Genomic DNA, 130,826 nt, shown 5'->3' with positions numbered 1-130,826 from the left:
TTTGACCTTTGACCAAGTTAGTGGAAATATCCAACAATTTTGAATGGGAAATTCCAACATATGCATTGCTAAGTGTTGTTTTCAATTGAAGACACTTGCCTCACTAACCCCACTTTGAGTAGTGGACTTTTTAATGTCAAATTCTCATCCAACTCAAAGTTGCATGTTTTGCATGATATAGCCTTTAAAAGGAAGAGTTTTATGAATTTTAGCTCTTTTGGCCAAGTGGACTTTTATGAGATTATTTGATAATCTTAACCTATTTTCTCTCAAATCCTTAACCTTTTCCTCTCCAAATTAGTCACTCATCGGATCTCACCATCCCATTTAAGACCAGAGAATAGTTGGGAAGACTCTCATGGTGGTCTACAAACCGTTCATTAGGAGATTGGAGGTGATTTGGGGAAGATTTGAGACTACAAAGGTTATATATCTTCTTTCCCTTTATTCTTAATTTAATTGCATGCTTATTCTTTGAAATTAACCTAATTAGAGTATTTTAGATCCATTATTTCTTCTGTTGCGCATGTATTCGTTCCATCAATTAGTATCAGAGCATGCTTAAAGTACTTAATTTTGGTTATTTTTTTTGCATATGGTGGGTATTGTGATGAATGTTTATGTTCTAAAGTGGATAATTTCGATTTTGGCATCCAAGTTATCTTTTAGGTTGTAATAATTATTGTAATTGCCCAGTGTTTTATGGGCTTTAATATGTTGCGAATGGTCGGTAAATTTGCTAGAGTCATTAAATTCGTTTTTAGGTTGTAAATGCTCGGTTCTATCAAAGTGGACAGTTTCAATTTTGGTGAAGAAAAGCTTCTAGACCCGTTTTCTGCTCCCAGACTTGGTGTTGACCCAACGACCCAACTTGGAGTGGCATCTGACCTGCAAAGTGAAGCCTGATGCGTGACGTAGCTCCAGACTCGGCCATGACTCATGGCCCAATCCGTTCGACGGTCCAGGCCTAAGCCTCGCGCGGCCTGCGTCAGGGCTCTAGCCTAGTTCCAATTATATAACCTAGAGTGGGATTTTACTATATGACATACATAAATAAAATTAAATCATACATCAAATGCACAATTTAAACAATAATTATTGCACGGGGATTGGACTCCTAAGAAATTAACTAAATTAAGATAATACTTACATTAATTTAATTAATTAAAAACAACTAACTATTGCATAATTAATAGCCAACCAGTTCAAAAAAGGTGAATCGGGCCTTAAACTGCACAAACCAAACCATCCAACACCCTAACCGCCATTGAACCACTTGAAAAAAACGAACCAAAAGCGAACCAGATGCATCTCGAACCGAACTGCATGGAAACCAAAAAAAATTCTGTCTCGAAGCATTGCAACGCCATGATCTTGTGTTACAGCACTACGGAAAATTCTTCCTTTCGTCATTCACAGCATTGCAATGCTAGGGCACAGTGTTGTAATGCTACTGTACAATAGCCACTGTACAGTTGCGAATTTCGTCGATCCTTATCCGATTTGGGCCTCGTTTTCTCCATAAAAAACACTGGAAAACACGAACGACTCAATACTTTCAAATTACAGACTCTATAAAAATTTATGCCTAAAAACAAAGGGCCCTTACAAATCAAGTGTGTAAAACAAAGGGCCCTTAAAAAAAAGTTATCTTTTAGCTTGGTGAGGTCTTGTGCTTGCTCTGTGTCATTGGTTGAAGGTTGCGTTGATTGAGAATTCAAGTCTTGAGAAGCTTTATCTTTTGTAGATGATCTTACTTCTGAACTGGGGCTGCTTCCGTTATTCAGTAACTAGTCATCATTAATAGTTAAATTTGTGGTACTTTTGTTACCACATCTGGTACTTTCGGTATAATGGGGGCTGTCGTTCTGCCACTCTGCAATGTCACTGCATGACATTGTTCTTTACCTCTTTGCCCCGGCACTCTTGAGCTTCCATGTTGTGTACCAGGCGCTTTCTTCTTTAATTCCCTCGCAAGCTGATCTATCTGATCTTTTAATTCTTTAAGAGAGTCAGCTTGCGATTGTCTCATTGCCTCGCTCTTTTCAATGTAATGTTTTAATGATGTCTCCAGAGACGAGGTACTGTAATAGGTATCATATGCGAACAATTGGTCGCAGGGTGGCGTACCTTGCGAATCACTTGGGCTGCAATCCGGATTAGTGAAGACCGGAGTGTTGCCTAGATCCTCTTAATAGCTGAATTGATAGAAACAATGGCCCTCCTGATTGAGATTCTCATCCAAACCAAAAATTAGGTGACCCCCCCAACCAGGGTTATGGTTGTTGCCCCATGATTTATCATACATAGCATATATGGGTTGTTTATTCCCTGGGCAGACGTCTACCGGATGTACCTCTCTCCATTGAGTGCAATCCATGGCGGGCTCATGAGTCACCGCCTTAACCTGTATTGTTCCTTGAGAGAGAGTTCTCTGCTGATTAGCCACCGTCTGGAGGAGCGAGTCCATTGTGGTCATTTATTCGACCAATACGCTCATTGTGTCCGTTGGCACATCGGCCCTTTCTACTCTCTCTTGCTCCTGACCACTTATCTCAAGCCCGGTATCAATCCATTCATCAGAATGTCGCGAGATGCTATCCAATATGTCCTTCGCTTCCGTATATGACTTATTCATTAATCCTCCTTCTGCGGATGCATCGGCAGCTGCTTGCGTTGATTGGTCGAGGCCATTGTAAAAGTTTTCCATCAAAATACTGTCAGGAATCTCGATATGCGGACAATTCTTCACTAACTGCTGGAATCGCATCCAGGCGATGCTCAAGGTTTCATAAACCTTTTGTTCGAAATTCAAAACCTCCCTCCGCCTCCTTGCGTTGACAGACGGAGGGAAGAATCTGTTCATGAACCTATCAACCAACTGCTCCCATCCATTAATTTCGTCTGGCTCTAATGCTTGGGCCCACCTTTTTGCTTCATCCCGAAATGTGTACGGGAATAGGTATAGTTTAAGACTTTCTTGAGTTACACCAGGCACAGAGAATGCACTACATATGTCTACAAAATTTGTCAAATGAGCATGTGGGTCTTCTCCCTGTAATCCTCTGAATTGCCCCATATTCTGAATCATTTGTAGCATAATAGGTTTTATTTCAGAGCTTGCATTCCCCTCAACTACTGAACTTGATATTCCTGGTAAAAAATTATAGAGATTTAGCGCCGCATATTCCCTCATAGGGATGTTCTGGTCAGGAGCAAGAAAAACGAGATCTTGCGCTGGCAAATCTCCCCTCTGGTTTCCAGCAGGTGCAACATTCTCATCAGCCATACTTCTTCACCAATTAATTTAGCCCTGACGAACTCTGTGCGAAGAATACAGTTGATCTCTGGGTCCGCTTAGAATTACCAGACCACTCTAGCACTCATAAGTCGTCAGATTTCTCTCTGCGTTGAATAGTCATTACAAAGAGATCTGTCCTACACATAACATGAAAATATTCAAACAATAAACCGTTAACCAAGTCCACGAAAATGGTGCCATAAACTTGTAACATAGTTTTTGGATAGATATGATTGATGATGTTCTATGCTCGAAATGATGCGATACTACCGCTAGATATGCGTTAATGATGGGTGTTCACGTAGTATGCCATGCGTTGTCACAAATTTCCTTACGATAAAACCAAGTGTAATTCCATCGCAAGTTTCTCGGTGTGATCCGAGGTCGAACACGGGGACTGATTTAGTTATTGTGGTATGTTCATGATATATGCGACCAGGTTTTCAATCTTTAAAAATGTGTTTGTACAGGTATATAAATTGCGATAAAATAAAGTAAAGCAGTAAAGATGTGGTAATAAAATGAAATATAATAAACTAAGCTAGATGATACAATATACAGGCTTCATGTTACACAATGCTGGGGTCAAGGCTGGCTGTGAAAGTTGTGCAAAGACGTGGAATGTGGCGGCAAGTCTTATGAACAGAATAGAAAGAGAAAGACAAATAATATAAACAACGCAAGTTCTCAATTGCATTGAAGCTACAAATGTTGTTCCGCTCTTCTCTTGGCGTACACCTTTTAGTGATCGGCCGCGCTCCCACATGTCTGTGGTGAAACGGAGACTAACGTAATGAACGCAAGGGGTCTTCCATGTCTGGAAGTACTACTCGCTTTAGTTAACGCATTCTTCTGACCTTCTTTCGATAGATCAGATGTTGTCTAGCATATCTTAGCTAAACGCATTTTATATCTTTAACATAGATTAAGTACTTAGTTAATTCATATTGCTTATCAAGGGATTGAGAAGACAACATGAAGAAAGTGATTGATGGGTGAACGAAAATAGATAGAAAATGATAAATGAAAGCTATCGAAACAATTAATATATCTATTAAACGTTTGATACATGGTGTGTGAATGAAAAGATAAAGGAAACATGAAATACAATGATGAAAAAAATAAAATAGATACAAATAAATGCCAATGTTTTGGCACTGATTCGATGAAGATCTACTTGCCGGATAGGATGGATTTGATGGTAGGAAGAGCTTCCCTCTCAGGCTTGCTCCACCGGTAGCAAGAATCTTTACACAGAGCTTTCAATCGGGTGTTTAACAGGTTAGATTGAGATTCAGCTCCCAACCTTATCTCATCTTCTTCCCGGATTTCTTCACTTAAGCACTCAGCTTAGCCTTTTCTCTCAACAGTTTTGCAGCATTTACCCCGTATCCCGTAGCATTCCTTTTTCTTTGAAATCAATGGGGTATTTATAGGTGCAGATCTTTGACTCTGGCCTTGTGGTCCCCACTTGATTGGCATGGTAATTCCGAAGATGGAGGGATATTATTCCTTCTGTTATGCAATCAGACCGTCAATTCTGCATAATCGTTAGTCGTACATCTGTCTCAATCCTCCGCTTTTGCGTTGCTGAGGTGCATTTTTCGATCATAGATTCGCATGCGGTGTTGTTTTTATTACCGCATGCGGTTGAAACACAACTCTGGATCGACTATCGCATTGCGCCGTCATTGCGGTAATCGTCTCTTCATTGTTGACTGACGAGCATAATATGACAAAGATGCGTTGATTAGTTTCTCGTGAGCCTTGAGTGCAAGCGGTGACTTGGTCTCCTTCAAAACAGAGTAAAATTTGGCTTGTCTTCCATCAGGTGTTAGTGGGTATAATTGCAAACATTTATAATTATTGTAATACTAGGCAAATTTTCATACAATCAGCGCATATTTACTAACTTTTGGCCACAATATCTAGATAAGGTGGCATAAATAACTTGTATTTCTACAAGTTATCAGTAACCCCTCGCGTACCTTTGGAGTAGCCTACAAAGAGGCACAACCTCAATTGTGATTCCAACTTCTTAGGATTTGCCTCAAGCACAAGTGCTGGGAAACCCCATATGCAGAAGTGACGTAAACTAGCTTTACGCCCCGTTCCACAACTTCAGAGGTGTTCTCACAACACTCTTAGAAGGAACACAGTTGAGAATGTATACCGCAGTTTCCACTACGAAACCCCAAAACGAGTACGGTAAGGAAGCGTAACTCATCATCGAAAGAACCACGTCTAACAAGGTTCTGTTTCTCCTCTCCGCTACACCATTCTACTGGGGTGTACTCGGCGCTGAGAGTTGGAAAACGATTCAATGTTCTAATAAATATTCCTGGAACTCAGAATCCAAAAACTCTCCACCTCGATCTGATTGAAGTGTGCTAATTCGTCTATCCAAATCATTCTTAACTTGCCTTAAATAATTTGAACTTTTCAAAAGATTCATACTTTTGTTGCATTAGATAAACATACCCATATCTCGAGTAATCATCAGTAAAACTGATAAAGTACTCATAGCCTCCTCGAGCTCACACATTCATAGGACCGCAAAGGTCAAAATGTACTAATTCTAGAGGCTCTTTGTCTCGATAACCTTTTCCAGTAAAAGGCCTTTTAGTCATCTTACCCTCAAGGAAAGATTCACACACTGGTAAAGAATTTTCTTCTAACTCGCTTAGAAAGCCATTCTTCACCAATCTTTCAATCCTATTAAGATTGACGTGCCCTAATCGAAGGTGCCAAAGTTGGGCATTTTCTTTTAGAAAAACTCGTTGGTGTTTAGATTGAGTTACGACAGATTTAAACATCTCTATGTTATAGAGGGAACTTAAGGCTAACCGTATTAGCACATACAAGTTATTTTCTAGTTTAGCTGTACAAATTTCAACACCGTCCTTATGAATAAACACTTTATTCAATTTAAAAGAAAGAGTGTAATTGCATCGTAATAGACAGTTTACAGAAATGAGGTTCCGTTTTAGTTCATGAACTACAACGACATTTTTTAATACAAGAAACCTATTCTGTAAAGTTAACTGGATGCCTCCCACTGCCACAGCTGAGACGACGTGCCCAATGCCTACTCGCAACGTCATCTCACCAGCCTCCAGTTGTCGCCAGGATCTAATCTTCTGAAAAGAAGTACAAACATGATTAATGGTGCCCGAATCAATTATCCAAGCAGAATCATCATTTTCCACTAAATTAGTTTCTAACACAAGTAAATAACATTTACCTTTGTCTGCCTTGGCCTTAGCCTTGGCTGCCTTCTTTTCCTTCAGATAACGAGGACAATTCCTCTTCCAGTGTCCATCCTAGTTACAGTGGAAACATTTTCCTTTTTCAATCGGCGGTGGATGCTTCTTCTGGGCGACAGGTGGCAGGTTAGCAGGCGCATTCCCTTTCCCTTTACCACCTTTCTTCTTCTTCCCCTTTCCAAAGTTAGAAGTTGAAGGTACAGACTTTTTCATGAGGTCGAACCTTATTGGAACCTTTTAGAAGACGAGACAACATTTGCCTCACCTCTCTTTTTCTCCTTACTTTTCAGCAAGGATTGGTAAGTCTGCAACTCGATCAGATCCTTATCTCAATACACGAGCATGTAGTCTCTGAATCCTGTAAAGAGGCTTTTATGACTAACAACCTTAGTACATATAAGTTACTTTCCATTGAACCAAAACCAATCTCCATTCCATTCTTGAAAATAAACACTTTACTCTAAGAAAAGAAGACGGTATAACCTTGTTCAATGAGATAAGAAACTAAGATTAAGTTTCTCTTGATATGAGGAACTACGAAAAGATTATCTAGTAACAGATAACGTTTCTTGCCCAAAAATAACTTTAGCCTGCCTATAGCAACAGCTGAAACAACCTCACCAGTACCGACTCAAAGAGTCAACTCTCTTTATGGCAACGTTTGTCAGGAACTAAATAATTGATAAGAGAAACTAGCGTGATTAATAACACCTGAATCAAAGATCCAGGCAGAATCGTCATTCTCTACTAAACACGTCTTTGATACCAATAAATCACATTTACTGTCTTTATACTTCCTCCTATTTTGGAGAGTAGTGGTATCAGTATTAGAACCTAAATAAGCTCAAAGTTCCATTTCAGATAACACTTCTCGTCGATGAACTTCAACAGAGTCAACAACACTTGCTTTCTCTTCTTGGAGTTTAACTTGGGAACTGACACTACTGGTATTGTCATCCATCCCTTTTTGCTTGAAAAGTAAGAACTGACGTTCAAACCGATCTTGCGATGAGTCCATGATCTCACGTGTAATGACCATGTTCTCAACCCTTTTAGCCAAAGCATCAGGTATGCTAGCCAATATGTGAAGACGGGCCAATGAATTAGCCTTCATCCACACCTCATATGCATTACGAACACTTCGCGGTGCATCAAGGGTCGGGACTTGAGGACATTTCTCAACCATGACAAACTCAAGGTCGTTTACCATGAAATACGTTTTACAAGACTCTTTCCACTATATGTAACCGGTCAAACTAGAGGCAATTAACGGAAAATCAAACATGTTGTTGAAAACAAAAATGCATTGACCTATGTTATGTTTTAAGCAAATACCCGTTGGAAAAAAAACTTACAACATCCAATACGGTTTAGCAAAACTAACATGAACCCCGTGTGACATCTAGTTTTGCAATGACGCTTTAAAGGTTTAGGACAAAAGGCGCCGAAGGGTGGTAAATTTATCCCTCCTCTAAATTGAGACATTCTCAACCAGTCATTAATACTAGAACAATTCTTACTCCTATAATGACTAGCCATCATTGATTTGGTCAAGAAATCATTAACTTACTTAATAATTTCCCATAAGTGTTACCCACCATTTTCGGTCGTAGAGTTTCGCCCCGAGCAGCCAATCCAAAGGGGAAAGAATCCAATTGGGGCAAAAACTAAAGTAACCCTATCCATTTCTGGAGTTCACCTTGATATTGACCAACTGCACAAAACCCATCCAAAGTGGGACACTCCCAGGGCACCATGATGGAGTACAGAATGATCTCACAATGTGAAACAATGAAGGAGACCGTAGGACGTGTTGACACACACCCTTCACTCACTTACTATAAACACTCTCTCCATCCACCTTGATATTGACTCATGCAAATACCATCCAAAGGGGGATGCTCCCAGGGCACCACGAGGCCAAGCATGAATCTCACGATGTGTCACCAAGATCAAATATCCCTCCTTAATCCTTATACTACAAACCTTTTTAGGTTATCACTTAAGGTATGATCCACTTGTATATCTCATATACATGCTTAAGTTTATATACAATAGCCATGGAGCTTTGTTTATTGGAAATGAGTAAGTGCCAAATAAAATAACTCTTATTTTATTCATAACAATGTTTACAATTTACAAACTACGAGACTCCGAGAGAATTAGGACACCAATCTCAACAGTAACATAGGATTCGGAACAACTCAAACTCCATAAATGAATAGGATTTCTTAGGTCCATTCCCAAACTTGACTCTTCAATTCGGTAGCATCGCTGGGGCCAATCTCTAAATTCTAAAAATTGACGGTTACACTTACAGAATTACTAAGTAATAGTAGTTTCTGACTAAAAATGGTAGCTAAATGACTATAGGAATAAGAGTTATTTTGGAGATAGTATTTAGTCAAGAATGTCTTGCTTTAGTGAAGGAGTATTTGATTGCCCCTCGGTAACACTTATTTTGACTCACTATAGTATCGTTGAAAAAAAATGAATTTTGGATATATTATTACTTTGCTAAAACATGTTTGGATTTAGTTGCAATTTACTAATAAGAATATGTTTAAATTCCAGCATGTCGAATTCTTCTAAAATACTCGCTTCCGCTTTAATTAACAATAATAACAATTCAACATGAAAAGTACTAGCAAATGATGATTCAAAACAAGTTTTAACAGAGGGTTGTCCTCTATCTCTCGACTCATCTAAAGTTTTAAACAATATAGATGAGAATGCAAAATTCGAACGACAGAGTAAATGCGATTTACCAGCCATCGAAACATGCTTAGTGGAAAACCATAAAAAGACCTGGATTATAGATTCAGGTGCCACTAATCATATCTGTATTTTCTCTCATGAAACAAGTTCCTAGAGACAACTTACAGAAGGCAAAGCGACCTTTAAGGTAGGTACCGTGGAGTTTGTTTCAGCTAAAGCAGTGGGAGATATAAAGTTATTTATTGAAGGTAGACACATTTTACTTGAAGATGTTTATTACATTCCTTTTATGGAAAGGAATTTAATTTCTATCTCATGTTTGCTAGAACAAAATTACAAAGTTTCTTCTGAATATAATGAAATGTTCAATATCTCAAAAGTAATATAATATGTTCTGCAAATTTAGAGAATAACTTATACGTGTTAAAACCGACAAAGGTAAAAGCCGTTTTGAACATAGAGATGTTTAAAATAGCTAAGACTCAAAATAAGAAAAGGAAAGTTTCTCCAAATTCCTATCTTTGGCACTTGAGACTTGGTCACATAAATCTCAACAAGATTGAGAGATTAGTTAAGAGTGGACTTCTAAACCAGTTAGAAGATAGCTCTTTACCGCCATGTGAATCTTGTCTTGAGGGTAAGATGGTTGGAGATGATGCCCTAAACTCTAGTTGGGCCTTGTAGTTTGTAAACATTGTATTGAACAAACGCTTGTGATGTAATAATATATGATATTTTCTTCAATTTTGTCTATGGAATATAAGATGTTTTAATTTCTTTACCACAAACCAATAAATTAAGATCCTTGGTTATCGTTGTAGCTTAAACATATATGTGGTGACATACAAGTGGATCATGTCTTAAGTGATAACCAAAATGGTTTATAGTATATGGATATAGGAGGGAAACCTTATCCTAGTAACGCTACGGATGCGACTCGCTTTGTAGAATAGTTACGAGGGTTGTGACTTGCTACAGATGGTCTGACCTGATCAATCATGTAGAGACATGCGAGTAGGGCCGTCCTACACAAAGGAGTTTATATAAGGACGGACCACGAAGTGTTATAGTCTCGTTTATAGCGCCGTTCATGACAGAGACTTCACTTCACTAGGATGACCATAGGTAACATGACCTCCATCCTGAGTGAGTTGGGAACTTCTGCCTTTGAGGGCTGTCCTTTGGTTTGCATGGTTGCGAATGACCAGATCGTGACTCAAACCTACAACTTTGGAGATTCGTTTGATTTGGGAGCTGGGAACTCAGCTACACAAGATGGAATTCACTCCTTCCCCAGAGCAGAGGTAAGTAGATAGATTACTCCCTTAAGGGCTAATTCCAAGACTTGAATAGTGTGGTGCCACACACATTCTCATGACCCGAGAGGTGTCCATACATAGTAGGACTATGTTGTACATTAGAGGGATCAGTGGTACTTAAGGAGTTAGATGTAACTACAGGGGCAAAACGATAAATTGAGCCAGCTGTACTTACGAGCATCTGTGAAGGGTTATCGTACTATTGATTGGTTATATTCGATGGACACAGAAATATATTTGTGGTGAGAAGAGTATAGCTATCGGTCTTTAGTGGAATGCCTGGCAGTTAACAGATGGTGGATCTCGTGGCTATAGAGTTTAGTCAACTATTCACGTATCGTTGGAGCTTCGAGCCATAGGTCCATAAGGTCCCCTTGGTAGCTTAATGGATTCAAGTTGAGAATTAGTTTTTGGGTCAGTTTGAAGTGTTCAAATTGACAAGAGGGAGTTCGATTATATATGATATGATTGAACTGGTCAATTATATATGATATAGTTGACATGATGTATGAGATACATTAATTGGAAAAAAATGATATAAATATGATTTATATCTAGTAGAGGAGAAAAGGACTATGGTGCATATGTTGCATATGATGTGATATTAAACCATAGGTTATAAATATAATATGATTATATTTATTTTTAATTAAACAATTATAAGATAATTGTTGACGATTTTTTCTCCGTAACCGAATGAGACAGTGGGAGGTTGCAATCAGTTTTTGTAATTGAAGGATAAAATGAAGATGGTTTTCATTTTGAAAAATTGATTAGATAATCGTTTACCGATTGGTACACTGCCCACACCTAGCAAACCGAGAGCATACACAACAGCTTAAAGTTTACTAAATGATCGTGTACACACATGCTTTTCCCAAACGATCGACATAGTTTTACCTAAACAATCATCTAGCTTTTTCTAAGCAATCCTGCAGCCGAGCGTTTTCTTAAATGATCGTCTAAACGATCAGCCCCAATATACTACACGATTGTATATCTTTTACTAAACGATCAAGCAGCCATCTATACGATAGACTTCAGATATCTCCCACTTGCTTGGTCGTGGTAAACGATCGTTCCTTCCTCCTTCCCTCTACCAAATCTAACAGAGCCCACACCTCCTAGATTCTCACTCCGAGAATACTGAGGTTTCCAAATGGTTGTATCCTCCATTGTTGCCTTGTATTTGAGGAGTCCGTTCATGGGGAGACGACAGCGAGATTTGTTGGACGACTGGATTAGCTTGCACAGCGACAGCGAGAGGTGCAATCTTTTGATGAGAGCGAGATTTAAAGCGAAGAAGAGTTCTTCAACTGGTATGTCTCTCATCCTTTTGTTGTTTAATATTTCAAAGCATGTCGTAATTTGTTGTTAAATGCATAACTTATATGTTTGATTGTGAATGTGGTATTTCTGCCAGATGGAGTTTGGAACGATCTTACTTCCACTTAGAGGTACTTTTTGATAAGAGTTCCTTCAAAGATGACCAAAAGATCTTTTACTGAAAAAGGTTTTAGAGCCAAAGAATCCTTAGAGCTGGCATATTCAGACCTTTGTGGTCTAATGAATGTTAAAGCGAGAGGTGGGTATGAATACTTCATCAGCTTTATCGATGATTATTCAAGGTATAGCTACATTTACCTAATGCATCATAAGTCTGATACTTAAAAGTTCAAGGAATATAAGGTAGAGGTTAAGAACCAATTAGGTAAAAAGATTAAAACACTTGGATCAGATTGAGGTGGTGAGTATATGGACTTAAAATTCCAGGACCATTTAATAGAACACGGAGTTCAGTCACAACTCACAGTATCATGCACACCTCAACAAAATGATGTTGCAGAAAAGATAAATAGATCCCTGTTGGGCATGGTTCGTTCTATGATGAGTTATGCTCAGTTGCCAAGTTCTTTTTGGGGTCACGCAGTAGGGACTACGATCTATAGATTGAACATGGTTTCCTCGGAAAATGTTTCAGAAACACCTTATGAGTTATGGAGAAGATGTAAAAGTAGTTTACATCACATCAGGATTTGGGATGCCCAACTCATGTGTTAGTGCAAAATCCAAAGAAGTTGGAACGTCGTTCAAAGGTATGCCTATTTATAGGCTATCCAGAAGAGACAAAAGGTGGTTTCTTTTATAATCCTCAAGAAGATAAAGTATTTTTGTCAACAAATGAAACATTCCTGAAGGAATACCACATTAAAAATCATCAACCTCGCAGTAAGCTAGTATTAACTAAGATATCCAGAGAAACTACAGATAGATCAACAAGAGTTATTGATCGAGCAAGTCCTTCAACAAGAGTTGTTGATGGAACTGGTACTTCACATCCTTCTCAAGAGTTGAGAATGCATCGACGTAGTGGGAGGGTTGTACAATAACCTGACCGGTACATGGGTTTAGCTGAAACTCATATCGTTATACCTGATGATGGCTTAGAGGATCCATTGACTTTTAAACAAGCAATGGGTGATGTGGATAAAGTAGAATTTCTAATTCTATATGTTCGTAATATTCTACCCATTGGGAATGAAGTAGAATTTCTAGCTGACATTAAGACATGCCTAGCCACACAATTCCAAATAAAGGATTTGGGAGAAGATAATATGTTATTGGGATTCGAAGTGTTCGGAATACCAAGAACAGGACGATAGCTTTGTCTTAGGCATCTTATATAGACAAGATATTGTCTTGATATAAAGTACAAGATTCCAAGAAAAGTATGTTGCCTTTCAAGCATGAAATTCATTTGTCTAAGGAACAGTGTCCTAAGACACCTCAAAAGGTTGAGGTTATGAAACAAATTCCATATGAATCAGCAGTAGGAAGTTTTATGTATGCCATGATGTGTACTCGTCCCGACATATCCTATGCAGTTGAAATTGTCAATAGATATCAGTCCAATCCTGGATATGATCATTGGACTACCATTAAAAACATTCTCAAGTATCTTTAGAGAACGAGGGACTATATGCTCGTGTATGGTGCTAAGGATCTTATCCTTACTAGATACACTAATTCTAACTTTCAGACCGATTTAGATTCTAGAAAATCTACTTTGGGGTCAGTATTCACTCTGAACGGTGGAGCTATAGTGTGGAGGAGTATTAAGTAAAGTTGTATTGCTGACTTCACCATAGAAGCTCAATATGTACAACGAGGAGACATGATTGTCATGCAGATTGCCTCTAAAGACAACTTAGCTGGTCTATTTACAAAGGCCCTCTCGGCTAAAGTGTTTGAGGGTCACCTAGTGGGACTAGGACTATGAAATAGATAAAACTAGGGCAAGTGGGAGAAGTATAGGGTATTTGATGCCCTAGTTTATTGTATCTATTACCTCATTACTGAACATTGTATATATATGTAAAAATCCACTGGAGTTCTAATCCAAGTGAGAGTTTGTTGGGTTTTATGTCCTAAAACTCGTGGTTTGTAAACAATAAACTTATTCTGTAAATCGATAAATTTGTTATTGAATATATGAATTACTTATTTTGTTTTAGAAATAAATCTAATAAACTAAAAGATCCATAACCATTACATGAGTACTTGAACTTTATGTGGAGACATAAGAGTGGATCTGGTTCGAGTAAATAGTCAAAATGATCTATAGAATACGAATAACGTTAGGTGCCTTATTCTGGTAACACTATTGGATGCGGCCCATACTGTAGTTGTTACAAGAAGTTGTAAAGTGCTACAAAAGAAGTGATCCTGATTCGTTCATGTGGCGACATGAAGAGTGGGGGCGTCATGTGCAATGATTTTATAAGATCGGACCAAGAAATAAGTCACTCTTACATTATAACGTTGTTTACTATTTAAGACTAACTATTTCAAAACAATGACTTAGGTAACTTGACCTTAATCCTGAGCTAACTATGGACTTCTGTTTATTTGGGATTATCCTTAGATTTGCATGGGTGAGGGTTGACTCAATAGCGTCGGCTCAATAAGTCACCCATTTCATGGTTAAGACCGAGTAGATAGTTGGGGACATAGGGTGCAAGATGGAATTCACTCCTACCCACTTTCAGGTAAAGTAGAGAGGTTGTTCCCTTAAGTGCTAATTCTGGGTCTTGAACAAGGGGCCTCACCCTTTGATTGTCCTGAGAGGGACTCGGTTTGATGATCGAATCACAAACCAATTGTTCATTAGAGAACCAGTGGGACTTAAGGAACAAGAGGTAATCTCGGGGGTAAAACAACCTTTTGACCCAGCCGTTATTACGAACAACCTGTGAAGGGTTAGCTTACTAATTATGGTTATATCGAGTGGACACAATATATCTATAGTGAGGAAACTGCAACTACTGGCCTTTAGTGGAGTGACTCAGTAGTTAACGAATGAGGATTAATTTGGTGTAAATAGTTTAGCCAATTTATCTCAGATCGTTGGAGCCTATGATCCGTAGGTCCATTAGGTCTCCCTACTAGCTCTGTCTGGAGCTAAGTAGGTGTCGCTAATTCTATCTAACCCGAAATAAACAATATTTATAAAGCTCGAACAATAACCTAACTAACTCGTAGTTAAAGTGAAAGTAAGAGATCCATCCACAGGGAAATGTTATTTAATCCTTTCTTTATCAAGATTAACTATGAAAGCTATAAAACGGGGGTTTTTTATTAAGACAAGAAACATGCTAAAAATCAAAAGATAAAGGATAGTTGTAACAAATTTTAGAAAAATCTTGCTTCTAATCCAAGTTAGATGTTCATTACAATTCTTATCATTGAATTCTATAAATTTAATTCACAATCGAATTAAGACGTAACTACTTACTTAATCTAGATTAAACTAGTCTCTACAAAGGTGGACAACTAGCATAACCTAGTCAAAAAAGCGTCCTAATCAATGATTAAGGTAGGATAGCCCTAACCCTAATCTATCTACATGCTTCTACCTCTATTGGGTTCCTTAGCAGTCATATAGAAGAGAAAACACGTGCATTAAGTTCTAAGATTCAATTGCGTCGATTAATTGTTAAGATAGCTTACTCAATTAACCGAATTTTCTCCAAATCTAGTAATTAGTGCGTCCTAGGTTAGTCAGCCATTCAACACAAAGTTACTATTGCCTCTTGGAGATCTTAGCTAGACATTCTATCGAACACACTAAAAGAAACATATTCAATCATGAGTGAATGTGACAAAACCAAGCATCTAGGCTAAACATGCTCAAGATATAGATCATTCAACATGCTTCAAGAATTAAAATCATATTCGAATGCTCATATTCAGACTGGTAATGATAAAGAAAAGTAGAAAACTCAAAAGAATTTGCAAGAACTCTTGAAATAGAAATAAGATTGAATTACTTCATAAATCCATAGACAAATTCATGAAGAATTACAAGTTATTAATTACAAATAAAAAAGAAATCAAAATCTAACCTAGGTAGGAAATAAAATTGCCATATAGACTAATTGATACAGAGAGAAATTTCAGCCTCCATCGAAATCATGCTTCCTCCCTTCAGCAAAAATGAAAGAAAACTATTTATAGTTATAGGGATAGCGTCGTGACGCCAAGGCAGCATTGCAATGCTAAATTTTAGAAAAGCCAAGAAGTGTCAAGCTAACATTGCAAAGCTGTGTTGACGCTTGGTTGCGGAAGGCGCGGGGATAAATCGTGTCAAAATCCGAAGCGTTGCAACGCTGTGAGGAGCGTTGAAATGCATCAAGTTTTTGCAGAAAAAAGTGAGCATTCTGTGTTTAACTCGATACTCAATGCTCGATGGTCCTTTACTCGATACACGATGCTCAATTACTCGATAGCATTTACTCGATGACATTTTTAGTCATTACTAGATGACTCGACAGCCCTACTCGATTATACTCGATAGTATTCGGGTAAATACTCGATGGCATTTAGGGTATTTATTCGATGACAATTTACTCGATTACTCGATAGCATTCACTGACATTACTCGATGCATTACTCGATGGCATTTTACTCAATGATAGTCGATGATACTCGATGGCATTTCGATATTTACTCGATTCTCTTCAATTTGTTGATTTTCTTGGTCATTGTTTATCCTTTTGGCATAATTTTCTCTTAATGACTCCTAAACGCCTCGGGGACCGTTTTACCTACAAAATTAGCATTTAAAGCAAATAATCAAGACAATTTTTTGGGAATTAATATAGAAAATATACATTCTTTAAAAACCTATCAAGCTCATAAACGGATTAGTCTTAGAATAGCATGATAAGGTGATTTAAAACGTTCAAATTCGAAAAGGGAATTAGTAATTATATGTGATATAATTGCACGTTTAATTTTGGAATTAAACGTAATTGGAGAATCGATTAATATATAAATATGAACTAAATATTAATTTCATGAATAGCTATTCATGGTGATGGATTTGGTGACAAATTAATTTAATATTTGATATTAAATTAATATAATTAATTAAATTATTTAATTAATTATTAATTTTATTAGAAAAATAATTATTGAATAATTTTTTATAAAATTAATAAAATTTTAATTTTAATTATAGAATTAAAATTGAAAATTGATTTTGATTTTGAAATTGAAATTCAAAATTCAAAATGGAAAAAATTGAAAATTTGGAAAAACCCCACTAAGTGGGATTTTTCATCTCAATTTCAAAGCACCTCAATCACCATAATCCACTAATTTCACCCAGTAGATGAAGACTTCAAAGAATGGGTTGATGGTTTAAAATAAAAAAGGGATTCAGCTGAAAAAGACATGCAATTGCTGAAATGCTGAGTTTTCTGGAAGTTAAAGAAGTTGTTCTTCAACAAGCTGAAAAACCCAGAAAACCTCTCCTCCAATTTTCCTAAGTTCAAGCTTATTTTGATTCCCACAACTCAATATAAGGCCCCTAGAGAATTGTAGAGAAGCTCTTGTGGTGGTCCACGACTTCAATTGAAGTAGATTGCAGCTCAAATTCGTGTTTGAAGAGGATCTTCAAAGGTATGTGTTGAAACTCTCTTAATTCCCTATAAACATGCTTATTTTGATGTCAAAATTGAGGAATTAGAATGCTTAATAATCCTGTTTTCTTCCGCTACATGTTTCTATAAACCAATAATGTAAAAATCGAATTGTGGGATGCTAGTTGTTCTCACACAAATGCTTCCACTACGGGATCCGATCTCTTCAAAGAGAGCAATTTATCTACTTACCCTAACAAGATGGAATGAGTGAATTCATTCTTGTGTAGTTGTGTTCCCAACTCTCTAATAAGACGAATCTCCAAAATGGTAGGCATATTGAGTCGACAAATTTGGTCACTCTCACCCATACAGATCAAAGGACTGCCTTTATAGGCAGGAGTTCACAATTCACTTAGGATTCAGGTCATGTCACCTATGGTCATCCTAGTTAAATGTAAGTCTCTACTATTAATTGTGTTATATAGTGAGACTATTTATTTCGTGGTCTAGTCTTGTACAAACCCTTTTGTATAGAACATCCTTGCTCACATCTCTCCACGTGAATGATCAGGATCAAATCTTTTTTAGAACTTTATAACAATTGTAACATCTACAAAGCGGGTTGTATTCGTAGTGTCACCAGGATAAGGTACCCAGTCTTATCCATCTACTACAAACCGTTCAGGTTATCACTTAAACATAATCCATTTCACATAAATGTTTAAACTGCAAAAGATAACCTTGGATATTTGTTTATTGGTTTTGTGGGTTAATGCTACTAAGTGTCAAACAAAATACCTTAGATTTTATTAAATAAATAAATTATTTATACAATACAATTACAAACTACAAAACCCACAAGATTTAGGGTATCAACCCCAACAATCTCCCACTTGACCTAAAGCTAGTGGAGTGTACATCATAAAAAGTCAAACTAATATAAAAGTACACAAAACAAGAAACTAGGGCATAATATGCGCCCAGTCCAAAGATCTCTAACTTGCCCTAGACTAGATGTGGCATATCCTGTAGATCTATACTCTACAGGTGATCTTTAAAAACCTTAGTCGTGAGGGTCTTCATAAATGGATCAGCAACATTGTGCGCTGAAGCTATCTGTGTGACGATCACATCCCCTCGATCCATAATCTTTCAAATGAGATGATATTTTCGCTCAATGTGCTTCTCGCGTTTGTGACTCCTAGGCTCCCAGAATTAGCCATAACATCACTATTATCACAATAACTGGTGATGGGCTTTGATATGTCGAGAATCACTTCCAAATCAGTCAGGAATTTTCTGAGCCAAACAACCTCTTTAGCAACTTCAATAATTGTTGCATAATCTGCCTTCATAGTGGTGCCAACAATGCATTTTTGCTTGGTGCTCCTCTAAACTATAGCTTCCCTAGACTACAGCTCCTCCGTTAAGAGTGAATACTGATCCTGAAGTAGATTTCCTAGAATCCCTATCAGTCTAGAAATCAAAGTCTGTGTATCTTGTAAGGATTAAATCCTTAGAACCATACATGAGCATGTAGTCCCTTGTTCTCCAAAGATACTTGAGGGTGGTCTTAACAGCAAATCAGTGATCAAATCCTAGATTAGAATGATATCTACTGGTTATCCCTACTGCATAGCAGATGTCAGGTCAAGTACATAACATCGCATACATCAATCTACCAATAGTCGATGCATAGGGGATTCGTTTCATTTCCACAACTTCTTGAGGTGTCTTAGGACACTGTTCCTAAGAGAAAGCAACTTCATGCCTGAAAGGTAGCAAGCCTTTCTTGGAGTTCTACATCGAAAACTTGACAAACATTTTGTCAATGTATGATACCTGAGACAAGGTTAACATTTTATTGTTTCGATCTCTAAAGATCTGAATATCCAGAACAAACTACACCTCTCCAAAATATTTCATTTGGAATTGAGTCACTAGCCAATTTTTAATTTCAGTCAGTAAACCTACATGATTTCCAATGAGTAGAATATTGTCTACATACAAGACAAGGAAAGCTACTGAACTAATGATGATTCTCTTGTCAACACAAGATTCATCAACATTATGAACAAAGTCATAAGATTTTACCGCAGTATCAAATCTTATATTCTAAGATCGAGACGCTTGTTTCAATCTATAAATAAACTGATTAAGCTTCCAAACCTTTTGCTCTTGACCTTCAGTTATGAATCGCTCAGGCTACTGCATATATATGGTCTCCTCAAGATTGTCATTCAGAAAAGTAGTCTTGACATCCATTTGCTAAATTTCATAGACATAATATGAGGTAATGGACAAGAGTATTCAGATAGACTTCAACATGGCAACAGGTGAGAAAGTCTCTTCATAGTTGACTCCCTTAACTTAGGTATAACCATTTTCCATAAGTTTAGCCTTGAAGGTTTGCACCTTTCCATCAACACCCAATTTTCTCTTGTAGATCCATTTGCAACCTATAGGTTTTACCCCCATCAGGTTAATCTACAAGATCCCAAACCGAATTGAAGTACATAGGCTTCATTTCAAGATCCATGGCTTTGATCCATTCATCTTTATCAACATCATCTATTGCCTTCTTGTAAGACAATGGATCTTCAACATTGTCGTCGGCTACGAGACCTAGAGATTCTGTTAAATTCATATAACGAATAGGCGGGTCACAACATTCCCACTATGTTGAGACTTCTTCAATGTTTGAGGTGGATGTCACCAACTAGATGAACCAACTTCGCAACTCTTGTTGAAGTATTTGGCTCTTCAACAACTCTTGTTGAAGGTTCAGTAGTTTCATTGGAAAGTTCATTTAACACTGTCTTACTGCGGGGTTTATGCTCCCTTATGTGGTCCTCTTCTAAAAATGTAGCAATTTTTGACACACACATTTTATTACCTATAGAATCATAGAAGTAACCACCTCTCGTTCCTTTGGGGTAACCTACAAAAAGGCACAATTTTGAATGAGCTTCCAATTTTTTAGGATTTGCCTCAAGCACGTGTGTTGGAAAACCCCGATGAATTATACGTACCATCATAGAAACATCGCAAAACAACGCAATCGGGAAAAAGAGAATTTCAAAAGGATAAGGCATAAAGATAACAAGAAAAGACCTTAGGAAGAACAACGCATGCGCTCATGCGTTGGAATCCACGCGATTGAAGCCATGCGTTGAAGAGTGAGAGGAATTCTTCCGTTGAACTACGAACCGAGGAGACTTATTGTTGCACCTACAAGAGCAATCGTACCACAACCAAGGAAGCAGCCATATATCCAAAATAACAATGAAAATAAAATAAAAAATAATCTATACTATGATAGAGTAGAAGACGTCCCTGGAAAAATAAGAGTGTTTTCACCGTAAAGAGTCTTCCGTGCAGGAGATGGTTCTCAACTGTTTGGGTCAAGTTGCCCTGACCATTGGAACTTCCGGCAATTGTTGGGCGCATATTGGCCACCATGCTTAGAACTACCTTCAGCTCCTTTGCGACTGATTGCCTTTCTACCTTAGGGTCAACATTGGCTTTCAGCGCATCACCTACACTTCAATATTGTTTGCAACCTGGTCGCACAAGCTGCAATACTCCCAAGATAAAAACTTTGCTCGTAAAGACACAAAACTTAACAAACATTTAGCTGCCAAGTCCCCGGCAAAGGCGTCAAAAACTTGATGACGGGAAATTGGAAGTCAATTTACTCGACAACCAACTTCCCTTGGATGTGGTATGCGATGCGTGTTCCTAAGATATGTATTGATAGTCATGCGTCGATGGTCATACGTCGGAATGAATATGCGTTAATAAATGTATGCGATGATCATGCGTCCTGCCACAAGTTTTCTTGCGTTCACGCCAAGTATAACATGAACGTAAGTTTCTCGAGTAATGAGGTCGACACAGGGACTTGTAGCTATATGTTTATGGTGATGTGCATGCGGCGCCGCAAATAAAAGAATGGAGGGGATGTTGCTATGTTAATCCTACTCCTACTCCTATCTAATAGACAACGCAATGAGAATTATGCATGAAAGGTAGCGATGCGACAAACCTTGACATGAAATAAATGTATGGGAAATAGATAAAATGCGGAGATGTTTTCTTTACAATCTTTAAGAGTGACCGCAAGGGCAACCCTAGTCAACGCAAACTAATACGATCATGCAACACTCATACAATAGTAAACCACCTCTCGGTGCGAATGCTACAGCTTCTAATGCTAGAACGCATGCGATGTATGTGCAGAGGTGTCTATAGGGCCAACACATAAGCCTCTAATTCTTGTCTATGCGATGATACACAAACAAGGCGACCACATATCATCATTCCTATTCCTAGGGTGCATGCGATACAGTGTTGAAAAACAGAGCTTATCTCTAAGTCCCTATCTCTTGCTTATGCCGATCTAATCTTACTCTCTCGAGTCTAGATTCTAACCTAGCTCTCTCGAGTCATTAGGTTCTTTCTTTAGACTCTCTCTCGAGTAGCTCTAAAGGAGTGTTGGGCACAACATAAGACAAGACAAACGCATGAACTTGGTTAACGCAAGATTATTACTATCCCTAGTGAACAACGCATACCTTGCTTAATGCGTCCAACCACTTACCCTCCCGAGAAGTTGATTATTGTTGACTTCACTCATGGACAAACAATACGTTAGCCTATAGACAAGTATTGCAGCAGCTTCACACTAAGCAAACAAGGTTACTCACACACTCGCGCAACGCACACCTCTTGGTGGGTTGCTACATGCTTCATATCCCTAATCCATATGACTAAGTATGCAATACCCAAGCAATCCCACTAAGTGTTGCAATGAAAGTAAAGATGCTAAGCAAGAAGATGAGATGAAGTTAAAAGAAGCAAAGAAATGCATTGAAAACAGATTGTATTAATTCCTTACTTCAAAATGTCATACAATACAATATAGGAAAAGAAAAGAAGGAAATGACCGACTGGAAGCAAAGATTTGCTCCCAGCGAATGTGCGTCAAGGCTGTCGGTGGTACCATGGATGGGCATAGGAGCTGACTCTCTCGAGATCTAGATCTGGTCGAAGGCTCCGATCGTCACTCGGAATGGATGAAAGAGGTGAAGAACTCTCAGCCATCTTCTCACGCGTTTTGTCTGGATCACGGAGAAAATCTCCGATTGAGGGATAATCTCCGGATGATTGAATTTTAGCTCTTCGGCCTCTATTTATAGAGCTTGGGTCACCGACAGCATTAATTGGACTGCTCTGAGTCTGATATTCGGTGCGTTCGTTTTTTCTGAACCTCTGCCACTAACAGCGTGGTAGGTGAAATGTCAACATCATCTTTGGATTTTCTCGAGGTAGATGCATTGATGCGTTCATACCACCTACCATGCGTTGATCCCATTAGTTGTGTTGTCCCGCAGCCGCAATCATTCAATGACCGTATTCGCTTAATACTGCAACTCTACATGATGACCCTAATCGCTTGACGAGCGCAACTCCTATGCGATGGACACATACGGCTGATTACCGCAACATCCATGCGTTGATCGATGCGTTTGCCTTGCGATGGAGTGTTTTTCCGCATGCCGTCATCTATGCGATGGTCCAGTTTTCGCATTTGCGTTCATTTCTTGCACTAGCTACAAAAATCGAACATTGAACGCATAATTAATGCAAAATAACGGGTTAGCTGATATTCAACATGTTGATCGACGCAAGCTCATATTCTTCTGAATTCCTATCATGATAAACGCATATTCTGCCTAACAACCTTCATAATTCTAAGTAAAAAGCCTAAGATGACATGTATTTCTGCAAATCATCACTTCATCGCTTAAACGATCGCACACTTGCGTCTAAATGATCGCTTAGCTTTTCTACACGATCGCCTAGCGTGTCGTGTTTTTTAAAAAATCGTTTACCTATTACTAGACGATCGCTTAGTAAAACTTACACGATCATATAGCTTTCTCTAAACGACAAGCACCCGCTCTACGATAGCCTTCTCCAACTTGCTTATCATTACACGATCAACCCATTCCTTCTTCCTCTACCAAATTCAACAAAGGCCACTCTTTGGATTCTCCCTCCGAGAATACCAAGGGCTCTAAATGGTGGTGTCGTCCTCGCTCCTACTTGCTCGTGCTTGTTCATGTTGTTTTCGTTCGTGTAGGCAAACGTACTGCTGTAGCTAACTGTTTTGCTAGGCGATAGAAAATGTAGAGGTTGTTTCCACTGCGTTCAGTTCGAAGTGAAGAGAGTCTTCAACTGGTATGTGAACTTAATCCCTTGTATTTTATTTATCAAAGCATGTCGTTAATTAGTGTAAATTACATAACTGTTTGATAGAATGTGTGTGTGGTAATTTCGGTCACAATGAAATAGGAAAGATCCAAACGCGCTCATGGATGCTCTTCGTTAAGAGTTCCTTCAATTGGTTATTGTAACTGAAATGAGATCATCTTAACCAATAATTACAACAGAACAACTCTTTGTTCCTATAATTCGTAGTCACTATTGCTTGGTCCATAAATTGTTAACTAACTTAACAATTTCTTGTAAGTGTAATCTCTCATTTTAGATTCTAAAGTTCCACCCCCAATGTGTCAGCTTTAGGGAAAAACCAATTGGGGCAAAAACTAAAGCAACCCTATCCATTTCTGGATTTTGAGTAAAAATTCATGCAAATTCCATCCTTAAGGGAACACAAGCACAAGTGTCTCAAAGCCGAGCATGAAAATTTTCTACAAACTAATGAGAAAGACTGTGGGATGTGTTGACACACATCCTGCTCCCACTTACTATAAACACTCTCTCCATTCACCTTGTTATTGACTTATACAAACACCACCCCTAGGGGGACATAAGAAAATATGCCTCGAGGTCGAGTATAGGTCTCACGGTGTCTGAAGGATGAACGTGATAGGAACAATGAAGTATTGTATACCTCGTTTTCCTCTCACTGATTGTTTTACCTAAGGTTAATTTAACTTAGAAAAATATAGTTACTTTATTTTACTAGGTGATCGTTTAAATTTTCCGAATAGTAACATTTACTTTGGATAGTTAAACAACTTTGATTATTGTTCATTAAACATTTTAATAAACTTTAATAAAAAATTGCATGCTTGTAGCAAATCTATCTAATTCACTTTCCAGGTAAATTTCCAGGTAGGGGTGTTCCGTTTTCGACAACTTAAATACCTCAACCTAGACAGAACTGACCTTAGACAAAGGTCCCTTATAGATACATTTGCTACAACTTCAATCTTTTATTGAAAACTAATTAATCCCCATTAAACTTATTAAAAAGACTAAGCTTATTTCTAATCTTATTAGAAATATTGTTAATTTAAGTTTAAGGTAAATCATATTTTAAACTATTTAAAAATGATTTTAACTTAAGTTAGCATGCAACTCTTTATTATTGATTTTAATTTTGAATTTCATTGAAATTTATAACAATTATAAAATTTGAATGAAATAAATTAAAAGCAAATATTGCATACAATGACATACTTACTAAAATTATAACATTTATAACATTACCTAAAGTAGTGTCATGCTTCATGCAATCTGAATTTTAATTTTCATTACTATCATACATAATAATTATATACTAAAGTAATGAAAATAAAATATAACATTCATACATACATCCAAACTATACATTATAACTCTTATAATATACATGATGTATGACTATGTTATTAATGCATGCAAACATATATTATAACATTTATATTATATGACGCATGAGCATGCATTTACCTTTAGTCACGGCTAAAACTACACCTACAACAGATTATTTACTACCGTCCTTCTTAGAATTTCTTCATATATAACTAAATCATAAATCCCTGAAAACTTTAATGTGTTATCCTTAATTGAATTAGATACTGCAGTTTTCATGATCTTCCAACTATCAGGTAAAGACATTAATAATTGAATAGCATACACCTCTTTAGTAAATTTTATCTTAACACGTTTTAACTAATTAATTAAAGTGGTAACCTCATTAATATAGGAATTAACAGAAGCATTCTCAACCATTTGCATGTTGAAATACTTCTTAAGAAGATAAACCTTACTATTGGCAGATGGTTTCTCATACCTATTTGTAAGCACTTCCATCAACTTCATTGCATTGGTCTCATTCACTATAAGACAAACAATATTTATTAAAAGACACATCCTGATGATTGCAACTACTTCTTCATTTAGGTTCTCCCAATCTTCATTTGACAACCCTTTCGGTCTCTTCTTTAATGTCTTATGCAATTTCTTGTTAGTCAAGAAATCCTTACCTGCATCTTCCAATACTCAAAAATTTTTCCATCAAACCTCGTGATTCCCTATAAACCTCTTGGCTCTGATGATCTCATGACTCCTGAACCAAAAGTTGTGATACCACTAATTGAAATTTTATACAAAGATATAAATTAAATGCATAGACTAAATTATATCTAAAATTCCCACTTCCATAGGTTAGAGTCAAAATCGGTTAATGATTATAAAATATCAAAAAAATTAAGAGGAGAGAAAAAAAAAACAATACCAAAAATATACTGGTTCGTCCCAAACTCGAGACTACATTTAGTCTTCGGCAAGTGCAAGTTCTACTATGATAAAGATTGTAATAAGTTCCAAACTCAAGCTCTACATAATAAACTCTTCAAAAAAAAAAAAACTCAAATCATTAGTGAATAAGAGCACATTTACTATCATCGAAATATTATTTAATTAATTTGAGATTAAGTGTCAAAAAAAAACCATCGATCTTCACTTAAACACTGTTATACATGCCCCTGCCTTATCTCACGATCTCATAAGTATTTCCAAGTTGTGTTATGATAATTGTGCCTTTTTTAAAATTTTATCCCTCTTACTTTCTTGTGAATGATCAAATTACCAAGAAGCTTCTTCTTCAGGAACAGCTTCGTGTTGGTCTCTACCGATTGTCCACCTCTGCTACTCTTTCTTCTATCCACATCAACAATCCAACTCTATTTGGCTCGATGTTATAGGATTCATCTCTTTGGCATTATCGTCTTTGTCATCCTTCACAGTATTTAATTAATTTAGTTTTGAGTAATTGTAATTTGAAAGTTCGTACAAATAGCTATACATTGTTTTGTAATATCTGTCAAATGGCAAAGAGTCACAGGCTACCCTTTCATTATCAAAGTCTAAGTCCAGTCGGCGATGTCAACTTGTGTACTTTGATATTTAGGGTCCAGTTTTGTCAATCAATGGAGCTCATTATTTTCTACTATTTATGGATGATTACATCAAGTTTACCTGGTTGTATCTACTTAAAACTAAGGATGAAACATTGTCTTATTTTACTAAAGTCAAACCAACGATTGAAGCTCAATTTAATCTTAAAATTCTCACTCTTCAAACTGATGGAGGCACTGAGTTTAAGCCTTTAATTCCTCTTCTTTTATCAAATGGTATTCACCACCGTATCTCCTATCCTTACACTCCTCAGCAAAATGGTAGAATTGAGAGAAAGAACCTCCATGTTGTTGAAGTTGGTCTCTCTCTTTTGGCTCACTCATCTCTTCCTAAGAAACATTGGTTTTATGCATTCCAAACAGCTATTCACTTGATTTCTTCCATTGTAATCTCAAATTCGACTCCTTATTTTTTACTCTATCAAAAGCATCCCGATTACACATTACTAACTTTGGTTGTGCTTGCTTCCCCTTTCTTAGATCTTTTAATGATCATAAATTATAGTTTGGATCACGTGAATGTACATTTCTTGGTTATAGTCCTTCTCATAAAGGATATCTCTGCCTTGACAAAACAAATGGAAAATTTTTATGTCTCATCGTGTAAATGAGTTTACTTTTCCATTTTCTACTCCTACACAGAGTGTACCTTCTCCATTTTCACACGGTACTTTAGAACTTTGTTCTCTACTTCCTCTTCCATCTATTATAGTACTATCAGTTTCCTTGCCTACCACCGTTGCTCATCCTCCAACATCAGGTACATCTCTCCCCTTTTCTTCATCCATTCTTGCTCCCTCCACTGCCACTTTACCTATTTCTACTCCTCAACCTTCAGCTGCCATTAACCTACCACTATATTCCCATTCCAACACTTCTTCTCCAGTTGCCTCTCCTTCCCTACCATTAATCTCATATTCCCATAAGTCCATCTGTCTTACTCACAACTTATCTCCTTCTTCTCATTCCCTCGCTTTTTCTCTCATCCACAAGTGGCTTATTTATGTAGTGGTTAACATTCCTACGTGCTCCTCTTTACTCACCGACTTAAGAACCTAAAAATGACCTTTGGATGTTTTCGTGACACTTTGGTCACATAGGTTGTCGGGGTCTAGGTTTATGGATGGATTCAGTCAACAAAAGTCCCTCAAACTCAATCAATATCAACTGCATATTGTGACTGGTTAGGCTTGGTTGATTTTATCAGAAAAGAAAGCGGGCTTTAGGGATTCATTTATTAGTAAACCTCCAGCGCTGGTAAGGTCAGGATCGTGGTTGTCCGTCTTTGGTTTATTGGCTGATAAGATCTTTGAGATTGACCAGCCAGCTGGATTGGTTTAGCTATTCCTTTCTATTGAAAATGAGTCAGCTGCTCATAACCCATCTCCTTGCCCAGCTCTTTAACTACCCCTTTTCAATTAACATCCCATGATTTCTAGATCTAAACTTGGCATTTTCAAGCCTAAAGCTCTTTCCACCACCACCTATTTTCCCTCTATTCCGTTTGAATCGTACTCTTACAAGCTTGCTCTTGCTGGCCCATGCTGGAAACAAGATATGATTGATGAGATTGAAACTTTGTTGAGAAACAAAACTTGGTCTCTGGTTCCTTTGCCACCGCATAGAAAGGTCATAGATTGAAAATGAGGTTTCAGAGTAAAGCTCAAACCCAATAGTGAAGTCGAACGGTATAAAGCTTGCCTTGTAACACAGGTTATTCTCAAGTTTTTGGCATTGATTATTTTGAGTTGTTTAGTTCGGTTATAAACCAGCAACTATTCGAATAGTTTTCTCTCTTGTTGTTTCCTATAATTAGCATATGCATCAATTAGATGTGCAAAATTCATTCCTAATGTGCATCAATTAGATGTGCAAAATTCATTCCTAAATGGGGATCTATAAGAAGAGGTTTTCATGAAACAACCTACTAGCTTTCTTAGTGAGTCCATCATGTCTATGTCTTGAAATTACATAAGTCACTGTATGATTTTAATTAAAGTCCAAGAGTTTAGTTTTCAAAGCTGAGCACATGCTTGATCAGATGGGGTTTTAGTGGATCCAAGGTGGATACATCCGTGTTCATTTACAAGGATGAGCAGTTTATAGTTATCTTTCTTATTTGTGTGGTTGATATTTTAGTTAGTGGTAATGTGCCTTCTCTTATACAATATTTTATCTCTACTTTGAATGTGTCTTTCTCTCTTAAAGATTTAGCCCTATTTCTTATTTTTTGGCCATTTAACTTTTTATCTTAACCGAGTTTGATGCATTTATCTCAATCCAAATCCATCTCAGATCTTTTGAAACGAGCAATGGTGGATTGTAAACCAATTGCAATGCCTATGGTTGCTGGTGAACAATTGTCCCTTAATGATGGATCACCCTTCAACGATCCCTCAACTTATCATAGTTTTGTTGGTGCTCTTCAGTATTGCACTCTAACAAAACCCAACATCAGTTATTCTATTAATAACCTGGGCAATTTCTCAATGCTCCAATGAAAACCCGTATGCAGGGTGTCAAGCATCTCTTAAGGTACCTAAAAGGCTCTTCTTCACTTGGTTTAGATCTTACTTAATAGTTTCATCAGGCTCTCACTCGTTACACAGATGTAGATGGGCTCATTGCCCGGATGATCGTAGAAGCACTAGTGGATTTTGCATTCTTCTTGGTTCTAATTTAATCTCCTCAAAATCTTCTAAACAATATGTTGTTTTTCGCTCTAGTGTTGAATCGAAGTATTGAGGAATGTCGAATGCCACAACTGAACTTATTCGGGTCAAGTCTGTGTTATTTGAAATTGGTGTGTTGTCCCGTGCCCCCTCTTATTCTCCTATATGATCATTTGTGTAACATCCCTTTTTTTTTTCTTTCGTATTAATGTAATTTCAATCATTTTTGTTAGTGGAGGACATTTTTGAAATTTTGGAGTTCAAGTGTAAGTGCTGGAATTTAATTTTTGGATCTTACAAAATTGTTCAATTTAGAAAGTATTGGCAGGTTTTATTTTCATTTTTGGGAAAGAAAGGAAGTTAATGAAATAAAATGGAATAATGAAGGGAATAAAAGGAAGCTTATTTTATATCCTTTTTTGTTAGTTTGATAATAATATTATTATTTTTTTTTATATAAAAATCAAAATCTCCCTCTTCTTCTTCTTCCTTTTATACAATCCGCCCCTCCCCATTTTCGTATAAACCCTAGCCGCCGCGCCCTTCAAGCCGCTCAACGCCGTCTCCCGACCGACCTCCTCTGCGCACCTCGCCTAACGGTGTCGTCCGCGAGCATCGGCGACCCAAACTGTGCGATCTCTCCCTTCTTAGTCGCGTTTCCACGCCTCTCCTCGCCGCTGACTCTTCGCACTGGAGTTTCGTACGCCTCCGCTCACGCTGCGTCGGTCGTCGTCAACTCTCAGCCGTCCGCGGGTGCCAGATCTAAGGTCGTGCGCGTCCTCCGTCGTTCGTGGGTTCGGTGCCATTGCTGATCCGTCCAGTCGTCCAATGCCGCTTCTTCGTCCGGTGCCGCCCAGCTCCTACCGTCGTCGCGGTTGCTGTCACATCTCTTTTGAGTAAGATTTTAGTTTTAGTTGTTTTCCTAGAAGTTTGAGTGTGGTTTGTTTTGGAATAATTTTGGTTAAGATCCGTTATGTTTGGACTTTCAGAAGCGAGATTCAGAGGATTTTGGGGTCGTTGGGAGATTGATTTTTCGTCAGGAATTGTTAAGTTTGGGTGAGTAGTGGGTTAAAGGTACCTATAAAAATTAAGTTACTAATTTGGGAGTAAAATCATATTCAGATTGGCGTTTTGGTATGAGTTTTAAATTTTGCTGAGAGAAAATTTTTGGAGTCGAAATCTTGCGAGTTTCGTTTGGGTAAGTTTTGGTGACCGTCTGATTAAATTTGTATGTTGTGTCCTAATTCCAAAGACTGAAATTTAGTATTATGTCTGTATTAGGGGACTTAATTTAAGATTTATTTTGTTGGAGAGCATTAGCTTGGATTAATATCTGAACTTGACTTCAAGGTAAGTAATCTTACTACTGGAACTGTCCACGGGTCAGACATTAGATGTATGCTAGCATGATAAATGAATGTTATGGCAGAATGACAACATGATAGACTGATAGTATAGTATGACCAATGTATATTCTGGTATGAGATCTGAAATATTTATTTGTGCACATGGACACTTGAATGCTAGCATGAGATGGTATGTGATTCCATATGGTTGTATTTGATCTGGTGATGTTGAGGTATATGTGTATGTTGTAGAGCCATGATGTTAAGGTATATGTGTATGTTGTAGAGCCATGATGTTGAGGTATATATGTATGTCATAGATTTATATAGCTGTTGAGACTGTGCAAGGGTCCTTACTGATTAGTTAGATGTCCATTAGATTTTGTGTTTCCTTCGGGATTCACCAGTTTGTGTTTCCTTCGGGATTCACCAGTTTGTGTTTCCTTCGGGATTCACCAGTTTTGTGTTTCCTTCGGGATTCACCAGTTTGTGTTTCCTTCGGGATTCACCAGTTTGTGTTTCCTTCGGGATTCACCAGTTTGTGTTCCCTTCGGGATTCACCAGTTTGTGTTCCCTTCGGGATTCACCAGTTTGTGTTCCCTTCGGGATTCACCAGTTTGTGTTCCCTTCGGGATCCACCAGTTTGTGTCTCCTTCGAGATTCACCAAATTGTATTTCTTTCGGGATTCACCAGAGGTAGTGGTATACTTAACTACAGTAGGATAGAACTCAGTCTCCTTTTTGTTTCATGTGTATATGTGTCCCATGAGGACTAGAGCAGATGTCTAGCCTGACCTCAGTGGTGGAGTTACTTATCGAGTATTTTATACTCATTCTTTCTCATGTTGCTCTTTCAGGTAAGAGTAGGGATGCACCGGCGAATAACAAGCGGAATCCGTGATCGAGCAACTGGGACTAGTTTTTATGCTTTCGCTCATAGGACTTAGATTTCCTTCATGTTTTTGCTAAATTTTCAGTTTGATGTTTGAAACTTATTATTGAGAATTGTTTTTCATACTTATTTATTAACCTTTATGATTTATGGGTACCCTTTCATTGTTTTAATATTTGCATTTAATAGAGGACTTTTGGACTCCCCTTATCTATTTAGCATTTATTTCACCATAAAAGAGTGTCGTTTTAAGCTCCATGCATGCATGTATTTTAGTAACGACCTAAGTTAAGTCCTAAGGGGTCGGATTGTTACAATTTGAGTGTCACATACATCGTGCCAATCTTATTCTCCACAATCAAACGTAGCACATTCAAACTGATGATCGTTTTATTCGTGGAAGAGTTGCTCTTTCACTTCATTCCTTCGTAAGACTAGCTCGTGAACATTATGACAAAGGCATTACCATCTTCTCAATTTATTGGTGTTTGTACCAAGCTCACTGTTCTTAACAAGAACCACTAGCTTGCGGGGGATGCTATTATATATTAGTGATTTATGTTATTTAGCTTTCAGTCCTTATATTTGTTGTTATTTTGTATCCAATTGTTTTTAGACTCCTGGTATCAGTCCTTTCTATATATATTATTCTCTCTACCTCAGATTAGGGCACGGGGATTGCATTATCATTAGTTTGTTTATTTACTACTATAATTTCCCCGTGCTTCCATCACAAAAAAGAACACTTTATTACACAAAATTTTTAAAGGAAAAATTCTTGAAATTAAATTTAAATTGTATTTAAGTTCCAACTTTTCAAACTCAACCATGTTTAAAGTTGTTTTATGCTTAGTTTGAGATTGTCATAGCTTTAAAAATAAGTTGTTCTTCAAAAAAAAATAAGCTGCGAACAGAACTAAAATAGTGTTGCTAAATTTTAATTTGAAATTAAAAAAGCTAGTTAATACTAATATTAAATTAGTGTAGTTTAGAATCAAAGCTCACTTCCTGTTTCAATTAATTTTCATATTGATAAATGATAATTAGTTTACATATTATAATATATTTATTTAAAACTATATATGAACTAAATTTCAACTAATTTTATTTAATCTACATTATTTAATAAAAATTTAAGAAAAATAGTTTTTATAAAAAAATTGAATAAATTAAAATATGAAAATAGAAGTAAAAAATATATTAACATGGAATGATAATTTTGAGATTGGCAAATTTGCACATTAAATAATTTGTTACCAAACAATGTAAGTTAAGGTGTACATGGATTGGGTTGGATTGAGGATGTTTTTTGAACTAAACCGAAAATTCGAGTTGGTTGGATTGACAATCTAAATGACCTAAATAAAACTTCCAATCCAACTCTTAAAATTAGGGTTTTGTCCAATTTGATTGTCGGATTGTAACTTATTTTTTATTTTTAATAAAAAATATATAAATTTATATACAACATATAAATAGTAACTAAAATCTCATAAAATTCAAATGCTAAATACCAAATGCAAATTTTAAGCAAAGACAAATATCATAATAATTTTAAAAAATATATATTAAAAATCCACAATTCAATCAATACAAAGTAATCTAACTTTAATAAAGATATATATATATGTAATTTAGGTTGGGTTTGGGTCGATCTAAATTTTTTTTAACCAACCCACAACTTAACTCAACCCAATAAACATAGAAAATTTCAACTATGTAAGATAATCTAGATTACCAGGTTATTTGAACACCTCCAACGTAGTTAAAATCTTTTCCATTTGGAAAGGCGTTAGTTATCCGGAAGCTAACCTGGCCTCCATTTTTCATTATATTTCTGTCCAATTTTTTAATTATAAAAATTTTAAGAACCTCATAACCAAAAGTGTATTTTATTATCGCCTTTTTCTTGTTCAAACAATCTCTCCTTGCTTTCAAACAATAACCCTTTTATTTATTTGTTTGTTTAAACAATTGCAAATGATGTCATTTATGTGCTATGTATTAAAAATGGATCAAATTACAAGTTTACTTCATGAAATTTCAACATTATATCCAAGATCTCTTTGAATTTTAACAAATTCTTGAATTTAAGAGAGAAAATACTACAAATTAATATTACAAAGAATGCTAGCAATTTGAAGATTATAAATAAACCTATCCAACAACAATGAATGATGAGGCAAAGACTCATGAGCTTCCAATAATAATACACCGAGGACAAAATTTGGAAGAAGATAAGTTAAGGGGGGGAAAGATGGTGAAAGGAAAGAGCCCATTATGCTACAAGTTTCCCATTTCCTTGCAAAGACTGGTTATATCAGGAATTACTCCTCCTTCACTATACCTTACGATCCCATCTCCCACGAGATCAGTTAATAAATCAACAGCTTCTTTCGAGCCACCATGTTGTAGAAATTTAGTTCTCAAAGCAGTTCCTGTGTCCCTTGAAAGAGGATCCTCCTGACACAGCTTCTCCCATATGGTTGCAGCAAAGCATTTGGCATACAGGTAGCTGTAGTAACCTGTAAGAACAAGCCTGTGAATGTCTCACACCAGAAAGAAATGACAGAAGGAAAAATGAATTGAGGGGCAATATAGTGCAAGTACATCTTCCATTTTTCAGTGCAAGTGAGAGTATAAATATCTCAACCTTTGATCTTAAGAGAAGTATATGTTAATTATCGCTGAATTATGCTCACTTTGATAATATATCTTCCATTTTATATGCAAGTAAAAGTTGCCTAGAATTTGGATTTTCCATTCCTTGAAATGAATTGTTTTATGGAAAAAAGAGAGATAAGAAAATTATATGGATTTCTCAGTTGCATGCTGTTTAAGTTTTTGCAAAATCTAGCAAAGAAATGCAGCAGTTCAAGTTGGACATAGATTGGTATTTTGGGTATTTTAAAGTCTTTTACTTTTAGGCAAGTATTATCATGCTGCAAGGGCTTAAGAAATTAGCGCCCATAAGTTGTAATGATGCCAAGAGAATCAAGGCTCTATGTTCCTTGATGCGCTAGTTGTAAAGAGATCAGAGATCAGTCACTCAAGATGAAAGATCCCATTATCAAAATGAGCAAAAATGTTTCACGTTTCGAACACAAAAATAGAATTTTTGAGACCTGCACCATAAGTCAGGAGGTGGGAAAATCGGGTCTGCCAATGAGTGCCATCCACGTGCTTCCAACTGGTGTATTGTCTTTTTAGCTCAGCAACAACAGAACTAGTATCCCTCTCTGAAAACTTTTCTCCAAGCAGTGTTTGATCAATTAAAGCATAAAGAATCTGGTAATCGTTGGAGCAAGTAAAAGTCGGTTCAGATGAAATTTGAAAATATAAGATGTTCTGACATTTGACAATACCAGTAACATTTCACCTGACGCTGCAGTTCAGTGGCTGCAAACATCCTTTTGGCACCCTGCATTGACTTCACAAGCTTTTCAGGAATTATCTCACCAGTTGAATAGTGTTTGGCAAATGTTCTCAAAACACGATAATCTGACGCATAGTACCTAGAGCCAAATAACGGTGATGACTATTATTAAGCAAGAAGGAAAACCGCAGATATAGAAACATGATTCTAAGAGAAAGGTTTCATCGTCAGGTTATATGTACAAAGATTGCACATTATACAACTTATTCTTGCCAGCAGGATGATGTCCATTTTGTAGGCACATGAAATAATTACTTACAGTATCAACATGTTTACATGAGAATAATTATATAAATCTTTTGATTTATTATCTCTTACTAGAAATTTAGACGAGCACAATTTGGCCTTTTTTTTTTTTATCCCGAAATTTAATTTTCATAAAGAAATATGGATGTCTTTCTTACAAAGGCCATATTAAACACGACATAGCTTAATTAGAAGAGTAAGCATAAGGGTGGTTCAAAACCTATATATGACCTTCGTAAACCAAAAGGCAAGCAATAAACGGGACATTTTTACTCACTCAAATAGGTTTGAAGGTGTCTCTGCTAGATCGAGAACCACTCTTGTACCTGAAAAATGTTGATATTCCTGCAGTAGTTGAGAATTGATGAGTTATATGTAGAACAAAAGAAACCTGGAGTGGGCGGGGGTTAAAATTTGTCTGTTCAAGAGAGTAGAGAATCACCAAATACCGTTCTTGAAAGCAGTGAATGAAGCGCATGTCCAAATTCGTGGAAAAGAGCCTCAACTTCCGAATGATTAAGCCTTACATTTGATCCATCATTTGAACTGGAAAAGTTGCAAACAAGAGCTACAACCTGCACATAATGAATACAACTTTTGATTTGGAAAGGTGACCAAATCACTCTGGCTTGACATTTCAAAACTTTCCCTCATGATCTTTCTGAATGGATATATTAGTGTTGAAATAAGATGTATTTGTCCTCAGGACGTTTTAGTCTTTTTCCTTGTTCCTACTATATTTGGATTTCTGCAAGGTCTATTTATATCTGAGTTCGTGGTATTTTTGTAGTCTGACAAAATTAATAAAAATTCTCCTATCGTGGTTTTTTCTCTCTGACCTAGGGTTTTTCATATAAACCTAGTGTTCATATTCTTTCCCTTATTTTTCAATATGGTATCAAAGCAAGGTGATGAAACCCTAGATCCAATAGCAAAAATTCAGTCATCAATCCTAGCGGGTGATGGAACAACGATAGAAGAAATGAATACCGCTGCGATCCAAGCTGTCGTTGATCGTTACCTCAGGTCGATTCTCAACCCACAGCAGTCGATTGGAATCCCAGCCGCGCCGCACGTGCTCTAGCCACCGTTCGGGGATCACTCTGCCGCTCAACCCAGCTCCATGACCCAACTGATCCAGACCCACGACACCCAGCCAATCCAAACCACCGGCGCATAGGTCCAACAGCCATTGATCGCGCTGTCGCTCAGCACCGAGCTGTTCGAGCGTCACCCAAGGCTAGCCAATCCATCCACCAGCGCGGCTCCAGCCCAGCCTTTGTCAAGTTTCAGCGTCGCTCCAGCCTTCCTCAATGCCCTCCAAGTCGCGGCTCATCCATGGCTCCAGCCGCGACACGTGCAGCCGCCGATCGGACAGCCTCACACTCAAGCCGCCAAACCTACGAGTCAGCATCCCCCTTCAAGTTCGAGCAAGCAGCAGCATTCTACAACCTATGGGTCGATCGGCTATGGAGGTTCAGGACCAATGGGTTTATCTCCGGTTGGAATTCAACAACAGATTGCTAGTCTCCAACAACAGATTGCAGCACTTGGGGCATTTTTTGGGACCACATCCAACCCTCAGACGAACCCTAACCCAGACTTATCTTCAAGTTTGCGTTTATATGCGGAAAATCCGGTAACAGCTTTCTCTAATTTACCTAATGCAAATATTTTATCTAGATCTATGGGAAATTCTGCAGGAATAATTACAGTGGAGAAACTAAATGGCCAGAATTATTTTTCCTGGTCTTAATCTGTTAAAATGGTTCTCGAAGAGCGACATAAATTCGGATATTTAACTGGCGAAATATCGACTGAACCTGGGGACCCTCAAGAACGTGTCTGGAAGGGAGAGGACTCTCTACTCCGCTCGATGTTGATTAACAGCATGGAACCTCATATCGAAAAGCCCTTGCTTTATTCTATGACTGCTCGAGACATTTGGGACGCGGTTCAGAAGCTGTATCCAAAAAGACAGAATGCATCGCGACTGTATACATTGCAAAAACAAGTCCATGAATGCAAACAAGGGACCATGAATGTGACCTCGTACTTCAATAAGTCGTCTTTATTATGGCAAGAGATGGATTTATGTCGGGAAATTGTGTGGAATTGCTCATGTGGCGGGGTTCAGTATTCGAAGATTGAGGAGACTGATCGTGTCTATGATTTCCTTGCTGGGTTGAATTCAAAATTTGATATTGTAAGTAGTAGAATACTGGGACAGAGGCCGATACTATCCCTTATGGAGGTTTGCTCTGAAGTTCAATTAGAAGAAGATAGGTCGAGTGCTATGAATAGTTCTATGGTTACAGCTGTGGACTCTGCTGCGTTTGGAGTAAAATCATCCGGATCAGAGAATGACAAGCAGAGTGGCAAATCACCTTCAATATGTGCGCATTGTAAGAAACCATGGCACACGAAGGATCAGTTTACTCGGATTCTGAAGTATTTGAAGTCTACTCCTGGAAAGGGCTTAATGTTCATAAAACATGACAAGAGATGCATTGAAGCTTATACGGACTCAGATTGGGCAGGATCCGTTACAGATAGAAAATCAACTTCAGGATACTATACCTTTGTGTGGGGTAAGTTACCTGCCGAAGTAAGAAACAAGGTGTGGTTGCTCGAAGTAGTGTTGTGGCAGAATACAGGGCTATAAGTCTGGGGATATGCGAAGAGATATGGTTGAAGAAAGTTTTGTCTAATCTTCACCAGGACAGTCATGGTCCCATGAAACTTTATTGTGATAATAAGGCAGCTATCAGTATTGCCAACAATCCCGTGCAACATGATAAAACCAAACATGTGGAGATTGACAGACATTTTATTAAAGAAAAATTGGACAGTGGCAGCATTTGTATTCTCTACCTTCCTTCGAGCCAACAGGTTGTTGATGTTCTCACCAAAGGATTACTAAGACAAAGCTTCAACACTTGTGTTAGCAAGTTGGGTCTTATTGATATTTATGCCCCAACTTGAAGGGGAGTGTTGAAATAAGATGTATTTGCCCTAAGGACGTTTTAGTCTTTTTACTTGTTCCTACTATATTTGAGTTTCTGCCAGGTCTATTTAAATCTGAGTCTGTGGTGTTTTATAGTGTGACAAAATTAATAAAAATTCTCCTATCGTGGTTTTTTCTCCCTGACCTAGGGTTTTCCACGTAAACCTGGTGTTCATCTTCTTTCCCTTATTTTTCAATAATTAGCATCAAATTATCAACCTAGGTTACAAGTTGAAATAATCCATGAAAGATCATTTAATAATCCTTAAACTTGTCTAACATTAGGAGAAAAAAAAAGGTTAAATTACACTTTTTGGTTCCTAAACTTTGAGGTATCTATCTATCTGGTCGTTCAATTTTCAAAATTACAAATTTAGTCTTTGAACTTTCAATTTTTCTTTTTTCCAAAAAAAAAAAAATCACCAATTTTTTAGATACAAAATTGAAAGTTTAGTGTTTTATTAGATATATAATCCAAATTTATACCCAATAGATCAATTAATTTTTAAATTTTTTTAATTTAACAAGGAGCTACTAGACACAAAATTAAAAGGTTAGGAATCTAATACACTTCTAAAAGTTCCATAACCAAAGACACAAACCTCAAAGTTCTGGGACTAAACATGTAATTTAACCGAAAGAAAATCATAAACTACATTTTCATCCGAGCATTACACCATCGTAATAATAAGCAATATATCCCTTCACCAGAGAATCAATCCACTCTCTATCTCACCTTAAAAGCACAAGTAGGTTTTCACATTATTCTTGATTACAGCATGATTGATAATAATAATTAGGAGGATTCCATACCTATGCAATCATGCGGAAACAAGAACCGAAGCATCACAAACAAGTTTAATCAGATACAGACATACAGCTGTAGTAGGAATAGGAAGTATTATATTAATTAAAAGTTGCTAGCAAACATGAAGTTCTATTCTAATACATACTGGAAGTTGGTATTCCGTTTCTGAAACCTTGCGGCCTCCCTTAATTGCAAAATGAGCACAACCTGGATATTTTCCTTTTCTTGAATACAAATCCAGGTATAAAAATCCCAAGTCACCCTGAAAGAAATATGGTGGCACTATAAGTTTAGGGGAGGAAATTTGATGTTTTCAGAAAGGGGGAAGTTAAAGTATATGCATCAACGAAAACTTTGAAGAAAAGTCGAGTTGAAAAAACTCTGCATAATATACGAAACTGAGTATCATCACTCAATTAATACAAACTAAGCCCCAAGAATTTGATCTCAAGAGACATTTAGTCATGTACATCTTTTCAGCGTTTGACCTATTAGTTTCTCATTCCAAGATTCTAGATGTGAGATTAAATCTTTGATCTCAACATTAGAGATTTATCTATGAATATAATTTTTTTCTTTTTTTGAGTACATGAATATACAAATTCAAAAGGTTATCACCGCCGTCTCCACTTGGTTTCAGGGGAATTAGTGTTGTTCCAGAAAGTCAAAAGAAGATTAATGATATTCCTCCACTTTGTTTCAATACATTCTTGACAAGTGACAATACCATGCACCTTTTTTTTGCCGACTAGAAAATGCTTGCATCAAATAAACATTACGCTGTGTATATATTGCCAACCATTTAAAAATCATGGGGATCAGTATAAAATGGAAGTCAGGAAAATAATAGTCAATGTTTCAGTACACAACTGTCTAATACAGTAACAATTCGTAACCAATGAAGAAGAAACTTAAAGTTATTCATATCTACCTCTTCAGGATGTTGAAGAGACAATTTAAGCACATCAGGATGCCATGATTCACCTGGTGCTAGGGGAATATTATAAAACGATGCCCCAAACAATGACTTCACAAGAGTTTTCAAACCCTCAATGCACTGTGATAGAGGAAAATATGATGATACGACCTACCAAAAGGAGAGGGTAATACAAAATTACTAGCAGTTAGGGGGAGGAAAAGGATATTGTGAGAATCTCATTAGGCCAAAGAAAAAGTGTTAGAACCCTGCTTTACCAGGGAAAACAATAAAAGAAAGAAAGAGAGGAGAAAGAAAGAAACAGAAGATGTAACTTGCCGACAAGTCCAGGTTATATGCAGTAGATTTCATCATTGATGTATAGTAAGCCTCATCCCATGGCTCTAAATCTTCGAACTTATTAACACACTTCTTTGACTTGAACTCCCTGATTTGATTGAACTCCTGAAGGTGGTTATAAATTCTCGTTAAAATATGAAACCTCGAGTTCAAAAAGTTATGATGATAGGGAAACAGCTCTTCTTTGCCTTACAAATTGGAATACGACATTTCAACACAAAAATTGTAGTACCTCATCAGCTCTGGAACGGACCACTTCGCTCAATTCTTGCAAAAAGGACATTACCACAGATGGAGATGAAGCCAAGTTAGGCGTTACTGCAAATTCTGCAAAAGATCTATACCCTAATATCTGCACAAGCAACGTGAAGCAAAAGGCTAAAGCATTGGTGGTGGTGCACTGTAACATGATCATTTTTCCATATGTAAGAAACAATTTCTCTAACCTTTTTTCACAGATTGGAACAAATAGAAATTTCTCAAAAATCTCACGGCAGTAGATTTATAATTTATGATAAATTTCTGTTTAATTAATTGGATACATTTCTAATTTCTCGAAGTTTCACAGATTGTGAAGAAGACAGAAACAGCAAGCTCCCTGTCATGTTTGCTTCACATGTCTTTTGAAGGTTATGGGGGCCTTCAAGCCAACGAGAAAATAAATGAGCTGAGATGACATCATGAGGGAAGCGCTCGAGAGTAGAATGATGTAAGACAGTGAGAAGTAAAGAACAGTGATGTAACAAAGAATCTTTTCAGCTAGACATTTTGAGAAGCTTGCGCCACATTTTTAGACCATTCCCTGTCAATGAGAAGATTGGAAGTTGCAGCTACTTCTGTCTGCAGGGACACCCAACATTCCATTTAACCTAGTCGAAACTGTAAAAATAAAAAATATGAATCCCAGTCATCTTTCCCTATAGCTGAATTCTGATTTAGAAATCTACTCCAGCCAGCTTTCATCTTGGGAATCTGCCCTCTACTTAATTTCACGAGAAAATTGGAGATACGCAGCGGGAAGATTTACAAGAAGATGAAGCCACATTGGAGCCATTTGGTTGAATGGTAGAGCAATTCCCTAACTTTTATCTTGAGGGCCAGCTGAAACTGCAAGCAAGCAGTATTGATAGAAATAGAAAGAAGCCTGTTTGGTTCACGTATGCTTGAGGAAGGTTGCAAAGATCCTCCAGCCAAGCAGAAACAAATGGGTTGGGAAATCATCATGAGAGAAGAGTGTACAAGATTTTTCATATAAATTCTGTTAATTCAGGAGTTAGATGGTTCAAGCTTTCTTTTCGAGAGAAAATACCTCTTCAAAGACAAGAAATTATGTAAACCCTTCCGCATTCAATAGTAACCCACTATTAAGCCCTGTATTAGTTAACAAGTCTACTATTCTTCCTAAGCTTTACTAGAAGATCAAACATATTGTTGGAAATAAGGGGTTTTGTTGATAATTTATAGCCTCAAGGGTATTTTAGTATTTTACTTTACCCTAGATTTATTTCCTTTTTTATTTTAGGGCTTGCTAGAGCCTATAAATATGACTTCTATTGTAACTTTCATTGTGTTAAAAATAATAAAAATGCTCTCTATCATGGTTTTTTCTCCCTATTCTAGGGTTTTCCATGTAAACCTAGTGTTCTCTATTTTCTACCTTTTAATATGGTATCAGAGCGTGGTGACGAAACCCTAGCCGCCATCAGCAAAAACCAACCGGTGCAAGATAATCTTAGTTCTGCACCAACCCCACTTCCGCCACAGCTGCCAATGGGGCCTCTGACCACCAACGCAACCGCTACCGCTGCCACCATCAGAGACGCTACCGCTGATACCATCGTTGCTACTGCTGTCCAAGTCGCAGTTAATCGATACCTTCGGTCCTTGCAATGTCGCAACCCTTTGATGGAAACCCTAGCCCGCGCCCTTTTTCACAATGTCGTCGGTGTTCCTCCCTTGTTACCAAGAGTTGTCGGTGCCTATCCCTCCAGTCTCACTACCAGTAGCCAAAACCTACACCTTGAAGCCGAGATTGGTGAGTCATCTGCCTACCACAGAGGTAAATCCCCTGTCGCGGCAACGCCTAGAATCCCCGGTTCCTTTCTCTTTCAGCTGCAAGCAAACTATCTGCAGCCGCTGGGCCTTCCTCATCATGAGACGCCTAGTTATGAACATCAAGGTTCGATTAGTTTATCTCCGGTAATGGTTCAACAACAATTGGCTAATATTCAGGCAAGTTTTCAGCAACAACTTTTGGGGCAGCCCTAGGTGCTTCCACAAATTTAAATTCTAATACAGTGAATTTTGATATTCCTTCCGGTCTACCAATGTATTCAGAGAATCCAATAACCTCTTTTCCTGCTTGAACTACTGTAAACTATTTGTATGGATCTATGAGAAATTCCATAGGGTTGATTGCAAGAGAAAAGTTGAATGGTCAGAATTATTTCTCCTGGTCTCAGTCCATTAAAATGGCTCTTGAGGGCGTCACAAGTTTGGGTATCTAACTAGTGAGATACCAAGACCTAGGCTAGGGGATCCTCAAGAGCACAATTGGAAAGGAGAAGACTCCCTGCTTCGATCACTGCTGATTAATAGTATGGAACCTCAAATAGAAAAACCGTTGTTGTATGCTGCAACTGCTTGAGATATCTGGGATGCAATTCAGAAATTATATTCTAAGAGGCAGAATGCATCTCGTCTTTACACTCTGCGTAATCAAGCTCATGAGTGCACAACAAGGGAGATGGATGTCACTTCATACTTTAACAAATTGTCCTTAATCGGGCAGGAGATGGACCTGTGTCGTAAAATTATCTGGGATTATCCTTGTGGGATATTCAGTATTCCAAGATTGAGGAAGTCGATCGTGTCTATGATTTCCTAGCTAATTTGAACTCCAAGTTCAGTGCAGCGAGGTTATACACTGGGACAGAGGCCTATACCTTCTCTTATGGAAGTGTGTACTAAGGTTCGTCTAGAGGAAGACAGAGCCAGTGCTATGAACATCATAACTACATCTACTACTGATTATGCTGCTTTTAGTGTGAAATTATCTGGTTCTAATAGTGACAAGCAAAATGGGAAACAGACCCCGGTGTGTGAACATTGTAAGAAACCCTGGAATACGAAAGATCAGTGTTGGAAGTTACATGATAGACCACCGAATGGCAGAAGACGTCTTCCAAATGATAGGCCCAATCTTGGTCGGGCTCTTATAAGTGAATTTGCGAGTGCCCCCAATCACAACCTCAGGTGAATTGTCAAAGTGACCCTGGTGTCTCTTCCCTCGAGGCTAATGCTCAATCAAGTAACTCTCAATGCTTAAGTCTCCTCAACATAAATGGTAAGAAACCATGGATACTTGATTCAGGGGCTACAGATCATTTGATTGGATCTTCTGATAATTTTCTATCATATCTTCCATGTGTTGGTAATGAAAAGATTCGGATTGCAGATAGGTCCATTGCTCATATTACGGGCAAGGGTCATATTTCTCCTTTTAATGGTTTAACTTTACAGAATGTGTTGCATGTACCCAAAATATCTTACAATTTACTCTCTATTAGTAAGATAACTAGAGATCTAAATCGTCAAGTTACCTTCGCACCAGATAACGTTTTCTTTCAGAACTTGAGCTTGAGGAAGACGATTGGCATTACCCGACATGATAGAGGACTCTATTTCCTTGATGATGATGCTTTCTCTAGGAACTATTATAGGACTAGTTTGTTGTCTTCTTATTTTTCAACTTCCGAAAAAGATTGTATGTTGTGGCATTTTCGCCTTGATCATCCAAATTTTAAATATATGAAACATTTATTTCCTCATTTATTCAAGAAGGTTGATGTCTCTTCTCTATCTTGTGATGTGTGCATTCATGCAAAACAGCATGGGGTCACCTTTCCGTCTCAACCTTACAAACTTTCTCAATCCTTCACCCTTATTCATAGTGATGTTTGGGATCCCTAGAGTATTACCACCTCTTCAGGGAAATGGTGGTTTGTGACCTTTATTGATGATCATACCCGTCTTACATGGGTTTTTCTCCTCACCGATAAATCTGAGGTTTCATCGGTATTTCAACAACTTTACACTACTGTTGAGACTCCGTTCTACACCAAAATTGTTATTCTTCATAGTGATAATGGTCGTGAGTTCCTTAATAATACTCTTCGTGATTTTCTGTCTTCTAAAGGCATTGTCCACCAAAGCTTGTGTGCCTATACACCTCAACAGAATGGGGTGGTTGAAAGGAAAAATCGTCACCTTCTTGAGGTTGCACCATCACTCCTGCTGTCTACTTCACTTCCATCTTACTTATGGGGGGATGCAGTTCTGACTGCAGTTTATCTTATTAATCAAATGTCCTCCCGTGTCCTCCAACTCCAAACCCTTCTTGAATGCCTCAAGGAGTCATACCTTACCACACGGCTTATTCCCGATGTTCTTCTTCGAGTTTTTGGGTGCACTGCCTTTGTCCATAGTCATGGCCCTAACCAAACTAAGTTTACCCCTCGTGCTCAGAAATGTGTCTTCCTTGGGTATCCCCTTCACTAGTGAAGTTATAAATGTTTCCACCCTTCTTCCCGAAAATACTTCATCTCCATGGATGCAACATTCCTTGAGGATAAACCTTTTTTCCCGTTAGTCATCTTCATGGGGAGAGTACTAGTGAAGAGACTAACTGGTCCACATCTTCAGTCCCTATTGACCTTCCTGAACTCCTTCCTGAACCTATCATAAGTGCCCATGACAGCGCTCTACCCATTAAACAAGTCCCTTGGATAACCTACTACAAGAAGAATCTCATAAAGGAAATAGTGTCCCCTACTGCTCCGCCAACTCCGGTCCATGAATATGAACCAACGCAAGCTCAAGGTACTACTGATCCTGATAATACTAACTTGTGTGTTGAGGATGATATTGTTGATTTGGCTGAGAATGACAAGAATGATATGTTAGTTCCATAGAATAACAGGGTTGCAAGCAGTGATGAAACTTCGACAGAAACATAAGAGGGTGAGATTTTTCATCAAGCTAGAAAATGTATTCAAAATCCCATTACAGATGAGGAATCAGACAAACTAAAGGATTATGATATCTCTCTTGACATACCCATTGCATTGAGAAACAGCATCAGATCCTGCACCAAGTACCCCATGTATAGTTGTATGTCTTACAGTAATCTGTATTCTGAGTTCAGGGCATTCACTGCCAGCCTTGATATAGTAACAATACCGAAAAACATACATATGGCTATGGAAATTCCTGAATGGAAGATTGCCGTCATGGAAGAAATGAGAGTTCTTGAAAAGAATAATATGTGGGACCTTGTTGCTTTTCCTAAAGGGCATAAACAGTTGGGTGCAAGTGGGTGTTCACTCTAAAGCATAAATCATATGGAACTCTAGTCATGTACAAGGCCAGACTTGTAGCAAAAGGGTTTACTCAAACTTATGGGATAGATTATTCTGAGACTTTCTCCCCTGTAGCAAAGTTAAACACGGTCCAAGTTCTTCTTTCTGTTGCAGTTAATAAAGACTGGCCTCTCCATCAACTTGATGTGAAAAATGCATTTCTAAATGGTGAATTAGAAGAAGAGGTGTGGTGTACATGAGCCCCCCAGGTTTTGAAGCTTAGTTTGATCATCAGGTTTGTAAACTCAGGAAATCTTTGTATAGTTTAAAACAGTCCCCGAGAGCATGGTTCGACAGGCTTACCACCTTTGTTAAGTCCCAAGGTTTCACTCAAGGACGCTCTGATCACACGTTTACAAAAATGTTAGTATCTGGGAAAATTTTTGTTCTAATTGTGTATGTCGATGATATTGTCCTATCAGGAGATGATGCTGCTGAGATCACCAAGCTGAAAAAGAAAATGGCTGATGAGTTTGAGATCAAAGATCTAAGGAATCTAAAGTATTTCCTCGGAATGGAGGTGGCAAGATCAAGGGTAGGGATCTTAGTCTCACAACGGAAATATACACTTGTCCTATTAAAAGATACAAGTATCATTGGATGTAGACTTATTGACACTCTTATTGAATTCAATGTGAAATTGGGAGATTCTGTTGACAAAGTTCCTGTTGATAAAGAGATGTATCAGCATCTAGTGGGAAAGCTGATTTACTTATCTCACACTAGACCAGATATTTCCTATATTGTCAGTGTTGTTAGTCAGTTATACGAGCACCCTACGAAGAACATATGGAAGCTGTGAATCGGATTCTGAGATATTTAAAAAGCTCACCAGGTAAAGGTCTGATGTTCAAAAAAACTGACAGGAAATGCATTGAGACTTATACCGACTCTGATTAGACAGGATCAGTTATTGACAGAAAGTCTACCTCTAGATATTGTACTTTTGTGTGTGGTAACCTAGTTACTTGGAGAAGTAGGAAGCAAAGTGTTGCTAGAAGCAGTGCTTAAGCTGAATATAGAGCTATGAGTTTGGGAATTTGTGGTTGAAGAAAGTTCTGTCTGATCTACACCAAGATAGTGTTCTACCTATGAAGCTCTATTGTGATAATAAAGCGGCTATAAGCATAGCCAATAATCCTGTACAAAATGATAGAATGAAACATGTGGAGATTGGCAGACACTTTATAAAAGAGAAACTGGCCAATGGCAGTATCTTTATTCCGTATATTCCATCTAGTCAACAAATTGTTGATGTTCTCACCAAAGGGTTACTCAGGCAAAGTTTTGACTCATGTGTTAGCAAGTTGAGTCTGATTGACATCTGTGCCCTAACTTGAGGGGGAGTGCTGGAAACTAGGGGTTTTGTTGATAGTTTATAGCCCCAAGGGTATTTTAGTATTTTACTTTACCCTAGGTTTATTTCCTTTTTTATTTTAGGGCTTGCTAGAGCCTATAAATATGACTTCTATTGTAACTTTCATTGCGTGTTAAAAATAATAAAAATAGACTCTCTATCGTGGTTTGTTCTCCCTGTTCTAGGGCTTTCCACATAAACCTAGTGTTCTCTATTTTCTATCTTTTAACATATATTGTGACCAGGAATGATGGAATCATAAATAAGACCTAAGATTAAGCGAGATTGAAGTTCACTGTTCACATGGGCAAGTGTCCTCATAAAAAATGATGAAAAGTTTTGCACCACAATGTTAAAATGACTATCCCAATGATTGAATCATTTTAAGAATTCAATATTGAATAAAGGGAAAACTTAGGGAAGAAATGTTAGATATTCTGTTGTTCTTTACAAATTTCAGAGAATGGAAATAAGCATGAATAACCTGAGCTAGCGAGTGGCGAGCGGCAATAAGCTTATCAAGAACATCAAGGTTAGCATGAGGACTTGAATTTCCCTTGACATAAGCCATTTTCCTAACCTGAGAAAATGTTCGAGTGCAAAGAAAAAATAAGTGTCAATTAGAAAAAGGATTGGGCCTAACAACGAAAAAAACTGATACCTAAGCAAACCGTAATTTATGAAACATCTCAATTCTCATCATCTGTCGAATGAGATTTCCTTCCTCAGATAGCTAAATCTATTTGACTTAAATTATGCATAGGGCTTCAACCTACAAGAATCTACAGAAATCTCCACATCCTTCAACTATCCCAAGCCACTGAGAACACATCCCAAGTATTATTAGACAACTAAAAGAGTTGCTAACCTCATCATCCGATGTGTACTGCAGAACAGAAGATAGAGAATCTGAATCAGTCGTTAATCGAAATCCCTTTTTCTTCCTGCTACTTCTTGACCCAAATGATTCACTTGACTGATATATGGGCTTAGCAAGATGGTGCAAGTTGTTTGGCATACGCAATGGTGGAAATATATCCACATAGCCTGGGTCAATGACGATATTTTCTTTGAACCTGACCAAACAAAATATATTCAACAAAATTAACAAACATGCATGGAACATCTTCCATTTTCTCCTCTTCCCCTCCAACATGTAAGAAATACTGTCTAAATAGCTCTGAATACATGCATATATCAGTATAAGTTTAAATATAATGACATTTCCCAATAACTGATAAAGAAGAACATTCATCAAACACTTATAATAGCTCTGAATGTTAAGAGTATGATCTAATTGATTGATTGAAGACAACTTGAATTTTGTAACTAGTATTTTTCTTTTGGTATTAAGATACAAACTTTTCAGTGATTAGATGAAAAAAGGAGCATGAACTTTGTGACTGCAGTATAATGTCCAGTTTATAATGACGGTGCAGCTAGTGATTCCGTTGGTTTTTGTTGATGTGAAGAAAATATTATTGAAAGGACCATGAAAATGGTGTGAAGATAAAGCAAATAAGATCTAGTGACTATTACATGAAACTTACTCCTGACAAAGCTGAGCAATCTCCATACTCAGCTGATTTACTCGATCTAATTTCTCTGCATAAGCATAATGAACGCGTTAATTTTAAAATGCAGAAGCATGTGTAAGAAGCAGCAGAGTGAACTCAAAACAGAAAGTACCAGCAGAAAGATGAATTCCAGCCCTTTCAAAGTCAACACGGAGGTAATGGGCAGCCATATGAGCTTCTCGTGTAAGTAGATGAGCCTCATGCTCCGCTTTTTTTACAGCACTATACAAAGTATGATTTGTATTGAGAAACTATAAACAAAAAGATAACATGAATTAATTTTTAGTCTGAGTTCTCAAACAGCGAAGAACATTACCAATAATAATTTTTCATTCAAATTAGAAAAGTAGGAAACCTCATGATCATTTTGGTTTTCCTTCTCTGCATCGTGCAAAACTAGATAAGGTAGAAAACTAATATATTACACATATATAACTCATTTTAATATTTTTCATGTTAGATTCAAATATAAAGTGTTTTCCATAGTCGTTTAAATTTAATTACAGCTAAAAGTCCTAATTCTTTTTCGTTCAAATTTAAATGCTGACTACTTCTAAATTCAGTAGGTCCATGTTACTTACATTAAGTAGTTTTCAGTTTCAGTAGGCTCAAGTTATTTAATAAAATAATTGATGAAAATAAAAAATATAAACAAAAAATTTTTGGAACTTGGTATCTCATAATTAATTAATGTTGACTCTCCTTGTATCTTGTTGGCTTCAAGGATTCAACCCATATGTCGCAGGTTCAAAGGGATGTTAAAGAGAGAGAGGAGGATTGATAATAACTAATCTGAGGCATTAAGTTTTAAATTCTTCCATTTTTAATAATGAGAAATAACATTTAAGTTGAAGCTTATAAAGTTGGCTGTTTGTGAGACCTGTCAACTCCACTGTCCACAAGTGTTAGTTTTTCCCCTTGATAAAGGTCTCCAAATTACTCTATAAAGAAGGTTTAGAATTTTATACGAAAAGGACATTTAGTCCTGCTAATATAACACACTTTATCACTTCAGCACACCACACCAAATTATTTTCTCTAGAAGTTTTTTAATATATTTTGGCACCTAGAGTCCAGAACTAGAGAAAAATACACTATTCCGGAACACATGTTTGCTTTCCCCTGAAGATAAAGCTCATACATGACAGTGACAATGAATTAGTTAGCAAACCAGCTATACTGACTACTGACAAAGGAAATCAAAATGTCACATTCAATATATTATATGGTTTGATGGGCTCCTCACATGAAAGTATTCGTTCATTCTCATAGCTGCCTTGTTTGCCTCCTCCACAAATTCCCTATTGCATGAAAAGTTTGTAGCAAGTACTCATGAGAAGAACAATTACCAAACTGATTGGGACTGGCAAAGCTATATGAATGACAATAACGATAATCAGGGTGTAAAAAGAAAAAAAAAGGTACAAACCTGTCTGGATGAGTTTGCCTACAAAGTTCTGCAGAATCAAAAACAGAGCAGACCTAATAAATAAATTCCACAATCAAACAAAGAATTTTTGTATGGAAACCGAAATATATGAGACACATGGTTCAAATGAAAATTTAAAGTCCTAAATCAGAGAAATTGTTGGAAACAAAAATTGTCTAAACCTACTGTGTTGGAAATTTCATCCATCGCTCGGACAACTTCTGCTGAAGGAGGCATGCTGGAAATGAAAGTAACAAGCTCGCCAGACCTAAAAATCAGAAAAATTGTTAGAATTAGATCAAGGTTTCAAGAATACTCGAGCTACCAATAATTTAGAGATTTGTAGTGTAATATCGATGAGTTCCTTTTAGAGTATCCATGAGTCCAAGTCAGTTGACATCTTATTGGGTAAGATTAATATCTCATGAAAGTGGCTCCCAAACCCAGAAACATGGCATCCCATATGATAGCAAATAGGACTAGATGACTTTTGTTTTGAAATCCTTTGTATCTTGCACTTTCTTGTACTCTTCCAATTCAAAGAAAGAAACCCATTGGCATTGATAAATGCCTAGTTTTCAAACTTCCTTAAATTTACATACATTGAAATATAAATGCAAAGAAGGCAAGGCATGCAGCTTTGGATCTAATTTATCAAAAAGGCCAGTATATCTTGCAATAGAACCTCAAGAATTAAGAGAATAAGTACTCTTTCATATCTTTACCAACATTCTTATTCCCATAACCATTGTATATATTTATTAAGTTAAGCTCATAGACATGGTCATTGACATGGAAACAATATGGAACACCTCCACTTGGTAATATACATAATTAAGCTCAATTGTTTCGAGTGTTAAGCTAACTGGTAATACAGAAGAACAGAACAAATCAAACTTTTCAGAAAAACTGCATTTTCCATACGAAATTAGTTGATACTTTCAGTTTCTTCACTTAATCTTCCAAATGGAGTTTCGTGTCTCAAGCAGTAAAGGCTTTCTCAACATCTAGCAATAATGTTGTTACCTCTCGATGGCTTCATCGACGAAACGTCGGAAACCTTGAGGCGACTTCAGGTGCTCAAAGCCATAAAGTCCGGTTGCAGCACCTTTCTGCGGAGCTGAGGCTGCAGAGTGAATCGAACGGGACCTAAGGCAATTCCAGTAGCATGATTTAAGAACGGCACTGGGAGTGAGTTTTCCAGTGGTTTTGCGGATCAGGGTCGACATATGGCCGCGGAGAGAAGGCGACGCAGCGATGAACCTTGATTTTCCAGCTTCGATGTCTGAGTGGGGGTTGGGCGCGGGCGTGGGCGTTTGAGTTGGTCCACGAAAGCACTTCAGCTCCCGAGTTCTGATTGAATAAAATAGGAAAATACATTATTTTTAGTTTCGAGGAATAGCTGCATGTTTCAAATTAGCTAGGCTATGACCGAATTTTCAAGAATATATTTAAAAAGAAAAATTAAAAAAATACGGTAGTTTTAAAAATTATTTAGAAAAACATTGTTTTTTTTATAGGTCGAATTTTAAATCCTCAACCTTTAGAATTTATTTTTTTCTTTTTAATAATTTAGACATTCGACCTTCTTCTTTTTTTTTTTAATTTTCTATTTTATAAAAATAATTTTTAAAAATATTTTATTATTTTATTTAAACTCTAAAAAAAATAATATCTCATAAAAATAAAAATAAAAAGTGTAAATTAAAATATCTCATTTATATAAAAATAATTACAAAAATCAATGTGTCCCACAAGGAAGACATCGTCGATTTCGAGTTAGTTGTTGTGGTCGACTTCGAATTTGAGGTTGTTATGGTTCTTCTTGATGTTGCTCTAGTACCTCTGCAGATGCTTCATGATATAAATATCCATTATACTCTCCACGACCTCGATCATGTCTATACACGTATGAAGACGAAGGACCAGCCTCTGAGTCATAATGTCCTGAACCAAATGCTAGCATCATCATCATCGGACTAACATAATCAGTTTGACTATGTGTCTGCATCAGAGGAACAACTCTTCCACATTATGGGCAAGCTCATCAAACTCATCCTCTTCCCGTATAGATCCTCTACATCTAAGAGCTGATGGAGAAACAATAGGTATATCGTACATATAATGTATCTTCTCCATATAGCTTTGGTTGTCACTACATATAGCAAGAACCTGGTTCGAATCATTCGCTACATCACGGAGTCTACTGTTGTTCGATCTCTGTGAATTATAAAACAATTAGATAATATTTAAATTAAATTTAAATTAAAAATAATTATATAATATTCATTCATTTACCAGATGACCCACAGCTGCTCCCGGACGAGTGACGTAGCGCCTTGTGATATTATTGTACCAATGAATATAGTCTTGAGTGACATCCCTGTCAAACGGTTCAATAGAAATTCTCACTGCAATAAACCTTGCACGATGGTGCCATCGCACTACCAAAGGTGCAACTTTTTCGGACCAATCTCCAGTCCTTAAGTCAATATCATGCAGTAGGGGTTCGGTATTACAAGGCGATGGAACATCCTGCTGAAAACCGAATTGTCTCATCACCTATCAGAAAGATGTCACTCACCAATGTGAAAACATATGAGAGGACTCATCGTCCGCCATATGTTTTGACCATTCGTACAAAAATTGGGCAAAGTATGCATAATAATTTTGTACGGCTCCCAAATAACCTGAAACACAAAATATTATATTGGAGAACATTAAAGACAGATACAATAAAAATATGTATAAAATAATCAATTAGGTTCAGTGTAATGTACCTGATCAGGTTGAAGCAGATCAAACATGTATTTATACTGGCTGACTACATGTGTGGCTGTCCTAGTCACACAAAATTTGTCTCTCCACCTAAATTTTTAAATTTATAATTTAGAATCTAAATTAACTAGATCAGTGATACAAAAATTAAATTGAATTAAAACAACATACCGAGAACCGTAGGCTCGTCCAGCTAACTAAGTGTCATTAACATGTTGTAGCTGTGGAGCTATTGTGGAAATCGATCTCAAGCCCATAGTTCAAAAGTATGAGAGGTTCAGCTATCTCTCGAACCTCAGGTCTTATTGCTTTGCATAATTGTCTATACGACCATGCCAAACATGCTCCACCCCACGAATACCGCCCCGCATCATAAAGGTTAGCTAATAGTGGCAGGAACATGAAGCAAATAAAATGACTTGATTTGTCGGAAAACAGACTTCCACCCATCATTTGTAGTATATATGCTCGAGCATATCTTATGACGGTTTCCTCGTCTACATCATCTTTGAGCTCACGAAATTGTGTTCCTAACCATATCAAACTTAACTCGATCATTTAATTTTGTCGGCAGGTGGGGTTACACCGAGGTACAATTGACAAACTTGTGACCAGTCATCATACATCACTCTGGTGACCGGCTCACCGTCGATAGGTAACCCCAACAACACTTCTATGTCTTGTAGAGTGATAGTGCACTCTCCAACAGACATATAAAATATATGTGTCTCAAGCTTCCATCTCTCGACCAAGGTTGTGATCAGATGTCAGTCCAACTGAATAAATCTCAATCTGACAACCCCATATAATCCAGACGTGCGCAGTAGCGGTAGTATTCGAGGGTGGAGTGGGATAGTGCACTGGAGAACTGCCTCTCGACGACTGCAAGACATTTCTCCAGTGGTACGATCTCGCCATACAACAGATGATCGATGAATGGACTGGTCGTACAAAACATCGGGATCAACAGGTCCTGGGTTTAAAGCCATGATCTGAAAGGAAAAAAATTATATTTATTTCTCAATTAAAGAAATATATTTATTTCTCAATTTAAAAAAATATTATTTTTCAATTAGAAGAACAATGTACAACTTAATTAACTTAATTAAAATAATAATGTACAACTTTATAAATTATAATAAAAAAATTGAATATATAATAAAAGTATCTACACTTAATTAAATATACATGATAAAAGAAGTGTTTATTTCTCAATTAAAAGAATAATGTATAACTTTATAGATTACAATAAAAAAATTGAATATACAATAAATTATTATAAAAAATTTGAATATACAATAAATTATAATAAAAAATTGAATATACAATGAAATGAATATATAATAAAAAAATATTTATTTTTCAATCCCTAACTATCTGGAGTCCGTCTTAGTAACGAATGACACTTCCTTCGATAATGGCCCAATTGATTACAAAATCCACATCGTTGTCAAGTGGCTGGTTCTGTCCAATCCATCTCATTGTGATAACTGTGAACTTTTCGGTCTACCAGGTTTCTCTCAACAACGATCGATTAAGATGTAAGACGGACATATTAGGGTGCATGATCTAGTAATCTTCATGCAGTATAGGTTGAAATTGAGGAGAGTAACATTCAGCATACGTTGACAATTTATAGTAGTCCTCGATAAAGTCTTCGTAGTTCATGTGAAAATGTGAGCAAACGGCCATAAAATACGAGCATGGAATACCGAATGCTTGCCACTTGTTACATGAACAGTACCGCTCGGACCTGTTTAGCCTCAATATTTGAATGTTTCCTCCTTTGGCATTGAGACTATGACGTCGATCTTCACATGAAACACACCTTCATACCGATCGTATGATTGTATTCATATTTACTAGATCTTGCAGCCCATTTATTTATTTTCTCGTGTGCGTACCTGGATTTTTACTCCACTTAGCATTATAAAATATGCTTGAAATAAATTGTTGGTAACACATATATATATATAATATTACTATTATTATTATTATTATCGGGTGTATTTATCTTGACACTCCAATGCATCCCTTATTTCTTCTATTCTTTTCGCGAAATAATTCACGCATTTGAAGAATGTTCAGAGCATTTATAGGCAACATCCGAGCTCATTTGAGGACTCCATTTATGCACTCTGATAGATTTGTCGTCATTCACCCATATCTGAATCCTTCATTATGTGCTTGAGTCCATTGCTCTAAACTAATGTTGTCAAAAAAACTACAACTTCGATTTATTCCTTTGATACATTCAATTGCTTTATTGAACTTTCAAATTTGAAACTGACACCCGGCACGATAAACATAATTTTTCAATGAATTAAATCTGTACTTTTTATTAAAATTGCTGACGATATGTCGTAAGTAGAAACGATGGTGACATTTTGGTCCCTTCCAACCATTTGCTGTATTGTTCACTACTGCGATTATACCAGCCTCTTCATGTGTTACAATTTCTCACAGGTGTTTCAGGAACCATCCTCATGAGTCTGCGGACTCTTCATCAGCAACGACAAATGCAAATGGAAGAAGATGGTCGTTCGAGTCAATTGATGTAGCAATCAGCAATTTTCCTCTATATTTGTCGTACAAGTGTGTACCATCTATCTGAATTATTGGCCGACACTTATTAAAGTCTTCTATACAAGGACCAAATGCCCAAAATACATAAGTTGGGATAACATGGCCTTCAGTAAGCGTTTCTTTCATTCTCTACTCTACAATTGCTCTGGGATTGGTTTGTTTAACCATATACAACCACCTGGGTAACAATTTGTAAGACTCATCCCAATCACCGAACACTTTAGCCAACGCTTTTCTTTTGACCTCCCATACCCTATGGTAAGGAACATGATACATAAACTTTAATTTGATGTCGAACTGCAGTTGTGTCACACTGATAGATGGTTTTTCTCTTACGGCATCATAGAACTCTAGTGCAATCGTTGATGAATCAAATTGCACATAACTTTGACTTAGTTCTGAATAAAAACATGTATGTTGCTCATCGTACTTAGTGTTTCAAACAAACCATGCGATTTTTTCTTTATTGCACAAAGTCTCCACTTGCAACCTTCCTCCCATTTCTTACACCGAATTGTCCAAATCGTCGGTGTCGATTCAACAACCTCATATGGTGCGTGACATTTTATTGCAAAACATTTGACCGCGTATTGTAGCATTTATTTGTCTTGACAAATCATCCCTTTATACAATTGAGTATTGTCAACGTCCACAGGGCTACAATTGGGTCATGTTCTCGAATGCTATCCAGTACATTCATATCCAAATCATTGAATGTATCTGAAAGTATCTCATGTTCACGACCATCGAAATCCAACTCTTCAAATTCATCATTCGTTCAGTTCTGAAGTCTCTATACAGGTTGTTAGCCGCCATATCTTCATTATCACATGGCGATGCAACTGACTCCGAATCAAGATCAATACGTTCAGTTGGATCTTTCAAACTAGCTAAATAATGTATTCAAGTTTATATCCACCCGTATCCTATTTACATTTACATACAAATGCACTAAATTTGGTAATGGCATTACGATTGAGAACATCAAGTTCATAGTTTATGCATTCGAAATAGGAATGGCATAAACCTTATTGATCCCATGCACAATAATTTTGTATTATACTTTTTATAAGTATATTAAAAAATCACAATAATTTTGTATTAAACTAAAAATATTAAACTTTATAATTTATAAACATCAATTTTTTAAGTTTTATGAACATCAACTTTTTAAACATAATAATAAATTAAACTTTTTATAAATTTTTAAACAGAACAACAAATTAAACTTTCAAATTACAATGAGGTAATTTAAAAACTAATTTTTTCAAATTTAATACAAATAAAAAATTAAATTAAAAAACTTTTTCAAACTATTTTAAACTATATTTTCAAAGTTAATACTAGAAAAATCAATATCGTAAAAATGTATTAAAAAAATACAATATTTTTATATTAAACTAAAACACTAAAACGTTTAAACTATAAACATAACAATAAACTAAAACATTTTAAACACTATAAAACCGAAGTTAATACTAAAGAAATCAAATATCATAAGAATAACTAAACTTTCCAAAACTATACTAAACTTGTATACTATCACAATAATTTGTATTAAACTATAAATATCAACTTTTTAAACATAAACAATAAACTATACTTTTTAAACTATACTAAAACTTATTAACTAAAAACAATACTAAAATATAGAATATCATTAAAAAAAAGGACAAAAAAATAAAATTACTTATTGATCTTCAATTAAAAAATAATATTAAAAATTAACATTATCATGGTAGACATCAATATAAGGAATAAAAATGATATATTTAGCATAAATAATATTAAAACAAAAACTACAATAATATAAAAGTTATAGGTTCAACTCACAAATTCGACGATAATTCTTTTTTTTCCTTCAAAGTGACAACGGTTCACCATTTTTTCTGTTATTTGTTATCTAGCAACAACTACAAAAAATTAAAAAAAAAAAAAAAAGAATCTATAAAAAAATAATAATATAAGAACAAAAATAAAATTTATAATTATTCTTAAAAAAATAAAATTTTAGTAAAGTAACGAACCAGTATAGTTTGTGATCAAAGGAGAAGTGTGGGAACAATTTGTTATCAAACGAATAGAAGAATAGAAATGGAAATAGAACACAGTGAGTTAAAAAATGGAGGAGAGGGACTAATAGAAGAAGGAAAATGAAAGGAAAGCAGTGAGTTAAAAATGAGAGGAGAGGGATTGTAGAGGAAGAAGGCAGAGGATTTCGGAAATGAGATGCAAAGGCAAAGACGAAATGTGATCTGAGAATGGTTGGGGTTGTTTAAAAACACATAGGTCGAGTGTTGAACATCGACCCATGCGGAGTTGAAATTAAAAGCGGTGGTTGGGGAGGCACGACCACTCGACCCATGGGAGTTGAAATTAAAAGCGGTGGTTGGGGAGGCACGACAGCATGACAGACTTATTAAAGCTGCCCATATTCGGTCAGCAGCGCAGCAGCGGCAGATGATAGGACGACTCAGCTTGTCGAGGGTTGAACTTTCGACTTATGTAGGTCGAATGTTCAACATTCGACAAGTCTCCAAGCAAAGCGTCGTCGAGTTCTCAACCCTCGACATCCACCTTCGTCGAATTCTCAACCATCGACATCTAGCCTCGAACAAACAAAACTACCCCAAATCTCTAATTAGTTTTAAAACAATCATATTTTTCTAAAAAGTATTCAAATAAAAGATCCGATTTAAAATGTCTCTCAATAAATAAATTTGTTATAAATAAAATAATTACTAAATAGTTTAGGTAGCAAGATGACTTGAAAAATAATATATATCTTTAATATTTCCCCCCTCTCTCCTCTTTCCTCTTTTTCCCTCTCTCCCTTCTCTTGTCCTTTCTCCTCCATCCCTTCAATCTTTAGAGAGAACTTAAGAAACCCAACTTCTCCTAACTACACCAATTTTCCATACAGAAAATTAGCTTAAAGTGCAGCTAGAAAGAGGGACAATAGCACAAAACCATACAAGGTTAAGACAGAAGTGCTTGATTGAAGGAAAACAATCTGAAATTAGAACACTGAAACTCCGTAAACGTGTCTTAGATAAAAAAAATTGCACCCTGAGTTTAAAACTGTGCTTGACTGAGTTTAAACCCCATAAACTAAAGTTTTAAAAAAATTGCACAAACCCAAAACAATTTTATGAGCAAAAAAATAAATGAACAGAACAGACCACGTGATTATAAAACAGATTTTCCTATCGCCCAAACCTTTGAGACAGGTGCAACCTTTGGGGCTCACAAGGAAGACATGGTGGAGTCAAGTCTAATTTTCTTTATGGAAAATGAGTGTGGTTGTGCGAAGTTGGAACCTTTTTAGTTCTTTCGAAATTTCGGCAATGGAGATGAAGGAGAAAGAACAAAAGTGGCGAAAGAAGAGAGGGGAGGAAAATATTTAAAATATATTTTTCTTTGCCAAGTCATCTGGTCACATAAGCTATTTAGTAATTTCTCTATTTAAATTTAATGAATTTATTTGTTGATGGACTTTTTAAACCTATTTTTGAAAACCCATATACTAAATTGACTAATTTAAGTAAAGGAGTTTAATTAATTATTGAAGTAGTTTCCATCTACATGTCTATAAAATTCCTTTTGTAGCTTAACGAGGATTTATGATAATCAATTTTAGACTAATTTAAATTGTTCAGATTAAACGAGAGAATTAATAACTATATGTGATATAATTAATTCAACTTAATTATATATGATATAATTAATATGATGTATTTGATACATAATATAAAGTTTATTTAAGAGAAAGTAAATATTTGAATATGATTCAAATATTAATTATGTGAATTGGATTCATATAATTAAATTTAGTATAAAATAAGATTTATATTAAATATCATGCATTGATGAGAGAATTAAAACTGTAAATTATATTGTATTTGATACAATATAAAAACTATAGGTTATGTGTTATATATGACATAACATATAGTTATATACATAAATAATAAGTTAGTTATTATTATATATATTGTAGGATTGTATCAGCAACAATGATCATCTAAGCATTCAAATTCACCAATCTTGGCAAAATATACAGCATGTTCTTGCAGAAAACAAGTGAGTTTCAAGACATACCTCTTGTAGAACTTCTTCAAAACTCATTCTCCAGTTGCTATCTTCTCTAAATCTTGTTGTAGATCACCTCAAGATCTTCCCCACTATTCTCTCAGTGCTCTAGATTGAGTTGTGTGACTCAAAACAAGCTTGATTCAAGGGATGAAGGAGAAAAGCTCACTGCAACAACCTTGTTGAAGAACCTTTCTTCAAACTGAAATTTCTCTAAAATTCTCTATAGATTGCATGCCCGATTTTCACTCCAATCTCTTCACTATATTACACATCAACATGCAAAGGAGAGAGTTGCATGAGTTGCAGCTCATGCTTGGAGAAGATAATGTCAAGAGAATGCTTCATGTGTGAGCAAGTGAAGAAATGGATAATGGAAAATCAATATTTTCCATTTTAGTGTTTTGTTTTCTAATTTTCTAATTTTATCATAAAATCAAAAATTGATTTTAAAAAATCTATTTTGATTTTAAAAAAATGAAAAATTAATTAATTTCATAAATTAATTATTAAATAAAACTTAATATCAAATATTAAATTAATTTTAACAAATATTCATCTTTATATATTTAAATCATATTTAAATATATAAATTCTCCTATATCGTTTAATTCTTAAATTAAACATGTAATTGTATCTCATATAATTACTGTTTTCCTTAATTCTAATTTGAATGATTCAAATTAACTTATCACACTATTCTAGAGCTAGTCCGTTACGAGCTAATAGGGACCTCGCAGACCTACAGATCATGAGCTCCAACGATTTGAGATTAATTGGCTAAACTCATTAGACCAGATTAATCCTCATTCGTTAACTAATGGGTCACTCCACTAAAGCCCATAGTTGCACTCCCCTCACTGTAGATATGTTATGTTCACATGATTTAATCGTAATCAGTAAGTCGACTCTTCACAGGTTGTTCGTAATAGCGGCTGGATCAAATATCTGTTTTACCTCGATATTACATCATATTCCTCAAGTCCCTACTGATCCTCTAATGAACAACTGGTTTGCGATCCAATCACTAAACCAAACTCTCTCAGCCCAGTTAGAGGGTGGGGCCCTTTGTTCAAAATCTGGATTCAGTACTTGAGAGAACAACATTTCTCCAATCCCTAAATTGGGTAGGCGTGAACTTCATCTTGCACCCTATGTCCCCAACTATCTATTCGGTCTTACCCCTGAAATAGGAGTCTTATCGAGCCGGCGATGTTGAGTCAACTCTCACTTATGCAAATCTAAAGACAATCCCGAATAAATAGGAGTTCATAGTTAGCTCAGGATTAAGATCGAGTGACCTAGGTCATCTAGGTGAAATAGTCAGTCTTATACAGTAAACAGTGTTATAAAGTAAGAGTGACTTATTTCTTGGTCCTGATCTTATGCAAACTCATTGTATAGGACGCCCCCACTCCTCATGTCATAACATGTACAGATTAGGATCATTAGCACTTTATAACTCTTTGTAACAACTACAGAGTAGGCCGCATCCAATAGTGTTATCAGAATAAGGTACCCAACCTTATTCATGTACCATAGATCATTTTGACTATTTACTTGAACCTGATATACTCTTATGTCTCCACATAAAGTTCAAGTACTTATACAATAGTCGTGAGTCTTAGTTTATTGGATTTAGACCAATTTATGAAATCAATAACAAGTATATTGATTATAGGAAATGTTTATTGTTTTACAAACTGCGAGTTTTTAGAACATAAAACCCAACATATATATATATAATAATTTAATTTTAATTTGACAGGGGGGAAATAACTTCCCTCCCCTTAATTCTCTCTTGCTTGATCAGGGATTTTTTTTTTGTGAGATATTCTTCTTCACAGAAGAATGGTGAAAGAACAAGACAATTATATGATTTTTACCATCTCTTTGTAATTGACCAAAGACTTCTCTTCTCCTCTCAATCTCTCTCCCTCTTTCAAAATCACAAAGGTCACACCTCCTGTGATTCTCAGCCTCTACAGAGAATACAGAGGTCTCACTTGTGGTGGTGCCCTTCTTGGATTATCGTTCGTGGTTGATCATTTTTTAGAGTGGATTTTGTGAAGGCTTTGATTATTCAAGGGTAAGTCTTCTCTAACCTTAATTATATTTTTTTTTTCCTTCTCAAGCATGTTGTAAATTTTCGTGTTAATGCATAATTATATTTTGGTTTCGTAAAATTCTCGATTATGTGAAAAAATAAAAATTGGGGTGATCCCCGCTTTCGCAATGGAACTTCATTGTTCCTTCAATTTTTACTTATGATACAATAATTTTTACATATTTTTATTTTTATTTAATGACTGTTTTGGTTAATTTATTAGACAACAACCCCTAAAAATAATTGTTTAGCACTTTGGAAGAAAATTTATATAATATAAATTGAAGTTGAGTTATTAACTTTAATTCAATATATAAAAATAATTAAATAAAATTTTTACATATTAACAAATTACTTATTTTTAGAACAAACTGTGAAACCCGGATCCTACTTTCTCTATTTAAATATGTTTATGTTTAGATTAGTAAAATGACAGGTTTAATATTTGAGTTAAGGTGGAATTGTAGGGAGATGGGTAAAGGATAATAAAATGAAGAAGAAATTTTGGCTAAGTGTTGGCCATGAAAATGGTGGTCGAACATCGCGTAAAAGTCATGCATGAATAAGGAAAGGATCGTGCCTCGAGTATGCATGAGGGAGGAAAGGATCGTGCACCGAGTATGCATGAGCATCGAGTAAAGGGCATGCGTGAGCAAGGAAGGGATCGAGCATCGAGTACCATCGAGTAATTACCAAAAACTATCGAGTAAATGTCATTGAGAATCAAGCAAATGCCATCAAGCATCGAGTTTGCATGAACGATCAGCCTTAAGCACCGTTTAGGAAGGCCAGTTGTGTCGGTTTAGTGAAATTAGTTCACTAAGTGGTTGTTGTGGCAACCTATTGAGGATGAATGGCTGGTAGATTCAAGTATAAAAGGGGAAAGTTGACTTAAAAAAGTTGTTTTGAGCAAACTACTCAAGCATTTGAAGAGATTCTAAAGCCATCTGAAAGCTAAAGAAGTCTAGTTGATGGTGGAGAGCTATCAGAAGAAGAAACCATTAGGAACTTGCTTTAAATTTGAATAAAGTACAAGAATGTTAAGCTCTTAGGTAATCCAGGGCCAGTGCTAGAATTTTAAAGATTTCGAACAAACTACGAAAAATTCTAAGCTCAAATTTTGAGGTAAGTATCTTAAGACATTTTTTAGCAAGTTTGTAGAAGGAAAATTCTTGAGAAAAGGTCTATAAATGGAGTTATTTAAATTATACTTTGAATGTGGAATTCTTTGAACAAGCAAGTAGTTTCTTGAGTTGAACAAAGTAACAGCTCGAGGTTGAACGCATGCGTTCAAACAGAAGCAAGCCTCAACGTGCGTCGGGGCTATGCGTGGGGCTGTGTAGGCAATCATAGGTGTCTTAGACACCAAGGGAAGGTGTATATGTTGATGTGCATCGAGTTGGGCGATTGGTGCAAGGGTTAGCCTATACATTGGGCCATGCACTAGGGTGTGTGGGCATTTACTGAAGACTTGAATGTATAGGAGTAGTTCGTGCATTGAGTTGTGACTGAAAGAACGCCTAGGCTATATGTTTGAAGCATGGTATGCGGTGGTGATGTGTGAAGATTGCCGCCTAGCCAAGCCTGACTTCTAAAAATATTCTAAGTGTTCAATGCCTATGAGGGTTGGTGCTGGAAGGTAAGGTCATTATGTGAAGAAGATTATGAGTTTAAGTATGAAGGTTAGTCTCAAAAGGGAGATCATAGCTAGTAACTAAAATATGTTGTTATGTTCTCAGGGTTGACATCAATAGAAGAAGCTTATCAACCCTAGGAGGATTGACCAAGGCTGTGAGTGACTATAAACGTTTTATAAATGTTTTGAATATTTTAATTAAAATTTACTCTCGTGCTAGCTTATTCTAAAGCAAGTTTTCTAAGCAAACCAAGTTTAGAAAGAATGGCAACACATGCTAGTTTTAAAGAGAGAATTTCTAACATATGTTTAAAGTAGTGATGTACTAGGTGAGTTGAGACATGTGTTAGTAATGTGCTATGATACATGACTTCAATAAGTTTGTTAATGGAATTATTTACTTAAAAGTTATGAAGAGCTCGATGCATCTAGGTTATAAAAAGTACGAATTCAATTAATGAGCTTTTAATGTTTATGAGCATGCGTTAGGAGCAAAGTTCTCATGAATGCTATATCTATGACACCATGTTTTCAGTAAGCCTTTCTATAAAAGTATTTTCTCATAAATGTACGAGTAGCTCAATATTGAAGTACCATGAGAAGGTATCTGAGCTTAGTTTTAGTTATGTTTCTTGATGTCAGGATCCAGGTTAGCTATATGTGCACGTATGTCAAGTATAAAGGTTTAGGATAGAGGGCTGAGCAAAAGAGTCTCTCCTTCAAGAGAAGATCAACATGGAGAGCTGAGCAAAAGGGTCTCTCCCTCATATGAAGATTAGTGAATAAGTGCTGGCAAAAGGGTTCACACCTTAGCCTAGGTTATAATGAGAGTTGGACAAAAGGGTTCCCTCTTTCAACCTAGTATTAGTTCAGTTATGTTTTCAGGTATGAAATATTTTAAAAAGTTTTATGTAAAGGCCAGGTTTATGGTTGGGAATCGAACAAAAGGGTTCTTTCTCAACTGAGGATCAGACCAGCTATGTTTAAGAAATATTATGTTTTTAAAAGTTATGCATGAATGTTTGCTTGGCCAGTTTTTGGTTTTAGTTTCAGTTTCCAGTTCAAGCATGAGATTTATGTTTTAATTAAAGTCACTCATTGGGTTAGTAACTCACCCCATTTTTTTTAAATGTTTTCCTTTCCAAGTAGCAGTCATCTCCCCATAAGTTGACTGTGTTGTTACTCTACCACTTAAAGATTAATTGAAGGAAACTTAGGTGGTTACTTTGTAAATATTTGTTCATATGTGTTGCATATTAAGGATTAGTTCTAAGTCTATGAGACCCACTAAACCTTGCTTCTATATGTACATACAGTAAATTACTATGAATGGTACACTAAGGTTATCTGAAATTTCGAAGTACAGTTAGTTCTTGATTGACATTTGTGATGTTCAGGGTTCCTAAACAGGTCAGCTAGGTAGTAAGTGTCACATAAGGGTTGGTAACTGTTGCAGTCACATTTCCTTCTATGTTAAGAAGGTAAACTGGGAGGGGGTTTGACACAAACATTTAAATAAATGACCCGACTAAACCAAACCAACCCAACTCAAATGTAAGCTCCGTTGTCGACCTCAACCTTTAACAATGGTGTTGTCGTGAATAAAACCACTGTCTCTGTATCTATCATCCCAACCATAACTTCCTCCATTCTACTACTTAAAATGTGATTGATCTATTTTCACTCTTCACTCTAAAATTTTCAAACTAATTAAAAAAATTGATATTTGATTGTATAGAATTTTCAAACTAATTAAAAAATAAAAATGTAAAAATGTTAAATAAGTTGAAAAAAGATTAAAAAATCAAAACAAATCAATAACATGATATTTTTTAAAAAATATGGTTTTATGATTTAAACCAACGGAGATATTTTGGAAGAAATTAAAAATGTATGGTAAAAAAAACGTGCAAAGGGAAAAAAAATAGTTATACTTTAATTTAGATGAGGGTTTTGTAGTCATAAAAGGTATTTTGAAAGTTTTTGGATACTTCCAATGAGATATTTACATGACCTCCAAATACATTATAATTAATCTCCAAACTACGCCCGACAAATACACTAAACTTAAAAACAAATATACTGTAATTGAAAATCAATTAACCAAACCATATAAATAACTTTGGACTTACCTAAAATTCTGTAACAATACTTTTTCTTGTCTATACCCAAAATATCAGTTTAAAAAGTGAGGGCTGGACTGATAAAAACTTTATCTAAATAATTGCATTCACGAAGAAAGGAACCAATTTAAATTGGTGTATCGAAATTCCAATTAAAAATCGTCATTTGAAATTACTAACCAATTATGATGTGATGTTGATGTCAATGGTGGATATCTCATGAATAAAAGAGAACAAACAATATTCGACGATGGTACATCATTCCTTGATCGAATTTGTCAATGTGGGTTTAAGACCAAGGCAATCTGGTTAATACCAACACCGTCGATATGCTTGGCGTACCTTTTTACAATGGCTCGATAGGAATCAATTTGGAAAGAAGAGACTTTATGACTTAAATTCTGGGTCGATGGTCGATTAAGTTGAGCCTTTCATCTATGCACCAGTGGAGTTGATTGATTAAGTCAAACCTCCAAAGTAGACTTGTTGTCGATTGAGAACAAAAAAATAAAATCAGTAAAAAAAGATGAAAATAGAAAAAATAGATAAAATAGATAAAATAAATTTTGAAACTGAAGATAAAATCAAATATGATATTTGAAAAAAAAAATTACATTCAATTTTTAAAATTAAGTGTAGGGAGATAATTTAGTAAAAAATTAGGTTTCATGCTAAAAAATCTACAAAGAGTAGAATTAGTTGCAATGTAACATAAAATCCAAGTGAGGACATTTTAAGGGTTAAAGAAAAGTGGGAACATGTGTGAGAGTGTATTTGTTACAAATTTGATTAAATTTCTATTTTGCTATTATTCCAAACAAAAATTTTAAAACAAAAAATAATATAATTCGAAATTTTAAGATAAGACAAATTAATAAGAATGGGATGTTTTTATGATATTTCACGTTTAAAACAAATTTATAATAAATATAATCATAAAAAAATTTTAAAACGTATGGTTTAGTTCAAATATAAATCTAAAAAGTTAGTTAGGAAAACTAATATAATATAAGATTTGAAAATCCAAAATAAAATAATCATATAAACAATTTTAAAAACATATGATTTTGTTAGATTAAAGAGAAGTCCATTTAGGAAAGGATTTAAAAAAATTATAAGCATCTTTTAAAGATAGATGATCGGTGAGATACAGATTTCAATTATTTTCAAATTAAATCACAAAGTTTATGCCAGATTTTTCGCACGAAAAGAGACACTTAGTTCCTGGTAAAAATCTCAAAGGAAACCAATAAAGTTCGCATTATAAATTTGATAAATCAATTACAATGTAATTAGGAAAGATGCATAATTAATTACGGTGTTGTTAAAAAGGTTGGCGGGGGTATTTTAAGATTAATCGAAAACCGACCCACTGTGTATCACGCAATTTGTTATATTTCAAAAGACTTCTGTGGTTTGTTATATCTCCAAATGATGGTATAATTTACTGTTATATCTAAATATTCCTATTCAATAAAGGTTATTTTGGTTGAAGAAATTTACAACCCGAACAATTAGATTTGTCTAAAAAGTATTTCAACCCGAGCCAACTCAATCCACGAACACCTTTAAGTTTAATCACGTTGTTATGCAACAATTTTTAGGAAATTTGAATTGTTGATCCATTCTTGAGACCTAAAATGTTAAATGACTCATTTTTTTTAAAAATGCAAATAACATTCTACTGATGTCATGGTTGAGTGAAGTTACAGATTTGTCATTTCTTTTTTATCTTTCCTTCTTCTTCTCTCGCATTCTCCTCCATCTGTATTTCTTCAAGCTACTCAAGTAGCTTCCTCCGACTGCGCCGGGACATTAATGTTAGATCCATAAAAATCATGCTCACTCAAGTTCTCTCGATGAATAACATGGAAAAGCTGAAAAAATGAAATTTGAAAGAATCCCACAAATGAGCAAGGAAGGAAACAAAATTGGGTCAAGCTGAACAAACTCAAGAAAGCCAAAAATCCCAGAACAGAGCAATGTCTCAACACAAAAAAGAAACCCAAAAACAGAGGAAAGAGTTGAGAGCACGAGAGAGAGGAGAGCGAGAAAGAGGACAATGAGAGAGAAGGTGTGCGAGATAGAGATGAGAGCGAGAGAGAGTATGTGCGGTAGAGAGAAGAGAGCGAGAGATAGAGGACAACGAGAGAGAGATAGCATGTAGGGGAGAGAGAAGAGAGCATCCAAGAGAAAGAATGACAATTATCAATGTAATGCCACATTCTCATAGCCAAATTATTTCAGAATTTTCATAATTTCGTATTTTCACTTTTCTTTATTTTATATTTTTCTTTTCTTTATTTATTTATTATTATATAATATAATTTAGTAGTATTTAGGTTCATTGTACCTCATTTTGCTCATCAATTTCACAACATAAATGTGGTATAATGATTAAGAAAACAACATTATCATATATAAAAAAAAGAAAAGAAAAAGAAAAAGAAAAATAAGAAAATAAAGATTTGTTTTATAGGATATTTGAACTCGGGTGTCGAGAAAACAAAGTGAATTTTTTTTATAAATTTATTTCCTTGTTGAATTAAAATTATACAATTACTCAATTCATCAATTATTTAATATTATATTAATTATAGTATTCTTTATATGGCAAAGTGATACTATTAATATTAAAGATTGAAAATTTAAAACAGGATAAAAAAGGAAAATGGAAAAAATAAAAAATAAATGACTGGAGTTGTTCGAAACCAAGTGGGGTTGGGAAAAAATGCATGGCATTACACTATTCTAAATTCATTGTTCAATAGTATGCGATTTATTTATATAAAAACATATTCTAATAAAAACAAAAATACCATACTCTTACTAAATAGTTTTACAAGTACCCTTTTTAACTTTTTGTTTTTCTAGAAACAATAACTTTGTGATTCCTAAATTTTGGCTCTACTTTCTATTTTGTCCCAAAATTTTAAAATGTTATACATTTAATCCTTAAGTTGTGAGTTTTATTTCAATTTAGTCTCTAAATTTCAAAATATTATAATTTTATTCTTGAGATTTGAATTTTTTTCCAATTTAGTATATATATTTTTAACATTAATTTTTCATTAAATACTCACTTTCAATCATTGACGTTAATTCATATTCATTAATTAAAAATAATTAGAAGTGAAATTTTAAATTTAATTTTAAAAGTGATAAAAATAATAAAACTTAATTAATTATAATTATTTTAACGAATTCATTAACATAAATTATCTCCAAAAAACGAAAACGGAGTATTTAGTGAAAAATTAAGATTAAAAGTATAAATCTCAAATGTCAGGAGTGAAATCATACCATTTTGAAAGTTATGGATTAAATTAAAACCAAATTTAAAATTTAAAGATAAAATATATAATATTTTAAAATTTATGATCCAAATTAAAACTAAAGGCATAACGTATTTTGTCCTTTTTTTTCTTTTCTTTTTAAACCACCCAAGTTTGCTAATTGATCCCCAAAACTCGCTCCCTCCTCCAAAGACGTACGTGTCCGCCGCAGGCGACTGTGAAGACACGTTGACATAGAACAATCACCCCATTTTCCACCTATAAAAACACCTCTCCCTATATCTCAAAATCAATGAACTCCATTCCTACAATTCTTCTCTCTTTTTTTTTTTTTTATATGCATGCTTTCGAGGTTCTGTTCCTACTCTGTGAATCGACCTCCTCTTTCTTCTTTGTTGGGTGGGTTTTGGAGCGCTGACTTTATACGTCGCTGTAGAATTAATAATAGTTCCATTAAGCGTAGTTGGGTAAGAAATATGGCATCTGAAGGCCAACAGTTTCCTTCACAGAAGCAACAAGCTCAACCTGGTAAACAGCACGCCATGGACCCGACTCCACACTTTACTTCGCCAGATTATAAGCCTGCCAATAAGCTTCAGGCATCTTTTCTCCTTCTTATTTATTTCTTTTCCCTTATTACTTCACTCTTCTTAATATCATACTTGTCTTTAAAGCCTTGTTTGGGTTGGGCGATCATTAGGCATTTGCATACTTATAGTTTTGGTTTTAATTTTCTATTTATTAGAGAATTTTATGTTTTCACACATTCACTTAATTTACGCATAGTGCCGAAATATTTGTTTGGTAGACAATTTTGATTTTTTTTCTTTTCAAGATAATCGTTGCATAATTTTTTTAGCCTAAATCTGCAATAAACATATACCTAAAAACATGAATACACTGTTTTCGTTGATTCACTTCATTTTTTAAACTGAAATTTAAGCCTTTTCGTCTTTTCGTCTTTTTTTTTTAACCCATGATTTGCATCCTTTTCCTGCATGATACTTGAATTTTTAATCAAATTAAAAAAAATAAAACAAGTTTTTAAAAGTTATTTTTTAGTTTTGGCTTGATTTTACGCTTAATTTTTTAAAAAAAACAAAAAACCAAAACGGACTAAATTACTTGTTCAAGGTTCAATCTCTGCCTCTCTGCCTACCAACCATCTATAAATATGGTATAAAAAGGAGCAGTTTTATTATTATTTTTTTTGTAAGACGACAAAAGTCAACATCTAACGAAGAAAAAAAATGTGTAGAAAACAAAACACAATATACAAAATTTAATTACGAAACGAAATAATCCATGAAAATGAAAAATGGAAAAAATGGGTGCAGGGGAAGGTGGCGTTGGTGACGGGCGGGGACTCGGGCATAGGGCGGGCAGTGTGTTACTGTTTCGCTTTAGAGGGCGCAACCGTGGCCTTCACCTATGTCAAGGCCCAGGAGGACAGAGACGCCAACGACACCATTGAAATGATAAAGAAAGCCAAATCCAGCGCAGCCAAGGACCCATTAGCCATAGCCGCGGACTTGGGTTTCGATGAAAACTGCAAGAGGGTGGTCGATGAAGTGGTCAAAGCCTATGGTCGCATCGACATTTTGATTAACAACGCCGCCGAGCAGTACAAATCCACCTCAGTTGAAGACATCGACGAGGACAGACTCCTCAGTGTGTTTCGAACCAACATTTTCTCCTATTTCTTCACCACCAGGTAAATTAATTAGTAATTACAACACAATTGGCTCTACAAATGGGGATTCAACAATGGGTGTTTTGAGTTTTATGTTAGGCATGCATTGAAGCATATGAAGGAAGGGAGCTCTATAATCAACACGACCTCAGTGAACGCCTATAAAGGCAATGCTAAACTGCTTGATTACACCGCCACCAAAGGGGCGATTGTGGCGTTTACCAGAGGCTTGGCGCTGCAGCTAGCCACCAAAGGCATGAGGGTTAACGGCGTGGCACCGGGTCCGATATGGACCCCGTTGATTCCTGCCTCATTTGATGAGGAGGAGACGGCTAATTTTGGGTCTCAGGTGCCAATGAAGCGAGCTGGGCAACCCATTGAAGTGGCTCCCTCATATGTCTTCCTTGCCTGTAATGTTGATTCCTCCTATATTACTGGCCAAGTCCTCCACCCTAATGGTATACTTTTCATCTAAAACTGTTTTTGTTTTGTTATTATTATTTATGTCTTATGGAATTTGTTTCTTTTCTTTCTTCAGGTGGGACTGTAGTGAATGCTTGAGGAGGTCTGTTATGTGGGCTTTCATGGAAAGGAGTTTAAGAGCTGGAGAAGAACGATATAGTTGTATGGAATTTTGTTAGTAGTCTGGGAAAGAAGATGTAAATAATGTAAAATATCTGAACCTCAAATAAAATTTTCCTTTCAAAAACTTAAGAGGGTCCTAGTTTTATAGTACTTTAAATTTTCTATCTAAGGCATGTCGAGACATTTTTTTTCACATATGCATCAGACACAACAGATGTATTAGACAACTGAATTAGTAATTTTATTACTTTATGCCTCATGTTTCTTCTAAAAACAACTTATAGTGAAGGAATATGTAATGGCATTATAGCTTATAGCCTAGGATAGCATCATGATGTTTGATTGTCCTTTCTGATACACCAGCAACTAAAGCCTTTGTGTTTCTTTCTTTCTACTTTTTGTATTGGTTATTAGCATTTTCATTGGTTGGTTGGACTTGATAAGGGTTAAGCTGCCTGACTTGAATTTGATCATGATGCCTGGCACAAGAGTCTCTACTTAGGAAGAGATGGAAAATCCTGTTGCAGGTTGGAGTTGTAACAAATTTTATCATGTTGTATATGCTTCATTCATTTCCATTTTTGTACGTTGCCTAAACAAATTGCTCATACATCTTTATAATTGTTTCTTCTTTAACATTGGGATGAAATCATGGATATGAGACCATATTCCCACTAATCACATAGGGAAATTTAAGGAAATTTTTTCTCTTGACCTAGTTATTTAGGTCACGTTTACCGATCTTATGATTTTTTTTTTAAAAAAATTGACTATATTATGTTTACAAATTAATTACATTTACGATTATCATTATTGTCACACCTTTTATTAGACTACCATATCTAAAAAGAGATGTGAAGATAGTAGATGTCAATCTTATCGATACGTAACCTGTTTCCTTGCTCTTATGCCATTTGATATACCAGTATAAATATTTGTTTTTTTCATGTACACCAACAAAAACATCTAAAGCAATCGGAATTCTTTTACATAGGTGGGTAATACATCACCAACTTATGCATATTTACGCAGATTACACAGCACAGAAACCAAAACATAAATTACAAACTTAGGGTTATTCTACACTTCCCCATATAACATGTACATGAGATTCGGGAGCGATTAAGGACATAAAAAAAGAACCTAAGTGAACTTCAGAGAAGAGTTTATCAGAGATCTATTATCTTGTGATAGACTGACAGCTGCAAGCTAATGTTCTGGAACCTCTATTGTTTCTTGGGGAGCTAAAATGTCTAATGAATATTATTTAAAAATAAACTTCCATAACCATCAACTTACTGAAGAATTAAGAAGATAGCTAATAAATGGAATGCTTTCATGGTTTCAAGGTTAAAACATGCTTTAACTTTAAACTCAGATAATAAGCATCAGAACATTTCATAAATACAATGTAAAACCCTGAAAACATATATTTTTTTTAATAAATCACTTAAAATATTCATACTTAACTTTGTACCCTTAAACCTTGTGGAGTCTAGAAGTGTTTAAATGATTCGAAAATCCAAACAACTTGAACTACCCAATCTTAATTTAGTTTTTGGGTTGAGTTAGGGTTGAACTTTTTCTATTTTTAATTTCTTAGGTTGGGATGGGTCTAGGGTTGAATAAAAAAAATTGGGTTGACCCAACTCAACCCAACTCGAATTACATATATATTAATAAAAAAAAGAATATTTCTTTTAGAATGGATGAATTTGTGAATTCTTTTATGTTTTTCTTTTAAGAATGTTTGTTTTTGTATAAAGTTTGTAATAGATATTATAGATATTTGGTATGTAAGAATTCAAGATTTTAGTTATTAGATATGTGTTGTAGATAAATTTAAGTATTTTAAATTAAGAAAAAAAAAACAATAACCCGACAATCTAACCTAAATTTTGAGGGTTGAGTTGGAGACCATGTTTGGGTCATTTGGATTGCCAACTTGACCAACTCGAATTTTCGGGTTGATCTAAAAAAATGCCACAATCAACCTAACCCAACTCATATACACCCCTAGTGAATTCCCTTTTGCTCAAACTCCCAACGTCAATAGCCTTAGCTGAGGTAGAATGACTACATCACCATCAACGTCAATAATAATCATACATAGCTTGAAGCCTTCATGTGTGCCAAAGTGGATCCCAAAGACCTTTATACTGAAATCCATGGATACCTTCATATCCTTTAGTATCAGGGTCCCGTATACTTTCATCTCTTTCAGGATTGGAAAATCATAACTAGGATATTGAAATCATGCTTTAAAATAAACCATACTTTGTCCTTATATTCATTTAGCATTCCTTCGAAAACATGGCATTTAAGGATAGGCAACATGGTATAAAACCTCTTGAACACATTAGGAATCTTTTGCATTATTGAAATCATACTTTAAACATCTCATGAAAACATAGTATATAGCTTTCTTTTTAAAAGAAATTCATGGCTTAACATGCTTTGAGTCATTGGAGCAACTAGCTCAGCAAGAAAGAAAAATAGCATATAGCTTCCTTTTTAAAAGAAATTCATGCCTTAACATGCTTTGAGTCATTGGAGCAACTAGCTCAAGAAGAAATATTTCTTTTTAAAAGAAACTCGTGCCTTAACATGCTTTGAGTCATTGGAGCAACTAGCTTAAGAAGAAATAGTCATACTTTAAAAACATCGTAGAATATAGCTTTCTTAAGAGAAAACTCATGCTTGGACATATATTGAAACTTTGCTTCATACTAACTAAACCATGCTTAGATTGAACTATGCATTAAAACCTTTTCAAAGAAAGCATTTTAAAAACTTATGCATAAAAAACACGTTAAGAATAGGATTTGTAAAACTTAGTTATTCACTGTCTCTAGCTAGCTTCTAATGGGTTAAAGGCCTTTCCAACCTCTGTTTCACCTGCCACACATATGAATAACCCTTGGTCAATGACACCTGCTCACCTTTGAGCTTAAATAACTTCAACTAACTTAGCCTTTTAGGTCCCTTCTTCTTTAACTTAAGTTGAACTTTATATTCTTTCTAGAGTCCACCTATGTATCCTTATAGCTTAATGTTCATAATACTTCCTAATGAACTTAACAATAGCTTACCAATATTAAAACTTCAGAACTATGCCAATGGCAAGCCTACGACAACTTAGGCATACAAACAACCCATTTGGTGTGCGCACACGACAATTAGGTGGCCTATCGTGGGTGGTAATCATGCATACAGTTGCTCGGGTGAGTGGCATGCTCAGCAACAGCACATGCGTACTATGCATCAAGGCACACATAGACTAGGCGATAAGCAGGTGACAAATTGGGCGATGAGCATACCTTGTCTTCTAGATGACAGTTGCTTCCCTGATGGGCATTAGGCATGAGATGGGCACGTGCAATCGACAACCTACCAACAACCCTTCTCAATTGCCAGCCTCCTAACCTTCGGTTAGTTGCTTGCTTCTTCAACCTATGTAGTTGCCTGCTTATTCAATACCAAATTCTAGATTCAACTTCTAGAACCTATAACATAATATCCATTCGTCAAAACTCAAAACTTACTTCTATGAACTTCTTACATATCCTTTTCTACCTTACCTCAAAATTGGAGCTTCTACTTAGAGAGCCCAAAATCCTCCGATATTCCTAGCTTGCTCGGGGTGATTTGAAAATTAGAATAATCTTTAGTTTCTTCAAGATTTCACCATCGATCTATGGAAATTTCCTCACAACAGTCCCAGATCATCAACTAGACCCATCAAGCTTCAATTTGGCTACTGCACGAGAGAAATGGCAAAATTAACTTCTTTTTAATAAGCTCTATTTATAATCTTTTGCATGCTTGCTTTGCTTAATCAAATGAAACTTATGCCACCAACTCTTATCTTAAGCTTAATCTTCTGCAACTTAGCCCACTAGTCCCACTTAATATTTTACTTCCCTTAGCACCTCAACACATGAAGAGGCATAACCTTCACATTTACAAGACTCTCGGCCACGAGATTACCTCATTGCCCACTCAGTAGCCCTATTTCGGCTCCTCACTTTAGCACTTGTAGCACGCCAAGCCACCTACACCAATGTTAATATCCTCCTATGAGACCCATTACGTGCCTCAAACTAGGTAGCATACCGAGGCCATCGCCTACACTTTCAATCTTCCTCGTCCAAGGCTCCACCTTCACTTCATTGCCTATGCTCTTCTTGAAAGCTTCCTCTTCTCTTGGAAAACCTTTCCATGACTTGTCCACAAAGGTCATCGCCTAAAGCTTGCCGCAAAGGGCTTCCAATACACCCTTCAAGCCACACATCTCCACACCTAATTCTCCTCTTCCTTAACAAATTCTAAAAATTTTACGAAGTGTTAGAAACACTTAGTTTCCACCCGAGAGCTCATCTCTTTTTACTTAGAACAATTTTTAACTAAAACTTAGTTTATTCCTATTTGGAACTTGAACACTTAGAACAATTTATCCTTCATTAACTTACCTACTAACCTCACACTTAATTCAAAAGCATCAAAAGGAACTTCAAAGCTAATTAGGAAATCAAGTTCTAGGGTTTATAATTTACCTTCCCCTTAGGAAAATTTCGTCCTCGAAATTTCATTGAGCCATCTACTAGAAAAGATTGGAATACATGTTCCTCATTTGATCCTCTATCTCCCAGGTGGTCTCTTCCACCCCATGATTCCTCCAAAGTATTTTTACTAAAGGGATCGTCTTATTTTGAAGTACCTGTTCTTTCCTGTCGAAAATCTGTTCTAGTTCCTCCTCATAAGTTAAGTTTTCTTTCAACTGAATCGGTTGTACCTGGAGAATATGTGATGGATTTGGAACGTATTTCCTTAACATAGATACATAGAAGACATCATGTATTTGAGACAACTCCATAGGTTACGCTAATTTGTAGCTCTGATGGTCCGACCCGTTCTATAATCTCATAAGGTCTTATATACCTTGGACTCAGCTTTCCTTTTCTTCTGAAGCATAACACACCTTTCCGCGGAGATGGTTTAAGAAAGACCAATCTTCAACCTCAAACTATAACTTTTTCTTCTCTTATTTGCATAATTTTTCTGATAGTCTCGAGCTACTTTTAAGTCTTCTTTAATTAACTTAACACTATTTGAGGTAGCCTGGACTAACTTTAGTCTTATCATTTTCCTTCCTCATTTTAACAGACTGGAGTTCTACACGATCTTCTGTAAAGTGCCTCGTATGGTGCCATCCTAATACTGGAATGGTAGCTATTGTTGTATGCAAACTCCATCAAAGGTAAGTGTATATCCCAACAACCTTTAAATTGTAACACACAAGCTCTTAACATATCTTCTAGTGTCTTGATGGTCCTTTCTGACTGACCATCTGTCTGGGGGAGGAAAGCTGTACTGAAAGTGTAACTTAGTCCTAAGAGCTTCCTGCAGACTTGGCCAGAATTTTGAGGTATATCTCGGATCCCTGTCAAATACTAATGATACTGGAGCTCCATCCTGGCTCACTATTCTATCTAAATAGAGCTTAGCAAACTTGTCAAGTGTAAATGTTACCTTGATTGGTAAAATTTGCCTATCTTTGTGAGCTTATCCACTATTGTCCAACTGTCATCATAACCACTAGAAGTTTTGAGTAATCTAAACAAAAAATCCATCGTCACATGTTCCCATTTCCACCCAAGTACTAGAAGTGGGTTCAGAAGCCCTGCCAGCCTCTGGCATTTCGGCTTCACCTGTTGATAAATCAAGCATCTATCCATATAGTTAGCTATATCACGTTTCATTCCTAGCCACCAATAAGACTTCTTCAAGGTTCTCTTCATCTTAGTTTTTCTGGGGGTGCATAGCATAGGCTGAACTATGAGCCTCTTCTAAAATTTCATTATTCAAAGTCATATTGTTAGGAACACATAGCCTGTTTTCCTTCATCAAGGCTCCGTTTTGCCTCAACATGTAGTCTGTATTTTGCTTTAGCCTCACTTCCTTGGCTAACTTCCTAAGAACTGGGTCTCCTGGTTTCTCTTTGATAATATAATTAATCAAAGTAGGCTTTACCTGAAATTGAGCAAGTAAGCCTCCTAGGCTGTTCACTTGGGAGTGGGCATTAGAACTCTTCAGTTCCTGTAACAACAACCCTCTAACTGCATTAAATGAAGCCTTAAGATGACTGGATTTCTTGCTTAAGGCATCTTCTACAGCATTAGCCTTTCTTGGATGGTACTCAATCGTACAAGAATAATCCTTGATTAACTCAAGCCATCTTCTTTGCCTTAGATTCAATTCCTTCTGTTCAAATATGTATTTCAATCTCTTATGATGTGTATAAATATGACATCTTTCCCCAAATAGGTAATGTCTCCAGATCTTTAGTGCTAAGACCATTGTTGCCATTTCTTGGTCATGTGTTGGGTAACTACACTCATGCTTCTTTAACTGTCTATAAGCATAGACAATCACCTTTCCTTCTTGCATCAGAACATACCCTAGACCTTGTTTCAAGGCGTCACAATATATCTCAAACTCCTTCCCTAGGACTTGGAGACTTAGGATAGGTGCTGTTACTAGCCTCTTCTTCAACTCCTAGAAACTCTTCTTGCACTGTTCTGACCATTCAAACTTGGCATTCTTATTGGTAAAACTTGTCAAAGGAAGTGTTATCTTTGAGATTTCCTCTACAAACTGCATGTAGTTGAAGGAACTCTTATCAAAGAGTACCTTTGAGCGGAAGTAAGATCGTTCCAAATTTATTGTGACAGAAATACCACATTCACAAACAAACATACGAGTTATGCATTTAACAACAAATTACGACATGCTTTGAACTATTAAACAACAAAGGGATGAGAGACATACCCGTTGAAGAACTTTTCTTCTTTGAACTCTCGCTTTTGTCACTCCAGAAAATCTTGTTGTCACCGAGATCATCAAGCCTATCGTCCACCAAATCTCGCTATCGTCTACCACCGAACGGACTTCTCACGAACAGGCAGCAAAGGAGGACACAACAACTCGGAAACCTCAGTATTCTCAGAGTGAGAATCAGTGTGAGCTTTGTTGGATTTGGTAGAGGGAAGAAGGAAGGAGCGATTGTTTACCATGACCAAGCAAGTGGGAGATATATGAATTCTATCGTATAGACGGATGCTTGATCGTTTAGTAAAAGGTGTGCGATCGTGTAGTAAAACGGGCCTGAGCGTTTAAACGATCGTTTAGTAAAATCCTCGGGCGCACGATCGTTTAGTAAAATCACTCGGGCGCACGATCGTTTAGTAAAGACTATGCGATCATTTAGGAAAAGCACGAGTGTACACAATCGTTTAGTAAACTTTGAGCTATCGTGTATGCTCTCGTTTGCTAGGATGGGTAGTGTACTCAATCGTGAAGCGATTATCTTACTTCTGCAAAATGAAAACTATTTTCATTTTATCTTTCAATTACGAAAACCTAATGTAATCTCCCACTATCTCATGCAGTTATGGAGAAAAAAACCCAACAATTATCTTATAATTGTTTAATTAAAAAATAAATATAATCATATTATATTTATCATCTATAGTTTAATATCACATCATATGCAACATATAAACCATAGTCCTTTTCTCCTCCACTAGATATAAATCATATTTATATCTTTTTCCTCTAATTAATATATCTCATACATCATGTCAACCATATCATATATAATCGACCAGTTCAATCATATCATATATAATCGAACTCCTTTTTGTAACCGACCAAAAAACTAATTCTCAACTTGAATCCATTGAGCTACCAAGGGGACCTTATGAACCTATGGCTCGAAGCTCCAATGGTACGTGAATAGTTGACTAAACTCTTTAGCCACGAGATCCATCATCCGTTAACTACCAGACAATCCACTAAAGACCGACAACTGCACTCTTCTCACCACAGATATATTTCTATGTCCATCAGATATAACCAATCAATAGTACGATAATCCCTTACAGATGCTCGTAAGTACAGTTGGGCCAATTTACCGTTTTGCCCCTGTAGTTATATCTAACTCCTTAAGTACCACTGATCCCTCTAATGAACAATACAACATAGTCCTACTATGTGTGGACACTTCTCGGACCATGGAAAGGTGTGTATAAACTTGGTACGCAATTTTCGATGTTCTCGAAATAAGCATGTGGACAAATATGGATAATGATGAATGTGAATCATGCAAGCTCATGTTGCCATAAACTTGTTGACTTGGAATGGAAATGGAATGTGGATGATGTGTTATGCTTATTCATACTTTATGTGATACTACTTCTAGATGTATGCGTTATTAACTAAATGCTTGTAGTATGCTATGCGTTGTTACAAGTTTCCTTGTGCTGAAACCAAGTATAATTCCAATGCAATTTTCTCGAAGTGATCCGAGGTCGAATATAGGCTTTGCTTAGTTAATGCGTTATGTTCGTGTTATATGCGACCGGGGGTTTTTCAATTAATAAAAGTTGTGTTTATACAGGTATTTAAAGTTGCGGTAAAGTAAAATTATGCAGTAAAGTAGAGTTGCGGTAATAAAATAAAGTGTGATAAAAGTAAACCTAAGCTATTATGATACAAGATACAGGATGCATGATACATGATACTGAGTTTGAGACTGACTGTGAAGATTATACAAAGGGTCGTGTTATGCGCTGGCAAGTCTTTATGTATGAAACAGAAATAGAAAAGATAACTAGTATAAACATCGTAAGTTATTAATTGCGTTAAAGACATAACTACGGTTTCGCTTTCCCTTGGCGTACACCTCTTGGTGATTGGCCGTGTCCCCACACCTCTGTGGTGAATAGGGATGAACGTAATGAACGCAAGGTTGCTTCCATCTCTAGAAGTACTTCTCGCTTTAGTTAACGCATTCTTCCAACCTTCTCTCAACAGGCAGAATGGCATCTTCACTTCTGCTCTCACAGGTGAAGATGCCGTCTAGCATGCTTTAGCTAAACATATTTATTTCCTTAACACAAATTAATTTACTTGTTAGATTCATGCTAATTACCAAGGGATTAAGAAAACATCGTGGAGAAAGCGAATTACGGATGAACAGAAATGGACAGAAAGATGGAGATGGAAATGATCATGACATACAATACTAATATTTAGCGTCTGATACATGGTGTGAATGATAGACTAAGAAGATGAATACAATTGATGATAAAGAGATAGAAACAAATATAGAAGAGTGCCAATGTCTTGACACAGATCTGAACGGTGGATTTGCTTGCCGGCATATGGAATGGATGAAGAGAAGAGCTTCCCTCTCAGGCTTGCTCGTCCGGTAGAAGTGACCTTGGTACAAAGCTTCAATGGCGAGGATTGAAAGGATTTGCCCTGAGACTCACCTCTCGGCCTTGTCTCTTAAATCTTCCCAGATCTTCTCTGATCAGGCTCTTCAAACCAGTCTCTCTCTCAATGTACAAATATCAAAATATGCCCGTATCAAGTATATTTTCCAATAGAATTTCAGAGGCTATTTATAGGCTCAGCTTTGACTCTCTGCACTGTGGACCCCACTTTATTGTTATGGTAATTCCAGAAATGGTGGAGTGAATATTCCTTCTGTTACGTGATCAATCCCGTCAGAAACGCATAACGATCAGCTGTACACGTGTCTGGATCCTTCGCAATTACATTGCTCTTTTGCATATTCGATCGTTTGCCCGCATGCGGTGCTATTTTTTATTATCGCATGCGGTTAAGATTGCGTTGATCGCTTAGCTCTTGATCGATTATCGCATGCGCCATCATTGCATTGATCATCTATTCATTCCTGAATGATGGGCGCAATGCGACGTAGATGTGTTGTTCTTTTTATCTTGAGCCATGAACGCATACGGTGACTTGATTTCCTGCAAAACAGACTTGAAATATTCTTTTCTACTATCGCAATGGTGTCAGTGGGTGAATTGATGACAATTTATAATTCTTGCATTTCTTAGCTAATTTCTCTACAATTGACCCAACTTTCCTTTCTTTTGGCCGCAATATCTAAATAAAGCAGTATAAATAACTTGTATTTCTACAAGTTATCATGTGGTGCCACATCGTTCAAGCCCCAGAATCAATCCTTAAGGGAGCAATCTATCTACTTACCCCTGCTTCGGGGAATGAGTGAATTCTATCTTGTGTAGCTGAGTTCCCAGGTCCCAAATCAAACGAATCCCCAAAGTGGTAGGTTTGAGTCGATAATCTGGCCACTCGCACCCATGCAAATCAAAGGTCCGCCATCAAAGGCAGGAGTTTCCAACTCGGTTAGGATTAAGGTCAAGTTACTTATGATGGAACACGAGACATACGCAGCGGAATAAGGATCTAATTACACTCTAATTGCTTCTAATCAAAATGAAATTAACATGCAAAATGAAGGAAAAACAGTAAATAAAAGGGATGGAATACAACCTTTGTAGCTCCCGAAAAACGCTTTTCCTAGCTGAATCTCGACACGAACTCTTCCGGACCACCACTAGAGTTGACCTACTATCCTTTGGACTCAGAACTGGGTTGTGGGTCCCGATGGATGAAGAAAATCGAGAGAGAGAAAGAGATGGAAAATAAGAATGAATTTGGGTTTGGGTTTTTTATTTTTCCAACTCAATTTTGAAAACAATTTTGGAAAAAAGGTCAAAAGTTTTTCCATCCATAATTGAAAGCCCAATTTATAGAAAAAAGTCATGCAACAATTGCATGAAATAAATCTATAAAAACTCAACACCTAGAATCTACTATCTAAGTGGGCTTAATGTCTCCACTATAAGCCAACACCTAGCCCACTATTTTATTAGTGGAATTATCCAACCAAAGTTTGGATTTTCCCACTAACTTTAGTCAAAGGACAAAATAGTCATTTTGTCAAAGTCAAACCTTGACCAAAAAGTCAACATTTTGACTTTTTATGTTTTTTTTCGTGTTGGCTAATTTTGACCTCCCGAGCATGAATCCACATTCATTTTCTCGAAATTCAAATCACATTTGAATATAAGGTCGGTCAAAGTTTGACTTTTCAAAGTCAAAAGTCAACTCTTTGACTTTTTACATCTTTGACCATTTATATTATTTCCGAGCTTCTGAATATGAAGGTATTCATGTTCTTGATATTTAGATCACATTTAAATATTAAAGCTGTATCTATAAATTGAAAAATCCGACCACTATATCACATATACTTGTCGGTTTCTCTCTCTTCACCTAATTCGAACATTTCGAATCATTCTATCATATTGATCTAAGTTTATTCCATATGAGCTAGTAGGGGAACCTAATAAACCTACAGATCATGGGCTCCAACAATCCGAGATTAACCCATAAAACTCTTTAACCTAATTAATCAACATTTGTTAACTAACGGGTCATTCCACTAAAGTCCCGTAGTGGCACTCCCCTCACTATAGATATATTTCTGTCCATCTAATATAATCATAATCAGTAAGCTAATTCTTCAAGGTTGTTCGTAATCTCGGCTGGGTCATCAAAATCATTTTACCCCCAAGACTACACTTTGTTCCTTAAGTTCCACTGATCCTCTAATGAACAATTGGTTTAAGGTCCAACCTATAAACCAAACACCTCTTGGGCCAAAGAGAGGGTGGGGCCCCTTGTTCAAGACCTGGATTCAGTACTAAAAGGAACAACCTATCTACTATCCCTATAACGGGTAGGAGTGAATTTTGTCTTGCACCCTATGTTCTCAGCTATCCACCTGATCTTACCCCTGAAATTGGAGGCTTATTGTGCCAGCGATAATGAGCTGCCCTCACCTATGTTGATCTAAGGATAATTCCGAGTGAACAGAAGTTCGTAGTTAGCTCAGGATTAAGATTAAGTTACCTAGGTCATCAATTAACGAAATAGTCAGTTTTATACATAAAACGACATTTAGAACGTAAAAAGTGACTATTTCGTGGTTTAGTCTTATGCAAACTCATTGCATAGGATGCCCCCACTCACATATCTCTATATGAACGATTCAGGATCACATCGTTTGTACTAACTACAAAGTGGGCGCATCATAGTGTCCCCAGAATAAGGCGCCCAACCTTATTCATATATTATAGACCATTTGGCTATATATTTGAACTTGATCCACATTTATGTCACTACATAAAGTTCAAACTACATTAAATAGCCTCAGAACCTTAGTTTATTGGATTCAAGATTACAATTTCAATAACAACATTATCGAAAAACAAAACAGAATATGTTTATTAATTTACAAACGACGAGTTTTAGGAATAAAATCCAACAACCTATGGTTATCCTAGTGAAATGAAATCTCTGTTATGAATGACGTTACATAACGAGACAATAACACTTCGTGGTCTGATCTTATATAAACTCCTTTGTATAGGACGACCCCGCTCGCATGTTTCCATATGAATGATCAGGATCAAACCATCTGAGTAAGTCACAACACTTGTAACTATTCTACAAAGTCGGCCGCATTCGCAGCGTTACCAGGATAAGGTTTCCCTCCTTATCCATATACGACAGGCCATTTTGGTTATCACTTAAGACATGATCCACCTGTATGTCTCCATATACATGCTTAAGTTACAACGACAACCAGAGAACTTAATTTATTGGTTTGTGGTAAAGCAATTAAAACATCCAATGTTTCATAGACAATAATGAAGAACAATATTATATATTATTACATCACAAGCATTCGTTCAATACAATGTTTACAAACTACAGAACCCAACAAGAGTTTAGAGCATCAATCCCAACAATCTCCCACTTGTCCTAAAGCGAGTGGGGTGTACAAACTACTAGTACAAAACAATAAATTAGGGCACTAAGGCCCAGTACCAAATCTCCCACTTGAAGGAAATCGAATACGAGGATTTCAATGAGCAGCGGAAAGATCATTCCAAATTAAAATCATATATGAACTTTACAATTACAATCTCAAACAGAAACATACGGTTATGCATTAATTAAAGAAATTATAGCATGATATACAAAATATCAAGGAGAAACGTTGCACACTTTTGCAGACTCATCGCCAATGCTCCTTAATCACGAACGCTCGATCACACCAACACAACAACCTCGAACGCTCGTCCAATGCGATTGCTACACTGCACGAACACCGCACACTCGAACTAAGCGATCGCCTTGGTCACGAACACCCCGAACAACACGAACAGCCTCCACAGAATCTCCACAGTGTTGAGTTGAGTATGATACCACCAAGAAGGCTATCTTGGTATTCTCGATGTGAGAACCCAGAGGGTGGGCTCTGTATGGACTTGGTTTGAGACAGACAGAGGAAACACAATCATGTAAACGATTGAGTAAGTGGGAGATGGCAAAACCTATCGTATAGGTCGATGCCCAATCGTTTAGAAAAAGCTAAGCGATCATCAAGCAAAAGCTATGCGATCGTTTAGCTCATCGCTTAGTTGAATGTTTGTTGCCTACTAACACTCCACGATCGTTTTCCTAAATCCAAGTTGTCGCTTAGTAAATCTAATTTATTTGACAACTTCCCGTGAGTAATATTTTCGAGAAAGGAAATCTCAAAACAACAAATTTTCAACCTTTTCTTTTCTTTTCTTTTCTTTCTAAAATTAGAAAAACATTTTATCTCAAAACAACATTTTCCTCTACTAGATATAAATCATATTTATATCCAATTTCCTCCAAATAATGTATCTCATACACAAAATTAATTATATCATATATAATTAACTAGTTCAATTATATCATATATAATCGAACTCCCTCTTGTCAATTTGAACATTTCAAACTGACCCAAAACTTGACTTTCAACTTTTATCCAAGCTACCAAGGGGACCTTATGAACCTAAGGCTCGAAGCTCCAATGGTACATGAATAGCTGACTAAACTCTTTAGTCACGATATCCATCATCCGTTAACTACTAGGCATTTAGTTGAACTCTTCTTTCCATAGATATATTTCTATGTCCATTGGATATAACCAATCATCAGTACAATGACCCTTCACAGATGCTCGTAATTATAGTAGGTCAATTTACCGTTTTGCCCCTATAATTACATCTTCCTCTTTAAGTACCACTAATCCCTCTAATGAACAAAACATAGTCCTACTATGTGTGAACACCTCTTGGGCCATGAGAAGGTGCATGGCACCACATTGTTCAAGCCACAGGATCAGCCCTTAAGAGAGCAATCTATCTACTTACCCCTGCTTTGGGGAAAGAGTGAACTTCATCTTGTGAAGCTAAGTTCCTAGCTCCTAAATCAGACGAATCCCCAAAATGGTAGGTTTAAGTCGGTGCTCTGGCCACTCGCACCCATGCAAAATAAAGGACCACCCTCAATGGCAGGAGTTCCTAATTCACTCAGGATTGAGGTCATGTTACCTATGGTCATCTTAGTGAAGTGAAGTCTCAATCATGAACGAAGTTATATTACAATACATTAACACTTCGAGGTCAGGTCTTATACAAACTCTTTATATAGGACGCCCCCGCTCGCATGTCCACTACACGAATGATCAGGATTAGACCATCTGTGACAAGTCACAACATTTGTAACAATTTCACAAAGCGGGCCGCATCCGTAGTGTTACCAGGATAAAGTTTCCCTCCTATATCCATATACTACAGACTATTTTGGTTGTCACTTAAGACATAATCCACTTGTATGTCACTACATACATGCTTAAGTTACATAAGACAACCAGGGATATTAAGTTTATTGGTTTGTGGTAAAATAAAAATTATCTAAATGTGCAAAGTCAAGAAGTGAAGTAAATATCATATATATTATCCATCACAAGTGTTCCTACAAAGTTGTTTACAAACTACAGGACATGAGACTTTAAGGCACAAACTCCAACACTTCCATGATGGCGAGTCTTTATATTGCTTTGACATCGCCTATCGGTTGGATTCACTGGTTTACATCTAACAATAAGCCGCCACGATCGAGCAATCGACCATAAAAATTTACGCTTCCTGAAGGTAGCCAAGCTTTAAATTTACTTGTTTTCATAGATTAGATTTTAGTTCTGTAATTTTTCTTTTATCACTGAGCCTAATTCTTTTATCATTCTTGAATTGTTAGGATTGTTGGTGGAGAAGAGTTGATTCGAGTCTCCCAAATCCTTCCTCCACTCCGTTGTTTAAGGAAGTATTATGATCCCTCGTGTTTTATTTTTAATCACACTGGGGACAATTTGTGCTTTTAAAGTTAGGGGTGGGGTGTTTGGATTTATTTGGATTGTGCTTGATTGTGGTTTGTCTTTTTGTTTGGTTCCTTGCAATGACTAGTCTATAATGCACTCGTATGCATTGATTTGGCATGAGAATAGGTTGGACGAAAGGATTCACGATTTTCATGGCATTTTTGAAAATTTTGCCTATTTTTTTTTTCTTTTCATACATCTACAAGCCCTTTGCATATCTATCTTGACCTTGTTTGCTTGCTTAGAATTGAATTATGGGACCATAAGTTGTTGTCAATATGAAAGGCCTTGGTGATAGATATTAGTCTTTACACGGTTCAATTTAGTAATGCATGCCTTGAGATGTAGTCAATTGATATCATAATTCACTCCACAAAAAAAAAAAGGGTTTACTCCTCTTCTTCAAGGGTATGATTAACCTGGGGCGGCCATGACACCCGTGGTTTCCCTCTGAGCTAAGGTATCCTAGAGGAATGAGTAAGTTTAGGCACTTTTTAAGAAAAATCAACATGTAGTTGGATGCCATTCATGTAACCCGTGTGGACAAGCCAAAACGAAAGTCGCCTTCCCAGATTAAGTTTCCCCTTCATTTGGAAAAAAAAAAAAAAGAAAAGAAAAAGAAGAGAGACAAGAAAAACAGGTAATAAAATGCAATGAATGAATAGATTTTGATCATTCCAATTTAATGTTATTGTCACTTTGAACTTAGGAAACCTAATTCTGGATTCTTCGAGCTAGTGTAGGCAGAAAACAAACTGAGGATTCATAAGGCTATTCCGAGCTTGCTCTTGTTCAAAACAAATAACTTTGTGCTTGTACATGCATGACAAGGCTTTTAACAAATTTTAAAACTTGCCTTGAAATGGTGGAATGCTTTTTGAATGCCTAATCGATTGTGTGTATGATTCTAGTTGACAGTTGAGGCTTGAGTAGCGAACATTATGGTTTGACAAACTAATTATTCATGTATGGTTGCTTGTTTTACCTTGCTCGAGGATGATCAAGAACTAAGTTAGAGGGGGTTGATAGCATAAAAAATGTGCTATCTTCCTCTATTTAATTCGGGTTCGTTAAGCTATTTAATGTGTTTAAATTGATGATTTTGTAGGACTCAAGAGAGCGTTGCGACGCTCCGAGTGGTGTTAAAGTATGTTGAATTGGTTCAATTGAGGCGTCGAATGGTAATTTGCCAACTCCTTCTCTTCTTAGTTGATTCTTTTGCCTAATTTAGCTCCATTTAGCTTGAAACTTCTTGTAATGACTCCAAAGATATCGAGATTGGATTTAACCTATAAAATAGACATTTTAAGAAAAGAAATAATATAAAATCGAGGGATTTAATACTAAGAAAATAGCTCTTTTCAAGACCTATCAGTACCTAAATCTATTATCCAGGCTGAATTATCATTATCCACTAAACAAGTCTCCAACACAAGTAAATCGCATTTACCTTGCTTGTCCTTCTTCTTTTTTGCCAATGATTTGGGACAATTTCTCTTCCAGTGTCCCTTCTAGTTGTAATGGAAACAAATTCCCTTTACAACCTTGGTCTTCTTGCCCTTTTGGGCAGCAGTTGGTGGGTTAGGTTTCCCCTTTACACCTTTGTTATTCTTCCACTTTTTGGTACCGAAAGAGGAAGGCATAGACTTAGTTCCAGAGGTTTGAACCTCTGAAGAAATTTTTAGAGGACGAGACAATATTTGTCTCACCTTTCTGTTCCTTGACTTTCATCAAGGACTGGAAAATCTGCAGCTCATTGAGCAAAGTGGTCAGGTTATAGTCAATCTTATTCATAACAACATTGCTGTGGAACTGTAGAAACTTCCATGTAAAGTTTCCAAGATGAAGTTATCCTGACTGGCTTCATCGATGACAAATTCATTCATCTCTGCCACATTAAAGTGGATCATTATGTTGAAATCATGTTCTCGAATAGAGGCCCTCTCTTACATACGAGCATTGAAGATGAATTTAAGAGCGTCATACCTGAGTTATGCAGACGATTGTCGGAACATTCCCTATAGAGACTCCATGATCTCACTGGTAGTAAGCATGGGCTCATCTTCTTGGCTAAGACTTCAGAAAGGAGAAAGGCTTCTCAAGATATACGTTCGGGCCTTTTCATTTGCCTGTACCCAACACTCATATGCCTCCCGAATGTTTCGAGCAACATTTTGAGCTAGGATTGGAGGACATTCCTCCACCAGGACAAATCTCAAATCATCTATGATCAGAACTATATTAATAGTGTTTTCCAAGTGATGTAATTATCGCTAGTAAATTTGTCGACGACGAGCATATTTAATGTTGCGGAAGTAATTTTGAAAAAGTTGTTGAAGCATACAATTTATTTATATTAGTATTCATGCATTACCCAGTTTGAAAAACCAATCAAATTTAGCAAAATAATTTAATGCACCTTATGTGACATCTATTTTGCAATGATGTTTCAGTAGGGTAAAAACTACCATAGGATAATCAGGTACCCCTTCACTGAAATGAGACCATCTCAACCAATATACAGTACAACTCCATGTTCCTGTAAATATTAGTTTCCATTATTCGATCCAAAAATTGTTAACTAGCTTAACATTTTCTTGTAAGTGTAACTCCTCATTTTAGATTCTAGAGTCACACACTAATGAGCCAATCGTAGGGAAAAAACCGACTGGAGCAAAAACTAAAGCAATCCTATCCATTTATGGAGTTTGAGTAAATAATCATGTAAATACCATTCGTAGGGGGACACAAGCAAAGGTGCCTCGAGGCCGAGCATGAAAATTTACTATAAACTAATGAGAGAGACTATGGGATGTGTTTACACACGTCTCGCTCCAACTTACTATAAACACTCTCTCCATTCATCTTAGTATTGACCTATATAAGCACCATCCGTAGGGGGACACAAGCAAAGGTACCTCGAGGCTAAGTATATATCTCACGGTGTGAATTATGAGGGAGAAACATGAAAAGAAAAAATAAAGTATCATATACCCCAATTTTTCTCTCACTGAGTGTTTTACCTAGGGTTAATTTAACTTAGAAAAATACGGCTATTATTTTTACTACGTGATTGTTTAAATTTGCCCAAAAGTAACACTTTGGATAGTTAAACAATTTTAATTAATGTTCATTAAAAATTTTAACAAACTTTAATCAACAATTGCATGCTTGCAACAAATCTATCAATTCACCTTCCAGGTCAGTTTCCAGGTAAAGGTGTTCCGTTTTTGTCAGCTTAAATACCCCAACCTAGACAAAACTAGCCTAAGACAAATGTCTCTTATAGATACATTTACTACAATTTTAATCTTTTATTAAAATCAATTTAATCCCATTAAACCGATTAAAAAGATTAAACTAATTTCTAATCTCATTAGAAATGTTGTGAGCTTGGGTGAATCATATTTTAAACTATTTAAAAAAAATGATTTTAACCTAAGTTTACATGCAATTTTGAATTATTGATTTTAATTTTTAATTTCATTTAATTATAACAATTATAAAATAAATTAAACAAATTAAAACCATACATTACATTTGGTATCATACTTAGGACAAATTATAACAATTATAAAGTTACCTAAAGTATTGACATACTTCATGCAATTCCCATTTCATTACTTAACATACATAGCATTTATATGCTAAAGTAATGAAATAAAATAATGACATTCATCCATACATTCTAACTATATATTATAACAATTATAATATAATGATGCATGATAATGTCATTAATGCATGCAAACATATATCATAAAAATTATATTATATGATGCACGAGCATGCTATAAAATTAAATCATGAAACTATATTATAACATTTATATTATTCATAATGCATGATTAAATGCATCATCTATGGTGGGATTTTCTATATAGCATACATTATGACATATATTAAATAAAATTAAACCATATATCAAATGCATAATTTTAAGAATAATATATGGACTGGGATTGGATTCCTAAATAATTAATTAAATTAATGTAACATTTATATTAACTTAATTAATTAAAACTAACTATTACATCAAAAAGACTGTTGAACTGGACCAAAAGAAGAACCCAGTTGCGAACCATTCGAACCAAGCGAACCAGACCGCCCAAGCTTCACGAACCACGCATTTTTCTGTCTCGAAGTGTTGCAATGCTCGGGCACAACGTTGCAATGTTGTTGTATAGTCGCGAATTGCTTCGATTTTGACCTCGTTTTCTCCATAATTTCACTGGAAAACTCACGAATGATTCAAGATACGAAATTACAGACTCGATTGCTTAAGTAATACCCAAAAACAAAGGGCCCCTACAAACCAATTTGTAAATTCAAAGCAATAAAATCTAAAGTCCAATCCTGAAAACATCCATAATTGCAAACCATCATCATTCATCAATGTGAAAAACAAAAACGGTACGGTAATGCAAAATCCCACCATAATCTGAGTTTTAATTTTGGAAAAATAAAAATTGGGAACCAAAAACCTAGCTCTGTCTCAGGTATCGTACATTGACAAGATGCTTGTCAAGTTTTCGATGTAGAACTCCAAGAGAGGCTTGCTTTTTTCAGGCATGGAGTTATTTTATCTAAGGAACAGTTTCCTAAGACACCTCAAGAGGTTGAGGAAATGAGACGGATCCCCTATGCATCGGTTGTTGGTAGCTTGATGTATTCAATGTTATGTACTAGACTTGACATCGGCAAAGTGGTGAGGATAATTAGTAGATATCAATCTAATCTTAAAATTGATCACTAGATCGCCGTAAGAATAACCTTAAGTATTTACGGAGAATGAGGGACTACATGCTTGTGTATAGTTCTAAGGATTTGATCCTTATAGAATACAAAGACTCTGATTTTCAGGTTGATAAGGTATCTAGAAAATGCACATCAGGATCAGTGTTCATTCTTAACAGAGGGGCAGTAGTCTTGAGGAGCACCAAGTAGGGTTGTATTAATGACTATACTATGGAGGCTGAGTATGTAGCAACTTGTGAAGCTGCTAAAGAAGCTATGTGGCTTAAGAAATTCTTGACTGATCTGAAAGTGGTTCCAGACATGTCTAAGCCCATCATCCTTTATTGTGATAATAATGGTATTGTGGCTAATTCTCGAGCCTAGGAGTCACAAATGCAGAAAGCACACAAAGCAGAAGTATCATCTCATTCAAGAGATTGTGCATCGAGGGGACGTGATTGTCATGCAGATAGCTTTGGCACCCAACGTTGTTGATCCATTTACAAAGGTCCTCACAACTAAGGTGTTTGAGGGTCACCTGCAGAGTATGGGTTTATGGGACATGCCGCATGTAGTCTAGGGTAAGTGGGAGATTTTTTATTGGGCACATTTTATGCCCTAGTTTCTTGTTTTGTGTAATTTTATATTAATATGACTTTTATGATGTACACCCCACTAGCTTTAGGACAAGTGGAAGTGTCACACCCCCTTCCGTTCTTACTCCTCAAGCTCGAAAGGAGGCGTCAAGATGGCAGACACTACCCTATTGTGATATCTACTGTCCACTCACCCCTGTTTACTAGATAGCTCTTAACACAAATATGTCTAGTTTCAATTTATTTTGATTACAAGTACAAGTATCTACACTAAGTTGGTTTACAACACATTTTAAAATCTTACTGAATCCTAATGATTCCTTATAGTAGTAAGATACAGGATTTCGCTCTACTAGAGCAGTAGATCCTAACCTCGAGTGGCACCTCCAGAACGTCATTTTTCGCTACCTAGGAAGAAAACAAAACATTGAAAAACGTGAGCTAGAAGCTCAGTGAGTGATAAGACTTTAAAGAAACTAGGTTTTTCTTTTAGACATTCCTTTTGAGAAAATTTCATAGGAAATAATCATAAACAATGTCAAGAAATAAGACATAACCTTCCCAGTCTGATAATTGAGATAATACTGGCATGATCATGTGTTTTCCACGTAATCCCGTCCAACCCGAGATGCAAGTGCAAGGAAACAATCCCAGTACCCAATATAAGTCCGTCGAATATACTTATGTCGACAAAATTTTGTTAGACGTGCTCGAGACACATTAACATTTACCCAGGGTACAATTTTTGTTTCCAATCAAATCCTTATACGCATGCTATTAGGTAAAAGCAAAGTTAAACAATCATTCACGTAAAACAACGAAAAACCAATGATTTAAATCCGAGAAGACACATTTTCTGAGCATGCCAACCTTACAAAACCACACACGTGTGTGTGTGTGTGTGTATATATATATATATATCATAACATATATGTATATAGGTACAGCCAAAACATTTGAAAATAAATCTACTCACAGTTCACCAACAGAAGTTTGTCTTTCCTGAGCTTTTTCTGCTTCTCTAGCTTCCCTGATTCTAAACCGATGTTAATCCAAGAATCAACTTAGAATCCTAGATTTTTATGGCTAAAATAACTTTAGAACACCTTTTTAGTCTTAGCCCTATCTTACCAACTCCGCAGATGCTAATCTACACCTTAGTACAAACCAAGACAGTTGTAGGCATAAAGGTTGCTCTCCTACAGACTAGTTAGGCACATGGAACTCCTCTTCAACACATGAAAGGTATGATCAACACATAATGTCCCTCATTCAACACATATGCTCCTCCTAGACTCCTCAATTCTCTCCAACTTTCTTTTTTTTTTTTAAGTCTTCTTGATGAAATTTGAGTTGTGAAATGAAATAGAGTCTCCTTGAGTATTTATAGGCATCCAAAAGGGGTCCTTGTCATCCTTCCTATGCTCCCAACGCATGACACCTCAATTGCATGGTAATTTTATGTGTCAACACCATGCAAGGTTCAACGCATCCCCCTTGACTCCTCCTCCTTGCATGCAGAGCTTAAGTGTCTTCACCATGCATAGGCGAACACATAGCTACTTTTGAGATGTCATTTCGACCTTTTACAAGTCCTACTATGCGTCCACCTCATCCTTGACTTGACCAAGACTTCACTTGGTTGAGCCACGTACTTCATTTTGTTGTCAATCCAACCTTGCTCCCTAAGTTTACTCAAATCAACGCATGATAGCTATGTTGGGCGCATGATTGCTTCACCAAGCACACTATATGCATCCAACAAGCTCATCCTATACGTACATGAGGTGATCAATGCGTGCTTCCCTAGCTATGCTCCCAACTTGCCTCCCATCTTATAGCATAACTTCTTCTTTTGGCTCATAACTAGGGTATGCGCCTAACCTACACTTTTCTTCCTAGGTATACATCCAACTAGGGTTCTTGAGCTTCCTTGGTGTAACTCTTTCCTAAGGGTTTATCTTATGCTTCCATCTTGCTCCTTATAGAACCAAAAATGGAACCCACAAAGTCCTCTATGCGTTAACCCTAGTGCTATATGTCCAACCTTGATCTTATGCACCAATCTTTCCTTTACTTCCTTCTTCCTTGGTTTCAATCTTCTTCTCAAGGCATAGCTTTCTCCTTGAAACTCAAAGGCATAACGATGTGTCCTCTTTGCCTTACTTTTCTCCAAGTACACCCATCCATGTGTCCACATGGCCATCTATGCGTCCAAGCTTCCATTTATGCTTCCAACACTTCATCTATGTGTCCAACATTTCATACTTTAGGGTTTCATCCACTTGAAGTGTCCTATTTTGTCCATCACTTAGCCAAAACCTATCCCTTGGATCTTCCATATGCCCAAAAATCTCTCTTTATGCATCCAACCCTAACTTCCTCTCTTGGTGGTGCATAATTCAGCGCATGGTTTTTAAACACAACCAATTCTTTCCTCACGTGTAACAACATTTCCTATGTGTCCAAAACCCCCTGGTATGTGCCCAACATGTCCAATCCTTCCTTTACTTGCATCCAAGTCTTCCCTCTCCTCCCAACATATGTTCCACTTGAAATGTTTTATCCAAGGTTAAGCCCCTATTCCTCCTATCCTTGGTACTTAGTCAATTTTTTTCCACTTTCCTAGACCAACTTAGAGTTCTTCCAAGTTCATAGCATAGTTTGAACACTTAGGCAAATTTTATATTATGCTATGAGTTCATAGCATAGTTTACATACTTAGCCAGAATTTCTACTTCAAACTACTATGCCTCCAACACCTAGAAAAAAGCATAGTTCTAAGTACTTAGTTATACTTTTTCCCTCCAAGGCTTGAATTCTGAGCTCATCTCTCCGTCCAAGGAAACCTATGAAGGTTCGGGTGTTAGAGGGAGATTGTTGGGGTTAATGCCCGAAATCAATAAAAGTGATGAACATCGAGGGTGATCTATATCACATATAAAATTTTCAAATACATTAAAGTAATTATATCACAAGTAATTAATTTAAATTGATTATATCATATATAATCAATCCCCCAATTAATTTGAAAAATTCAAATTAATCCAAAATTAATTCTCAATAATTCCTGTTGAGCTATAGATGAGATCTTATGGACTGTAGATTGAAGTTCCAATGGTACTTGGATAATTAATTAAACTTCTATAATTAAATTAAATCAATATAAATATTAAATGCAAAATTATTAATAATATTTATAGAAGAAATAATTAATAATTCACGAATAATTAATAATTAATAATATTTAAGACTGTGGTAACTCAGAATAAAAGATAGAAAAATTCTCCTAAAGAAAATGCCCATCTTTGGCACCTAAGATTAGGAAACATAAATCTCAATAGGATTGAGAGATTGGTTAAGAATGGACTTCTAAGCGAGTTAGAAGAAAATTATTTACCTGTATATGAGTTATGCCTTGAAGACAAAATGACTAAAATATCTTTTACTGGAAAAGGTCATGGGGATAAAGAACCCTTAGAACTTGTACATTCAGACTTCTATGGTCCGAATGTTAAGACAAAATGAGAGTTTGAATATTTCATCACTTTTACTGATGATTATTCCAGATATGGGTATGCTTATTTAATGCAACATAAGTTTGAGACCCTTGAAAGATTCAAGGAGTATAAGGCTAAAGTTGAAAATGCATTAACTAAAACAATTAAAACATTTCGATTCGATTGAGGTGGAGAGTATATGGATCTAAAATTCCAAGACTATTTGATAAAACATGAAATTGTACCAATGGCATATGGGTGCCTTAGTAGGAGCACTACAGATGGTAGGGACCAACCTTCGGGTCAAGACCAGGTGGGTTCAAGTGGACAACAGCAATGGAACAGGAACAATGCCACAACCTGACATGAGGTGGGGAGGCCGGACATTGTAGTGATAGATAAATTTACATTTTAGACCTTGACACTCTAGGTTTGTTTGAGACTATGTTTGCCTACCTTATTTTCTATGCTCAGTTAGTATAAGAGACCATGTATGTTTCGTTATCCCTATGAAAGAGTTTTTATTTTTTTTTCCAGAAATGAACTTTCGAGGACGAAATTTCTTTAACATCTGGTACACCTCAGCAGAATGGTGTATTAAAAAGGAGAAATCGAACCCTGTTAGACATGGCTCAGTCCATGATGAATTATGCTTCCTTACCTGAATCGTTTAGGGGATATGCAGTGCAAACTGCAGCTTACATTTTGAACTGTGTTCCATCCAAAAGTGTTACTGGAACATCTTTGGAGTTACAAAATGGTCGTAAAGGTAGTTTATGCCATTTCAAGATCTGGGGTTACCTCGCATATGTGCTTGAGAAAAATCCTAATAAATTGGAACCTCGTTCAAAATTGTGCCTATTTGTAGATTACCCTAAAGGAACGAGAGGTGGTTACTTCTATAATCCTAAAGATAATAAAGTGTTTGTGTTAACAAACGTTACCTTTTTAGAAGATGAACACATAAGGGAGCATAAGTCCCGCAGTAAGATAGTGTTAAATGAACTTTCCAATGAAACTACTGAACCTTCAACAAGAATTGTTGAAGAACCCAATACCTCAACAAGAGATGTTAAAGTTGATTCATCTAGTAGGTTAAATCCACCTCAAATATTGAGGGTGTAGGATTGTATCAGCAACAGCGGAAGCATAAGGATCATTTAAGCACTCTAATTCACTAATTTTGGCAAAATACAAAGCATGCTCTTGCAGAAAACAAGTGAGTTTCAAGACATACCTCTTGGAAAACTTCTTCAAAGCTTCTTCTCCAACTGTTATCTTCTCCGAATCTTGTTGCAGACCACCTCAAGATCTTCCCCACTATTCTCTTGGTGCTTTAGATTGAGTTGTGGGACTCAAAATAAGCTTGAATCAAGGGATGAAGAAGAAAAGCTCACAGCAGCAATCTTTGTGAAGAACCTTTTTTCAACCCGAATTTTCTTTGAAATTCTATATAGATTGCATGCCCGAATTTCATTCCAAACTCTTCAATATATTGCAAATCAATAAGCAAAGGAGAGAGTTGCATGAGTTGCAGCTCATGCTTGGAGAAAGACAAGGCAAAGAAGATGCTATTTGTGTGAGCAACTTAGGTGATGGATAATGGAAAACAAGAATTTTCCATTTTGTGTTTTGTTTTCTAATTATTCAATTTTATCATAAAATCAAAAATAATATTTCCAAAATACATTTTGATTTTTAAAGACTGAAAAATGTAATTAATTTTATAAATTAATTTTTAAATCAAACTAATTAATTTAATATCAAATATTAAATTAATTTTTATACATATCCATCTTTATATATTTAAATCATATTTAAATATATAAATTCTCCTATTCCGTTTAATTCTAAAATTAAACAAGTAATTATATCCCATATAATTACTAATTCCCTTAATTCTAATTTGAACTATTCAAATTAACTTATCACGCTATTCTAGAGCTAGTCCGTTACAAGTTAGTAGGGGGACCTCACGGACCTACAGATCATGAGCTTCAACGATCCGAGATTAATTGGTTAAACTCATTAGACCAGATTAATCCTCATTCGTTAACTAATGGGTCACTCCACTAAAGCCCATGGATGCACTCCCCTCACTGTAGATATATTATGTCCATATGATTTAACCATAATCAACAAGTCGACCCTTCACAGGTTGTTCGTAATAACGTTTGGGTCAAATATCTGTTTTACCCCCCGAGATTACGTCTTATTCCTCAAGTTCCTACTAATATTCTAATGAACAACTGGTTTGTGATCTAATCACTAAACCAAACTCTCTCAGCCCAGTGAGAGAGTGGGACCCCTTGTTCAAGACTTGGATTTAGTATTTGAGAGAACAACCTTTCTCCTATCCCTAAATCGGGTAGGCGTGAATTTCATCTTACACCCTATGTCCCCAGCTATCTATTCGGTCTTACCCCTGAAATGGGAGTCTTATTGAGTCAGCGTTGTTGAGCTATCCCTCACCTATGCAAATCGAAGGGCAATCCTGAACAAACAGGAGTTCATAGTTAGCTCAAGATTAGAATCAAGTTACCTAGGTCATCTAGGTGAAATAGTCAGTCTTAAATAGTAAACAACATTATAAAGTAAGAATGACTTATTTCTTGGTCCTGATCTTATGCAAACTCATTGCATAGGACACCCCCACTCCTCATGTCATAACATGTACGAATTAGAATCACGTCGTATGTAGCACTTTACAACTCTTTGTAACAACTACAAAGTAGGTGATGCATTGTTTTATATGGTGAAATTATGGAAGGAAATGCAGTGATGGAAATGCATTGAGCAACAAGTTTTCTTAGCGGAATCCAAGTATAAATCCCATTGAGTTTCCTGGTAAGTCCAGGGTTGAACTCAGGGACTAGGGAAAACGGCATGCAGTGATAATTTCTAAGAAGACTTTGCGGTAACCAATCAATCAAAGAGTTGTTTTTGGGTTGTTGTTTGCGGTATAAAAAGTATGTGGCAGATTTGAGAAAAGATCGATTATGCGGTAGATACACTGAGTATGCGGAGGAACGGGTTGAGAAGGTCTTTAGCTAGCGTTTCCCGGGAATGCGTCAAACTATGCGATCATGCTACACTCATGCAACAACAAATCATTTTCCAATGCAAATGCCATGCTCCTAGTTCTAGGACGCATGTGATGAATGCGATAATGTCCATAGAGCTTATTCGTAAGTCTTTACTCTTTGCCAATGTGATGATGCAAGATGCACACAACGACAAGGTGACCGCACACAATCGTAACCTATCTCTAGGATGCATGCAATGCGTTAATAACAAACAGTGTTTATTCCTAAGCTCCTATCTCTTGATTATACGTTCTAATCTGACTCTCTCGAGCCTAGATTCTAACCTAACTTTTCCAAGCCTAGATTCTGTCCTTAGACTACCCTCTCGAGTATCTCTAATGGACGAATGATGCATACATAATACAAGATAATCGCATAGAATGAAGATCCCCAGTTAAGCTAGCTAAGTGCTTCTCAACCCATTCGATAGATATAGCTACTCATGCGTAATAAATAGAGAGTGAACAGATATAAAGAAGTAAATTCCATTTCTATAGATAAGTTTAAGTACAAAATGACAATGGAAGATAAGGATAGAGAGCCTGGTAGCAATCTCTTGCTTCCCAAGGCTTTTACACTGTTAACTCTATAATGTTCAAAAAATATTCTTACTTTCGCAGAAGTTGGCCCTCTCTCTGATCTCGACACTTCCGGCACTCTTCCAAGTTCACCGGAACGATCTCTCGGCACAATCTCGCTTCTCTCGCTTCCGCCTTAAATAAAAGAAAAACTAAGAACAAGGCTATTCTATCTAAGAGAAAATTCTCTAACTATCCGAACTTCTTCTTTGAAGGTTGCCTTCGGTATTTATAGAGCTTTATGGTGAAAGGCTTCTTCTATCTTATGATTGCACTGATGGGATGATATTAATTCTCTGTCTAATGCGAATATTTGTCACCGAAAAGTTGAGTGTACTTGCTACAGTAGTTCGTTAGCAGCTTGTCAATTTAATTCGAACTCGACCGTCATCAACTTTCTGTCCCATCGTGATTTATTATGCTTTTCACCCAGATGCGCCCACCAAGTTGCGCTGGCTCTATGTGGCAATCCTTCTCGAGCAGATATTTGTGAGCACAAATCACCGCAAAGCCTTGCGATAATACTGCACTTGACCGTTGATTTCTTGTGATCGTATTTTCTGCCTTGCATCAATGCATATTCTGCATAAAAATACACAAATTAATTGTTTTCATGCGATGAATGCATGCGACCGCAATGTCATGAACTTAATGCTTTTTGGACGCAATCTTCTATATTTTATCAACGCAACCCTGCATTGTTTAATAACACGTGCATTTCTACCCGTTATCAGTAGACCGCATCCAATGGTGTTACCAGAATAAGGTACCCAACCTTATTCATGTACCATAGATCATTTTGACTATTTACTCGAATCTGATCCACTCTTATGTCTCCATATAAAGTTCAGGTACTCATACAATAATCATGGGTCTTAGTTTATTCGATTTAGACTTTCATACAATTTATGAAATCAATTATAGAAAATGTTTATCATTTTACAAACTGCGAGTTTTAGGACATAAAACCAACAGAGGGAGCCTCGACATAGTGGGAGGGTTTCGAATCTGCCTATTCATTACATGGGTTCAACAGAAACCCTAGCTATCATAGCTGACGAAGATGTTGAGGATCCATTGTCTTATAAGAAGGCAACGGAGGATGATGACAAGAATGAATGGATCAAAGCTATGAATCTCGGAATGGACTCTATGTACTTCAATTAAGTTTGGAATTTCATAGATCAACCTAATAGGGTCAAACCTATAGGTTGCAAATGGATCTACAAGAGAAAATAGGGTGCTGATGGGAAGGTGCAAACTTTCAAGGCTAGACTTGTGGCAAAGGGTTATACCCAAGTCGAAGGAGTCCACTATAAGGAGACTCTCTCACCTGTTGTCATGTTGAAGTCTATTTAGATACTTCTGTCCATTACTTCATATTATGACTATGAGATTTGATAAATGGACGCCAAAACTGCTTTTTTGAATGACAATCTTGAGGAGACCATATATATGGAGCAGCTTGAAGGATTCATAACCTAAGGTCAAGAGGAAAAGGTTTGCAGGCTTAATCGGTCCGTTTATGGATTGAAACAAGTTTCTTGATCTTGGAATATAAGATTTAATACTACGGCCAAATATTATGGCTTTTGATGAGCCTTGTGTTTACAAGAGAATAATCAACAATTCAGTAGCTTTTCTTATGTTTTATGTAGACGATATTCTACTCATTAGGAATGATATAGGTCTACTGACTAAAATTAAAAATTGGCTAGCGACCCAATTCTAAATGAAAGATTTGGGAGATGCGCAGTTTGTTATGGACATTTAGATCTTTAGAGATTGAAAGAAAAAACGTTGGCTGATCGGTGCAAAATAGGTGTCTTTGGAGATTATTAATTCTATCTTACCCAAGAAAATGAAATTTACAATGCTCAAACAACTACTAAAACTAATACATAGTTAAAGTGGAAGTAAAAAGTCGATCCCAAGGGAACCTCTATTAATTGACCAAAAATAACCTTTGAATTAAAAATGATAGCAATTTGGAGAGGGGGGAGAGGGATTGTTTGTAAAGAAACTAAAAACTAACTAGAATGAAGATAAAAATAAATTGTAACACAAACTTACTATACTTGAGTCCTTGTTACTAGGTTTAATCCTATAAGTGTTCTTAAACAATTACTTGAAAACTCAACATCTCATAATCCAATAAGGAAATACCCTTAAAGACCCATATAGCCAATTAACATGGATCATATCAATTAACCCTAATCTAAGTCAAAAACACTTCTATATAGTATTTATCATGTTCCTTTTTTAGATTGGTTTAAAGACATGGGTTATCATGATTATGACATTCAAGAAACATATTAGAGTAAATTTCAAGAATGGTTGAATGAATGTTCTAAATCAAGAAATTCAAGAGTTAAATTCAGAAAAAGTCCTAACTAACAACAGAGAACTTAATTTTTGTAATCTATCTCGCCATTATGTAATAGTGCCAAGCAAGCATTACATACAAGAATTTAATGGAATCAAAGGGTCAATTTTTCTCCATTAATTTCTATTTAAATTCAACCTTAGAACATTCAAGAATGTAGAAAGTTCAAGAAAATAACAAAAGAACTCAAGAATTTAAACCTAGAATTAAGATTTCCCAAGAAATACAATTACCTAGCCATAGAATTGAGAAGTCTTGAAAGAAATCCTTGAAAAATTGATGTAATCCATGAATAAATTCACAAAGAAGGCTTGTGAAATTGCAAGAAATCTCTCAATACAAACACAAATTCATGAACTTTCTCTCTAATTTCGATCTAAGCTCTCTCTATCAACAAAAAATGAATTTTTTTCTCTTTGTGTGAAGTCTAAACTGAAGCCTTTTTGTTCTGAAGAGGGTTGCAACATTGTGACATTGCGAATAAGAAGTCCAACGCTGCGTTGTGCAAGCGTGCGTGTATGCTTTTTATTTTTTCTTCAACTTTTGGAGCGTTGCAATGCTGCGCAGAGTGTCATGATGTTGTCCTGTTTTGCAGTAAAATGGTGCATTCTGTCCTTCAGCATCGAGCTAGCATTGAGCTTAGTGTTGTGGGAAGCGTTGTGACACTGCGAATATTGCTGAAGTGTGTTGAATTGATCCTTTTGAGGGGCAATGTGGTAACTTGTCTTGGCTCTTCTTCTAAAGTGATTCTTTGGTGTCGTTTGGCTCGATTTAACTCTAAATTCTTTGAAATAACTCCATTTTTATTGGGAACGAAAATTACCTAAAAAATAGACATCTTAAGCAAAGAATTGAAGTATAATTAAGGGAATTAGTACTAATAAAATAGCTATTTACAAGACCTATCACTGACCCTATCTCAGGCATTGTATATTGACAAGATGCTTGTAAAGTTTTTGATGTAAAACTCCAAGAAAGGCTTGCTCCTTTTCAGACATGAAGTTATTTTGTTTAAGGAACAATGTCTTATGACACCTCGAAAGGTTGAGAAAATGAGACGAATCCCTTATGCATCGGTTATTGGTAGCATAATATATGCGATGTTATGTACTAGACCTGACATCTGCTATGAAGTGGGGATAGTCAATAGATATCAGTTTAATCTAGGATTTGATTAATGGACCGCCGTTAAGAACATCCTTAAGTATCTTTAGAGAACGAGGGATTACACGCTCGTGTATAGTACTAATGATTTGATCCTCCAAGATACACGGACTTTGATTTATAGACTAATAAGGATTCTTGGAAATCCACATCAAGATCAATGTTCACTTTTAATGGAGAGGCAGTAGTTTGGAGGAGCACCAAGATTCCACTATGGGGGCTGAATATGTTGCAACTTGTGAAGCTGTTAAGAAAGTTGTATGGCTCAGGAAATTTCTGACTGATTGGAAGTGGTTCCAGACATGTCTAAGCCAATCACCCTTTATTGTGATAATAGTATTACTATGGCTAATTTTCAAGAGCCTAGGAGTCACAAACACGTGAAACACATAGAGTGGAAGTATCATCTCATTCGAGAGATTGTGCATTGAGGGGACGTGATCATCACACAGATAGCTTCGACGTACAACGTTATTGATCCATTTACAAAAGCCCTTACGGTTAAGGTGTTTGAGGATCACCAGTTGACTATGGGTCTACGGGACATGCCATATCTAGTCTAGGGAAAGTGGAAGATTTTGTACTAGGTGCGTTTTATATCCTAGTTTCTTGTTTTGTGTACTTTTGAATTTAGTATGAATTTTATGATGTACATCCCACTAGCTTTAGGACAAATGGAAGGTTGTTGGGGTTGATGCCCTACATCTCGTGGATTCTGTAGTTTGTAATTGTATTGTACAAATAATTTATTTATTTAATAAAATCTGAGGTATTTTATTTGATATTTAGTAGTATTAATCCAAAAAACCAATAACCGAACATCAAAGGTTATTTTCTGTAACTTAAACATGTATGTAGAGACATACAGACGGATTATGTTTAAGTGATAACCTGAAGGGTCTGTAGTAAATGGATAAGGTTGAGTACCTTATACTAGTGACACTACGAATACGGCTCACTTTGTAGATGTTACAATTGTTGTAAAGTACTACAAATGATCTGATCCTGATCATTTATGTAAGAACATGTGAGTAGGGTATTCTATACAAATGGGTTTGTATAAGACCGGATCACGAAAATGAATAGTCTCATTATATAACACCATTAATAATAGAGACTTACATTTCACCAGGATGACAATAGGTAACATGACCTGAATCTTGAGTGAGTTGTGATGCTTGCCTATGAAGGCGATCTTTTAATTTGCATGGGTGAGAGTGGTCAGTTTGCCGACTCAATATGCCTACAATTTTGGAGATTCGTCTTATTAGGGACCTGAGAACATAGCTACACAACACGAAATCCACTTTTTCCCTAATGTCAGGGTAATTAGATAAATTGCTTCCTTAAGGGCTAATTTTGGGGCTTGAACAATGTAGTGTCACACCCTCTCTTGGCTCAAGAAGGGTTTGGTTATAGTTGGGCTATGACTTATTGTTCATTAGAGGGATCAATGGTACTTAAGGAGGCAAAACAGTAATTTTGGTCCAGCTGTACTTACGAGCAATTTTTGAAGGGTCATCGTGTTGTTGACTGGTTATATCCAATGAACACAGAAATATATCTGTAGTGCGATGAGTGCAGTTGCCGATCTCTTGGTGGAACGACCGACAGTTAATGGATGTTGGATAATTTAATTAAAGGAGTTTAATTGATTATCTAAGTACAATTGGAGCTTCAATCTACATGTTCATAAGGTCCCAATTAATTGAGGGATTGATTATATATGATATAATTACTATAATGTATTTGATACATAATAATATAAAGTTTATTTTGAGAGGAATTAAATATTTGGATATGATTCAAATATTAATTGTATAGATTAAATTCATATAATTAAATTTAGTGTAAATGTGATTTATATTAAATATCATAAATGATTGAGAGAATACAAACTATAGATTACATTATATTTAATACAATATAAAACTACTGGTTATATGTCATATTTGATATAACATACCTATCTATCTATCTATCTATCTATATAATAATAAGATAGTTATTATATATATTTTATTTATAAAATTAAATTAAATTTTAATTAAAATTTTAAAATTAAAGGGAGGGAATTACAACTTCCCTCTCCTTAATTCTCTAAAAAGACATGTAGAGAGGGAGTTACAAGATCTTGACCCTCTTTCTTGCTTCTGAAGCAGAGTGTGTTTAGTTTTTGATCTCTATGTGAAAGAATACACAAAAAACTCTTTCCCTCTCAAATTTTCTCTCCCTCTCCCAAAAAACCAAATAAGCCCACAACTCTCTCTGTAATTCTCACCCCTAAGGAGAATACAAGAGGCTCATTTGTGGTGGTGTCTACGTTGATGTTTGTTTTTGTATGGGACCTTTAATATTAATATTGTTGTTTTCAAAACTTATTAGAGAAATATTGTTGTTTTGAAACTTATTAGAGAAATATTGTTGTTTGGCTAGAAGTCGAGGGTTGAGGATTCGACTAATGTAGAGGTTGAACGTTGAGAACTCGACAAACAAAAAAAAACTTGGAAACAATACGTAAATTAGGGTTGTCGAGGGTTGAAGTTTCGACATACATAAGTCGAAACTTCAACTCTTGACAAGGAAAAGGAAATTTCGCTAGTTTTGACATACATAAGTCGAAACTTCAACCCTCGACAAGGAAGATAAGTGGGTGAAGTAGATTGTAAGAGAGAGCGAGGTTGTAAGAGGGAGCGAGATTGTAGGAGAGAGCAAGATTGTAGGATGGGACAATCTCCAACGTTATGGAATGTATGCGTCTCGCTCTCTCCTACAATCTTGCTCTCAATCTCACTCTCTCTCACAATCTCGCTCTCTCTTACAATCTCGCTCTCTCTTACAATTCAAAATTCTGTTATTGTTGTTATTTTTCATTAATGATTACTAGCTTTTTTTTTTCTCCTATTCGTCATGTGTATATTATATATATAATATATATATATATATATATTTCTATGGAAAGTAAATAAATTTATTGTATATTCAATTTTTTTATTATAAAGTTGTACATTATTCTTTTAATTAACTTGTACATCATTTTTTTAATTAAGTTGTACATTATTCTTCTAAGTAAGTTGTACATTATTCTTTTAATTAAGTTGTACATTATTCTTTTAATTAAGTTGTATATTATTCTTCTAATTAAGTTGTACATTATTCTTGTAATTAAGTGTACATTATTCTTCTATTAAGTTGTACATTATTCTTCTAATTAAGTTGTACATTATTCTTTTAATTAAGTTGTACATTATTCTTCTAATTAAGTTGTACATTATTCTTTTAGTTAAGTTGTACATTATTCTTCTAATTGAGAAACAAATATTTTTTTAATTGAGAAATAAATATATTTTTTTCAGATCATGGCTTTAAACCCAGGACCTTTGATTCCGATGTTTTGTATGACCAGTCCATTCATCGATCATCTGTTGTATGACGAGATCGTACTACTGGAGAAATATCTTACAGGCATCGAGAGGTAGTTCTCCAGTGCACTATCCTGTTCCACCCTCGAATACTATCACTATTGTACACATCTGGATTCTATGGGGTTGTCAGATTAGGATTTATTCAGTTGGACTGACATCTGATCACAGCCTTGGTCGAGAGATGGAGGCCCGAGACGCATACATTCCATATGTTTGTTGGAGAGTGCACTATTACTCTACAAGACATAGAAGTGTTGTTGGGGTTACCTGTTGACGGTGAGTCGGTTACCAGAGTGATGTATGATGACTGGTTAGAAGTTTGTCAACTATACCTCGGTGCGATCCCACATGTCGACAAGATTAAAGGTTCGAGGTTAAGTTTATGGTTAGGAAAACAATTTCGTGAGCTCACAGATGATACAGACGAGGAAACCGCCATAAGATATGCGCGAGAATATATACTACAAATGATGGGTGGAAGTCTGTTTTCAGATAAATCAAGTCATTTTGTTCACTTGATGTTCCTGCCATTGTTAGCTAACCTCCATGATGCGGGGCGGTATTCGTGGGGTGGAGCATGCTTGGCTTGGTTGTATAGACAACTATGCAAAGCAACAAGACCTGAGGTTCGAGAGATTGCCAGACCTCTTATACTTTTGCAACTATGGACTTGTGAGCGATTTCCAACAATGGCTCCACAGCTACAACATGTTAATGACGTTCAGTTAGTTGGACGAGCCTACCATTCTCGATATGTTGTTTTAATTCAATTTAATTTTTATATCAATGATCTAGTTAATTTAAATTCTAAATTATCAATTTAAAAATTTAGGTGGAAAAACAAATTTTGTGTGACTAGGACAGCCACACATGTAGTCAGCCGGTATAGATACATATTTGATCTGTTTCAACCTGAACAGGTACATTACACTAAACCTAATTGATTATTTTATTCACATTTTTATTGTACTTGTCTTTAATATTCTCCAATATAATATTTTGTATTTCAGGTTATTTGGGAGCCGTACAAAATTATTATGCATACTTTGCCCTATTTTTGTACGAATGGTCAAAACATATGGCGGACGATGAGTCCTCTCATATGTTTTCACATTGGTGAGTGGCATCTTCCTGACAGTGTGATGAGACAATTCAGTTTTCAGCAGCTCCTATTCATTATATGTACATATGGCAGACGATGAGTCCTCTCATAGTCATTATATGTACAATATACCTATTGTTCCTCCACTAGCTCCTAGACGTAGAGGACCTGTTCGGGAAGAGGACGAGTTTGATGCAGTTGCACATAATGTGGAAGATTTGCCCCCTTTGATGCAGACGCAGAGTCAAACTGATTATGTTAGTCCGATGATGATGATGCCAGCATTTGGTTCAGGACATTATGACTTAGAGGTCTTTCGTCTTCATACGTGCATGGACATGGTTGGGGTCGTGGAGAGTATAATGAATATTTATATTATGAAGCGCCTGCAGAGGTACCAGAGCAACATCAAGAAGAACCCGAGCAACCTCAAGTTCGAAGTCGACGACGACAACCAGCTCGAAATCTACGACGTTTGCCTTGTGGGACACATTGATTTTTGTAATTATTTTTATATAAATGAGATATTTAATTTACATTTTTTTATTTTTATGAGATATTATTTTTTTAATTTATTNATTTTGATATAGAAGATGTCACTGACATAAATAATAATATCATATAGTCTAAATCTAAAAAGTTAGGTAAAAAAAACTTCAATATTCAAATTTACATATTTTAGATAATAATTTGGGGACATAATAAATCAAATCAACACTCAAAACCTTCACATGCAAGTCTATAAATAAGACTGTATTATTGATATAAAGAACTAAAATTTTAATCACAGTAGTGAGGTCAATAGTTTAAAAGATTTTACAATAATGATTTTGGATTCCTTTTGTACATTTGGTACCAAGATTTTGATGGAGTTTTTTTTTTTCTTTTTTTTTTAAAAATTATAAATAATAAAAAAATATTTTTAGAAATTATTTTTATAAAATGGAAAATTAAAAAAGAAAGAAAGAAAGAAAGAAAGAAAGAAAGAAAGAAAGAAGAATGTGGAATGTGTAATAATTAAAAAAAGAAAATTTGTACGGATATCTCGCTCTCAAACTCTCGCTCTCTTTCAAAATCTCGCTCTCTCTCTTACTCTTCCCTCTTTCGTTCTCTCCCAATACAAAATTATTTTTAACACATCAAATAATTATGAGTGTTATGAGGAAGGTCTCCGGAATGAGAAAAGTCTTCAGAATGAAGAAGGTCTTTCGTTCTCTCCACATCAAATAATTATGAGGAAGGTCTCCGGAATGATAATTAAACAGACTCAATAATAATGTTAGGGCAAGGTCGATGGTTCAAAGTTCGACGTGCAAATGTAAAGCGAAAAGGGAAAGTTGAGGATTCAAAATTCAACCTATCTAGGTCGAATCTTCAACCCTCGACTTATTTTAAAAAAATAATAACAACAACAATATTTTCCTAAATAGTTTCTAAAAGGACAATATCCTTTTAATTTTTCCTTTTGTATGAAGAGTTTATGACCAATTGGGAGGAAATTCGTGAAGAATTGGTTCTTCAAGGGTAAGTAATTCCCAACTTTAATTTCCCTTAATCTTTCTGTTTAATCTCTAAAAGCATGTTGTAATTTCCTGTAAATTTTATAATTTTTGTTTCTCTATTTTTAATTCTTTGTGAGATTTGAAAATTGGGACCGCTCCCGCTTTCGCTATTGACCTCACAGTCCTTTAATGCCTATGCCTATGTTTAGGATATGCACTTTTGTCTCGATAGAAAGGCTAACATGTTCACCTAGTGAGCTCAGTAGTGGATTACTTACTAAGTATTTTTATACTCACAATTTTCTCTATATTTTTTTAGGTAAAGGAATCTGTGACCAGGCCTTAGGACTTAACAATGCTTCCACATATGTTTTTCTTATGTTTGCAAATTTTAGCTCTGTGATTACACCTTTAAATTATTTGAATATTTCATTTGTTTTTTTAATTTACTTTTAATTAAAGTTAGGGGTATCCCGAACAGAGATTTTATGTCCTTTTAATAGGTTTGATAATAAAGATTTATTTTATTCTTTTAAATTTAGTCAAATTTTATGAAAATTTTGTTTTTAGACTTATTTCGTGCATATAGATGATGCGGAAATCTCAAACCGTCATAATGCCATTTTTTAAAAAAATTTAAAAATTTAAAAATACTGACATGCATATATAGCAATTGAGTTATGGTTTGCTCGCGATGGCAATAAATGCAATGCTTAAACATTATTGCACAGATCCTAACTATAAAATAGAGACATTGCATATTTATTGGACAAAATTTGATGACTCGATGTGAGAAATGACATCGCTAAAGGTGAGTAAAATAATTTTTTTTTTGGAGTACAATAATGTTTTTTTTAGAAAAAATGGACCGAAATAATGTTAATAGAATAATTGCGAGTAGAATGAGCATATAATCAACCCTCTTTGCCACTTTATTTCATCTCGCCCCTATTTGGTATGTCATAACCAAAAATAGTTCCATTTTTTAAAATGAAAAAAGGTTAATATTTATTTCAAAACGAACTTTAGAGTTTTTAGCAATTTATATCTATCCAATTCCTTTTATTGGAAGTATGATTAAAACGAAAATGTTACCCAAAATCGTACTGCGAGGAAATGGAAAATAACCTAATCCCATTCCCAAAATCTAAGTCCTCCTGAAGCTGATCCGTCCCTTCCGCGAGATCTCAACGTGGATCCCACTCTATGTCTCTTTCATGGAGTCCCTGTCAGCTTCATTTATGATCAACCTCCCAAGGAGACATTGACAGCAGGTTGCAGCAGCTACGTGGGCACCATCGGTTTTCAACAACGCACCGTAGGTGTTCGACGAAATGTCTCATTTGACAAATTGAATCCCATGAACAATCAGAATCACGTCAACTGGAATACAACTTCTGGAAGACACCCAGATATCAGAAGATGTGGAGACGAGTGGCTTCAGTTTCTCATTTCACGTTTGCCCATAAGTCCATTGTCAACAATAAGGTATTTACATCTACTCTGATCTCTCGAGTCAGCTAGTAATGGGCGGCTGTTGTCAATTCGTTGATTGCTATTTACGTTTATGAACATGTACTTTGAGAGGCTAGAAATGTTCCAACCCCTCTTCACTTTCTTCCGAGAACAACTTATTTCATTCACGTATTTGGGTTTTGATTTGAAGAATAATGCCTCCTCTGTACGCTGAAAATGGGTAGTTCTTACAGCCATACGCATTCTTCTTTCGAGTTAAAAGCGTTTGACATAATTCACTTTCTATCTTAGCGAACTGGGAAGTCTTTCTTGTAACCTTCGTTGCTTTTGGTTGGTGTGGATTGCATATTCACTCATTCTTTCGTAACATCAATTTTGTTGGCTGGAAGAACCTCTCGCAATAGAGAACCGGAAAGAGACAAGCTTATATTTTCTTGATTATGTATTGGATGAAAATATTTCCCTATATGTTGACTGTTGAGTTAAAGCTTAAACAATATTGGCTTCTCCAAGATCATATTTGCTTTGTGGGCCAGAATTTTTTTGGCATGTAGAAAGCTCGATTAAGTATATACGAGATGGATCTCAGCAATAACAGGAGAATGGATATTCATGTGAGGAGTCTGGTTGCACAAACTATTGCAGGCCATGTCTGTGCAGGATTTGACGTTGCTCAGTCGAGAACTTAGCAGATTATAAATGAGTGGGTTGAGATTGATTAGTTAGTAAAATGCTAATATAGATAAATTGGGAAATTTTTAGAGAAGGTGTGGACGACGCATTGGAAGTCATGTCCATGAAATCTTTTGATACCATATGCTGGAATGAAGCTCGTCTGACTTGGGCACAAGCAGGGTATTAGCAACCTTGACACCTTTGTCATATTCTTCGTTTCCTCTATATTTTTGGAAGTTTATGAATTCTTAGAATTCTATCGTTCACCATACTCCATTTCTCTAGTTTCATGAAATACATCAAACTGCAACTTGTGCTGTTAATTTGCCCCATATAAAAAATGTGCTCATTTTTCGTCTCTCAAATTTTATAACCAGTTTCACCTCTTTTATTGCTGTTACCAATGCAGGATGTTTGTAAATTCAAGTTTTGGGAAGCATTTACCACTGAAATACCCAGAAAGGTAATATATGCATTTTGTATCTCCTAGTTAACTTAACTTTGTAGATGTTTAACTGCTCAGATTATTTGTAGTTTCTTTATGTTTGCTTTAATTTTGTATCAACTGTAAAGCATGCACCTGAAGTTCTGTAGTTTCACTTTCTGTGGAAATGAACATTCAAACCTGTCATCTACTTGAGTCCTGAGTCCTGAGATCAGTAAAAAGCTAGGTGCAATATGAATTTGCTTTGCCCCTCACTATTGTCTCCGAAATCGTCATATCATGTTACAGTTTCTCTCTTTATCAAGTGGACCTGTGTGCCAGCAAATTTTTTTCATCTTATGCTGTGAAGAACTGAAAATTAATGGTCACACGTTGAAGCATCTGCTCCCACATGCAAGATTTAAATGCACGTCTGTGTTTATTTATGTCATTCTGTCTAATACATTTGGAGCAAAGTTTTAGATTGTTTTTAATTTGAGTGCAGGAAAAAGGTACCTTTCAAAGTGATAAAACACCATTCATAACTTTTGTATTAGGTAACGTTCACTGCTTTTTCCTCTTTTCCATTTTTGGTGACAATGAAGGAAGCTGTATTTATATTTGTGGTCAATATATATATAGTTTTTCATAATCTAGAAGGTGACTAAGAAGGCAAGGGAGAACACAAGTTTATCTGTTTTGAAGTTATTTTCCTGAAAGGTTTATGGCTCGAAGTATCTAAAAGTAAAGTGTCATGGCTCTATTAATGACATGTGATCCTTGCTTAGTCAATTTCAAACGTAAACCTCCATGTTTGTTTCCCAGTGGGGATTGTTCAATATTCCAATTAGGTATATTGATCTTTATCTTTGTAGGAAGCTGGATGAAAAGCTGAAAGAAATAGGGGTGTAATAAGTGTCTTTAAGAGTTGTTTAATTCATTGTCATCGCAGCTCCTAGTTGGAATAATGACACACCAAAAAAAAAAAAAAAAAAGGAAAAAAGAAAGTATAGTTTAGACCATCTGTTATTACGCAAGTTGTTAGTTAAAAATTTTATATAACTATTGGTGGAACTATCGATTTTTTTGAGAGGTTAATAAATTTTTGTATGATGTAAATAAACATTTAAAAAATAAAAACCCATAATTTATAATAGCTAATAGTTTGAAGAAGTTACATTTCTGAATATTCAAGAGAATGATTAGTAGTTGCTGATAAATTTAGTACACATTACTGAACACCTGCTAATAAGAGAATATTTTCCTATTATATTAGTTGAAATAGATAAAATATTCCAGGATACCGTAAATGTCAAATTTTTATGCCTATAGTACTCATTAAACAAAATGGGATGTCAGGTAAGATGTATGTGAATATAAAAAACTAGTGTCGTAAAGTAATGCAATAATAATCCATCGAGGTTCCATAATTGTTCACCTTCTCTATCTTCAGCTCTCATGGATTTGCTTGAATAAATGGTTTTAGTAAGTAACGAAAACAACAAAATGAAGAGAACGAAGAATGGAAATTAGGGGAAATTACATGAATGACCAAGTGCTTCAATTTTGTTTTATGCAGTGAAATGGAAACATAACAAGTATTTATAGGTAAATAAAAAGCTAACCACTATACTACTAACCTTAAGATTTCCCACTAAGCCATTAGACCACACCACATTCTAACTAATTAGGAGCCACTATCCTAATTAAAAGCCACTAACATTAATGTAAAGAAAAGGACTAATTTACTTGGTTTGCATTAATTTTTAACAGAAAAGACTGAAGAAAATATTAATTTTCAATGATATGACCTAGATGGCACATATAAGGCCTGCATATCCTAAAAGTGGCAATGTTTTCAGGTGGTCCTGGAAGTGGTAAAGGTACACAATGTGTGAAGATAGTTGAGAACTTTGGATTTACACATTTGAGTGCTGGAGATTTATTAAGGAGGGAGATAGCTTCTAACAGTGCAGATGGGTAATTATGCTTTGTTTGCCTCATCGAGAAAATGTTCATATTTTTCTAGCATCTGATGATGTCTGTTGATTGCGAATTTCCATTTTCAGCACCATGATTCTCAACACTATTAAGGAAGGAAAAATAGTTCCTTCAGAATTGACTATCAGACTTATTCAAAAGGAAATGGAATCCAGTGACAATTATAAGTTTCTCATTGATGGGTTTCCACGGAGTGAGGAAAACCGGATAGCATTTGAACAAATTGTGAGTTTCTTCTATACTCTTTCCATCAAGTTCTTTATTTCCTGTAGTGAAAATGTTTTTCCTTTAAGAACTATGTGAAACAAATCAACACTGAGGTCAACGAGAGAAAATCTCAGATTCCACATTTTTTCAATTTAACATATATGCTTCAGATACCTGCTTGGTGTATAATACAATTCTGTCATTCATGATGCAGATCGGGGCAGAACCAGACATTGTACTCTTCTTTGACTGCCCAGAAGATGAGATGGTGAAGCGGGTGCTCAATCGTAATCAGGTAGCTGACATGTAGTCGATCTTTCCTGCATCCAAATTGTTATCATGATTAGTATCTCAAAATGACATATTTTGCAGGGAAGAGTTGATGACAACATTGACACAATCAAGAAAAGGCTGAAAGTTTTTGCTGCATTAAATCTTCCTGTAGTCGAACATTATCTGGAGAAGGGAAAGCTTTACAAGGTATTTTTGGTTGAGTTTTGAACTCAAATCCTTCTAGTGTTGGAGCCTTGCTGCTATTAAATGGATGCTATCTTTCACTTGCCGTGACCACGTTTTTAATTTATTATTTCCTTCTTGTGCAAACTTGTTGTTTGGGCTTATCGTATACAAATTTAACCGGAAAAATGTTGCAGATAAATGCAGTTGGAACAGTGGATGAAATATACAAACAAGTTTATCCAGTTTTTGCATCATTCAATTTTGAGGTATTTGGTTTCTGTTTCCACTTTTCAGTTCTTCTGTTTTCCACACAAGTATTTTTGTATATGATTGGCGTGCATGTTTTAGCAGTAAAAACCTTTTAAACTCGAACCTTATAGAATCCAATTTGCTCCTATAATCCGTGCTTTCAGTTATGATATCGACCAAGTGCTGTAATCAGTTGTTGATCAGCTCCCAAATGTTGTTTAATCACTTGTAAGCCATTAATTTTGTTCAGCAGCAGGTAAGAGCATGAAAAGTGTTGATTATAATCGCCTTATGTCATGGATAACGTGGAGCATGATCTTGGTTTGTGCTTGGAGTACTCTTCATTTCAGTTGAAGATCACTGTGAGTTCATTTCCTGATTACTAATTTTCTTCAAGAATGTAATATAACTGAACACATCAAGTACAGCATTGGGAATTTCTTCTATTTATAGGGTCCAAAAAGTTATCTCATTACTCTTTTCTTTTATTTTTTCTTTCTTAAGAAAACAAAGAAAAACCTGTTTGCTACATATTCTTGATCTCAGCAGGTGGCATATGTTCCCCAACTTCAGATGGAGGGAATTCTACACACACAACTAATAAATATGTTTAGGAATGAACACGTCGTCGAAAAATTGATAAAATTAGTGGAATTACTGGCAAGAATATGAGCTAAAAGGTGAAGGATGCTGAGTGAGTTGTTCATTAGAAGTGAGGGAAAGGAATAGAAAGAATCACTCACTAGAAGTGGCAAATGAGAGCCTAGTTCAACTAATTGAAGCATATCTTGTTTGAATCTTCCCACTTTATTTCATTTAATCTTTAATTTTCAATTGCGTCAACTAGATTTATAAATTAATAAAAAATTGTAAATTCGAGTTAAAATTATAATTTTTAAAGTTCATAGATCAAATAGACACCACACTATAGGGATTAAATTCGTAATTCTATGAATCATTCAAAAATTTTACACAGTTCATAGACATAAATCTCAAAATTTAAGGGTTAAATTTATAGTTTAAAGTTTAAACTATCATTTAAGAGATATTGGTATGAAAAGTGATGAAAACTTTTCAAAATTTGTCTTTTTGATTTCAAGAAATGGGTTTTTCCCCTCCAACTGATTGAGTTAAATTTGTAATTAATCTATCTTTTAAGTAATGAAACCATTTAATATATTTTTTTCAATTTTTTTTTTCCAAACCGACAATTGAGTATTGTAGGTATGATTTTACATGTATTCGAGGACTCAAATCTTTACTTTTTGATTGAGAGTATATCTCTAAATAATTCTTAAAGATTAATATTAAAAAATTGAAAATTTATGAGTACTAGTTAGGTCACTAAAGGAAAAATTATATTAAAAAGTAATAATTTGCGATTGAATAATTGGGTGGAGAGATGAAACTTGGGCTCCCAAGTATTTTTCAAAAACTAATTGAACCCAATTTTGTTGGCATAAAAATTACGATAGGTTGTGGCCTGAGAGAACGTATGAAACCAAACCCCAAATGAGCGCTTGGGAACCGCCATTTTGCCTCTTCTTCTTCAACTGTTTGTTTGCCCAATGCTGATTTCATTGCAACTGTCAATTTCACCCTCAACTTCGCTTCTTCTCTTCTGTTCTTCTAAACCCAAGAAATCCAAGAAAGAGAGAAAGAAACTTCTTCACCAAAAACTTCTTCGCATAAGCAAAGCCCAAGAGAACACCGATCTCCCCTTCCCTAAATCCTCATCAACCCCTCTCTTAATCCACCCCAAACCCTTCTTCCAAACCAAAATTCAAGCCCTTGATGCTCTTCTCACTGACCTTGAAACTTCCGTCGACAATGGCCTCCTCTTTGATCCTGAGATTTTCTCTTCCCTTTTGGAAGTTTGCTACCAGTTACGATCCATCCACCATGGTATTCGGATTCATCGCTTAATACCCACCAATCTTTTACGGAGAAATGTGGGTGTTTCTTCTAAGCTTCTTCGTCTGTATGCTTCTTTTGGGTACATGGAAATTGCACACCAGGTGTTTGATGAAATGACTAAACGTAATGTCTCTGCATTTGCTTGGAATTCTCTTATTTCTGGATATGCTGAACTTGGTCTTTATGAAGATGCTCTGGCGCTTTACTTTCAAATGGAGGAAGAAGGTGTTGAACCTGACCATTTCACTTTTCCTCGTGTGCTCAAGGCCTGTGGTGGCATTGCGTCGCTTCAAATTGGAGAGGCAGTACACCGGCATGTCATTCGTTCAGGCTTTGCTGGAGATGTCTTTGTCCTCAATGCTTTAGTTGACATGTATTCCAAATGTGGTAGCATTGTAAGGGCTAGAAAAGTTTTTGATCAGATTGTCTGTAAGGATACAGTTTCTTGGAACTCAATGCTCACTGGTTACACACGCCATGGGCTTCTCTGTGAGGCATTGGACATCTTTGATCAAATGATTCAAGAAGGTTACGAGCCGGATTCAGTTGCTTTGTCCACCATTCTTTCTAACATTTCATCATTGAAATTCAGATTACACATCCACGGATGGGTGATCCGACATGGAGTTGAATGGAATTTGTCCATTGCTAACTCCTTGATTGTCATGTACGCCAACTGTGGTAAGATTAACAGAGCAAAATGGCTGTTCCAGCAGATGCCTCAAAAAGACAGTGTCTCATGGAACTCCATAATCTCGGCTCATTTCAATTCCCCAGAAGCTTTGACATATTTTGAAGTGATGGAAAGCCTTGGTGTTTTGCCAGACTCTGTAACATTTGTGTCATTGTTATCAACTTGTGCCTATCTGGGCCTAGTGAAGGAAGGGGGAAAGTTGTATTCTTTGATGAAGGGGAAGTATAGAATAAGACCAACCACAGAACATTATGCTTGTATGGTGAATCTTTATGGGAGAGCAGGGCTGATTGAAGAAGCTTATAGAATCATAACGAAAGCGATGGAGATTGAGGCAGGTCCGACTGTATGGGGGGCGCTGTTGTATGCATGTTATCTCCACAGCAATGTAGATATCGCCGAGATTGCTGCTGAAAGACTCTTTGAATTGGAGCCAGATAATGAGCTGAATTTTGAGCTTTTGATGAAGATTTATGGCAATGCCGGGAGATCGGAAGACGAGAAGAGAGTGAAATTAATGATGGCGGAACGAGGACTGGATTCGTAAAGTCGATAATATGTGAAATCTATTCACACACATGGATGGTTGATGAATTCATCTTGATAGATATCTAGTTTAGCGTGAAGTTAATTTGAGAATTCACAGAGTTGGGAATGGATTGTACTGAGAGTAAAGCAATCAATTCCAGGTTGGTTTTTTTCCACTCATTTTCCATTCTTTCTTGGCTCTTTATAAGCTACTGGGTGGATTTTGAAAATAGAGAGTAGCTAATCTCAGTTAGGATCCACAACCCAAGCTAGTTTCTTTGGCAAATCTTCTTTCAAGAGTTACCTGGTAGTTTTGATTTCTCACGTGTTAGACACAAAATTGAAATTTTAAGATTTTTTTTTAGACATAAAATTTAAATTTTATATCTAATAGATCAATTGAATTTTAATTTTTTTAAAAAAAAAGTTATGAATTTGGCAAAGAACTATTACATACAAATTGAGAGTCCAAAGACCTATCATACACAAAATTGTAAATTCAGAGACTTATTAGATAGTTTTACCTATTTACGAGACTAATTGACTAAGGGTCTATTTGGTAGGAAATTTAAAAACAAGGAATCCAATGAAAAAATAGTTGTATTTCATGTTTTCAAATATGTATTTGGTAGTAGATTCAGAAATTAAATTATAATTTAAATAATTATTTAAAATGTCTTTGATACTATATTTATAAATCATAAAAATAGTTGTAGTTACCTACTAAATATTAATTGATAATAAATTAATTTATATTTGAACATGTTTTATGTTTGAAAGAGTTGTATAATTATTATTTCATATTATTATATACATTATATAATACATATTTTAATTTTCAAAAAATGAATTAAGTTTATAACATGACATATTATAATTCTAAATGTTTTTATCTTTATGTAATATAATTTTGTATTTTAAAATTCAAATTCAAAATTGGGATACAATAAAAACATAGAAACGTTGTTTTTAAATTTGTACTGTTTTCAATAAAGATATCAAAAATAAAATTCAGGTAGTTGGTCAAATAAATAAACTAATAATGACATAAAACAGAATCTGAATTGTTAATCAAATATCCTAAAGGAAAATTATTTCAAATGGTAAAACTATTGAAAATATTTACAAGATATAACAAGATTTTAGAACTATCAATAATAGACGTTGATAGACACTAATAGACTTCTATCAGTGTCTATCAATATCATTGATAGAAGTCTATCAGCTTCTATTAATGTCTATCATTGATAGTTCTAAAATTTTAGAATATTTTATAAATATTTTGATTTATTTTTGTATAGTTAAAAACAACCCTATCCTAAACTTGTAATAGTTTAACCAATATTGTAGTTTCAGTTATGAATTTTGAATATCAAAATAACTTTTGGTGATTACTTAACATCTGATGGATAAAGATTTAAAACGATAAAGGGACTCTATTTTTATTTCTTTAGTTCAACAATAATGGATGTGCATCAAATTTATAAATGGGAATCAAACAGCACATCATAAAAGAAACTTAAACTGATGTCAATTTATTATAATAATAATAATAATTTGCAATTAAACAGCATAATATATAAATAGAAGAAAGAAACATTATGGAACCGATCTTTAAAAACGCAAAACGCCGACTGTAGTGTTGACGGCCGGCTGCCGACAGCTCCACCAAAGTAGGAGATTTTAACTGAAAACCAAACGTCATTCAACTTCTCCTCCACCTTTCAAATTTAATTTTACTTTAACTTCAAGTTTACTCTTACTTTACATTAAAACTATTGGGTCATTTTTTTACTATTATATTTATTTAGTCATTAAATGATAAAAAAAATTCAGCCTCGATCAACTTTTGATTTTGATTTTAATAAGTCTTCATGATCAATTTTATTATTTAACATTCAAAAATGATATGTAGTTGAATCAATTAGTGATTATCTGGTATGACATGATAATATATAGACGTGTTCATTAAAAATAGACTTCAATTTATCATCTCCTCAAGTTCTTTAGTATGTATTGTATTTAGTTGATATATTCTCTTATACGATACCATACATACTATCAAGTCCAATGAACTTGTCAAGTCAATTTTTGGTTTATAGGTCGATAGATGCAACATCAATTTTGCTGTGTGAACAATATATTTTAAATAAAATAAAGAGTTTTTTTTTTTTTTTGGTCAATAAAGTTGTGTAGTTTTCTAGATTTTTCTGAAAACCAAATTTTATAAATGAATTGTTTTAATGATTTAGAGGACACGTCACAAGATATTTCTATTTACACAAACCCAATAATTTGAATGAGAGGGTCCATATATGATTATTACGAATGCAACTTATCTATAGTTCTGCCCCCTACAAAAGCTACTCACTTCTTTTTTCCCCCTTTTTTTTTTTTCGAAAAATCATTTAATTCAGCCTTCGTTTCATATATTTTTTTCTAGGTGAGTATCCTTGAATCGGAGTCAATTTATAATTCAATGAATAAAGACCCATATGTTTATTAAGTTGAAGACTAAGAGCTCCATCTTTGCATTTGTTTTAATTTTTTTTATTTATTTCTAAAAAAAATATCTCTCTTTTTTTTTTAAAAGAAGAGATTTACTTTACTAGTTGATGTAAGAACTCGTTTGAATTGATTTGAGAAAAAATTGTTTTAAAAAAAAATCATTTTTATTTAAACACATTTGATAAAAGCTTATTAAAATACATTTGAAACTATTTCGAGTATTTATCAAGCACTCCAATTTCTTCCAAAATAACTTTTTTAAAAAAAATTAAACATTTAAAAATATATTTCAAATACACTCTAAATATATTACTTAAAGGCATTTGTATCATTTAAGGATATTTTTTAAAATTAAAATATTATTTTGGTTCTTATATTTTGAAGTTCGTTCAATTTTAGTAAAAACCAATATTCTTTATATACAGACACTATTTCAACTATACTTTTTTTTCTTTTTTTTTTTTCTTTTTGACGATTCTAAGGATGAGTTGATTTATGTTTGGCTAGTTCTTGGACTAAGAAGGCAATGTCCATAAGGTCCCCTTCAAGTGCAATGATAGTGTTTCATTTTTTTATTGTCCCATCTTATACTTTTAATTATCTAATTTTAGTTTTTATTATTTCATTTATTCAAATTTAACTTCTATACTTTTAATAAATTTTAAAATTAGTATCTAATGCAAATTTTAAAATTAGTATCTAATGCTCATTTATTGTTAATTTTCTTCAAACTTTTTGTTTTAAATTAGAATTTTTATTATAACATTGGAGAACACATTTCCATATTGTATTTCCTTTGCGTGAAAATTATTATTACTATTTAATCAATTTTGGTAAAATTTATAACTTTGTTTAGTTAAATTTAGGATTGTTTTTAAATATAGAAAAATAAACCAAAATATTTACAAGATATAATAAAATTTTAGAATTGTCAATGATAAACACTGATAGACTTCTATCAGTGTTTATCGATATCATTGATAGAAGTCTATCAATGTCTATCATTGATAGTTCTAAAATTTTTCTATATTTTGTAAATATTTTCAATCGTTTTACCATTTGAAATAATTTTCCTTAAATTTAAGATTTATTGAAAGTATATGAACTAAGATTGGACAATTGAAATTATGATTGAAATTGAACAAACTTCAAAATATAAGGATTAAAATGGTATTTTAATTTTTTTTCGTTAGATCAAATTTTCTAGACATTTTGTTAGTATAAAAGGTTAATGTTACGTAGAAAAAATGTAACTGAAAATAATTCTACTTGTCGAATTGAACGTAACTCAACTAGCATAAAACTTATACAAATCAACTTTTAGATTAGAGGTTTGATTTTTCCATCCACGTATTATAAAATAATAACAATAATAAATTATTTTTAAAAAAAAGAAAAAAAAACTCAATAAAACTCTATCTTCTCTCTCTCTTTTTTTTTTTTTTTTTTTTTTCATTCTCTCCCCATTTGCTCGGTAGGACTATCTATTATAGATTTTCCAACCTAACAAGTCTTTTCTCCTTTTTTTTTCAAAGCCTCCCGAGAAGAGAACAAAGTTGTTCATAATCTTGCATCTTTAGTTTCCTCTAGTAAGTATTTTTTAGTTTGAAAGGATATCTTTCCAACTTCTATTCTCTCCCTTATTCTTAAAAGGAAGTGAGGTGTTGTGACTTGACTTGGTGCATTTTTCGATTAATGAATCTCATTTTTTTTAAAAAAAAAACAATAAAAGTTAACTTTTATAACTGAATTTAAGATTTATTAAAAGTACATCAACCAAAATGAAATAAAACCCAAAACACATGGACTAAGATGGCATTTTAGTATTTTTTTTTTTTTTATTTAGCAGAAAATTATAATGAAGATCTTTATTTACTTGTATAATTTTAACAATAAATTTATTATGACAACATTCAAAATATCTATAACTATTATATAAATGTATATTTGGTTTAACTTTCAAGTGTTTAATTTTGAAATAAGTTATTTTAGAAAAAAATTAAAGTGTTCGACAACCATTCAAAATAATTTTTAAAATCATTTCAAAGTATATTTTAAACAAATTTAAATAATAGTGATTTTTTAGAAAATTATTTTTTTCTTTAGTCAATCCAAACAAACTCTAAATCACATTAGTTTGTTTAGGGTAATTTTGGAATTAACTAGAAAAAAATGTTTTTGAAAAATTCATTTTCATTTAAACACTTTTGATACACATGTATTTTGGAAACTATTTTTCAAAATGGTTTTTATATTTGATTTTTTATATATTAAAAGTATTTTTATTAATATGTCGATGGCGGTAGTGGTTGGAGTTCGTCGGCGACAATCACTGAAGATGGAGTCCAAAGGTTGGACAGTGGCGGTTGTCGGAGGTGTGGGCAAAGGTGGTCGAAGATGATTGTTGGATGAGGTGGCCAGAGGTTGGGCGGCGACAATTGCCGAAAGTGTTGGCAAGAGGTGGTGGTCGGAGATCGACCAACTACTGCTGGTGGGAGTGATGGCCCAAAGGTTTTTCGGCAATCGTCGAAAGTTGTGGCTTAAGTTTCTCAAATTAGGGAGAGACTAACCATTCTATTTAAAATTCATTATTTTAAAAATTTGTTTCAAGTGTTTATCCTAAACCAATTTATCTTATAATTTTTTTTTTCTAGAATCTATTTTGAATGGTTACTAAATACTTGATTTTTTTTTAAAAAAAATAATTTGTTTTCCAAACACATCCTTTGCAAATTCTATACTTACAAACATGGTTTCAAATATGCATAGCCTCTACTCTATAAAATCTGAATTCTAACCATATTTTGAGGTCTTTTTAAATATAAAAAAAAATATTTAAAAATATTTAAATTTTATAGTAAAAAGTTTTAAAAATACAAAATTTTTTTAAATTTTTTTTTTGCCATAAAGTGAATATTTTTTAGATTTTTATATTTATAAGAATTTCACTTATAAATATATCATCCATTTTTAGTACATTGCTATGGTTGATTTTCTTTGCAAGCTACAAGAATAAAAGAATGAGGTTTTTTTTCTTGAATTTTGTAGTGAAAGAAAATCGAACCATCAGAATGTACATAATTCTTCTGTGAAAGAATAATAAATTTTAGAGTTTTCCTTTAAGGCATCCAAATATGGCCATAACCATCCTCACCCAATTAATTTTGAAGCAAATATACATAATTTTTCCAAAAATGTGAAAAATCTAATTGGGATGGGCACATGAAGAGTTTATCATTCAACACAACTTTCATTTATTAATTGGGGCCTTGGACAACTTGAGCCACATTTGGAGGATTTATTTTATTTTGATTCGATAGAGTTTTTCTTCAATTTGAACTCAATTTAATCTATAAAGATGTTAATTACTATATCAAATTTGATAATGATTCAATGCATAAATACTTAATTTTAAAAAAATAAAAAATTGTTCGCAACCATGAGAAGATATTAATAGTATTATTCAAATTCATTTTATGTATTACACGAAACTTTTTTTAATTTTAAATAAAAATAAATTAAAGTAGAATTTCTAACATTTCTAGTTTTAAAACTACACTAAGATGGATTATTTTAAAGAAAGATAAGAAAACCCACAATAATTCCCTAAAAATTCTCACCTAAAGATTCTTTTTCCTTTTTGATCATATGTGGAATGAGAGAATCGAATCTCTCAATTTTTAATTTCGAGATTTATAATATAAATAGTTGAACCGTGTTCATTTAGGTCCACGAAAAAAGAATAAAAAAAACACATGATGATATAATAAATAAACTGAAATTAATATTATAGCAATGTATTTCTCATGTAAATTACAAAAATGAAAGAAAAAAATGACGTCATTAAAGGGTTTAGTTTTGATTATATTTTTCATTAGAGAAAAGAAACTACAAAAAGAGGACAAGTGAATCAAATTGTTAGAAATGTCCCGAAATAATTGGATTAATTATATTTGTTGGTAGATATGACCCAACATTAATACTACAGTTAGAAATAGAATAAGATTTTTATTTCGTTCTTTTCTTTTACTCCACAAATATTAATAATCATTCCTTCTCTCTTTAAAGAAAAAAAAATCAATAAGAAAAATAATGAAAAACATGACTGAAAAAAAAAGTGAAAGAAAAGCAAAGCATAAAGTATCAATAACATTATCATCCAAGTTTCAACAATCTATTTGACCCCAAAAAGGGAAAAACATCTTATTTTAACCAACAATTTATTGATAAATTAAAAAGGTTTACCGATTTTCGTAAATTGTTTTAAATATAAAATACAAAAATGTGTTAAATTTTTGACAAATTTTCACAGATGAAAAAAAAAGTCAAACTATTTATAGAAATAAAATAAAAAAAAAAAAATCGATACACACTGTTAGATTTTTATCAACGTCTATAAATTGAAAGAAGTCTATCATTGATTGAGAGTGATAGAAGTGTATCAGTGTCTAATTAAATTTTGATATTTTGTGTAAAAAATTTTTTTTTATTTTAAAAATCCTACTTAATTTTTTATATATAATTTTAAAGAATTGCAATAACTTTAATTAGGTATGGTTTCACTTCTTCTTGCCCTTATCACACCACTCCATTTGAGTCTTTACTTCTAGATTTTCAAACCCCATGTAAATAAGGAAGTCAAAAAAGGAAAAAGGCCAATTTAATATAAGCATATTTCAAAAATTGTCAATGGCTTTCAAATATTTCATTTATTCAGTAACACTTTTTCCTACGCATTTCAAATCTTAATTATATGTCAATTTTTTTAAACAAAAAAGAATTAGTTTCGAAAATACACGTTTTGCAATTATTGAAATTTTCTTAATGGCTCATAAAAGAATAGCAATAATAGAAAAAAATTGGTGTATGCATAATTTGTCATTTCCAAATTATATATGTAATGAGTTCAACAAAAATACAATTAAGAAAGATTCAAACCTCTCAAAGAAAAAAAAAATGATAACTTAATTGGTGGACGGTGTTTATATTTTTATGATAAATTCAAGGAAATAAGACAATTCTATTATTCTTTTTTTAAAAATTTAAAAACATAAACTTAGAATATTCGAGGATAAAATGTATTACTTAATCATCAAATTTTGTCCACCATACTAAAAATCTCATTTTCTCCATAATAAAGCTAGGCTTAATATTATGTGAAAAATTTAACATATTGACAAAAAAAAAAAAAAAAAATCGACATATCTCCAAAATTATAGCCGGTGATGGGGGAATATTTAAGGAAAAAAAAGTTGATTAGGGTTTTTTTCTACGTCAATTTCCCTCTCTCTTCTTGTGTTAAAAGACAATTTTATACAACTTAATTTTCAAGCTATCACAATTATTTTTTTTTTCTTTTTATACTATTTGAATTAAAAAAATCCTTTTATCTCTTTTTTATTAATATGAAGATGAGTATAATTGAAATGGTATAAATTTTATACTATCAACTTAAGTTGAAATTTGATTCTATATTTTATATAGGAAAATTGTATGGGGTGACAATTTAAATTTAAGGATTTACAATTGTGTCTTAAACTTTTCAAATGTTACAAATATGGCAAAAATTTCAACTTTTCCAAAAACAGAACAGTAGCGAAGGTGGAGGAAAAATAACGATGGTGGTAGTGTTGGGGGGGTCAGTGTGGCAAATGGAATGAGCCATGATTTATAGAGCTTGGTCGGTGCTCATGGATCGGGAATATCCATATTTGAACTTTTCAAATGTTTGTATTCAACTTTTTAACTTTTCAAACGATCTATGGAGCTACCCACCTTCACCATACCGTTGATTGCCAACCACGTCACTCGCCGATCACCAATTGTCAGTACGAGGTTCCTTTGCGATTTCCTCTCTGCGCGACAATCCTCACCTTTCCAACTTAAGGTAATATATACAGAAATCCTAATTAAATGAAAGTCCATTTAATTACAAAACTATCACAAGTCTTTCTTTGTTTAAATGTCCTTAAATTTAAAATACTTAAATAATTAGTCATTTTCAACCGTGTATCAATAGTATATTAAGTGTATTAGACTTGTTTTTTGCCATTTTTGTAAAAGTAATAAGTTTGTGTTATGAGTCTAATTTTTTAAACTTATTTTATCAAATCTTTTTAAAATATTGTTAAAAAATAATTTAAATAATATAAATATAAAATAAAATAAAATAATGTGAAAGCCGACAAAAGGATGAAATTTGATTGGCTCACAATATCTTACGACAACTAAGCTGGTTTGAGTAATGTCGGTAAGGAAAAAAATGTCCTTTCGGGATTTTTAAATATTTATATACTTTGAAAATTTGGACAAAAAATCATATTCCCATCTGCCCATTTACTTTACTTTGACTTTCCACCCCTTTTATGAAATGTATTTTCACCTTTTATTTTCTATTTTTTGAATTTTATTCAAAACTTTCTAATTTATATTTGTTTTCCTATTTTCATTTCTTTTTAACCACCTCTAATTATCTATCCATGATTGATTATCCCACTTTATTGAAAAACATAATCATACAATAACACCTATGATATAATTTATAAACGGAGATCTCTTACTTGTCTAAAAACGAAATATTCAATTTTATTTAGAACGATAGTAAATTAGTTTGACACATCAAAAGATTTGTCTTAAACGATATTTGATTTTATAACCAAAATTGTAGATTTTGACAATTTTGTTGCTTACATTAGAAGAATATGTCTCTATCTTTGATGTGATTTGCACTCTAAATGACGTCGTTATCAATTCAATTTTAATTGTTTAAAATTATATTTCCTCTATCTTCTTTAAAAAAAAAGAATTATATTTCTTCTTCTAAAATCATTTGAATTATTTAATTCAACGAATGAAAATTTGAACCTTTAATCTTTAAAAAAAATAATTATAATACATGTTTTAATTAGTTGTGCATGCTCGTATTATATGTGATTTGGTGTGAATGATTGATGTTCTATTTCACAAAACTCTTTTTTTTTTTTTTTTTTTTTTGTGCTTGAATTGAATGCGTGTATAATAATCAAGGCCAACAAGAGTAGTAAATAATTACTAGGATTGATACCAAATAGAAAACCTAAACAAGAAATGACTCTTAACAAATAATGCGGTGTACCATATATAAATTAATGCTTTGCATTAAAATAGAGATTGTGACATTATTGTATCTAAGTATAAGAATTCAAAAATATTTCAAAACTATTTTAAGAGAAAAGAAAACATAAATTGATACAGTTACTAGTACTGATATTTAAACTAAAGTGTACAGTATTTTCTATGAATTCTTTAATGATTTTCTTCACATCTTTTTTGGAAACAAATTTTATTCACAACTTCAAACAAAGCTCAGCCGGCATTACAAAAAGAGCTAAATTAAATAAAGTGAAATTGTTTGTCAAAACAAATTGTTTGAAATTAAAATAATTCATAATTACAATTTTTCTTTTCGTAATGCCAACAACATCCCTTACCATTCATAATTTGAAATTTTACTTTAAAAAAAAATTATAGCAATTACCAACTATGTAACATGCCATGGTATTAAGGGTGAAAGTCAATTTGGTTTCTTTAATTTTAGAATCAATTCAGAACCAAACCAAATTAAAAATGTCCAATATAGAAGAAATCGATGAATCAATTTTTATTTGGTTCAATTTATTCTCCGTTCTATTCTTGGTTTTGTGCATTTCTTTTTCCTTCTTCTACTAATTTTCGTTTTTGTCCGCTTTATTATGAATTGGATCTTTATGCTTTTTTCAAATTAAAAGTTGACTTTTTTTTTTTTTAATTTTGTTATATGTAGTTTTGGACCAGTAAAAGGTCAAAGGTAATAAACGAACAGAGAGAGTTACCTAACTCTGAAAACGGACCTGAGACTGACTAGGAGTAGGTCTGGGGGAGTTCCAACAAATAGAAGAAAAATGAATTGGGCTCAAAAGAAGCCACTTGGCCTTCCTTGACCTCGGAGGTCGAGGCTGAGGCTAACGTGGGCCTTTGTAGCTCAAGGGCTGCCTCACGTGCCCGATTTCAAAATAGAAGAAGAGAATAGATCTCCTTCTTCAAAAGGGATAAGGAAGACCTCTACAACTCAATTATAAATAGAACATGATAGTCCTATGGAAGGTAAGCTCTATTGGGGTTGATGTCCTAAATCTTGTGGTTTCTATAGTTTGTAATTGTATTGTACAAACATTTTATTTATTTAATAAAATCTGAGGTATTTGATTTGACATTTAGTAGCATTAACCCACAAAACCAATAAACAAACATCCACGGTTATCTTCTGTAACTTTAACATGTATGTAGAGACATACAAATGGATTGTGTTTAGGTGATAACCTGAAGGGTCTGTAGTAGATAGATAAGGCTAGGTACCTTAACCTGGTGACACTACGAATAGGACTCACTTTGTAGATATTACAATTGTTGTAAAGTGCTACAAATGATGATCCTGAGCATTCATGAGACTTACATTTCACCAGGATGACCATAGGTGACATTGTTGGGATTAGTGTCCTAAATCTCTTTGTAATCTCGTAGTTTGTAAACTTTGTATAAATATATTGTTGTTACGATCCAATAAACTAAGATTCGAGGTTATTTCATGTAATTTAAACAAGTATGTAGAGACATACAAGTGGATCTTGTTTAAATAATAACCTAAACGGTCTCTAGTAGATGGATAAGGTTGGGTACCTTATCCTAATGACATTATGGATACGACCCGCTTTATAGGTGTTACAAGTGTTGTAAAGTGCTACAAATGATCTGATCTTAATCATTCATGTGGAGATATGTGAGTGGGGGTATCCTATACAAAGAGTTTGTATAAGACCGGACCACAAAATGATTAGTTTCTTTATATAACGCCATTAATAATAGAGACTTACATTTCACTAGGATGACCATAGGTGACATAATCTGAATCCTGAGTGAGTTGTGAACTCTTGCTCATGCAGGCAATCCTTTGATTTGTATGGGTAAGAGTGGCTAGATTGTCAACTTAACAAGCCTACTATTTTGGGCATTCATCTAACTGGGGAGCTGGGAACACAGCTACACATGACAAAATTCACTCATTCCCTAATGTAAGGGCAAGTAGAAAAATTGTTCCCTTAAGGATTGATTCCGGGGCTTGAACATAATGGTCACACCCTCTCCTGGCCCGAGAGAGACTTGGTCATAGTTGAACTATGACTTATTGTTCATTAGAGGGATCAGTGATACTGAATGAGTTAGATGTAACTACAAAGAAAAAATGGTAATTTTGGCCCAGCTGTACTTACGAGCAATTTGTGACGGGTTATCACACTGTTGATGAGTTATATCCAATGGACACATAAATTTATCTATAGTGCGAAGAGTGCAGTTGTCGGTCTTTAGTGGAATGATCGACAGTTAACAGATGTTGTGTAATTTAATTAAATAGTTTAATTAATTATTCGAGTCGTTGGAGCTTCAATCTACAGGTTCATAAGGTCTCCTCTGTAGTTCAACATGGATTTAATTGAGATTTATTGGATTAATTTGAAGTGTTCGAATTAATTAAGGGAATTAATTATATATGATATAATTATTTAAATTAATTATATATGAGATATAATTAATATAATGTATTTGTAATATGAGAGGAATTCAAATACTAATTATATGAATGAGATTCATGTAATTAAATTTAATATAAATATGATTTATATTAAATACCATAAACAACTTAGAGAAATTAAATATTTGAATATAATTCAAATATTAATATATGAATGAGATTCATATAAGTGAATTTAATTTAAATGTGATTTATATTAAATGTCATGTATTGTTGAGAGAAAATACATCTATAGGATATATTGTATTTGATACAATATGTAACTATAGATTATGTGTTATATGGGATATAACATATAGTTTATATATAACAAGATTGTTATTATATGTATGATTATTATTAATTTAATTTTATTAAATTAATCTTAATTAATTAAAACGGGAGGGGGGGTTGTGTTACAACTTCCTTTCCCATTCATTTCTCTTAGTCATATATTTTTTTTTTTTTTTTTTTTTTTTTTTTTTTAGATTCATCTTCTTCCTGGAAAATATTGAGAGAAAGAGTTATCTCTGGAAAAAAACTCATAGAGAAGAAAATTTCTTCTCTTCCCTCTCTTCTTCTCCATTTTCTTTCCTTTCCCTCTTCCAAGGATTCAAGAAAATTCCACAACTCTTGTTTGAATCTTTTGTCCTAAGAATATACAGAGGGTTCTCAAGTGATGGTGTCCCGTTTGGAGAAGGAGATCCGTTCGTAATTTGTTCAAGAGATTCTTGAAGAAAGTGTTCTTCAAATATAAGGGTTTCTGAAACCCAAAGTTTTCCTTTATTTATTGCATGCTATAATTTATGTAAATGCATATTTTGTTCTTATTTTATTGTAAAACTTAAATTCAATGAAAAATGGAAATTGGGTCGATCTTGTTTCTGCTCAAGTATCTCTCCTCGGTGAGTTCCTTCAAACATAACCTGAATCCTGAGTGAATTGTGAACTTCTGCCTATGAAGGCAGTCCTTTGATTTGTATAGGTGAAAATGGCTAGTTCGCCAACTCAATATGTCTACCATTTTGGGGATTTGTCTGATTGGAGAGCTGGGAACAGAACTACACAAGAAGAAATTCAATCATTCTCTAATGTCGGGGTAAATAGATAAATTGTTCTCTTAAGGGCTAATTTTGGGGCTTGAACAATGTGGCACTACACCCTCTCTTGGCTTGAGAGGGATTTGGTCATAGTTGGACTATGACTTATTGTTCATTAAAGAGATAAATGATACTTAAGAAGTTATATGTAACTACAGTGGCAAAACAGTAATTTTGGCCCAACTATACTTACAAGCAATTTGTCAAGGGTCATCGTACTGTTGACTAGTTATATCCAATGGACACAGAAATATATCTATAGTGCGAAGAGTGCAACTGTCAGTCTTTAGTGGAGTGACCAACAATTAATGGAAGTTGGGTAATTTAATTAAAATTTAATGAAAGGAGATTAATTAATTATCCAAGCACCATTGGAGCTTCAATCAATAGGTTCAAAGGTCTCTTTTGTAGCTCAACTGAGATTAATTGAGAATTAATTTTGGATTAATTTGAATTGTTCGAATTAATTGAAGGATTAATAATATATGATATAATTAATATAATGTATTTGATATATTATAATATAAAATTTAACTTGAGAGGAAATAAATATTTGAATATGATTCAAATATTAATTATATAGATTGGATTCATATAATTAGATTTAATATGAATTTGATTCACACTAAATATTCTAAGTTAAAGAGCGA

General features: G+C 35.0%; 5 protein-coding genes and 1 long non-coding RNA gene across 11 annotated transcripts; 4 read left to right on the top strand and 2 right to left on the bottom strand.

Annotated features, from left to right (window-relative positions):
* Positions 1-29,883: 29,883 nt before the first annotated feature.
* LOC120086760 lies at positions 29,884-31,888 on the top strand. 2 transcript variants are annotated; one of them, XR_005484319.1, is made up of 3 exons: positions 29,884-30,316; positions 30,410-30,476; positions 31,624-31,888. It is a non-coding gene; the product is annotated as an uncharacterized LOC120086760 (long non-coding RNA). The 2 variants fall into 2 exon arrangements; XR_005484320.1 differs by lacking the exon at positions 30,410-30,476 and having other exon boundaries at positions 29,888-30,316; positions 31,624-31,866.
* A 1,802-nt stretch (positions 31,889-33,690) lies between these two features.
* On the bottom strand, positions 33,691-51,587 carry LOC120085149 (mitochondrial intermediate peptidase, mitochondrial). 2 transcript variants are annotated; one of them, XM_039041028.1, is made up of 17 exons: positions 51,241-51,587; positions 50,401-50,482; positions 50,215-50,267; positions 50,032-50,086; positions 48,898-49,036; positions 48,759-48,813; positions 48,077-48,284; positions 47,693-47,788; positions 40,664-40,783; positions 40,411-40,536; positions 40,087-40,242; positions 39,301-39,417; positions 35,790-35,915; positions 35,618-35,685; positions 35,038-35,173; positions 34,784-34,946; positions 33,691-34,183 (listed from the first exon to the last, which is right to left on the bottom strand). In XM_039041028.1, the coding sequence occupies exons 1-17, from the start codon at positions 51,441-51,443 to the stop codon at positions 33,942-33,944; spliced, it is 2,145 nt and encodes a 714-aa protein (XP_038896956.1). In that variant the 5' UTR covers positions 51,444-51,587; the 3' UTR covers positions 33,691-33,941. The 2 variants fall into 2 exon arrangements, with proteins under 2 accessions (XP_038896956.1, XP_038896960.1); XM_039041032.1 differs by having other exon boundaries at positions 50,215-50,242; positions 51,241-51,291.
* A 17,428-nt stretch (positions 51,588-69,015) lies between these two features.
* On the top strand, positions 69,016-71,362 carry LOC120088186 (NADPH-dependent aldehyde reductase 1, chloroplastic-like). The gene is made up of 4 exons (XM_039045305.1): positions 69,016-69,431; positions 70,170-70,546; positions 70,625-70,983; positions 71,064-71,362. The coding sequence occupies exons 1-4, from the start codon at positions 69,174-69,176 to the stop codon at positions 71,084-71,086; spliced, it is 1,017 nt and encodes a 338-aa protein (XP_038901233.1). The 5' UTR covers positions 69,016-69,173; the 3' UTR covers positions 71,087-71,362.
* A 5,550-nt stretch (positions 71,363-76,912) lies between these two features.
* LOC120076400 lies at positions 76,913-77,470 on the bottom strand. Its single transcript, XM_039030218.1, has one exon. The coding sequence runs from the start codon at positions 77,468-77,470 to the stop codon at positions 76,913-76,915; it is 558 nt and encodes a 185-aa protein (XP_038886146.1).
* Positions 77,471-109,129: 31,659 nt separating this feature from the next.
* On the top strand, positions 109,130-114,318 carry LOC120088381 (UMP-CMP kinase). Of its 4 annotated transcripts, none has more exons than XM_039045652.1 (9): positions 109,130-109,843; positions 110,916-110,969; positions 111,436-111,442; positions 112,793-112,910; positions 113,000-113,156; positions 113,353-113,433; positions 113,511-113,618; positions 113,792-113,863; positions 114,097-114,318. In XM_039045652.1, the coding sequence occupies exons 1-9, from the start codon at positions 109,778-109,780 to the stop codon at positions 114,112-114,114; spliced, it is 681 nt and encodes a 226-aa protein (XP_038901580.1). In that variant the 5' UTR covers positions 109,130-109,777; the 3' UTR covers positions 114,115-114,318. The 4 variants fall into 4 exon arrangements, with proteins under 4 accessions (XP_038901580.1, XP_038901553.1, XP_038901571.1 ...); XM_039045625.1 differs by having other exon boundaries at positions 109,134-109,843; positions 111,436-111,487; XM_039045643.1 differs by having other exon boundaries at positions 109,134-109,843; positions 111,436-111,487; positions 114,011-114,318.
* Positions 114,319-115,385: 1,067 nt separating this feature from the next.
* On the top strand, positions 115,386-117,159 carry LOC120088373 (pentatricopeptide repeat-containing protein At4g25270, chloroplastic). The gene has a single exon (XM_039045614.1). The coding sequence runs from the start codon at positions 115,415-115,417 to the stop codon at positions 117,002-117,004; it is 1,590 nt and encodes a 529-aa protein (XP_038901542.1). The 5' UTR covers positions 115,386-115,414; the 3' UTR covers positions 117,005-117,159.
* The last annotated feature ends 13,667 nt before the right edge of the window (positions 117,160-130,826 follow it).

The sequence above is a fragment of the Benincasa hispida genome, chromosome 1, assembly GCF_009727055.1.
Source record: "Benincasa hispida cultivar B227 chromosome 1, ASM972705v1, whole genome shotgun sequence".
NCBI lineage: Eukaryota > Viridiplantae > Streptophyta > Magnoliopsida > Cucurbitales > Cucurbitaceae > Benincasa > Benincasa hispida.
The sequence above is the reverse complement of the archived record's forward strand: the minus strand, read 5'-3'. Positions and strand labels throughout refer to the sequence as shown.

Excerpts from the sequence above, each read along its gene's own strand:
- LOC120085149 (XM_039041028.1), bottom strand. The coding sequence starts at position 51,443 with ATGTCGACCCTGATCCGCAAAACCACTGGAAAACTCACTCCCAGTGCC. Across the intron at positions 50,268-50,400 it reads TGGATGAAATTTCCAACACA|GTCTGCTCTGTTTTTGATTC; the intron begins GTAGGTTTAGAC and ends TTTATTTATTAG. Across the intron at positions 50,087-50,214 it reads AGGCAAACTCATCCAGACAG|GGAATTTGTGGAGGAGGCAA; the intron begins GTTTGTACCTTT and ends TTCATGCAATAG.
- LOC120088186 (XM_039045305.1), top strand. The coding sequence starts at position 69,174 with ATGCTTTCGAGGTTCTGTTCCTACTCTGTGAATCGACCTCCTCTTTCT. Across the intron at positions 70,547-70,624 it reads TCCTATTTCTTCACCACCAG|GCATGCATTGAAGCATATGA; the intron begins GTAAATTAATTA and ends GTTTTATGTTAG. Across the intron at positions 70,984-71,063 it reads CCAAGTCCTCCACCCTAATG|GTGGGACTGTAGTGAATGCT; the intron begins GTATACTTTTCA and ends TTCTTTCTTCAG.
- LOC120076400 (XM_039030218.1), bottom strand. The coding sequence starts at position 77,470 with ATGGTCTTAGCACTAAAGATCTGGAGACATTACCTATTTGGGGAAAGA.
- LOC120088381 (XM_039045625.1), top strand. The coding sequence starts at position 109,778 with ATGTGGAGACGAGTGGCTTCAGTTTCTCATTTCACGTTTGCCCATAAG. Across the intron at positions 111,488-112,792 it reads ATTCATAACTTTTGTATTAG|GTGGTCCTGGAAGTGGTAAA; the intron begins GTAACGTTCACT and ends CAATGTTTTCAG. Across the intron at positions 113,434-113,510 it reads GGGTGCTCAATCGTAATCAG|GGAAGAGTTGATGACAACAT; the intron begins GTAGCTGACATG and ends CATATTTTGCAG.
- LOC120088373 (XM_039045614.1), top strand. The coding sequence starts at position 115,415 with ATGCTGATTTCATTGCAACTGTCAATTTCACCCTCAACTTCGCTTCTT.